At 64.7% G+C, this 137678-nt stretch overlaps 3 protein-coding genes and 1 long non-coding RNA gene across 5 annotated transcripts; all 4 read right to left on the bottom strand.

Annotated features, from left to right (window-relative positions):
- Nucleotides 1-16104: 16104 nt before the first annotated feature.
- Nucleotides 16105-19035, bottom strand: CD1D (CD1d molecule). The gene is made up of 5 exons (XM_041723632.1): nucleotides 18424-19035; nucleotides 18055-18333; nucleotides 17410-17688; nucleotides 16410-16512; nucleotides 16105-16311 (listed from the first exon to the last, which is right to left on the bottom strand). The coding sequence occupies exons 1-5, from the start codon at nucleotides 18437-18439 to the stop codon at nucleotides 16290-16292; spliced, it is 699 nt and encodes a 232-aa protein (XP_041579566.1). The 5' UTR covers nucleotides 18440-19035; the 3' UTR covers nucleotides 16105-16289.
- A 27525-nt stretch (nucleotides 19036-46560) lies between these two features.
- Nucleotides 46561-50283, bottom strand: LOC121471507 (transcription initiation factor TFIID subunit 4-like). Its single transcript, XM_041722322.1, has 2 exons — nucleotides 50157-50283; nucleotides 46561-47765 (listed from the first exon to the last, which is right to left on the bottom strand). The coding sequence occupies exons 1-2, from the start codon at nucleotides 50281-50283 to the stop codon at nucleotides 46561-46563; spliced, it is 1332 nt and encodes a 443-aa protein (XP_041578256.1).
- A 1275-nt stretch (nucleotides 50284-51558) lies between these two features.
- Nucleotides 51559-115440, bottom strand: KIRREL1 (kirre like nephrin family adhesion molecule 1). Of its 2 annotated transcripts, none has more exons than XM_041721703.1 (15): nucleotides 115261-115440; nucleotides 64527-64676; nucleotides 63833-63982; nucleotides 61125-61282; nucleotides 60460-60610; nucleotides 59953-60058; nucleotides 59697-59845; nucleotides 59426-59553; nucleotides 58718-58892; nucleotides 58536-58636; nucleotides 57420-57618; nucleotides 57042-57149; nucleotides 56796-56935; nucleotides 56120-56197; nucleotides 51559-55715 (listed from the first exon to the last, which is right to left on the bottom strand). In XM_041721703.1, the coding sequence occupies exons 1-15, from the start codon at nucleotides 115310-115312 to the stop codon at nucleotides 55242-55244; spliced, it is 2319 nt and encodes a 772-aa protein (XP_041577637.1). In that variant the 5' UTR covers nucleotides 115313-115440; the 3' UTR covers nucleotides 51559-55241. The 2 variants fall into 2 exon arrangements, with proteins under 2 accessions (XP_041577637.1, XP_041577638.1); XM_041721704.1 differs by having other exon boundaries at nucleotides 58718-58844.
- On the bottom strand, nucleotides 104035-106212 carry LOC121471245. The gene is made up of 3 exons (XR_005982640.1): nucleotides 106103-106212; nucleotides 105304-105667; nucleotides 104035-105163 (listed from the first exon to the last, which is right to left on the bottom strand). It is a non-coding gene; the product is annotated as an uncharacterized LOC121471245 (long non-coding RNA).
- Nucleotides 115441-137678: the final 22238 nt, after the last annotated feature.

Below are 137678 nucleotides of genomic sequence, written 5' to 3'. Positions count from 1 at the left end.
CTCATCCCGTCAAGTGCCCCCCCGCAGTGCCCGTCACCCAGTTACCCCATCCCTTCACTTGCATCCCCCTCTGCAACCCTTTGTTTCCCAGAGTTAGGAGTCTCCCATGTTCTGTCTCCCTCTCTAATTGTTCCTCTCATTTTCTCTCCTTTTCCTTTTAATGCCTTTCACTATTTCTTATATTCCCCAAATGAATGAGACCATATAATGTTTGTCCTTCTCCGACTGACTTACTTCACTTAGCATCATACCCTCCAGTTCCATCCACCTTGAAGCAAATGGTGGGTATTTGTCGTTTCTAATGGCTGAGAAATATCCCACTATATCCAGAGACCACATCTTCTCTATTCACCATCTGTCGATGGACACCAAGGCTCCTTCCACAGTTTGGCTATTGTGGACATTGCTGCTGTGAACATCGGGGTGCAGGTGTCCCGGAGTTTCACTGCATCTGTATCTTTGGGGTAAATCCCCAGCAGTGCAATTGCTGGGTCGTAGGACAGATCTATTTTTAACTCTTTGAGGAACCTCCACACAGTTTCCCAGAGTAGCTGTACCAGGTCACATTCCCACCAACAGTGCAAGAGGGTTCCCCTTTCTCCACATCCTCTCCAACATTTGTGGTTTCCTGCCTTGTTAATTTTCCCCATTCTCACTGGGGTGAGGTGGGATCTCATTGTAGTTTTGATTTGTATTTCCCTGATGGCCAGTGATGCAGAGCATTTTCTCATGTGCGTGTTGGCCATGTCTATGTCTTCCTCTGTAAGGTTTCTGTTCATGTCTTTTGCCCATTTCATGATTGAATTGTTTGTTTCTTTGGTGTTGAGTTTAATAAGTTCTTTACAGATCTTGGAAACTAGCCCTTTATCTGATACGTCATTTGCAAATATCTTCTCCCATCTGTAGGCTGTCTTGCAGTTTTGTTGACTGTTTCTTTTGCTGTGCAGAAGCTTTTTATCTTAAGTCCCAATAGTTCATTTTTGCTTTTGTTTCCCTTGCCTTCAGACAGATTTTTTTTAAAGCAAATTAAACTTCTAGGAATAAAAGCTCTAACCACTGTAATTAAAAACTCAGTGGGTGCAGTAGGTAACAAACAGAGATGGACTGATTGCATTTAATATTGATTTTTTTTTTTTTTTTTTGGTCAGGACTCTTGTGATCAGATAGAAAGTACATGAAGATACTCTTTGCTGTATGTTTACTCAAATTTCTACTTAAAAGCATCTTCTACAAAAAGTATCATTTTTTAAAGATTTTATTTGTTTATTCATGAGAGACACACAGAGAGAGGCAGAGACCCAGGCAGAGGGAGAAGCAGGCTCCCTGCGGGGAGCCCGATGTGGGTCTTGACCCCAGGACCCCGAGGTCATGAACTGAGACAAAGGCAGAGGCTCAAACACCAAGTCATCAGTTGCCCCTACAAAAATTATCTTAAGACTTTAATTTTCCATAAAAAGATCTGAAAATGCTACCTAAGGATTTAATATTATCCTTCAAGGACTGCTCTATGTTTGCTTACTTTTCCTCTTGCTTAATGCCTAACTATTTAAAAGAAAACTTTGTGTTAGTCTCTTGGGGCTGGATGACAAAGTACCATAGACTAGGGGGCTCAAACAAGTATTTCTAACATTTCTAGAGACCAGGAGTCCAGGACCAAGGTGTCGGCAGGTTTGGTTCCATCTGAGCCCTCTCTCTTAGGCTTGTAGACAGATGGCTTCCTTATCCCTGTGTCCTCACATCACATTTCCTCGGGGCACCCCTGGAGTCCCTCTATGTCCAAATTTCCTCTTTTAAGGACACCATCCAGGGTCGACCGCCCCCCCCCCGCCCCTATGGCCTCATTTTGATTACTCTTTAAAGACCCTATCTCCAGATACAGTATCATCTGAGACACTAGAGATAGGGCTTCAACATGCAAATACAGGGAGACACAGCACAGCCCATGACCCTGGATATTTCACTTTTCAAAATGTTCTTCACTTTCAAATGTGATTTATTAAATTTTATTTCTTTATTTGAGAGAATGAGAGAGAACAGGGTGGAGAGGGAGAGAGAATCCGAAGCTCAGCAATGAGCCTGATGCAGTGCACAAACCAATGACTGTAAGATCATGACCTGAGCCAAAACCGAGCTCGGTCACTCAACTGACTGAGCCACCCAGGCACCCCAATAATGTGTGTTTTTTTTTTTAAAAAAAACAAGGTTGTCATTGATTTCTAGACTGCAGAGACTATTGTTCTCTTGTGAAAGTGACCTTTAACCTCCCCAAAGCCTGTAACTCTGCATTGTCTTTTTATTAATAAATTGCTGCTCTGGTGTTTAGGATTAAATCAACATCTATGATCTAATCACTAGGGAATGCTCAGCACTGCAAGTGTGGGGAAATTCACGCCCCACAGGGCATCTTGGGCTACTAGGGGGGAGGGCTCTGGCTGTATTCATAATTCCAGTTTTTAATCAAATGCAAAAATAAATATATTTCCTTTTCTACTAGATGCACTTGAGGAAGAGGAAAAAGGAAGAGTTACTCTCATGAATATTAAGATATCTTAAAAATCTAAAATAATTACTTTATTGCATTTCATTGGCAAAAGGATAGGCTTACAGAAGACAGCAACAGAACAATGAGTTGAGAAGCAGATCCATATATACAGCCAAGGTACCTGGTCCTACATATTTGTGGTATTAGTCAAGTGACTGACATCACAAATAACATAGCGTTACCATATTTCACACCAGGCACAAACATCAGTCCAGGTATATTGTGCAACTAAATGTAAAAGGTTAAATAGTTCAGGTTCTCAGAGGTAAAATACTACAGTGGTTTTCAGTGATGACCCCAAACCAACAGAAACAGCATCATCTGAAAATTATAAGAAATGCAAATTTCTGGACCTCTTCCCTGACCTAAAGAATTACAAACCCAACAATTTGTGCTCTAAAATGCCTTCTGGATGATTCCACTTATATTTGAGAACCACAGATTAAGGAGAAAATCTTGTGACCTCAGCATAGGAGTGAATAATTTATGGGATTAGATAATGATGGTCGTAAAGAAAAACATCCACAAACCGTGTGCTGTCAAAAAGAAATCCTCCTCATCCAATATGACTTTATGAGAGTAGAAAGTAAAGCAGAGCCTCCTAGGTAATATTCACAATCACGAATCCAACAAAGCACTTGTGTACAGGAATTATAAAGGAATTCAATTCAATAAGAAAATGACTGACTCCTCCCCTAGACACACACACAAATAGCTAAAACCTAAACTGGCCCTTGACCGAAGACGGAATCCAAATGGCTAACAGGCATATGAAAATAGGTTAAGAACCATTAGTCGACAGGGAAACACGAACTAGACCAACAGTTGGATACACTACATCCCCTCCAGAATGGCTAAAATTAAAAAGGTGAGCACCAAATAGAAGTGAGAATGTGGGGACAATGGAAGGTGGATCACCGCGAAAAGCTGTTAACCAGTATCCATCAAATGCACAAACAGTGTGTGACCTGTGACCCAGCGATTCCATTTCCACATACGGTCCCAAGAGAAATGAGGGTTCAGGTTCACAAAAAGCTTGATAGGTTAAGACATGACGCCAGGCATTAGCAGTGGAACCCCGGGAGTTAGACCAGGAAAGGAAAGGCCAGTACAACGGGTCACAGGAAGCCCCGATCCTCAATGGTTCACCCGAGGGTGCGAGGGGAGCACGTACCAGCCCCTCTCCCCCTACTGGCCCAGGATACCCCGTGGGGCCTGAATTACCCCCATGCTTGCATCCGCTAGTAATAAGCAGCTTCTCACAGGCATCCCAACCACATCCTGAGAAAAGCCTTAGCGCCCAAATGCAGGAGATAAGCAAGGCAGCTGCAGTTGGTTCTCAGGGTGGTGCTGAGAAGCTGTGAGGCAGGACGCAGGAGGCCCCTGAAACTCTCAGGATTTGGGGAGCAAACAAAGAAAAGAGATAATGACACACAAAGTCAACTTCTTTCATGGGGAGCCTTCCAGGTTCCAGTCTGTTCAGTAACTCACACCCAGTGACACCTAATGGTGAACTACACACATCCAGGGGCATCGACTTCCCAGGCTTGGGTGGTGTCTGCGGGGAATCCCACTCCTGACCCCAATCCCCAACCCCCACCCGCACGCACCCCACTCCTCTGCTGCTCAGACGCACTTGATCTGAATTCAAAACCCGGTGCCTGATGTGCACAGTCACCTGCAGTGACATCTGTTTATCGGTTGGGACCTTATCTTAACCCAACACTTCTTAAAAGACCAGACAACTCATCGCAGTACCTTGTAAGTAAACTACATTGATGTGGGGAGCTTTGTAGTCAGACTCTGCTGTAAGTGCGGGGTTTTATCTCACTCTGGGCTATTCTCCCCACCCCCATTTTTTCCCACAGTTGCAGTCAGCCTTAAATGAGATATCTGTGTCACCTTTGCAACCTAAACGTCCTAATTTCTCCAGCTTTGGGGAGGCATTCTACTTCAGGCTGCAAACTTAAGGATTTAGGAGAAAGTATACCAAGTAACTTCCATTAGTCCAACCTAATTCCCTTATTCTAAAGCCGCAATGAAATGATTCCTATTGTTGCCAATTTTATTTATACCTTATTGAAAGTATATTCATTGGATTGACACTTTTTCCTATGAAACAATTATACGTGGTAAAAACTAACTGGCAACTCAAATGTTGAATTTCACTTGTAAAGGATTTATTTTTGTGAGTTTCCTTTCGTAACTGTTGTTTCTTCCAAAATGCAACGTTCCCAGATTAAACTGTACATACCTGAATGTTGCTCTACGCGGTCTTGTTCACTACTTGATTTTCTTTTGTATTGGTTTCACCACCACGTACATTTATTTTAAAATTTAGATAAAGCAGGGGCACCCGGGTCGCGCAGTCCGTTGAGAGTCCCACTCTTGGTTTCGACCCGGGTCACGGTCTCAGGTGGTAGTCGAGGGTCTTGGGTTGAGCCCTGAGGAGGGCTCTGCGCTCGCTCCATGGAGAGTCTGCTTGACTCTAAACCCCTAACTTCCTAAACTCCCTTCTGAATCCTTCATTAACCAATGAATTATTTGAATTGTGCTGCTTAATTTTCAAACATTTGGGTATTTTTTAAAATGTCTTCTTACCATGGATCTCAAATTCAATTCTGTTATGATCAGAGAATACATTCCGAGGAATTCCAATTCTCTGGTATTTGCTGAGACCACTTATGGCCTTGCACAAGGTATACAGTGATACTTGTTTCATGTGCCGGCGAAAAAACATATATCCTGAATGAACAAGGTGTAATGTTCAATAGGTGTTATACTCGAATCTTCTATGTCCTTATTGATTTTTGTTTATTTATTGTATTAATAAATACAATGTGTGTATATAAATAATAAATTAATAAATAATAATATAAATAATATTAATAGTATAATAATATAAATAATAATATAAATAATAAATAAATACAGTGTGTTAAAGTCTCCAATCATGATTATTCTTCTTCTCCCTAAGGATCTACCAATATTTCCATCAGGAATTTGGAAACTCTGTTATCAGGTGCATTGATGACATTTTTACACCTTCTTTATGAATTGATCATAATGTTATTGTTATGAGGTATTTCTGTTATAGACTATTCCCAGATCTCCCTGGTCCTTCTGTATATCCAAGCTTATACCTGGTATCATTTCTCTTCATCCTAAAAGACTCACAGTAGCATTTCTTAATAGGTCCACTGGCAGTAATCCTCTCAGCACTCATTTATCAGAAAATATTTTTACTTAGTCTTTATGTTTGAAGGATAGTTTTGCTGAATGTATCTAGCATTCCATAAAATTTTAAATTGAAGGTTGTGCTTGCAGATACCATTCTTTGCCCTTCAGCTTTTATTTCTACTGGGAAGATGTCGTTCTTACATTTGTCCTTGTACGCACTGTCTTTTTTCACGGGTGCTTTTAGGATTTTCTCGTTCTCTTTGGATTTCGGCGCGTATGAGGACATACGCTGGTGTGGTTCCCTTGGAGTGTATCCTGCTTGGGACTTGCTAGGATCTTTGAATTTTTGAGCTGATGTTCTTTCATCAGTCTTGGGGAAAATTGGGCCATTATTTCTAAAAATAGTTTTCCTGCCTCTATCCAATGATTAAAACTCAAATCAAAGGTGCTGTTCAATTATTTTAGCTTCTCAGCCCTTTCCCCCAATGTTTTATTTCAGATTATTTCTGTGGTCCTTTATTCCACATCACTGACTCCTTCTTCCGTAGTGTTTATTCTGTTGTTAAGATCCCACACCATGCTTTTCTCACAACACGTTCTGTACATTTTTTTTAAAGACTTTATTTATTTATTCATGAGAGACAGACAGAGAGAGAGAGAGAGAGAGAGAGGCAGAGACACAGGCAGAGGGAGAAGCAGGCTCCATGCAGGGAGCCCGACGTGGGACTGGATCCCAGGATTCCAGGATCACGCCCTGGGCCGAAGGCAGGCTCATCCCCTGATGAGCCCCCGGGGATTCCCCGGTTCTGTACATTTTTAAAGTTTTGCTGTAGTCTATGAGATTCTCCATTTTCACACATTCTTTTTATCTTGACGTTTAAATTTCTAAATATATATTATGTGTTTTTCTTTGAAGAGAGAGGTTTATAAAGGACTATGGACGCAGTGTAAGTGAACCTCAAGTAAAGTAACCTGAAGCTAGTGGCCACAGAGCCATCACCAGCTCTAGGCCCTACTAGCCAAGAAGAAGGAGTCATTAGTGGAACCCAGGAGGAGAAAGTGATGCAGACTCAGCCACTCTGAGGGGAGCAGTGATCCCTACCTGAGGGCCAGAGACAGCCCACGGCAGTTCCCTGGGCCAAACTCATTGCTGGTCCTAGTTTCGAGCTCCTTTCCTGTTAGTTTCAACATCTCGGCTATCAGTGGATCCCTTTCTCTTGATATCTTTTTTTAATGTGTCCCATTTTCCTCTAATACCTTCCATTTGTTTTATGATGTTCTACATTGTACATAGATACCACGGGGTCTTGATAATTCAGCTCTTTTACTCCTAACTCTGGGAAATGAACTAGGAGTGGAGGAAGGGGAGGTGGGCGGGGGGTGGGGGTGACTGGGTGACAGACACTGAGGGGGGCACTTGACGGGATGAGCACTGGGTGTTATTCTGTATGTTGGCAAATTGAAGACCAATAAAAATAAGTTTATTAAAAAAATAATAATTCAGCTCTTTTGCTTTGTTTTTATTTCTAAGAACATGCAATCTCTTTCCAGTGCAGGGCTGCTGAAGTGAGGAGGTGACTGCTCAGATTGTCTTAAGTATAACATGAACATTAGCCTAGGCAAGTGTTTAAAATTGGCCTTGCCTTTCAACCGTCCTGTCCTCCCAGAGCTACAGTGGTTCCCGCCAAGTCTGATTTCTTTGGTCTCATCAATATTCAATCCTGGAGCCTGGCGGGAGTTGGACACGTTTCATCTTTTGAGACAAGGATAAAATCACAAGAAGACGTGAGACTAGACTCTTTTCTATTTGACGGTCCCACCCGCACTTCCCCTTTTCTCAGCACAAGGAGACTGGGAAGCTAGGGAGAATTTTTAGGTCAAGTAAATTATTGCTGCATTTGAGAGTCTCGAGACCCCAGCACCCCAGCCCGCCCCCGACATTGCTTCCTCCTCTCTGAACGCTTCCAAGCTTTCTTCTCCAATGTTGCTTCCTTCGTCACGGGTAAGGTGACCTCTCTCTGAAGATCAGTCCGTTGGGCGTTTTCTTGCTTCCACATCTCTTCAATAGCTTCCTAGATAAATACCCCTTTTATAATGTCTAATTCTTACTGTTATGATGGTAACAAGGATCTTCCACCTCCTTTCCGATCCCAGTCAGAAAGCTGCTCGTGTTTGCAGCGTATCCAAATTGCAAAAAAAAAAAAAAAAAAGGATAGTGTCTTCGTTTTCTTTTTTTTTTTTCCTAGGACTGCCCTGGTTCACCTCCGGCTTCTATCTGTTTGATGAAAAGAAAGGAAAGAAAGAACGCAGTCACATATAAAACTCAGCGTGGCGTCGAGGATTCCATTTTTCTGTCATGAACTTAGGAGCTCCCCTCGAGAGGATCGCAGAGCTTCCCAAGGGCTGCGGCTCCGTCGGGGGTGACAGCCAACAGTCAAAATGGTGCAGAGTCTCCAGAGAGTACTGGGTGCTGTCAGGGTCGCAGCCCGCTGTCCCCCTGTTGCTTTGAGCCACCCTGTGTTACCGTAAACCGTCATCCTGTTGCTCCCCACTGGGGTGCCCCCCCCCCGGAGGCACGGTAGTTTAGGTTCCCTTAGGGAATGGAAAGCTGGCCAAGGAGCCACAGCACATCAGCGGTTCGTGGCTTCCCGTTGCGCCCTGGTGTTTGAGTCCCTCTTAGCTTCACACACGTGTGAGTCGTCATCCCCGTGAAGAAAGGAAGGTGAAGTTAAGAGAAAGAAGTTGAATTCTCATGACGCTGCCGGGACCCAGCCAAGTGGACGGCGACAGACTGCGTGGCTTCGTCGGTGGCGGCCACCCAGCCACCCCCGGCCCGCCGAGCCCAGGAGGCCGCGGTCACCAGCACAGTGGCCACCTCCCGCCCGTCGCACTGGCCCTGCTCCCAGGGACACGAGGCCACACGGCTGTGCTGCCCTGTCCTCCTACAGAGAAACCACCGTCCCCTTCCCAGGCCCGGCCCTGCGCTCGGGGTGCCTACACCGGTGGCACTTCACGGGAAGCCCGCGTCCCCACCCTCCTTGTGAGTCCCCCTTGGCACCTACCTGGGGACGTCGATCTTCTGACACAAGTCAACTTCGGTTTTGCTTCGGCCGCCGAACTCTGTGGTCGGGCTGTCCCAGCCCAGGACCCCCCGAGCCCAGACTGGTGCCTGCGTGGTGCTCGCCTCGGGGAGCCCACGGCCTCCTGCACCCTTCTCTGCGGAACCGCATTCGCCTGCAGCCTCCGGGCTGCTTCCTTCACTTTCCCAAAATACAGTCTCAGGGGTGCATCTGTGGGGCGAGACGTCTATGGTTTCTTCCTGTGACGAGACCTTGTCCAAGAGCTTTCCCAAGGGCTCTTCTGAAAAATCACATCTAGTCTCCTCCCGGCTGCCAGTCTGCGGAGAAAGCCAGCTCCTTGTACCCAACCTGCGGTCCCATGACAACTACGACGCTGGTTATTTCTTTTTATGGTTATTACCCAATTCAGATTGGCTCTTTATGAGTTACCCGCGAGTCTTTGCCCCGTTACTCTTGGAGCTCTGAGCTGCTTCTTATAAATGAGTAAGAGACGTTTCCCATTATTAACACTGTGCAAGGCCATCTGTGATTTAATATAGATATTTTCCCCAATCTGTCTCCTGCCATAAAAAATTCTAATTTTTTAAATTTATATTTAAATTTATATTTATAAATATATTTTATTTATATATTTAAAATAAAATGTATATTTTATTTTATAGTTTACTTGTTCCTATTTTGGTAAAAAAAAAAAAAGACTTCAAAACTTCCGTGTTTAATATATCTGGAATTTATTTACGTGGCGAGGGAGATTTCCAATATTACGGTTTTCCTAGACGGAGAGCCAGCGCCCTCATTGATCACACTTCTGCAGTGACAGGAACTCTCTCCTTTCCCTGCCTTCCTCTTTTACTCCTCTATACTCTGGTTTCTCTTCAGATTGCATAAATCTTTTGCCTATTTTACTCCTCTACTCAACTATTGCTCAATTTTATCACCAGAGTCCTTTCTTCTTAGCCTTTCATGATTTGATTAGATTTTCTCCGAAACACGTCTGACACAAAACATAGCATTCATTTAAGGTATGTAACATTTGAATTCGATATGTTTGTATATTGTAATACGATTGCCATTGTACCAATAATTAGCACCTCTTTCATGTCACAAAATTAATAGCTTTTTAGTGGTTGGAATAATTAAAAGCTAGAGTCTTTAGCCAGTTTGATGATTTGTATTCATTCTACTGTAGTTAGAATCTCTGTCCAGGTTCACATTCATCCTGTCCCCCCACACACACCCCCACTGCCCATGACCGTAGTATTTTGATGACACTGCTTCTGAGTTTTAACATTTAGTACTGCAGATCCCATACTCACACCATTTTTTTTTTCACATTTTTGGCTATTTTAATACCAAGAATGTCATTTACCTTACACATCTTGGGGATTGATATTTGATTATTTTAACTCTTCTAAACCAAGAACAGACCGTATGTTTCCATTCATTCAGAACGTGTCTTTTGCCCCTCAGAGGATTCCGTGCCTTTTCTTCATTTGGGGTTTGTACCATTTTTGTGAAAACTATTCTTAAGAATTTTATAATTCTGTCATTTTTTGAATAGACTATTTATTCCCATTTTCACTTCTAGTTGGTTATTGCTAATAGAGAGAATAGCTTTTTTTTAATAAACTTATTTTTTATTGGAGTTCAATTTGCCAACATATAGCACCCAGTGCTCATCCTGTCAAGTGCCCCCCTCAGTGCCCGTCACCCAGTCACCCCCACCCCCCGCCCGCCTCCCCTTCCACCACCCCTTGTTCGTTTCCCAGAGTTAGGAGTCTCTCACGTTCTGTTTCCCTCTCTGATATTTTCACTCATTTTTACTCCTTTCCCCTTTATTCCCTTTCACTATTTTTTATATTCCCCAAATGAATGAGACCATGTAATGTTTGTCCTTCTCCGATTGACTTATTTCACTCAGCATAATTCCCTCCAGTTCCATCCACGTTGAAGCAAATGGTGGGTATTTGTCGTTTCTAATGGCTGAGGAATATTCCATTGTACACATAGACCACAGCTTCTTGATCCATCATCTTTCAATGGACACAGAGGCCCCTTCCACAGTTTGGCTATTGTGGATATTGCTGCCGTGAACATCGGGGTGCAGGTGTCCGGGTGTTTTGCTGCATCTGCATCTTTGGGGTAAATCCCCAACAGTGCAATTGCTGGGTTGTAGGGTGGGTCTATTTTTAACTCTTTGAGGAACCTCCACACAGTTTTCCAGAGTGGCTGCACCAGTTCACATTCCCACCAACAGTGCAGGAGGGTTCCCCGTTCTCCACATTGTTGCTTGGGTTTTCCATGTATGAAAGGTCTTACCACCTGCGGGAAGAGCTAAGCTTAGCTCTTCTCGTCACATCTATAGAGGACACAAGGGTCCCTCTGCCTTGCCAGCTAGGTCTCGGTCTCGAGAAAAGAGGACTTCTGCTTGGTTTTCCAAAGGCCATGAGGCCGGCAAGACATCTCAACTCAGGGCTCCTCACGGCTCACCCGGCCTGGCCCGGGCCTCCCAGCACATTCTCTGTGTCGGGCGCTCTTTGGTTGCGCAGCAAGAAACCGGCCCCACTTCCCGTTTCTCCTTTGCCAGCACCACGACCTTAAACGCCTGAAGTGCAGCGCAGGGCGTGCGACTCTGCACCCTCCAAAATGCGCTCCCTGGGAGTAGGCTCTACATTTCTAAGGTGAAACTGCCCCCAGGCCAGCGCCATCCCGGAGCTGTCAGGCCTTGATGTGGCTGGCGCTGCTGAAATCTGGAATCCGAGATCCAGGCCGCGGATGTGACTTCCCACTTCCCTCCATTTCAAGCTAGAGCTCTGGAATTCACAGAAACTAATCTTCTCAGGAAGCTCTGACCAGGCTGCTTTCCCCCTCGGGTTCCTCTGCCTGCAGCCACTGCGTGTCCACAAGCAAACGAGGCTTCCCTCAGAGGCCTCTTTCACACGGAGCGCATCGTAACCCACGGGGATGTCCGTGTCCATCCCGACATCAGACACACTGTCCAGCACGGGCCCGGCGGGGGGCTCAACATTCTCTGGCTCAGGGCTGGGGGTCATCCCTGACATGGCTGCAGACAATGCTTCGCAACCCGCAGGTGGCAGGTGTACGTGTTCGACTGCAGGTTGAGCGCACAGCACTTTGCTTGGCGTCCATGCTCGACCTCTAACTTCTAGGTCTGAGCCTCACTCCTCTCAGGGGCGGGGGGGTGGGAGGGACACAGAACCTCAGCTTTCCCCGGTCTCTGCCACGGTTCCCGGAGTCCTGACCCAAATCCAACGGCCCCCGGTGCTTGTCCCCTGAGCCACGCAGATAAGCGAGGCTCAAATGTTTGCCTCGCTTCCCGCATCGCCTCTCAGATCCGGTGTCCGTCCTGACCTTTCGGTGCCACAGTCACGAGCATGTGTCACGGCTTCCCCGCTCCACCACCCAGGACTGCCCCCTGGTCACTCTCCCCGGGGCCTGCTGCCACCCTGGCACACGTGTCACGGGCAGCTAGAGCCCTCACACACACCTTGCTCTGGCTTGCGAAGATCTTCCGGTCTAACCTGCCACGTCCTACACCGTCTGCCATCACTGAACCTTCGGCCACGTAACCTGGGGTTCCTGTCTCCCCGTTCTGCGACATTCTTCCCCGGGGCATGCAGGAAAGCGCGGGCACCTCGTGTACACGGGTAAGAATGAAAAATAAAATTTCAAGGAAAGGAATGAAGACATGTGTTCAAACGTGGAATATTATCCAGATACATAACTTCAGAATTTAAAAAAAAAAAGGGAGTTTGGGCCCACAAAGTTTTTGCGCTTGTGGTTATTTATTTATTTATTTATTTATAGGGTTGTTTTGTTTTGTTTTTTTGGTGCTTGTGTTTTAAATGTCCCTGGCCATCTAGGAACAGGGGTGCACTCAAGGTGGGGAGCCCGCAGGGTCGAGACACCAGGCACAAGCCCCAGGGCTGTGCCGCACAAAGGCCAGGTGGAAGGGTCCAGCTTAGCAAAGGTGGACGTGTGTCCGCTGATAGACGTGAGGGGAAAGCCCCTCACCCCGTGAGCCAGAAGGAGGAAGATGTGGGTGGGACTCATTCCTGGATAATCCTGACTTTCCCAGAGAAATAGAAAAGATGGTCAGGTGCAGGGTGAAAAGCCAAGGGACTAAACGTAGAAGACCCCTCTAGGGATGGTGCAGCAGGATCACAGAAGCACAGAAGCCCTGGGGAAAGCCAGCCCGAGTTGGAAACCGCAGCCGGAGGGCCCAGCCTCCCCGCGCAGCGCCCCACGGCAGCGGCCGCACTGAGCCAACGGGGCAGGGGGCGCAGAAGCCGCGGGGAGACCGTCGGAGTGGGGGAGCCTGAGGAGCGGACGGCCGCGCGGGAGGGTCCCTGTGGCCTCTGCCGAACAGAGGCCCATCCCGGGGGGCGGTGCTCAGGAGCCGAGGCTGTGCGCACACAGCAAACGGTACGTCCCCCGAAAGCCTGTGCCCCGTCATGCCTGCCCTGCTTGGTTAGTCACTGGGTCGCCCCCTACCCCAGCATGGCCTGGCAGGGAAGCTCTGGGAGGGAAAGCCACGGCCTCACCGTGAAGCCCATCGACTCTGTGCCACAGACTTAAGAGCAAGGGTCAGGTGAGGGACAGCCTCGGAGAGTGCGCCAAGGCCTCCGTATGGTCACAGACGCACCAGGGGCACCCACCCAAGTCCAGTTAGGAAGCAGAAACCACAGCATGAGCGAAACAGAGGGGGGTTAGTAGAATCGGTAAACATGATAAGACGGTAACTAAGATAAAAAGAAGACCCTATGGAAAACTGCAGGGCTGGGGGAGAATGTGCAAAGAGGCACGGCTGGAAAGGTGACCCTGCCCCTCCAGGGCTGGAGCGCAGGCGTCGTCAGAGCAGGTGGAGGCCGAGAGGGCCACATGCGGCCTGCAGTCGGTGCACACGCTGGAGCAGTTCTGCAGACACAGCAGGGGCGCGAGCATAGGCTGGGCGAGGCCCTGCAGGCGGAGTGGGCTCCCGGACAGACCAACGGATGATGTGCCAGTGATCCTTGGGGGCGCCGGTGTCCATGCAGACAGGGCATGTGAAGGTTATGGCCCCGCTGAGGGCACAGGGCCGTGTCCAAGTGCTCTGGGCAGGCAGTGGGGCTGGCAGGGTGGGCACCTGCGCACCCATTGTGCACTCCGGGCCGGGGGGGCGGGGCGGAGGGGCCTGGTAAGGTGGGCACCCGTACACCCACTGTGCGCTCCAGGTGGGAGGATGGGCCTGGCAGGGCGGGCATCTGTGTACCCACTGTGCGTTCCAGGTGGGAGGGGCCTGTCAGGGTGGGCACCCATGCCCCCTCTGTGCGCTCCACGGGGGCACCGTGGGCACCCACTCTCAGACCCACTGCGCTGGCCGGGACCTGGGGCAGCCCCTCCCTCCCTCGGGCAGGGCCCCCCCACCCCCACCCCCACCCCCACCCCCTGCGACTGCCCTGAGCTTGGCACTGCGCTGAGTCTGAAGGAGTGAATTCCTCCGCTGTCACCAAGCAGGATCCTGGCCAGACAAGGGTTCGGTGGGCAGTGGTAGGGTCGCGGAGAACGTCACCGCCCCTGCCCCCTCTCCAGCCTCTGCAGTGTATTCTCAGGGCTCCCTGAGATACTCCAAGCCGAGGATTTGAAGACAAGGCAGATTTTCCCAGATACGGGACTTTATTTCCAGAAGAAAGTCAAGCTCCTTAAAAAGGAACCAGAGTCTCCCTCAACGCCTGCTGAAGCCTTTCCAAACCGATCTCAGAAGGGACTGGAACGCGTGGCCTGAGTGTGCACCGGCCACCGGGAGGGTCCGCAGCCTCTGCTGCGGGAGGACGAGCCAACCGCGCGCCCGGGTCAGGTGGTACCAGGGATGGTAACAGGGTGTGTGTGTGTGTGGGGGGTCCTTGTTTTTGTTTAAAGATTTTATTTATTCACGAGAGACAGAGGCCGAGACACAGGCAGAGGGAGAAGCAGGCTCCATGCAGGGAGCCCGACGCTGGACTCGATCCCGGGGCCCCGGGGTCACGCCCTGGGCTGAAGGCAGGCGCCCGCCCACGGAGCCTCCGGGCGCCCCCAGGCCCCTGTGGTGAAGGCGTTACACACCACACACTGGTCCGCATTTGCTCCCCACCCCCGGGAGGTCACCTGTCGTCGCCCACTGGGCGCTGTGCCCAGATGCCAGGAAGGGGTGGCTTATACCCCGTTCTGCAGGCTGGGGGCCCAAGGCCGGGTGCCTGAGTCAGGATCCTGTTTCCACTCGACACAGGAGGACCCCGCGGCCGAGGCCCTTGTTGGTTTGCCTCCACCTCCCCTTCCAGGAAGCTCCCCCCCTCCGACTAAGCCCAGGCCCGGGCCCCCACTAGCCGTCGGAGGAATCCATGGCACCACATTCCCCAAAGCCGAGGCGCGCGTCTGAACGTCAGAACCCCCCCCCCCCGAAGGCCTGTTCAGACACACGTTCCGGGGGCCCGGCTCCCGTCCCTCACTTAGTAGGGCCGAGATGGGGTCCCGGTCAGGAGAAGGCAGCTGGGAACCAGGGCCCTGAGAGTGGGGAGGTCCTCGCCCACATCCAAGGCTCCACCTGTGGGCCCAGCGTACAAGAGGCCAAATATCCTAATTCTCTCCAGCAAACACTCTCCAAAGTTTAGCCCCACTTCCCGGAGTCACTCGAGGGTCCCCAACTGGGCGGGACCAGCGCAGCCTCAGCCCAAGCCGACTCCTTCAGGACTCCCTTCCTCCAATCTCAACGAAGTGGCCGTTTGGGAAAAACCGCCCCACTCAGAGTAACTTTTTGTTTTGTTGTGTTTTTTCCTAACCCGCTCCCATTTCCCCTTCGCAAATCAGTTACAGCAAATAAACCCTGAGAAACCCCTGTTTCTCACAGCCTTTCTCTGAAAGAGGAACATGTTCCCCTTGATAAGGTCAGATTCGCAGAAGCAGCTGTGCCCCCGAACTACCAACCTGTCATTCAGGACCAGCTCTTTTCCAAAAGAGACCCGAACTCTGAGCCCGCCCGCGCCATCCGGGAGCCGCTCAGGGGATCGCGGCGCGGGGCACGCGTCTTGGAAGAGCTCGAGTGCGTGTGTTAAGGGGCTCGCGCGAGAAACCAGACATCCGCTCCCCTGGAAAATGTAGGCTCTTCCTCTATTCATGCGCCCCTTCCTCTCCGACTTCCTGGGGCACAAGCGCTTCCCAAATCGCAGCCGAGGGTGCCACCCCAACACCGACAGCCGCACACAGCCTCGCGCAGGGCTCCCTGCTTGCCCCCGGACCTTTGCACGCCCAGGTTTACAGAACCCCTTGAAGCTTATAAACTTGCAGTTTACTGAGAAAGAGCTTTGACCTTAGACTGTTAAAGGGCCATGATGCGAGCTGCCCTGTGAGTGTCCTGTGTCCCCGGGGCAGCCCTTCTTCACCCTCAGCCGCTGTGCCCACGTCCTGGGCCCTTGGGGTCCTGAGTCCCACACGGGCAGGTGCGGCGAGCACAGTCACAAGATGTCTTGATAGGAGCTGGGGATGTAGGGGGGAGAAGGCATTAAGGGGGCCGCGGGGGACGAGGCAACGGGGAGAGGCTGAGGGAAGGGGGGGGTCAGGAAGGGGACACCTACCGGCGCGCCCTGAACCAGGCGGCTGAGCATCCAAGGCACCCGATCACCAGGAGGGACCCCAGCACGGCCACGGCGACCAGCCACGCGGAGGAGTGGCTCCCCCCTGCGTGGGGAATACAGGCTCTCACCCTGGGACCCCTCCCTATGCCCACGGGAGGGTGTTGCAGCGCTTCTCACCGCCTCCCCTCAGGGAGCGCCCACTCTGTTCCTCTGCAATCCAGGGAGCCCGTCTTGTCTCCGGGCCTGAGGGCCAGGACCCCGCGCTGGAGCACAAGGCGGGACCCCGCGCAAAGGAAGGACCCCGCGGCCAGGCCGACCTGGGTCAGCTCTTCCACTCCCCCCACGGGACCAGGGCCAGCGGAACCGACCCAGCTCAGTGCCCGTCCCTTCAGCCCTAAACTCAGAAGAATGGCACCAGTTTCAAAGGAGCTGGGGACAAGGGGCCGCCAGGCGGGGCACAGTCAGGGAGCCCTCAACCCCACCTCTCTGGGGGAGGGACCCCTCCTGGGATTCTTTATTTGACACCTACTTCTGGACCTGCAAATTGTTTGGTCTCTTTTTTCTTAAATATGGGACATTTATCTCAACCCCCGCCCCTTTTTTTAAGATTTTATTTATTTGACAGAGAAAAAGAGAAAGAAAGAGAAAGAGAGCATGCACTAGCACAAGCGGGGGGCGGGGGGGCAGGCAGCAGAGGGAGAGGGAGAAGCAGAATCCCCACCAAGCAGGAGCCCCACGTGGGGCTGGATCCTACGATCCCATGACCTGAGCTGAAGGCGGACGCTCTGCCGACTGAGCCCCCACCCACGGTGGACGGCGCCCCATCCCGACCCTTCTCCCGTGCAGACTTGTTCCTCTATGTGGCTGCCCTCCTGGCGGGGAGCGGGCTCATCTTGGAAACTCCTCTGTCCTGTGTGTCCTAACCCACCTGTGGCCCAGGCCCCCCTGGATGCTCGCAGACCCCCTCCCCATGCCCAGTGGGGCCCCAGCCCCTCCTCACCCCAGTGGAGGACCATGTCATGGCCCCCTAGACTGCTGTGCTTCACCCTGCAGGACAGGCCGGCCGCCTCCTGGGCCGCCACGTCCAGGGTCGCTTGGAGATACCACGTGCCATCAGCATGGGGCAGGACGTCGCCTCGCCGGGTGCCCAGCTGCTCCTGCTCGCCCTGCATCCATGTCACCCGCACAGGCTTGGGGTGGAAGCCGGAGACGTGGCACGCCAGCCGCAGATGGCCAGGCCTGGGAGCGGGGCCCGCGGACAGCCAAGCCTCGGGTCGCACTGTGTCCAGCGAGGAAGGGGGGGATCTCAAGGTGGCGACCCGCTGGGGGTGGAGGCCCTCCTGACTCTCCCTCACAGCGCCCCCATCCCAGGCTCCTGGGGGGGCCCTCCTCCGGGATCCCCTGCAGAACCCTGTAAGGTGTACTGCTCTAACTGTTCCTTGGTCTCTTCAGGCAGAGACCCTGCCTGACCCCCAGTGTTTACCTAATTCAGCTCCTGGGACCCCAGGGGGGCTGGGTGAGTGTCTTTGGGATGAGTAAACACCCTCAGGCCCCCACCCCACTCCCCGGTGACCTCAGAGCTGTGAAGTCTGGCCTCAGCAAGTGTGCACCGGGGTGCAGGCAGGGGTGAGAGGGGCAGGCTCACCTTGCTTCTCCAGTTCCCACCTCCCTGCCTCGAGCAGGCCTCTGACAAACGGGGGGCAGGTGTCCTGGAGGAGCTCCCGCACCGTCCTCCTGGTCCCCTGGTCCTTGTTGAGCTCCTTGGTGGCCCTGTGCACCCAGCGCGGGGCCTGGGGCGCCGGCACCCAGTGAGACCCTTGGAAACTCAGGATCTCTTCCCCCTGGATGGCTGCGTGGAAGAAGTCCTCGGAGGTGTTCCCGGGGCGCACCTCGCAGCCGGCGGACACCTGGATCTCCAAGGGGTCTGCGAGGAGGCGGGGCGGGGACCAGGTCAGGGCGCGGGTGCGGGTCAGGGGCCCGGGGAGGGGGCGGCCGCCGGGGCCCGGGGGCTCACAGCGCAGCTGCAGCATCTTCACGAGCTCCCGCACGTCCCGGGTGAAGCTGCGGCGGTACAGCCCCAGCTGCTCCTGCAGCGCGCGCCACCTCCCCGCGCCCCACACGCCGCGCGCCCAGGGCCGGAGGCAGCGGACGGCGTCCGAGCCGTTGCTCCAGCCGAAGGCCTGCAGCTCCCCGAGCCAAGCCTGCCCGTCCGTGCGCGCCCAGCTGCCGTTGGCGAACACCGACACCTGCAGGCAGCGCAGCCGGGCCGGGGACGGGGACGGGGACGGGGACGGGGACGGGGACGGGGGCGCGGACGGGGACGGGGGCGGGGGCGCGGCGGGCGGCTCGCCGGTACCCAGCGGCAGCCACGCGGCCCACAGCAGCCACCAGCCGCGCGGGATCCGCACCTGCGCCGCGGCCCGTCGGGGGCCCCGGGGCCCTGGGGCTCCGGCACCCCCCGCGCGCGCCGCCCCGCGCGCCCCCAGGGCTCCCCCGACCCGCGGGGCGACCCCCCCACCCAGCAGCGGCCGCGGAGCGCCCAGGGCACGGGCTGGGGAGCCCACCTCGCCGCCCTCCCCGCGGGACGGCCCCTCCGCCCCAGCCCTCCCCCGCACCCCCCGCCTCCTGCCACACTTAAAGCCGCTCCGGGCGCCCCCGCGACGCCCCTCCCCGTCCCCTCCTCCAATCTCCGTCCCGGCCCATCCTCCCCCAGAGCCCCAATCCCCGCCCCATCCGAGCCCACAAACTCCAAGGCCCCGCCCCATCCCCCACCCCAAGCTCCCATCCCCCACCCCATCCTCCCCCCTCAAGCTCCCAGTCTCCACCCCAAGCTTCCATCCTCCCCCCAAGCTCCTGTCCCCCGCCCCCATCCTCCCCCTCCAACATCTGAATCCCCCGCCCCTCCAGTCTCCTTGCCCCCACCTCACACCCTCCAATCTCATCAATATCGCCCTCAGTGTCCCCAGCCCCCCTTTCCCCCCATCCAGGCTCCTGTTTCCCTCCCGCCCCCCCGCCCCTCCCGCTCACCCCCTGCCTCTCCACCTGCCCCCTCTCTGCTACAGCCCCTCCTCCGGTCACCCTCCAGATGTGAGCCTCTGCCCCAAAGGCCGAAAGCCCATTACGACTGCATGGGGACAGCAGCGCCCCCACGGTTCCCAGTGGCCCTGAGCAACCCGCCGGGGCTCCAGAGCGTGAGGACAGGCCCCTTTGGCAGGTCCGAACCTAGACGCCCCGACACCTCCCAGCCCCGCACTCCTCTTACCCAAATCCTGGGCAACTCCTCCAGCCCCATCTTTGGAAGCATCTCAAGTGTGTCCTCCTCTACCTTTCAGCGCCGCCACCACCCTAACCTGTGGCTGCATCTCCGGAAGTAGGTTTCTTAAGATAAAGACCACAGAGGTGGATGGGGCCTGGCCTGACCTCGGTGGCCCTGCTGTGTCCCTCCCAGTGCTCCGTGCCTGGCCCAGCCACCAGGCTTTCAGTTCCTCCAACATGCAAAGCTTCTTCCTGCCCGACCTCTTTGTACAGAGTTCCCTCCGCTTGGAAAGCTCCAGGCCCGCTCCTCCTCTCACCCCCTTCTGATGCGTAGTTTCTCTTACTCAGACCTCAGCTCAAAGGTCACTTTCTCAAGGGGTCTTCCCGGATCTCCCTGAATGAGCAAAGGCAGACAGGAAGGCCCTAAGGGGCCCCTCTCCGCTGCCAGCTGTGTCACTCCCCGCTCCCTGGGCACATCTGCTGGTAATTACAACAACAAGAAGAGAGCCAAGCTCTGTCTCTCTCCCAGCCCTCCCGGCCCCGCAGAGCCTGCGGGGTGCAGGGACAGTCCTCCAGAGACAAGGCTGTGTCTGGGAGGCAGCCCTTACCCAGCCTGCCTCGGGGCGCTCAGTGCAGCCCCAGAACACTTTGAGACCACATGGACAAATTATTTTGAGGGCTTCTGGGAGGCCCAGCTGCTTAGGCACCTCCCTGCGGCTCGGGTCATGGTCTCAGGGTCCTGGGATCGAGTTCCGGCATCGGGCTCCCTCCTCCAAGGGGAACCTGCTTCTCCCTCTCCCTCTACCGCTCCCCCTGCTTGTGCTTTCTCTCTGTCAAATAAATACAATCTTCCAAAAAATTATTTGTTTTGCAAGGGGAGAGTGACTGAATTAAGCTATGAAACTGCCCAAATAGTGGCTGGAAGCCCAGAGAGGAGGTGGCTGAAGTAAAAGGATCGACGCTCTCCCAATCCCAGCGTGGTGCCTCACTTAGCATCCTCCCAGCATCCAGCCTCCTGTCAAACTTGAAGAATCTGTTTATAGTTTATCTGCATCCTTGAATTTTCTAGTGCTAACATCCTTTCTGACTCAAGAACTATTTGGGATTTTTTTTTTTAATCAGAAACAAAAGCCAGGTAGCATGACCATCAGGGTTATAGAGATGCGCCAACGAATTTTCCAAAGGTCACGTGAGGCAGATGCATTTAGCCCTGACAGCTTTAGCTGCTTCCTTCTGGAGGAGACTCATGGAGTCACCGGAGGACCCTGGGGGGCAAGGCCAGGTCCCATCCCACAGGTTGGGGTCACAGAAGCAGGGCACGGGCGTCATCAGGAGAAGGGGCCAGAGTGTTCCCCCAGTGCCGGGAACTGGCTGCCATCCGAGCCCCCAGATCAAGCCCGCCCTCGCTTCTAGAGCATTTTTGGTTCCCTAAGAGCCGTCACATGGGCCACTTTGCGTGCCCCCCATAACAACTGCTGGAGAGAAGGGTCATCACCCCCGAGGGGCCAGGGAGCGGCCTGGCCACAGCGACATGGGCCAGCACTCCGACTGAGGTCTGCTAACCCCTGGCCCAGGACTTCTTTTTCTCAGGGCTGCATTCCGGGAGGGGGGGGGGGCACGTCCTACTAGGAGGTAGGATGATACTAGGTGACAGAATTCCTGTGGTTTCTTTCAGCCTCATGGGTCCGTGACCCCAGGCCACCACGGCCGGGGCAGGGTGGAGGCTGCTCCGAGGATCACAAGGGTCTGACCAACAGTGGCCACAGACAGGACCAGCGCTGGAGGCCCGGCCGGGCGCCTGGGTCTGCGGCTTGACTACCACCCGGCCTCCCGGTGAGGGGGGAGGAGGCCCCGGGACCGCCCGGGACCCACAGGCCTCGGCCTGGGCTTCCTGCGCCCCCCGGGCTCCTTCCCATGCCGGGCCTGCCGCTGACCTGGGCCAACCCCCGCGGGCTCCACCCGACTGTCGTTGGCGCTCCGACCCCCGAGAACTGGCGCCCGCGTGTCACTCTCAGAAATGAAAGGGCTCCTTTCCGTTCTCACCTCCTGCCCTGGTCTGACTCGACACGGTGCCCAGCGGCCACTACACTGCCGGCTGCACCGCAGATGTCGATGCGTGTTTATCGGGCAAGAATGTCGCTAAGCGCATCTAGTCTGCGGCGTTCTGAGCCGTCTGAGCGGTGACTTACCCCGTCCTGCTAAAGGCTCCAAAAGGTGTCTTGCCGGTTATGTCCCCTGTGGTCTTCAGCACCTACAACCGTCCCAGGCAAGCAAATATTTTTTTAAAGAGAACGAAGACGGGTTGTATTAACTCACCTTTCACTGCTGGGCTAAGCGGTGCGAGGACAGATTTCCGCGGGTTTCAGTGGGGACGCTGGGCCCCTAGCTCGGCTGCGTTCTTCCCAAGTATCACGTTCTTCACACCGAACCTCGCACCTTCACCCCTAAGACCCCCCGGCAGGCCCTGACTGTGGTGGCGACAGAGGTCAGGGGAGGGCCAGCGGATTTTCGGGATTTTCCCACCCAGGAGAGGAATGTGAGTAAGGGTGTGAGGGTCCGGGACCCTGGGGCCAAGACGGCGGGGCGGGAGGTGGAAGGGGAGCTGGGCACCGAGGTCCCCGGTCCCACTGCTCAGTCATCAGTACAGGTAGCACCGCCAGCAGCAGCATGGGCGCAGCAGGAACCAGGCCAGTGTGGACGCTGCCTGCGCACGTTTCTCACATGCTCCAGGGGTGAGCCCTTGGTCCCCGCCCGAGGTGGTGGTGAAGCAGGGTCCCCGCATCCACAGCTGGGGTCACAGATCATGGACCGGGTCTGCGCAGCCTTGGCCCACGGCTACCCCACGGGCGCTGTGCACACCTGACGGTACCGCCAGCCCCGGTGCACACCCGTGCACACTAGTGCATGCCCAACGGCACCACCAGTCCCCGTGCACATCCGTGTACACCTGTGCACGCCTGATGGTACCGCCAGCCCTCGTGCACACCCGTGCACACCAGTGCACACCCATCAGCACCACCAGCCCCAGTGCCCAGTGCACACCATGCACACCTGTGTGTGCCCGACGGCACCGCCAGCCCTGGTGCACACCGTGCACACCCCCGTGCACCCGACGGCACCACCAGCTCCCATACACAGCCTTGTGTGCCCGATGGCACCACCAGCCCCAGTGCACACCCGGGCACACCGAGACCCGTGTTCACAGCAGCCATGTGTGCAAGGACCCCGCACTGCAGCCAGCCAGCTTGGGAGCCCTCGCGCTTCCTTAGGTGGAGCTTTCAGGTATTTCTTTCATTTCTGAGGCTCCCAGTTATATTTTCAGGGCTGCTTCTCCAGGGCCCCTGCGAGTCCGCCCTAGACGTCCCAGCACAAACCCGCTGCAGTTTCTCGCTCTCCCCTATGTCTCTTCGGCTCACAGTTATTCTTTCCTCCCTTTTCCCTCCCTTCCTGCACTTTTGGGTACTTTTCTGGGGACCACCTTCTACGTCACCAACTCAACTATCTCAGTTGTGCTACTGACTTATTCACTGACTTGCTAATACTGGAGACTGGTTCCTAAGTCCTTAAATTAGGTCCAACTGATTTTTGAGGAAATCCTACTGTTTTCATCATACTGTTCTTCTTTTTGTGAGGGTTTCTCTTCCTTTTTTTTTTTTTTTTTCCATTTTAGCTGATTTTACATTTTTGGCATACTTGTTTTATTATCTTTTACCTTACTTCGTTACCTGCAGCTCTTGAGACGTGAATTTTCTTACTGTGACTGCTGACTCTTCCACGAACATAATGTGCACTTGTTCTTACGTCCTCCTTTCCGTACACTTCCATTGAGGTTTTATAATTGTTTCCCTGTGAGCGTCCCATCTGACCTAGATTGCAGGGGAAATTCATGGAGAACTGTTTTGCATTTTGCTGCTGGCAAGGTCCTAGGAATGCCAACAGTCCCCATCAGTTCTTATGTAATTCCTCAGTGTGAGGCTCACTGTCCTGGTGGATGATATCAGGCCTCAAATCAGCGCATATCGCAGGCCTGGAGGGTAATTTCTCCAGCATGATATATATATATATATATATATATTAATTTTACCCAAAGCCCTAGTGAGCTTTCTCATCACTTCCTGGGGTCTATAGCAGGGCTTTCTTGGCCCCTTGTCATAGATTTTACACCTATTAGAGGAGCCAGCATCATGAAGGGACCCATCTCACAAATTTCTACCTTCCACGATCCCAAGCCATGTCTCCGGTCCCTGCCTGGGCAGAGCAAAGCCAGCCACCAGCACGTAGGTGTAAGCAGGACCCGCGTGCCCGTGAACTGCCACCGTCCCTCCCTCTTACTATGGTGGGTTCGGGGCTTCTCTTTTGCACAGGCAGGTCTGGGCTTGACTGTGTGTTTATCATCTTCGGGTGAAATGTACAAGTCTCTGAACCCCAAGCTGGAGTGCAGCGGGTGGGGGGGGGGGCCAGCCCCTATTACCTAATTGTGTTTTGTTACCGGAGACTATTCACCACAGTGTTGGATATTATTTGGTTGGTTGGAGAAGAGCATTTACAGTGACATCCTGTCCAAAAGGAGTCATTCAAAACGGGGAAGAGTCTGAGATCCGTCAAAACAAAGAGCAATTTAGGGAGCTCGCCAGACCAGCCCGTGTCTGAAGATCCTTCCTGCGTCCTTCGTTCACTCGGTGGGCTGCTCTGGCAGGTGGTGTTAGGCCCCGGGTGCGAGAGTCACCGAAGGCACAATGTAGCTCGACACAAGAGTGGGATGACCTTAGAGCCGCTACGGGGACTCGGTAAAAGACGGTCTGATTTTGTGTGTGTGTGAGCTGGGCCCGGAGCGGTGCCCGTCCTGCACCTGCATGACCACGTGCCAGACACGCTGGTAAAGAAGTTACTGCACGGAGTGGGGGGGGGGGGTCTTGCAATTCTAAGACTCCTTGGTGCGGTGATAAAGCTCTAATCTCACGGGCTCTTCCCTTCATGGTCTGCGGTTCAAGTGGCCTGGACATCCACGTGTGTTGGCCACCAATGAAACGGAACAAAGGGGGATCCCTGGGCGGCTCGGTGGTTGAGCACCTGCCTTCGGCCCAGGGCGTGACCCTGAGGTCCCGGGATCGAGGTCCGCGTCGGGCTCCCTGCACGGAGCCTGCTTCTCCCTCTGCCTGTGTCTCTGCCTCTCTCTCTCTCTGTGTGTGTCCCTCATGAATAAATAAAATCTTAAAAAAAAAAAAAGAAAGAAAAGGAACAAAGTTCACAGGTTAACCGAAAAGAGGGAGGAAGACATGTCTTGAATGGCTGCTTTCTCACGTCCTACAACTTTCCCTTCAAGGAGAGGACGGGACACCTCGCCCTTTGAACCTGGTCCAGAACTCCAGGACTCACAACCCACAGATGAGGAGCCTCTGAAACATTTTGCAAGAAGCACACAGCTACACTTGCCAGGGGATTTGTCTACACAGATCTCGCGGATCCAGGGAATTTTTCATCCCCCCCCAGGGCCTCTCGGCCCTTCCCTTCCCCTCCTTCCAGCCTGCCCTGAATCCCCTCTCCGGCTCCTGCTCTCCTACATCCGCCCCCTGCTCCAGCCCATGTCCCAGGCGGCATCTCAGGGGCTGCGTCTGCCCCGGGGGCACAGAAATGGACGTTACTTTTTTTTTTTTTAATTTTTATTTATTTATGATAGTCACACACACAGAGAGAGAGAGAGGCAGAGACACAGGCAGAGGGAGAAACAGGCTCCATGCACCGGGAGCCCGATGTGGGATTCGATCCCGGGTCTCCAGGATTGTGCCCTGGGCCAAAGGCAGGCGCTAAACCGCTGCGCCACCCAGGGATCCCGAGAAATGGACGTTACTGACACAAAATGGGGTTCACACTGTGACCGCCGTGGCCCAGCTCGGGCTCCGACTTTTCGACCCTTCGGTGACTTTCTGTTTCACCCACAGCCCACGTGCTCCGTGAGGGACGGCATGTCAACCAAAGTTCACACCAGTGAGGGAAGGAGCTGAGGGAAGTGGGCCCTTCTGGCCGCCCAGGACGCAGGGAAGCTCGGCCACCTGCCCGGGGCCGCACAGTCGCCAGCGTGAAGTACATGCCGGGCTTTTCCACTAGGAAATCACGTAAGACGCCACGTCGTTCCATAATCTGAAAAATAGTGATCGCGTGCTAAAATGTCCATATTTGGGGTGCATTGGGCTGCATGTATTACAGGGAGTCGCACCTGGCTCTTTTTACCTTTTTTAACATGACTACCGAGTGCTTTTCAAGTATGTGTGTGGCTTCTGCTCTACCTTTAAGTAGACGGTGCTGTCCTAGCCTCATCCTAACTCTCATGGACAGCAATCCCGCTGTGCGAGGCCACGCAGGTCCTGCCAGCAGGTGCCCCAGCTCCCCACGGAGGCCAGCGTGGCCCACGCAGCCCGGCAGCCCTGCTCCGGTCTCACTTGCATCTGCCTTTCTCTAAGCATCAGGCGAGGGAGGAAACACAAAAGATGCTACCTGATTGCTATCACAGACCCTTTGTTCCTCTGCCATAGCTTGGATTTTTTCACCTATAATTAAAAATATATTAAAAATAAAAAAAATATTAGGGATCCCTGGGTGGCTCAGCGGTTTAGCGCCTGCCTGCCTTCGGCCCAGGGTGTGATCCTGGAGTCCTGGGATCGAGTCCCGCGTCGGGCTCCCTGCATGGAGCCTGCTTCTCCCTCTGCCTGTCCCTGCCTCTCTCTGTCTCTCATAAATAAATAAATAAAATCTTTAAAAAATGTATATTAAAAACAGTGACATAGGGGCATCTGGGTAACTCATTCCATTAGGCGTCTGGCTTGCCCTCAGGTCATGATCTCGGGGTCCAGGGACGGAGCCCCACGTCGGGCGCCCTGCTCAGCAGCGAGTCTGCTTCCCCCTCTGCCTCTGCCCCTCCCCTGCTCGTGCTCATGCTCCCTCTAATAAATAAATAAAATCTTTCAATAAATAAATAAAAATAGTTGTGATATATTAAGTTTCCATACATGTGTAGATAAGGCTATTGGAAGGGACATCTCTAAGATGTTCACGGCCTTTTTTCCAAATCAAGATTTCAAAAGGCGACCTTTGTTTGGTTCCACAGTGTAAGGGGTTTTCTGAAATGTGTACAAGACACGTAACGAAAGGGAGGGTGGAAAACGTTAATTTATAACCCATCAGCCAGGCCTGATAAGGCACAGGAAGTAAAGTCTGTTTCCTGTGCTTATGAAGGGGAGGGAAAGCGGGTTTTCTGGGAGTTCTGCGAACCCCACCGACACGTCAAACAAGCCGCTGGCCAAGGCGGCAACAGGTAATCAGTACATGAGGAGGATGTGGGGGGGGGGGACAGGGGGGAAGGCTGTCGTCTGTGCAGCAAGGCCCGGATGAGGCCACGGAGCCCAGGACATGGGTCCCTTCGTCTTGAAGCACCAGCCACCCGCCAGCCACACACGTGAGCCAACCAAAGTCATGGGGCGCTTGGGAAACAGCAGCGGGGTCCCCAAAGAACCCGAAGTCGCACACGGTTTTCTGTCCAGCCCCAGATGTGCCTTCCTCTGCCGGGGAGGCGGGATGCGGCAGGACCAGCCCTGCCCTCTGAACAGCCGCCTCCCCCGCGTCCGCGTCCCACCAGCCCTCCCTGCCACCCCACTCCCACCCCCACCTGTCAGCCAAGAGGCTGGATGGGAGAGAGTGAGTGATGGTTCCCTCGTCTGCTCCATCACCTAAGGGACCCGGGACACGCGGCTGGTCAACTGCGCCCCAAGCGGGAGGGCCAAGGCCCCGCTCTGAAGAAGCCACCTTGCAGCAGCCAGGGAGCAGGTGCAGCGGGCTCCTGGGGCCTGCTGACGTCCCCCATCAACAGACTCCCTCCCAACAACCCTTTTGGTCGGGAAAAGGAGGAAGTCACTCTCTTGACCTTCCAGGGCTTTCCACAAACACGCACCCAACCCGTGGTGCCCATCCCTGTCACGCCCCTGCACCTCCCATGGATAAATCAATCCATTTGCAGCGTGACCTCTTTCAAGTGGAGCTCAGGCAGCACCACTTCCCCTTCCAAGCACACTGCTATTCCCTCTTCTGCTTCTCCCTCCTCTGTACACTTTGTTTTCCCAACAGTGTGGTTCTCCAGCCCCCCGGGGGTATGAATCACCCGGGGAGGCACGATGTACAGCCCCAGGAAACTCCCGGCAGGCGGGCAGCAGCAAGGCCTGCCCTCACTCACAGAGACAAGGAGGGTGACCTCAGGGCCCAGCTCATCCGACCCTGTCGTTTTTCCAGGGACAGTGAGGCGCATTGAGGGGAGCTGCTTCGTGGGAGAGAATCGAAGGCCCAGAGCAGTCTTCCAGACACGAGGGTGAGCAGGGAGAAGAAGGGCTGACGACAGACACTGTGCAGGGAACAAGGTTTTGCAAGGGATCGGGTCTCGGGGGCGCCAGCCCCAGGGCCCTGCACCTGTCGGGGGGGATGCAAAAGCAGGTGAAGTGGCTTCCCAGGGCCTCCCGGTCAGGGACCGCGCCCGGCATGCGGATGCGGGAGGCCTTCCGACTCCCCAACGCCAAACACGGTCACGTGAAAACGCCGCTCCCACCTGGAGACGCAGGCCCCGCCTCGGACCTTCCCCCTTTGCAAGGCCACGTGGGACCCGAGCGTTCTCGCCACCTGCTCGCATTTCAGCGGCAGCAACAAGCTGGGAACCATCCCACTACGGAGACCCTAGCCCCGGTCACTTGGACTCCAGGGCTGCAGTCCTAACGTGCACGTTAACAGGACGGACCTAGGGCTGGGGGCAAACAGAACGAGACCCATACGGGCATTTGTCACATGGAAGGATGATGGCGAGAAGGAAGCCAAGGGGCTTAGTGGGACCCAACACAGGTGGGCTTGCTCCTTTGACGCGTATTCACCGATGACGCGCCAAGGGCACCTGGTGCCCAGGACACGGTGCAGGCTGGGGCCTCAAGCCCGGGGACGGGCCCGCAGGATGGAGGGGACCAGCGTCCAGGTGGATGCGGGGCGACCGGGTATGGAAGCAAGTCTCGTTTCCTTCATCTGCTGCAGAGCGGAGCCGGCAGTCAGGACGGGCGAGGCCTCGACGGCCCTGCATGAGCGGAAGGCAGGCCGGAGAACAAGGGGCGCCCGGGTCAGGTCGGGGCGCAGTCGGTTACTACCCAGCTCCGGGCTGCAGCTCACGTTAGCATCCATTGGCGGCCGTGGGACCGGGCCCCGCGTGGGGCTCAAGGGGAGCCTGCTGGAGATCCCCCCCCCACGCCCGTGCCTCTCCCTCCGCCCCTCCCCTGCTCGTGTGCGAGCTCGCTCGCTGCTCGCTGTCTCTAAAATAAGTACGTTAAAAAAAGAAAATACAACCGAGCGTTTTGTGAAAGTGGGGCTGTCATGAGACGAGTGTGAAACACGCTCACCCGGCCCCTGGAGGAGCTCCGAGGGCCGGCAAGCGAGGGAGCCCTCCCGGCCTGCTGGCACCTCCCGCTCTCGCGGCCCAGCTGGAATGCACGGGAGCAGATACTCGCCGGCTGACTCGTCTCCCGCTGCGTCCTCTCGCCCTAACTGCGTCTTCACTCCCGCTGCCACCCCGACCCCCCAGGGACCCTAGCAGACACCCGCCGAGCAGCCGTAGGGGAGTGAGGGAGCCCCTGGCATGCCCCTGCCTTCGCCATCCTCCCTGCGCCCCGTGGCCGCTGCGGTGAGGCCCAGGCCGAGGTCTCGGACCCGGATGCATGGGATGCGGGCAGGGAGGAGGGAACGTGTGCAGGGAGAAGCAGACCGCGGGCCCTGAACACGGTGCCAGGCGCTGAGAATATGACGATGGGACAACCGGGGCCTGTACAGTGAGCAGACACCGACAACCAGTCGGTGGCCCACGGCCACCCCGCAGCAGAGCTGGGCCTCAGCCCTCCACCCACCGGACGCGGGGCCAAGGACCTGCAGCCCCGCAGGTGAGAGAGGCTGGAAAGTACAGTAGCCTGCTGCGTCCTGACGGAAGGGGCGGCCCCGGGAGGAAGCCTTGGAGGACGTGCTCCTCCCCCCAGATCTGCAGGAAGGTGAACACATTAGCACCGCACCCTCCTGATGCTCACTTCGTAGTCTGGAAGACAGGCCTCCAGCAAGTGAACAAGTCCGTTCACGGCGAGATGATGCTAGAGGGAGATTAGGGAAGGCGCCGGGACAGAGCGGCCAGGAAGGGCTCCTGTCCAGGTACGGTTGTTGGAGAAGACCTGAGGACAGTGTCTCAGGAAAGCCCTGAGCAAGGTCACCTGGGGGCAGGGGGGTGGTTAGGGTTAGGGTTAGGGGGGAGGGAGAGTATTCCAGGGAGGGCGTGCTTGGCGTGTTCTCACGACGACGGCAGTGAAGTCCGGGCAGCCAGAGCTGAGAGGCCTCAGGAGGAGCGGAGGAGGTCCCTGGGTGCGCAATCATATGAGGCTTGCAGAGGAATCACCGTGAGCATATTTAAGTAAATCAAAGGCACAGTTTCACTTCTTTCTGGTGGGAGCAAGTATTAGTCAGACACCCCTGAGGGTAAATCCACCGCCCACAGGAATCGCAACGCATTCTCAAGCTAAATAATCACAATCATAAAATTATTTAGTCTTCGGGGATCGACGCTTGCCCCACCCCCGCCGCTGCCTTCTTGCCTCCAGTAAGACAACTTAGGGCAGACCACGGAAAAAAGGTTTCTCAACAGTTCAGGAAAATCTTTTGAGCGGGCAATGCTTCTGTGCCAGGCCAATCAGTGCACTAAGGCATGCTTTAAAAAAGAAAAAAAAAAAAGATTTTATTTATTCATGAAAGACACACACATAGAGAGACAGAGAGAGAAGCAGAGACCCAGGCAGAGGGAGAAGCAGGCTCCACACAGGGAGCCCGATATGGGACTCGATCCCGGGACCCCGGGGTCACGCCCTGGGATGAAGGCAGGTGCTCAACCGCTGAGCCCTGCAGGCGTCCCTAAGGCGTGCTTTAAAAAAAAAATGCTGAGGCCTAATCTCCCCATTTGTGCAGGGTTCAACTCATCACACATCAACGGGCTTCCCCTAAGGCTAACTCCTCAAACCTCAGGTCCCTCCCATCGCCAGCTAAGAGCCGCTGCTGGCTGCGCGGCACCTCACCTGCCCCACCTGCGAGAGACCCAGCTCCGGTGGGCTGCAGGTGGGCGCAGCCCTGGCCGAGGGTTCACGGCCCCGTCTCACCTAGGACGAGGCCAGGCGTGGAGCGCCCTGGGTTACTAACCCCTCTGGGGCCACCGAAGCGACGCAACAGCAAGATACGGAGGACCGCGCAGCAGGGCAAGGCACCGGCGCCCCCCTGCACCCCGTGACCTCGTGCCCCCGCTGGGAGGGCCGCTTCCTCCCCTGCACACACGCGCCCCCGTCCGCCAGGCCTGCTCCAGGGGTCCCCTCTCTCCCCACGCGGTCCTGCCATCGGGCCGTCACGCCACGGCCACGCGGCTCCTGCACGCCGGGCTCTCCGGTGCAAAGCGCACCTCTGCCCGCAGCGGCCGCACGGACTCCAAAGATTCGGCTACGGAACTACAACACCCGTCATGCCCCGCGCGCGGGATGAGCGGCCCAGCCCCTTCCGCCCCCGTTAGCCAATGGGCTTCACCGACTTCCTCTGCCCCGGAAAAACCACCGAAAGAGAGGGCTCATTCTGTGCTGTGACCCGTTCAGATTGACCCTCGGGGATTCCAAAAGTGCGGCACTGCACGCGGAACCAAGGTGCCGGCCCTCGGTCCAAGGACGGGACCTTCGGCGGTGTCCGTGCCGCTAATGAAGCGTGGGCCGCTGCGGCGGACGGCCGGGGCCACGCAACTCCTTGTAGGCTCCCTTCCCACCTCTTCCGGGGCGGGTCCTGGCCTGACGCACATGCGCAGTTCGCCTTCCCCGGCGGGTCCTGGACCTGGGGCACATGCGCAGTTCGCCTTCCCCGGCGGGTCCTGGACCTGAGGCACATGCGCAGTTCGCCTTCCCCGGCGGGGTCCGGGACCTGGAGCACATGCGCACTTCTCCGCCTTTCCCGGCGGGTCCCGGACCTGGGGCGCATGCGCACTGCTCCCCACCTGCCTGCGAGTCGAGAGCCCTGATGCACTGATGGTCTTCAGTGCTCTTCCAAGGACTTAGTATTTTGGATAATGCTTTTTTTTAAAATTATTTTTCTTCGTGTGTAACTTCAGGATGCAACAACGGGATGCTATTTTTAAAAAGCCTAAGGCCGGGTAACAAAGCAGCCCTGGGGTCACCGGGCGCCCGAAGTCAGGTGGAGCCGGGAGGCCCTGGCACAGCCTGCCGTGTGGCGCGGGGCGGCTGGGGACCCAGGCCTGCGGCGCAGAGCCCCGGGCCCCGTGCACCCTGCGGGAGCACTGCAAACACCAGCAGGTGCACCGGGCAGGTGCGGAAGCCAGCAGGTGCACCGCGCAGGTGAGAAGCCAGCAGGTGCACCTGGCAGGTGCTGGAAGCCAGCTGGTGCACCGCGCAGGTGAGAAGCCAGCAGGTGCACTTGGCAGGTGCTGGAAGCTAGCAGGTGCACCGAGCAGGTGGGAAGCCAGCAGGTGCACCGGCAGGTGGGAAGCCAGCAGATGCACCGGGCAGGTGGGGAAGCCAGCAGGTGCACAGGGCAGGTGGCAAGCCAGCAGGTGCACCGGGCAGGTGCGGCGTCGGGTCCGGGAGCAGGTGCGGCAAGCAGGGCAGCGCCTTGGGGCCGCCTGGAGGAGGCAGCCCGGAAACACCGGGGCGGCGTCGCCGGGCCTTTCCTCCGCGGCAGATCCGCGCGGTTCTCCGCCCACGTCCCTTCCGGTGGGACCACCTTCCCATCCGCCCCATTCACAGATGACCATCATGTCTTGCTGGGGTGGTTTCCCCGCGTCTGGTGCCCCCCCCTCGCCCCGCAAGCCCTGTGGAATCCTTCTAAGATGCACGTGTGATCATTACAGCAGGCCGTGGGTTCCCCTGACGCGGCCGCTCCAGTCCCCGCACACCAGGCTCCTCCCTGGGACCCCTCCCTACAGAAGCACCCTAATGAGCATCCTGGCGGGCGGCACCCTGCCACCCGGCGTCCACCAGAGCCTCCGGCCACACTCCGTGCTCCCTGGGGGGCTCCGCCGCACCCTGCAGCTCTCTGCTTCCTCGGCTACCAGCAGTCCAGGCGAGTGAATCTGCTCCATAACTTCAGCCTCACACCAGGGTTGCACTGTCGAGCCCCTCCGCACCTGCCAGGCTTCCGCTGTGGGACTTGGTTGGGGGAACGGGTGCGACGTGTCCTCCGGAGGACTCCCGCTAATGTAAAGTACTCCCTGCGCTGGGAGCTGGAGGGGGCACTGGGGGAGCTGGGGCTGGAGGGCAAGGCGCTCCCTCGCCTGACTGGGCCTGTAACCGCAGTCATCCAGGTTCTCCGCCTCCCGAGGTACGGCTGACTGGCCCCCTGGCCCCCGACACCTTCCATCTGGAAGGCACCCAAACACTAGCTCTAATGGGCACGCGGTTAGTTTCCTGGAAACCCTGGGGTCGCACGATCCCCGATGGGGGACTCTGCTCCAGCTGTGCTGCTTCCCGCAGGCCCCAGGTCCCACCCCTGGTGCTGCAACCGGGCTCCCCTGTTTTCTTGGGAGGAGAACCAGCCACATGGCTCAAGGCCTGCTGACCTCCGCGCTGCTCGCGTGACTCTCAGAAGCCTCAGAGACGCTTGTGCACCGGCAGGACCACCTTCCCGCTAGCAGGCTGCCAGGGAAGGGAGCTCGCAGCTTCTGCTGTCGCTGCACTGCAGCCTCTGGGTGGGACGTTCCTCCCATTGGAGCCACCGTTGGCGGACCCGGAAGGGGTGAGGGAGCTTTCGTGTGTCTGGCTGGGGCCCTCCACGCCAGTGAGGACAGGATGACGGGTGAACAGCCCCGGAGTGTGACGCCTGTGCTCAGACCCCAGGTAGAGTCCTCGGGCGCTGTCCCCTCCCTCCACACCCCCCACGGTGGAGCAGGTGTTCCACAGGCCCACAGAAAACTGCCGCTTGGCCTCCAGGGCCCCAGGATGAGATTGGGTGTGTCACACGACGTGGTTCCCAACACAAGACCCTCCCATATCTCCCGCCCTGAATCATCCGCTCTCCCCTTTAGCACGGGGGCAGCATTTTTGTCTGAAGAGCCAAGTTTCCGGGTGAACTAAAACACGAGCCTACCCAGGACATCACATTCTGCTGTTCATTCCGCAAATACATGGGAACAACATGCATATGGTGATTTTCAGGGAAACGACAGCAAAGACGGTTCCTGCTCTCAAGTCACCATCGGCCCTGGGGTGGGGGTGGGGCACACGTTGAGCCCCAAGGGCCCTGCTGGACTTCCGCATGCATGGCTTGGAGGTGCAGGTCAGGGTCCCAGGCTCAGCCTTAGGACAGGAGCGGAGCACACGGGGAGGCGGGAGTGGGGAGACACGGGGCAGCGGGGGGTCAAGGAGGAGGAACTCCTGGGCTCCTTGCTGCGCAGTGGGGGCGGCGGACAGGCGGACGGCATGGACTGGAGGGTGGGCTGGCGGTGCTGGCGGTGCCTACAAGGGGGGGTGATGTCTGGGTGCAGGCACAGGGCCGCGTGGTGCGGGCAGCCCCCCGAACTAGGGGAGGGGATGAGATGACCAGAGGGGACCCCAGAAGACAAGGGCGGGGGTGGACTGGGAGGGAGCGGCCGGTAAACAGCAGGGCCCTGGGGGAGGGTGGGGGGGACACAGGGGTGGGGGCTGGGGGGGTTGCCTAGGGGGAAGAAGAGGGCAGGAGATGGGGGGACTGGGAGGGATAGGACGGGAGATGTAGGGGGGCTGGGCGTCGTGGGCTCTGCAGGCCGAGGGTGCAGGGCTGCGGAAGCCGACCCGGCTCCAGTCGGTAAGCCCGGCTGTCAGGCCAACAGGAGACAAGGCCGCCTGAGGGTCGTGCGCCCCAAGGACGCAGATCTGTTCTCCCGCAGGCCTGGAGGTCAGAGGCCGCCAGCCGGTCCCCTCGCGGAGGCTCTAGGTAGGAATCTGTCTCGTGGCCCTGAGTGGCCTCCAGAGGCGGCCTGGACTCCTGGGCCCGGCCCCGCCTCGTCTTCAGAGGCAGCCACGTGTCCCTGTCACCACGGAGAGCACGAGGCCACGTGGTGCCTCTTGCGCGGGCCGTTGCTCAGCCTGCGAGGGGGGTCAGCCCGCTGGAGCCTACTGGGTGCCTGGCGGATCATCACTAATAACGTCGATGTTTCTGTGCTGAGGAGACGAGGAGCCTTGGGAGAGACGTTGCAAACCCGAGAGAGACTCGGGAGCAAGGCTGCGGCCGCGGAGCAGCAGGCGGGGCGGTGCCCACAGAACCTCCCGCGGCCCTGCAGTCCGCTGTTTCCGCCCTGCTCCTTCGGGTGCCCACGTGCGGAGGGACCGCGGGCCACTCGACTTCAGCTGGCGGGGCCTGGCTGCCTGTTCCAGAAATCTCTCTGACCTATCATGTGTCCCCATAATTCCCCCCTCCTTGGCTCAGCCTCCTTTGCAGATCCATGTTGGATACAGCTTTGGGATGAAGCAGCAAATGAACTAGTGGAGGAGCAACTCTGGGGGATCCCCGGGTGGCTCAGCGGTTTAGTGTCTGCCTTCGGCCCAGGGCGTGACCCCGGGGTCCCTGGATTGAGTCCCACATCGGGCTCCCTGCATGGAGCCTGCTTCTCCCTCTGCCTGTGTCTCTGCCTCTCTCTCTGTGTCTTTCATGAATAAATAAATAAAATGTTTAAAAAAAAAAAAAGAGCAACTCTGCAGGCAGGGGAGGGGGGCTTGTGGGTTTAGGGGGATGAGGACAGAGCCGCCCCCAGCTGGAGGCTTCTTGCCCAGCAGCCTGTGTCCACAGGGTCAAGGGCACGGACGTTGAGGAACAGAAGCAGGTCCTGCAGGTCAGAGGGGTTCTTGGAGTGGGGGGGCAGGGGCGCCACCAGCCCCGGGGAGGAGCGCGTGCTGACCTGATCCAGGTGGTGCAGGCAGAGAAGAGCAGAACCACGGTGCGAGGAGCCTTGGAATAAGAACAGCCCCACGGTGGATTTTTTTTTTTTTTTTTGTAAAGTCAAATGCCTGGTTGTAAGATTTCTGCACGACTTGGAGCAAAGCAGTGCACCTCTGGAGCGGCACTGCCTGCGGGGGTTAAGCCGGCCGGTCAGCCTTCACCCGCAGCTGCGGTCCTGGGTGGGGGTCACTGGCTCGCAGACCGTCAATTCCTGAGCGGAGGCCCCGCGAGCTTGACCTCCTCTCTGTTCCGCGTCGGAAAGTTCGGGGACTCTACAGAGGCGGGAGGCTGGGGGGGCAGTGGGCGGACGTGCAGATGCCTGTGTGTATGTGTGCGTGTGCGTGTGTGTACACACGGATGGCGGGAACTGGCTTTGCGGTGATGGAGCCCAAGCCTCCTGCTCTGCCACCTGCACCTGTGATTCAGCCAAGGACCCAGGCCCGAGGCCGGCGGTGCTGTCGCCCACGGGCGCGACAGGATGGCCATCGCAGCTCACGGGGGATGCAGAGACGAGAGGTGCTGGCACAGCTCAGCTCTGCAGCGGGGAGACCGTGTGGGAAGACGGGCTTGGGGTGCAGCCACCGCTGGCCTCCCGACGGAACACGGCCTCAGGCTGACCCCAGCGCGTCCTCAGGGGCACGGGAAGCCCAGGCCTCCGACTGCTGGCGGGAGCTTCCGTGGGGTCACGGCCAGGGGCAAGCGCGAGGCTGTTTCTGCTCCGGGCACGGGGAGGGAGGGAAAGCTGAGCACAGGGAGGCCACGAGTGTTGGCTGCAGGGTCGCTGCTCCGAGAGAGAGAGGAGCTCAGGAGTGCGGGACAAGTGTCCCCCGGGTTCTAGGTCCTGCTGCCTCCCTGGGCGTCCAGACACCCCCACCCGGGGTCTGCTCCCTCCCTGGGCATCCAAGCACCCCCGTGTTCCAGGTCCTGCTCCCTCCCTGGGCATCTGGGTACCGCCACCTGGTCCCCCAGAGATGCAAGCCCACTGGTGGTGAAGTCGACGTGTGCTGGGTGCGTCAGTGGTGTTTCCCCAGAGATGCCAGAGGGGCTTCACCATGACCCAGAGGGGAACGAGGAGCCACGCGGTCCTTTCAGGCATCCTGAGTGCTTGGCTGTTTCCCGCAGGTTGGAAACCTGAGCAGGGAGCATGAAGGAGACCAGCAGGCCCGGGAGGCCATCGAAGGCCTTCAGTGCCCCTTGAGACGTGAGTTGGGGCAGCCGGTCAAACCACAGCCCTGGGGAGGCCGCGGACTAGGACCTGAGGGAGGAGCATGACAGGTAAGGGACGGGGAGGCCCAGCCTGCTGCAGAGCCGAGAGGAGCCCCAGGGGTCTGCAGCCGGGAAGCAGAGGACACACGAACGAGGATGCTGACGGGCCTGGGGCTCGGTTTGCGGGGGAGGAAGATCGGACCGCACACTTTACACAGTGACTACATGGTGCGTGACTCCTTCCTCAGTGAAGACGCTAAAAAATAAAAGAGGACAGCGATGACGTGTCCTAGTGGACATGGGGAGGGGGAGCTGGAGCGCCGAGCGTGTGTCCGTGGTCACTTTCTCCGTCAGCTCCTCGGACAGGTGAGGGACGTGGGCAGGTGGTCGGCAAGGTCCCGTGCCCGTTTCCCGGGGTTGGAATCAAGTGCTATGCCCCCTGCAGAGGCTCTGGGGCAGCGTCTCTCTGCCCGTCCAGCATCTCCTCCTCCTCCTCCTCCTCCTTCTCGGCGACGTGTCTGTCTCTCCTGCAACTCGCGTCCTCCTCTGTGTCACGAGGGCACGTGTGACTGTGTTTGGGACCCAGTAGGATAAGCAGGAGGGGCACCTCCCCTCCAGGTCCCTAAGTCTACCCATCTTCTGCGGGACCATAACACCCCCACGTCGTCCAGGGAGGTCGTCCCGGGGTAGGGAAGCCACTCGCAGACCCGGGGGAGAAGCAGCTCGAGGAAAGCTGCCCGGCCCTGTATCCTCCCTCCTCCCCGACTCCGACTCTTATTTAAAATGACCTACATTTGTGTCCCGTTTTATGGTTGAAAGGTCCTTATGCCTTATAAGCTCCTTCCAGTCCCATAAAAACCGGTACGCGTTGCATTATCGCTTTAATTCCGTTCGTGAGGTGTAGGTGGGGGCTCGGGGAGACGACATGACCCGACCGAGGTCACAGGCGCCGCACACACGGAGGGCTGCACTCCGACCGGAGTCCTCCCGCTGGCACCACCTGCCTGCCTCTCGAGGTGGCTTCGGGAGTCCTGAGGCCCGGCTGGGGGAGCTGCACCTGGAGCTCACGAACACCGCGCGTTTCATGTAAAATGAGTGTAAGACGACTCCGAGGTGGGGGGCAGACGGGCTGGGCACCTGGGAGCCAAGGATGCACATGGCAGTGGGTTCCCTGGGCCTTCGTTTTGTCTCCTACATCGTGGGCGGGGTGCTGGAGAAGCACTACGAGGGGCGTAGACCAGAGTCTCAAGAAAAGCCTGCGGGGCTTTCTGTAGCCAAACCCTGGGTAAATGGCAATCCCAGGAGACATCAAGGTCTTAGACCATGGTTGGCCTACTCGAGCCAAACGTGGTTCCACCCCCACCTGTGAGCAAAGACCAACTGGGCATCCCAGGGCCCCACTGTTGCCCAGCTGGAGTGAGGCACCCCTCCCCATGCCCCACCCTGGGTGGGGGTCCCGGGCTTCTGCATTTGCCCAAAGGTAATGGGGTCCCCACTCAGGGGTAGCAAAGTGCCCTTCCCAGTGACCTGGGGGCCCTGAGGTCCCTATCCACCCAGCCGTCAGGCGTCACCTGTCTCCCCGACCCTGGGCTGATGAGGTTAGGCGGAGAACTCGGACCTTCACCCCTGCCTGGCGTTGATGTCACAGGAGCCCCGCCAGAACAGGAGAGCTAAATAGGACCCAGAGTCTCGGGACACCCAGATGTCCAACAAAGAGTTGTACGGCACACCAAGAACCACAGGAAAAAGTCTGATTAAAAAAAAAAAAAAAGGATGCTAACAGCAAGACGGTGCACAGACTGGACGTACCCAACAAGGACTCTAAAGAATCATAAAAATGCTCCAACAAGCAGCTATGAATAGACTTGAAACAAAGAAGTAGAAAATCTCAGAGAAGACGTTGATGACACAGAAGGAGAACCACCTGGAAACTTTGGAACCGCGCAGTAGGATCACCAAAGTCAAAGAGGCCAGGATGGGTGAGGAGGGGCCGGGGAGAGTGTCTGCGGCCGTGAGGACGTCGCGTCCAGCTGAGCCAGGCCAAGGAGCGGTCGCCGGGCGGGCAGCGCAGGCCTCCTCCCGCCCGCACACCCTCTGGGTCGTGCCCAACCCTCCAAGCTGGGCTGGCGCTGCTGGATGCGAATTCCCACCTGTTTAGAGGAAATACTTAACAAGGTCGCCTGGACAATGGAGGCGGAGCGGGGTGCAGCCCGTGGGAGGCGTGTTTTTCGCCCTGTCTCTCACTGGGAGGGTGTGGACACCCTGAGTCTTCACGGCCTGGGGTGATTCTGCGGCGCTTACAGGAACCTCCGCGGGTGACAAGCTGCCGTAGAGGTACACGTTCACACTCGTTCCGACGCCCGCTGGCTGGCTTTGACTTGGTCCTGTGGTTGCACACAGTCGGCCCTTGGGGGGCACGGGGTCTCTGCTATCTCTGCAGCTCCCGGGTGCGCGGGGTCTCTGCTATCTCTGCAGCTCCCGGGTGCGCGGGGTCTCTGCTATCTCTGCAGCTCCCAGATGCACGGGGTCTCTGCTATCTCTGCAGCTCCCGGGTGCGTGGGGTCTCTGCTATCTCTGCAGCTTCTAGATGCGCGGGGTCTCTGCTATCTCCGCAGCTTCCTGCATGTCTACCATTATAGCCAAATGAAAAGAAGAACAATAAAGGGGGTTCAGGGGCGCCCTCATGCACAATTGGGGAGCCCTTCCCGACCTGGAGGCCGGGCGTGAGGGCTTGTGGACTAGAACCTTCGATTCAGACCCTTGCCTCCTGCTCAGGTGACGTCACAGAGCCTCAGGCGCCCCGCCCACCACCTGGGGGTGCATCCATCAAGCCACCCCCTGGGGACTGTGCTTGTTGGGAAGCAGTTGCTCAACCTTGCGGACAAGGCCTCAGCCGCAGTGACATCCATCCCAGGGCGGCGGGCGCACGTGAGCACCAGGGCTGAGGACGCACGGAGGGGCCGCCAGCCGTCTGGGGTGTAGCCGTCGGGGCAGTCTGCGTCCACACCCCTCGGCTCCCCATGTCTTCCTCACAACTCCCAGCCTTCCTGTGGGACAAGGGCACCCTCGCCACCGCCATAGCGGACCCCGCCTACCTGGTGAAGGTCCTCTTCTTCTCTACGCTCTTGATGACACTCATCGCACTCCTCATCCTGGTCTGGAAAGTCACCAAAGACAAAGGCTCCGCGGTCAGAGCGCAGGACCCGCGGAAGGAGGGGACCCCCCTGGCATGAAGACGCAGGGGCTCTGCCGTGGGCGCCCCTGAGGGCCCGCCCAGAGGCTCAGGGGGTGGGGGGGAGCCCGCGCCCCCGAGCCCCCGCCTCCCTCGCCCTCCGCCGCCGCAGCCTCTGGTGAGGCGGCGCGTCCCCTGGTCCCCTGTCCGGGCCGTTCCCGGGTCCTCTCTCTGTGGATCTCCCAGACGGAAGCCGTAAATGGCTCTGGGTTTCTGCGTGAACAGAGGAAAGGGGCGCAGGGAGGACTACACACGGATGGCGAGGCCTGGGTCCCGTGTCAGTGGGGCGGAAGCCCCTGGGGCGCCCACGGCTCACGGCCCGGCTCCAGGAGGTCCTCGGGCTCCAACAGCTCGCCCCCCAAGTCCTGGGGCAAGTGCCCCCCGCGCGTCACCTGGCCTTCCAATAAAAGGGTGCCGCCCCTTGAAGAGTGACTTGAGGCACCTGGTACCCCTCTCTCCTGCTGGCCCCCAGCCGCAGGGTTGGCAGACTCCGGGAACGTCCTGTTCTAACCTAGTGATTCAGTCCTAAGCGGCAGTTCCCGAGCGTCCAGCAAACTGACCCGCTTCGCAAGTGGCATCCGAATTCAAGGGCCTGTGCTCTGGAAATGCAGTCTCCCTCGGGCTTGGGTCGCCCCCAGGGGCATTTGGCCATTTGCCTGGAAGGAATCAGCAGTGTTTTGGGGAAATGCCTCCGTGTCCAACCCTACTGTTAAGGCCGCCGCCCCCCCCCCCAAGAGCCCTTGCCGTCGCTTAGAACCCTGGGGCCATGTCCCGGGTCTCTGACCGTCCTCTTCCCCTGGAATTGGGCTGCGAATCTGCATCTGGACCATGGCTCGGCCACGCGGTCCCACCTTCACCCGTAGACGTTAAGGAGCCTGGTCACCTGGTGCTGAGGACAGGCCCGTCCCAGCACCAGACCCAAGGGGGGCCCACCCGGGCCAGCGGGGCTCCCAGCTGCCCGCTCCGCTGTCTCAGGAGACGTGGCTTTTTCCGTGGTCCGTGAGCTTCAGCAGGGATGGAGCACAGTGGGCCAGCAAGGCGCCCGGAGGCCTCAGGGCAGAGCAGGACGCGCCTGTCTCTCCTCCGCATGTGGGTCCCTTTCTCCGAGGCCACTGGCATCGTCTCCCGCCGCTACCGCACCCTGTCTCCGTCCAGCACGCCAGCTTGGGAGGCAGAGGGTGGGGTGGGGCCTTGCCCTGAGTGCGCTCGGCTTCCACGCGTGGCTCAGGAGGAGGGCTCCGCAGGGGCCCGAGTGCGCCACGGGGTCGGCCGCAAGGTCCTCGGCACCCCGACCTTCGCCGACCCGTCTCCCGCCCTGCAGAGCCTGCGGTCAGCCGTCAGATGCTTGCAGAGCATGTGCCATGGGCCAGGCTGAGTCCCGGGCGGGGGGGCTACAAGGGGAAGGGGCCCCATCTCCCCAGCGCACTGAGACCCAGACGTTGGGGAGGCGCTCACACGCGGGGATACTGGTTACAAACCCAGACGCGCTCCGGCCTTACGGGGGGCCTGCGGGGTGTGAGTGTGGAGCTGGCCACGGGCTGGGCACCAGGTGTGCGCGGGAGGCTGCGCGGAGGCCGACCATCCGGAGCGAGGCCAGCACCGCGGGGCCCATCGGGTGGAGTTGGTTGTGTCCACGGAGGATGGACGGGGCTTCTAGAGCAGAGAAGAACGCAGGAGGACGGAAACCCGAGGGTGGTGGTGGTGGGGGGTGCATCTCGCAAACCCTGGAGGGCAGGTGGCCCCAGCCACTAAGGCCCTGCGGTTAGCAGCCAAGTGCGAGTATGACAGGCTGCTCCCTGGGGCCCTCGGTCACCCCCGCGCCCCTCAAATGTTCACGCGCCGACCGGCCGGGCTGCACTGCAGGCTTAAGGCCACCCGATGGCAGCAAAGGGCCAGCAAACCGGGCCTGGGGGGGCCACAGGAGGCCGGGAGCCTCCCCCCTCGGGCAGGACAGCTGACCCAGCCCCCAGCGGGGACGGCCACCTCTCCCCAGGAATAAGAGCCTCTTGGGATCTCCCAGCCGCGAGTTCATCCTTTTTAAAACACAGACAAGGAGCACGAATCACAGGCCGGCTCCGGGCAGCTGGTCGGTCCTGCCGCGGTTGGGAAGGCCGCTGACTCCACGGCCGGGCAGCTGAGGCCAGAGCTCAGAGGGGCGCACAGCCCCGCGGGACCACCCCCCTCCGCGTCCCCGGCTTCCCTGGCCTCTGCACCTGCCAAGCAGTCCGAGGGCTGCCCGGGCCCCGTGTGCGCAGGGACCGTCCAGCTGTCAGAGGGTGACGGGGACCAGAGGGAGGAGGTGGGGAAGGGGCTCCACGGGTGGCTGACGGCCGGCCTCGGGCCAGCGTGATGTCGGAGACTGGCCAAGGTCGGGTGCTGATGGGGTGCTCCAGGGGTGGATCCATCAAGGAGGCCTTCCTGAAGCAGGGACATGTTGGGGTACCAGGCAGGATGTGGGGTGCAGGGAAGCATGTAACACGTACAACAGGCCAAGGGGCAGGGAGCCAGCCGAACAGCGCAGCCAGGCCAGGAAGAAAGGACCAGCGGTGGCACAGGCCTGGACGGCCGACGAGGATTCCCACATCCAAGCAGGAGGAACAGGGAAGGCTCTCGACGAGGGGGCGGGGGTGACAGCACCATCGAGGCGCAGGCGACAGGCCTGGGAGAGGCTGGCCCACGCGCCCACTTCCAGGTCCTTCCCTGCGTCTGCAACCTCCTAATTCCCGTTCCCTCCGCCTCCAGTGCCCTTTTCTAGACCTGTCCCTGCTCACCACTGGCTGTGAGGACAAAGGGAGGCAGAATTCTGATCTCCGTCTGAAAGCAGGTCACGGGGACCGACCTTGGACCACAGCCTGTCCCCGCACGACCCCCCCATCCTCGTCTCTCCGTTGGAGATGTGGCTGCTGCTGCCCCCAGGGCCGCGTAGACAGCGCGCTCCTCCTGTGGCCCCGCCTGGGACCTGGAGCCGCTGAGCTGGGGCAGGAGTCAGGGCCCAAGGGTGCCCAGAGGGGTCACGTGGGGGCAGGATGGGGGTGGGTGGGTGGGTGGGTGCTAGCTTCACCACGTCACCCGGCTGCGCAGCCACTGGCACAGTGAAGCCGTGACCCTCAGAGCTGGGTCCTGGGGTTCTGGGGGCCCCCACGACCCTTCCCGGGGTGGAAGCTGCTTTGCTACAAACATCTCCGTGTTCTTTGCCTTTTCATTTAAAAAAATTTTTAAAGTCAAGCTCTGCACGCAGTGCAGGGCTGGCACTCAGGCCCCAAGCTGGCGGTACCTCCAGCTGAGCCGGGCCTGGGGCCGGGGCCGGGGTGGGCAGCTGCGGTCGGTGCGCTTAAGTGGCCAGGGGTCAGGAGGCTCAGCCCGGCCGCCGCTCAGCTACTGTGGAGGGCGCCCGGGGTCCCTACTTGCAGGTGAGCGGGTGGGTCCCTAACAGGGTGGATGTGGAGACACCACCCTGCGCACCATGCTCCTCGGGGTCCTCCAGAGCTTCTGAGGGGGAGACACCAAAGCCCCCGAGGCCGACTGAGGCTCCACGTCTGTCTCCTGACCTGCAAGCGCACATTGGCCACCCGGCCCCATGGCAGGTGCAAGCGGGGGGGGGGGGGTGTTTGTGCGTGCCCAGCTCCGCTTCCTGGGCCCCCACCGGCGGCCCCCCATCCCCCGTGCCCTACCCCATCCCCCATCCCCACACCTCCCTCCCCCCCCCCCCCCCCCCCCCGTGGGCTGTCCTGCGAGGGCTGGGTCCGGGTCTGCAGTAGGAGCGCCGCGGGCGGGGAGGCCAAGCTGCTGAGTGAGCGGCTGCACACAGTCCCCATCCCGCCGGTGCGGCCGCCTCCGTGCAGGGGGTGACAGCCCTCCTGGATTGGCCGCGGCGGTGAGGGCCCCACTGCCACCACCCCACGGCAGCATCCCGCCTAGAAGCCTGCGGCCACTCCCAGCACAAAGAGCACTGGGCGTCCCTGGAGCCAGGAGCTCATCGGGCCCCCCGGGCCTGTCCTAGGAGCTGGCGCCGCCAACTGGGCGGCGGGTGGTGACTGAGGGACGCACCTCTGCGGGGCTCCCGGTGACCGCTGTCCTCCAGGTAGGGGGCTCTCCGTGTCACCCCGGTGCCCCAGGACCTTTGCATCACTGCTGCATCCACCCTCGGGGCACCTGTCTTCATTCTAATGGAAGCGGGTCCTAGAAAAAGTCACAACGGGGGCTCCTGGCCCCAGGGGGTCACTCACTTTCTGCACAGATGAGCCTCAGTTTCCCCAGATGGCAAGCCCTTTTCTGTTCAGCCTGAAGGATTGGCCCCCGCTCCTTTGGGCTGGTGCCCCCGACCCTGCCGCTGCCACAGGGCGGCAGGCAGCCTAGCAAGCGGCGCAGGTGCAGAAGCTGGTAGAGCAGTGCAGGGCCTGGGCAACCGCGTGGGGAGCCGCGGGGGGGGCCCACAGGGGGAGCCGCAGGGGGAACTGCTCCGAGAACCGCAGGGGGAACCTCATGGGGACCTCATGGGGAACAACAGGGGAACGGCCTGGGGACAGCCCGGGGACGGCTGGAGCCAGGCCCACATGCCCCGCCGCGGGTGGGGCGAGCTGGACGGCGCCTGCTCCTCTCCAGGGAGGAGGCCAGAGCAAGGGGGCCATGGAGCAGCAGAGCACCTGGACCAGCGCGGGCCTCCCAGGACGGGAGCCCTGTGTCTGTCGCCCCCTCGAGCCCCAGCCTCTTGGCTGCCCCGCCCCTAGAGACCCCGTGTGTCCCTGAAGCCCTCGTGGGTGCGCCCAGCAGGACGAAGGCCTGGGTTCCTTTAAGCCCTGTCTCCCGTCCCCACACCCTCCACCAGGAATTCCTGTCCATACAGACTTAAATGTCATCTCCTGCTGTTGATCTGTCTCCTGTGGGTTGCGGTCTTGGTCCTGCTAGAAGGACCACGACGGGGACGGGGGTTCTTGCTTCCCGACCGTGAGGAGTCCAGGCGCTTCAGCAGCTGCCCAAAGGGTATGGACAGGTCTGGGATCCTGACCCAAATGGTTCCCGGGGTCCTCCGGGGCATCTGCGTCCAGCCAGGCTCCCAGCTCCGAGCCCCCTGTGTGCACAGGGACACAGGGCGATGCTCAAGGGTGAGGGGCTCCTTTCTTCGAGCGCCTACATGTGCCAAGCCTCGCCCTCCGCGCTGCATCCCCCCAGGACTCGGGGAAGAGGAGCCACCGCGCACACGTTGAAAGACGGAGACACAAAGGCTCACAGAAGAAGCGACCGCGCCCTGCTCCTCGGTGGCCTCACGCTCCCCCCAGGAGCCCCGTCCCGACTCGGGCAGAGCTGGCCTCTGGCGGGACGTGACCAGCTGTGTCCTCAGCTCCACGCTGAGCGGGACGCCTGTCCCACAGGGCTCGCTCGGGACCAGGGGAGCACATGTGGGGAGAGCCAACAATGCCCTGAGCCTACTGGCCAGACCCTAAAATGTGGCGGCCCACGCCACGAGGGCCAGGGAGCCAGCGCCTGCATGTGGGGCTGGGGCTGGAGGGACGCGGCCTCTGAAGGCCTCCGTCCCACCCGCAGCTGCGGACGTCAGAGCCCCGCAGGAACACTGTTTGCTTGCTCTCTGGGCATCGCGACCTCTGAGGGCCCGGTGGAGCTCCCGGCCCCGCCCCGGGTGGGCCGGCCAGGATGCAGGCAGGTGGCGGCGGGGCCCTGGGGGGCAGCCCCGGGGGCCCAGGCTCGGAGCGCACACCCGTGTCTGTGGGCGAGTGTGATGCACCTTCCTGCGCGGCCGGGGCAGCTGCGGCTCCGCCAGGACACGGTGGCCGTCTCAGCCTTCTCCCACTGCGTGTGCTGGGCGGGGTGGTGGGATGGGGGGGCCGGAGGGGGGCCCGGCTGGGGGCCCCGACCCACCCACGTGGGGCTCCGGCGGCGGCTCTCCTCCGGGTGGCGGATGGCGACAGCGGCTCCTATGCAGGCCCAGGCCTGGGTGCTCCAGGGGAGGCCGGGAGACAGACCCTGAGCTTGGCACCAGACTCGGGGTCTTTGCAGCACCCCAGGGTCTGGGGGCCCCAAAGGCGCCGAGATTGCAGCCGTCCTGGGCTCCCAGGCTCCTCCCCACGCTCCCTGCTCCCACCTCTTTGCCTCTTCCCTTCTCTCTCCCATTAAAACCTTTCCTAGTGCGTGACAGGATTTTTTTTTTAACGTTCCCAGGAGAGATACGGCAGACAGTATATATAGCCTCCCAACCTCCTCCTGGTTTTTTTTTTTTTAATTAAAATGGTAGTGATTTCCACTGTAATCTTGAATTTATAATTATTTTATGTTGACCGGCACGGAAGCTAATGAAAATAAATCAAACCTATAACATATTAAGCTTGTTTTTTGCTGTTTTTTCTTTTTTTTTTTTAAGAGAAAACCATTCTGTGCTCCAGCCAAGGGAGGCTACGGGTCCGTTTCCAACCCTCTGGGAGCTGAAGGGGAGCCACACCTCCCTCACGGGCACGAGGGGCCAAGGCGGCCTCCCCGCAGCGCCTGGCTGCCGAGGACACGGGCCACCCGGGTGTTTGTCCGCAGAGTGTGGGGGGCCCCGGCCGCGACCTGCTGTGCCCTGGATCCGCGGAGGAGAGCCAGATGTGGGGGTCGGCCGTCCACGCGCCTCCACGGCAGGAGGGATCCCCGGGTTCCCGTGGGGGCCCTGGGACCCCCGGAACGGAAAGCAGCCTCACGGGTGGGCCCCGGGGAGGCATCGAGCTGCCCGGACACTGGAAGGGGCATCAGGCCAGGTGGCCTGCAGGTGCTGACAGGCTGGATTCGGGGCCGCCCTTGACAGGGACCACGGAGTGACCCCAGGATGAGGTACCGCATCAGGTTAGCGTCGCAGCAGGAGGTTGGGGGGCGGCTCTGGGGTGAAGGGTGAGGCCCCATGGAAGCCCGGCCCGTGCCCGGTGTCAGCTCCACAGAGGCTCGGGCCTTGGCCTCCAGGTGCCAGTGTTCTGCGTGTGTCCTGGGTTTGCGGCAGATGAAGGGGGGAAGATGCCGGTCCCCACCGCGCCCCCTGGTGCCCGCACCCGGCGCTGGTCCCTGGCCTTGCGGGACGCTGGCGGACACGGTGCGCGGGCGGCTGAGTCCTCCCGGGGGCGGGGGGGACCACCCGGATGCCCGCCGCCTGACCGTGCACGGGGCCAGGGCCAGAGACACAGGCGTCAAACCAGGGTTAGTAACCGGGAGCCTGTCAACGGCCTTCAGGGTGGCTGGGTGAGCACGGCCCTGGGGGCTCCTGCGCTGACCGGCCCGGCCTGGCACTTGGGCGCGTCCTCTGCACTTCAGGGGGACATCGGGCGGCTGCTGCTCGCCGGGACCAGCAGGGGAACGAGGAGCTTCCTTCTCCGGGGGCGACAGCTCCGCACCCACGCGGCCTGGAGCGCAGGCCCCAGGGCACAGCCAGGGGAGCGGGGATGAGGAATCAGAGACGCAGGAGGTCCCAGTGACCCTTGCCACGCCAGCCGCCCGGTTGAAGAGTTCCGGGCAGGCCCCTGCACAGAACATTCCAGGCCTCGGGGCAGCCGGGGAGTCGAGTGTGTGGGGTGGGCTTGGCTGAGCCTGAGGCACGGGAGCTGGGCCCTCCTGCTGCGGGGACAGGATGGCTTCCGGGCCTTTGGGAGGTGAAGGGCCGCCATCCCCTCCGTCTCCTCCGTCCCCTAAGGGGAGACCTGAAGGCCACGTGCTCACTGAGGGGGACCGGCCAGGGAATGCGGAGAGCCCCAGCGGGGTGAGGTGCAGAGCTGCCCCCCAGTGTTGTGTGGCGGGAAGCACGCCTCCCCCCGCAGCCTGCCCCCCACCGTGTCCTCCCCACCGCCTCCCCCCACAGCCTCCCCGCCATGGCCTCCCAACTCACGGCCTCCTCCCCACTGCCCACCACCGCCCGAGCCAGAGGAGCAGAGCCAGGGAACCGCGAGGCCACAGCAAGGGTTTGCAGGATCCGAGATATTTAACTCGGAAGAGACCCGCCTGGTGCCTCGGAGGAGACATGACATCACGTCACGGCGACAAGTAACGTGGAGGGGGTGGTCCCGCCCAGCAGCGCCCCGGGATTACAGCCACTGGGCGGAAACTGCAACTGCAAGGAGGCAGGTTCATGCTCAGTAGAAGCAAGAAACGTCCTCCCCTCGGTCCTGCCAAAACAATGGGAAAGCCTGGTTTTCGTAAAGTGCTGATAATAAATCAGCAATAGGGCACGTTCACATCTATTAGGTTGAACCACGTAGAATTGCTGATGCTCGACCATCTCTGACCTAGAAAAACAGCACTTGCGTGCGTTTCCTCACCTCAGAGCAACCCCAGCCCTCTGCTGGCCTGCAGGCCCCCAAGCCCCGTCCCCACCTCCCGCACCCCTTCTGTTTTTGGTCTAGAAGATAAATCAGGTAATTTAGTGAGTGATCAAGCAAACGCAAGCCTAAGCATGTCGGAGAACAACAAATGGTGTCACAATAAAAACTGAGTATCTTGAGGTCAGAAATTAAGAAGGGGCCGTGGACCCTCACACCTCCGTTCTGCTGCAGGACCTTTGCCACTGCAGGTGCCTCTGCCTAGAACATTCTCTCCGCAAGCTGACCCGGGCTCTTCTCGTCCTGTACACCCCCTCGTCCCGCCCGCCCTGCCCCCCGCCCGCTCGCCCCGCGGTGTCACCCTCCACCCACTGTCCACCATCGTCCCCGGGAGCGCCACGGGGGCAGGCGCCCTGTCACCCTGCAAACTCCCCGGGTTTGGAACAGTGCCCACCCCCCAGTGAACGTCCAGTACATATATTTGGCGAGAATGAAGGACTGATGAGTGTCAACCAGCGACCCGGGGCCTGGAGGGGTCACATGATGTTCACAGCGGCTCCAAGCACCTGCCTGGAGGGGCCGAGGGAAGCCCCGGGACTCAGATCCCCAAGCACAGACTCTTGAGAAGCCACCCTGCTCTCGGAGACCAAGGGTCTTGATGCACAGACTGTCCCGAGGCCGGATAAATGCTCCTGCTCCGGGTGCGGAGGAGGCGGGGTCCCGCAGGGGCGGCCTCGACTCTCAGGGGTGCAGACCACCTATGCCGGGGAAGGCTCTCTGGGGAGCAGAGTGCTGGTCACCTCCAGAAACTCACGACCAGGTACCAGGCCACGGAGTGGGCACGGCGCCGCCTGAGGGGCACTACCGACCGGGGCCTGTTATACGGGAACGAAAAATATGAAATGATCCCTACTTGGCAAATGCGTGAGGGATGTATTTGCCTGGCGACAAATGAGGGAGCAGTGCCAAGGGGCATGTTCGAGGGGCATGGAGCAGGGTGGCTTCTCGAGAGTCTGCCCCTCGAGGGGCATGGAGAGGGCAGGGAGTGGGACAGGGAGAGGGATGGGAGAGGGACGGGAGAGGGATGGGGAGAGGGATGGGTAGAGAGACAGGACAGGGATGGGGAGAAGGATGGGATACGGATGGGGAGAAGGACACAGAGAAGGATGGGAGAGGGACGGGGATAGGGACGGGAGAGGGACAGGGAGAGGGACAAGAGATCCGCTGGCTCCTGTGTGAGGAGGCACCTGGGGGCAAGTAGTCAGTGCGTAAGGATGGGGGTGAGGAGACGCCCGGCCTCCGCCTCAGGTGCTAGGTGTGCAGACAGCTGGTCTCCCGGGTCAGACGCGGGGGACACAGAGGCCACTGCCCGCCATCGGCTCTCAATGGGGCCGTCAGGACACAGCATGAACGGGGGAGGCGGGGGGGCGGGTGCCACGAGTCGCACCCAAGGACATTGGCGCCCGTGGGCGAGCGCTCGGCAGGTGCTGGGGCTCGGGTGCCTCGCCGCCCTGCGCGCTCACGGCATTTTCCAAGGCTGCGCCCGGGCGCTGACCTGCGAGACCCTGCAGGCCCAAGGCACCTGGGGCGGCTGCCGACTGCCCCTATGTCACCAGGGAAAGGGGCCCCGGGGCACACGCTCAGGAACCCCCTTCCCTGGGCAGGGCCCATCATCATGTGGTGACGGCACCCGCCTGCCGGGCAGAGAGCGCCGGTCGTCAGGGAGCCACGGGTCACCTGTGATCACTGCGCCCTGACCCGCACCACGCAGGGCGGCCTCATCCTCCAGCCTGGGCGCTGAGTCGGTGGGACCCGCAACGTCCTTCCACGGCCAACGCACGTGGGTCAGTGCAGGGCCCTCGGGGGGAGGACCTGGGTGCCCGGCGTCCATGGGGCTGACCCTCCCGTCCCCTCCAGGCTGCCCACCATCCTGTCCCCCCTGCAGCTGCCCACTGTCCTTTCCCCCCCGGGGCTGCCCACTGTCCCCTCCCGTCCATCTGTCCTCCACACATGTGCCGGGGCCGAGGCCACCACACAGGGTCACGGGCCCGAACCTCCGAGGAGGGTCGCAGGTACATCAGGCCCGGGGGAGGGGAGGGCCTCCAGGGGAGTGGCCTTTACAGCTGCGCAGCTTGGTGGTCCCTGCCCGTCCGCAGGCTGGGGGCGGCGGGGCACCGGGCATCCCACCTGGACGGCACCTGCCCAACGGGCCTCCACGATGAGCGCCTGTTTCTCCTCGTCTTTCCTTCCTCAGGCCGTTCCGCTCGCCTCTGGACCCCAAGTGCAGCAGCCTGCTTCCCCCCCGTGGCCCCCGGCCTCTCATTCCCACCCGCCGCCTCTCCCCACGGCTCCCGCGGCGCCAGCCCTGCCTCAGCGGGGCCTCCGCACGTCACCTCCAACCTGCTCGGAAAGGGTTGCCTCACCTGTGCGTGCGGCTCAGCTGCGCCACCTCCGTCTGTGCGTCCGTGTCCCCGGCACGCAGAGTGGCCGCCGCGGGCCAGTGCTACTTTGCTTGGCTGTCCCATGCGTGATGCAGACCACAAGGCCTCGCGTGTCTCTGGAGATTTATGGCTTTCGAAAGCATCATCTGAACACAGCCTTTTCTCCTGGTGCGCCTCAAACACGCTTGTGCAACGGTCAGAGCGAAATCCTTTCGGAGGCCACCGCACCCTGGGATTTCGGATTTGTCGGCGGAATGGCCGTGCCATCCACGACACCCGCTCCGTCCCCCGCTCGGGACATCTGCACCTTAATAACTGGAAACGGTCTGGCTCCCCCGCCTCCTGGCTCCTTTGGGATCCGGACTCCAGGCCCCGTCGCCCCCTTTCCTGCCCCAGGAGTGGAAGAGGCAACGGCTTTTCGGGCGCGGGGTTGTGGCGGCTGGAGCCTCCCACTGTTGGCGCCCCGCACCCCTCCACCCCCCGGCCTCAGGGCCCTGCGGCACCGCACCCCAAGTCAGCGCCTGGAGGGGACGCGAGCAGACCGTCCCTGCAAGCGCAACCCCAAGGACCAAATCCCCCCGAGTGTGACCCCATCACTCCCAGCCTTTAAGTAACCAGAGCTGCCCATGCCTTAAAGGACACAAAACATGGTACTTTTTAAAACATTTATATTTATATATATAAAAAAATTAAATATATATAATATATAGTGTGTTTGAGACTAAAAATATAGTACATAATATTTAAAAAAAAGGAAAATGAAAACAGAGTAGGAAAAGGCGTGAGGGCACACAGACACACGTTGCTAAAAACCTACGATGGTCTGTCCTAACAAAAATAATATTCTTTTCTCTCTTCTCTTAATCATCATCATGGATCCGTTTATTATTGGGGTTCGGGAGAACAAAACGCAGCCAGAGCCAGGAGTGAAGGCCGTGACCCCAGGCTGGTCGGGGCAGAGAGCGCGGCCCCCCTCCTGGCGAACGGGGTGCCCCCACCCCGGGTCTGGCCGCTACCAGGCGGCGCCCAGGGGGACTGCACGGCCGCTCGGCTGCTCCGTCCCCGGTGGGGGTGTTCCCAGGGGCGGGGGCAGCACCTGACCCCCAGACACAGGTAGAAGGCCGCAGGCCCACCGCCCCGACGAAGGCCAGCGGTCGCGGCGGGCGGGAGGCCAGGGGCAGGGGCAGGAGGCTGGCGGGAATGTGACAGTTCTACGCAAACGGAGCTACTAACATTATTATTATTATTACCGTTATTATTTTTCAGGGCAGGCTTGTACCAGAGCCGCCCATATGGCCTGTGACTGCTGCGCAGCAATGGTTTCTCCAGGGACGGGGCCTGGAGCCCCCTCACAGTGATGCTCGGTGGGCCTGACCCCGCCCTGCCCCCACGCGCACCTGGCCGCGCATCTGGCCCCATGCACCTGGCCGGACACCTGGTCCCACGCACCTGGTCCCGCGCACCTGGCCAAGCACCTGGTCCCGCGCACCTGGCTGTGCACCTAGCGGAGGGAGCCCAAGGCGGCACAGGGAAGCCAGGCAAGCAGGTGCCGTGGGGGGAACCAAGGAGGGGGGAGCTAAGTCGAGCTTTGTAGCTTCTTAACAGAAACACGCCTGTCCCAGCACTGTCACCTGGTGCTTGCGGGAGTGTCCCCGGCTCCCCGCCGGCCCCATGCGCCGTGACTTCCTAACGGGAAGGGCCCGCGGAGGAACGCAGCACGGACAGGGCAGCCGTGGGGAGCCAGGGCCGGGCCTGGACATGCAGGGGCAGGGGTCCCCACAGCCCACCTGGCTCCATCCTGAGGAGCACAGGGCCACACAGAGCAGAGGGCACGGGGGCTCTGTCCCGGATGTGCCCCTCAATGTGTGGGGCAAGAGGGGTGCAGGGGGGGGCCCGCAGGCGGGTCAAGCTGACCTTCCCTCCCCAGGCAGGGCGCCCCGGCCCTGCGGGCTCCTGCCTGAGCTCACCACCACCCTGGGGCTGGGCCCCCACCAGGGCAGCCCCCGTGGCTCCCCAAGTCACACCCGCCTCTGGGACATTCGGAGTCTGTGTCACAACGCTCCGCCCTCCTGGGTCTCCCAGCTGCACAGAGGGGACAGCGCGCTCACCTCCCCGTGTGCTGGGGGCACTCTGGCTTCTCCACGCCCAGCGAGGGAGGCTGCGGCCCTTCCCCTCGGTCCAGGCTGCCCGGAGCTGGACACCGGGGGACACAGCCCATGCCCTGGCCTGGCCACACACAGGAGTCAGGCGGGAGCCAGAGGTCGCCCCAGGCCCACCTCACCGAGGCCTGGCTTGCGGCCCCCAGGACATCCTGCAGGCGCGCGTCCCCCACACGTCCAACCAGACGCCCACAGCCAAAGCGCCCTCCCAGAGGAGCCCCTCCTGCGCCCCCGCCCTGCTGGTGTACTGCCCCCCAATCCCCACCCTGGCGCTGGGCCTCCACCTCCCCAAACGAACAGCACGACCAGGATGGCAGCCCTCCATCAGACCAGGGGGCGGGGAGGGACTGGGGCGCTGGGGTCCCCCGAGCCGTGCCCAGAGCGGGGAAGAGGCTCCGCTCACAGGCGTCTGGAAACCCACGGTCCCCAAGCCGTCAGCTGAGGTGGCCAGCGGCTAGCGACCCCGGGCGCCTCCATGTCATTGTTTCGGCCAAGTGGGCCCAGCGCTGACACAGAAAGGGAGGAGTCACAACGTGGCCAAACCCCAAGTCCAAATGAACAGTTTCTGGGACGCTCGTGTTTAAAAAAGCCATCGTGGTGTTCAGAGGTGAGTGGGCCGGGCTGCGCGCAGCTTGTTTCTGCGACGACCGTCAGGCCAGGCAGGAATCCACCCGCACGGGAACCTGCACCCTTCCCAGGCCTATCCCGGGTTCGCCCAGGGGGACGCTGAGGGAGGGCCAGCTCCCGGGGGAGGGGCGGGCACAGCTGGAGCCCCTGTGGCTGCGGGGGGGGGGGGGTGCACAGGGGCAGCCCACAGGCTGGGCATTAGCCGGTCCGTCCCTCCCAGGGCGGGTGAGGAATGTCACCCCGCAGACCCATCTGCAAGGGTGGCGATGGCCCGTGGCTGATGAGCATGTAAGTTATTAAAGCAAACAGGACTAATGAGTGATGACCATGAGAGAGGGCACGCGGGTGCCAGGGAGCCCGGGTGGGGGCACAGTTCTCTTTGGTCAGAGGTGGTGGCTGGGAATGGCCGCGTGGAATGTGCGTGTGGGGACAGCATGGGCGTGACTGCCTGCAGTGCCCTCCCGCGTCACCTGCCCGGGGCGGCCCTCCCCTCCCCTCCAGGCCCCTTTCCCACCGACACCTGACGGCGCGTCTGGGGCTGGCGATACCCGTCCCCTGTGGCCCCCCACACCGGGCCCTCGACCGAAGCTGGACACTCAAGGCACTGGAAGTGAAAGGAGAATCTGATTGGTCCAAGAAACAAAAATTAAAAAAAAAAAAAAGACACTCAACAACAAACCCAAAGCTGTCTCTGGACACTGCGGCCCGTGCCCCCGAGTGGCAGCCTCCCTGCCCAGCGGCAGCGGCGGGACGGCGGGTCTGAGGGCCGGGCCCCTCCCCGAGCCTGTCACAGCCTCCGGACAGGTCTTACCACCTGAATGTTTAAAAATGGATTCAAAGTGCTTGGAAATTCAGAGTAAATGGACGGTGCTGGGAATCTGGCGGAGAACGGGTGCCCCCTTTCCCTCCCATTGGGGCTCTGTGCAGGGGGCAGGGGGGACTCCCTACAGCTTTTATTTTGCCTCCCCTAATGAGGTTTTCATTGTTTTTTTTTTGTTGTTGTTGTCTTTGAAACCTAGCCTGTGGAATCCCACCCCGACGCCACCCGCCGGCACAGGCCCCAGAGTTGAAGCCGGGATGCGGGCGTCGGCGTGGGAAGGGGTTCGGGCAGAGGGGTCCCGGGGGGAGCTGGCTGTCAGCACCCGGTGCCCCCCTCCCGGGCCGCCCCCCATCTAACCGGCTGGTTCTACACGGACGGGAAAAAAGCAGCTACTGGAGAAATCTGGATCCTCTGCAGGCCGAGGCGCAGGTCTCCCCACGGGCGCGCGGGTGGCAGCTGGAGAGGGCTGGAGGCGAGCTGGGGCGCACCCGCTAACCCGCACCCGCTGACCCGAGGTCCCTGCTGCAGCCCGGGAGGGGACTGAGAGGGCCTGGCCGGGCCACCGCCTTTCCACCACCTGTGCGCGCGCCCCCCGCGCACTCGGGGCCCCGCGCGCCCCAGCACCTGGCTCCCCGGGGCCGCGCCGGCGCAGGGCGAGGGCACAGGTCGGAGGAGACACGTCCTCCCGAAGAAGAGGGAAGGGCAGGCCCGGGAGGCCGGGGCTTGCGGAGCACCATCCTCGGGACGGGGTGTTTCCGGGAGACCCGCTCCCCGAAGGCCAGGGCTGCGGCCGGGCGCGCGCCTACACGTGCGTCTGCATGCGCTGCTGGAAGCGCTGCCCGAAGTCCGAGTGCTGCGACGTGTAGGAGAAGCGCGTGGCCGTCGCGTACTTGCCGATGGGGTCGTAGGCCTCGAACGGGGTCCGCTCCAGCCCGGCCGGCGCCTGCGGGTAGCCCAGCCGGTAGCCCGGGAAGCCGGCCGCCGCGGGGAACGGGTGCGGGCCGAACTTGTCGTAGTTCTCGTAGGACAGCGCGCCCGCCCCGTCGGCGCCCGCGGGGTTGGGGGGCCCGGCGGCGGGGGGCTCCGGCCCGAAGTCGGACGCGGGGGCGCGGCTGTAGGAGCTGAGCTGCGCGTAGCCGCTCGAGTGCGACAGGCGGGAGGCGGGGCGCCCGTCGAAGCGCGCGGGCCCCGGGGCGCGGTAGTCGGCGTAGAGCACGGCCCGGGACGCAGGCCGGTCCTCGTGGGCGCGCACGTTGTAGTAGCCGTTGGTGGGGTCCTGCGGGCGAGGCGGGCGCGGTGGAGGCGCGGGAGCCGAGCACCTGCCCCCCCCTCCGGGAGCCCGCGCCCCGCCCCAGGCGCCCCCCACCGTGCACACCTTCACGTCCCCGGAGCCCGCGCCCCCTCCCCAGGCGCCCCCAATGCGCGCACCTTCATCTCCCTGGAGAGCCACGACCCCTCCCCAGACCCCGCCCCCACTGCACGCACCTTCATGTCCCCGGAGCCCGCGCCCCTCCCCAGCACCCACAATGCATGAACCTCACCTCCCCAGGCCCCCCCCAGGCCCTCCCAATGCGCGCACCTCACCTCCGGGGAGCCTGCGCCCCCTCCCCAAATCCCCCCCCACTGTGCGCACCTTCTCCTCCAGGGAGCCCGCGCCCCTCCCCCCCTCCGCCCCCGCACCTTCATCTCATACTCCTCCCGCGTGTCCATGGCGTCGCAGCGCAGGTCCTGCTTCAGGTCCACGTCATCCTTGAAGGACTGCGGAGCCGCAGGGGTGGACGTCAGGACTGGGGACTCGCCCTGTGCCGCCCAGCCCCGCGCCCTGGGGCCCCTGGCTGTGGGGCGGGGGGGTGGGGGGGTGGGGGGGTGACGTGGAGTCTGGGGTCACGGGCAGACCGGGTGCTGGGTGCGAGTGCAGCAGAGGCTCTGGGGCCCGTGGGGGCAGAGACCGGAGCTGGTGCCAGCTTTGTGGCTGACGCACAGTGTGACTCCGGGCGTGTCACTGCCCCTCCCTGGGACAGCCCCTGTCTGAGCTGCCCGGCAGCTGGACCAGAAAACTTCCGGGCGTTTCCAACTCTGACTGCATGGGAAGGGCCAAGTGCAGCCTATGGAGGGTGTGGCCTGCAGGTCCTCTGCTACTGGGAAACCAGCCAGGGGAGGATGTGCGCACATGCATGTGTGCACGAGCGTCTGTGCAGCTGCGTGTACATGTGGAGCACGTGTGAGCACACGTACGTGTGTACATGGGACCAAGGCCGGCCCAGGAAGGGACGTGGGGGAGAAGGTCAGTAGAGCCGGGGGCCGGGGGTCCCAAGAGCGGGAAGAGGGGAGTGGGCCGGGAGGCAGGGGCCCTCACCGAGTAGATGGCCTTCATGACCCGAGTGGCAGTGGACACGCTGGCAGTGTCATCCTCCCGGTCGGAATGCATCGTGAGCGGCTCGCGGTTCACGGTCTCCACCTTGATGTCCAGCTTCCGCAGGGTCACGTCCTTGCGGCCTGGACAGGGAGGGGCAGCCTGGATGCTCCGCCAGCCTCTGCGGCTCACCCCGGGGCGCCTGGGCCTGCCCGTTGTGGGCACGGGGTGGGCGGGGACCGTACTCACTGCCTTTGCGGCGGCGGTAGAGGAAGAACACCAGGGCGATGAAGAAGAAGGTGAGCAGGATGCCTGCGCCGATGGTGGCCCCCGCGATGACGCCCACGGGCAGCACTTCTGCAGAGGAAGGGAGGGCTGGGGTGAGGACAGCGGCTCGCGAGGACCCGCAGGCCGAGCCCCACGCGCTCCATTGGCATCGGGGTCGGGGCCCTGCCCCACGCCTGCCCGTGGGCCTGCCGTCCTTCCCCACCCCGTGGCCCCACCGCTTGGGAGCGGGTTTCCCCAGCTGGGCCCCATGCAGGCCCCAGAGAGCTGCTCCCCACGAGGCCTGCCGGGGGAGAGGCCAGGGAGCAGGACCCCAGCTGCCCACACCCTGGCCACGGTCACCTCGCTCTTCCAGCTGGATGATGGCCGTGCCCGGCCCAAAGCTGTTCCAGGCCGTGCAGTTGTAGTGGGTCTGAAAGTCGGCCTCCATGACGTTGTTGATGGTGAGGGTGGACAGCACCCCGCTGCCTGAGTTGGTCCGTTCCACCGTGTAGCGCTCCAGGGTCCCCACCTCCAGGAAGTTCTCCTTCCATGCCCAGGCCTGGGGGGGGAGGGCAGGGGGTAATAAGGAAGGGCACCCTCAGGGCACCCTCGTCCTGCGTGTCCTGCGTGCCCTACAGGCGTCCAGCCTTGCAGCAAACTCGTCACAGCTGCTGCCTCTAACCACGGCACGGGGTCTCCAGCGTAAGAAAAATTGGCTCCCGGCATGCCGGGGAGTTGGAAGCGCTCAGACACACCTGGGGACACTCCAGCATGCAGATACCCGGGCCCTAATTCTGAAATATGAGCCTCCAGAGGGGTCCGGGAAGCCCCGTGTTCATAGCAATCCCGTGAAGGCAGATACGGCCAGGCCAATGCACCGACGTCTGGCAGCCCCGATGTCCGGCCCCCGTGTGGCCCCCCGTCCTCGCCTACAGCATGACAGGCCCAGGCTCCGGGTCTGTGGTCTGAGAGGCTCACTGACCGTGGAGCAGTCCCAGCCTCCCCCTCGGCCAACCCAGGTGGGAGCCATCCAGGCTCCCCCACCCCACGCAGCAGCGGCCCCTCCCCCAGGGCCCCTCCAGTGCAGCCGAGGGGTGAGGGGCGGTGGCCGAGCGCTGGCTCCCTTCCAGGATCGATCTTCCTAACTCCATGGAGAAGGCCCCGGGGAGCCGTGCGCCGCGCGGCCGTGGTAATGAAGTGTCCCCGGGCAGCCGCGGAGTTAGCCGAACGGCCGTTAACTGTGATGAGGGCCTCGACGGCTAATGGTCACGGGAAGACTTAATGGCGCGTGGTGTGGGGACGAGGGGGCGGGGGGAGGCAGGAGGGGCAGGTGGCCGGTGCCGGCCTCCTGCACCTGTTGCTGCACACGCCCGCACACCCTCCGCCAGGGAGCCTGCCCCGGCTGCTGAGGACCCAAAGGGGCTGGGGAGTGCTCATAGCGGCTCAGGGTCACGACCGGGGTGGGGGGGGACTCACGATGCGGTCGGGGGGCGGAGTGCTCCCGATGAAGCACTCCACCTTGCCGCCGTCGCCCCTGACAGCGTACTGCACCGCCTCGCTGGAGATGATGGGCGGCCCTGCGAACAAGAGAACGCGGTCAGGGCCGGGGCGTGCCGGGGCAGGGGGGCGGGGGACGGGCCGCCCCGCAGGCCGCTCACCGTTCACGTAGAGGGGCACCTCCCTCTCGGCCACGCCGATCCGAGGCACGATGGCGCGGCAGGTGTAGGTGCCGGCATCGGCCTGGGTCACGGACTTCAACAGCAGCTGGTTGCTGTTACTCAGGACCTGGGCAGAGAGAGCAGCCTCGGGTGGGGAGCCAGGAGGCCTGGGCCCCTGGGTGCGAGGGGGGCCCCGCATTGGACGCAGTGGAGAGAAAGCAGGAAGGGCCACAAGTGAATTCCCGGAAGGGCAAAGGGCGCATCCCCCGACCCCAAACGGAGCCGCGCCGACGCCCGCCATCTCAGGGGCCTGGGCTGATGGGGGCACAGCGGCCGGTGGCTCGGTGATTCCCCTGAGGACGCAGCCTCCCTGACACCCCTTCTTAGGGCTTTCCCTGCCAAACATGGTAGGCGGCTTCCCCCCTGAAATCCCTCTCCCCACGGCTCTGGCCCGTGCAGTCCGTGCTTCCCGCCCTCCGGAGTCCGGAGGGCTCCACCCCGTCCGCGGAAGCCCCTCCACCGCCCCCCACCGCCACGGAACCGTCCAGCTGCGCTGCCAGGAGAAGCGGGTCTCGATGGCGAGCACCGGCTTCCACGTCCCGGGGCCCTCGACACGCCTGGCTGTGGCCTGTCCCCACCATACCCCGCCGTCCCATCTGCGACCGACTCCTTGCTCCGGGTGCCCGGGTCGGGCAGCAAGCGTCTTACCATGTTTGAATCCTTTTTGGTCCAGGTGAGGGTGAGGGGGGGATTGCCCACCCAGACGCAAGTGAGCGTCACGTCGGAGCCGATGTCCGTGGTCGTGGGCTTGGGGTCCACGACGATCCGGGGGGCAACTGCACAGAGAGGAGCCCGGGCGAGGATCTCAGCGTCGTCGGGGGCCCGTGGGCGCTGTCCTCTGCCCCTCTGCTGCCCCGGCCCCCGGCCCCACGGCGCCCTTGACCCCCCGGAGCCTGCCGAGGCCCCCGCGGCCACTCACAGTGCACGTTCACCAAGGTGCTGACGTTGGTGCTGCCCACTTTGTTGTGGACCTCACAGGACACCGGCTCCGTGAAGAAGGAATAGTCCACGTTGGTCTCGTAGCGACTCTCGTGGGCGTCCTCGATCACGAATCCGCCCTTGGCCCACCTGGGGGGAGGGCAACACAGCGTGGAGCTCAGGGCTGGGCCCCCCCGGCTCCCCCCAGCCCCAGCCCAGGCCCCAGGAGCTCCCGCCCCCCCCCACCCGCTGTGCACCTGTAGCCCAGGATCTCGGGGTTGGCCGTGGCCTGGCATGTGAAGACGACATGCTCGCCCTCCTGCACTGTCTGTGGCTCAATGGACAGGGTCACCGTGGGAGGGTCTGCAAACGGAACACGGAGGATCTTTCCTTCTCTTCCCAACACATGGCCCGGGCATCCCCACTGGGCGGAGAGCCGGGAACCGGACCCTGTAGCGTTCTAGCTCCGAGGAAGCGCCTTTCCCACGCGACCCCGCAGGGTCCCGGCAAAACCTCGCCCCCGCACGTGGTTAAGGAAACCACCATGATGACGTGCGCTCCCATTTTGCCCCCCAGATTGCTTTTAGTTTGGAGTCTCAGGGAAGACCCTGCAGGCCTGGGTTTTAAGCCTCTTCAGGTTTACAGAATTGGAAACTAAGGCTCAGAGAGACTAGGTCACAGCCTGGGTCACGGGCTGGGCTGCATGTGGTGCGGGCCAGGTCCCGGGGCCCCCTGGGTGCTCCCCGCCCAGGATGCCCGCTCACGGTGCACGTCCAGCTCGATGGAGGTCTCCTTGCCGGTCGGGACGGCCTCGTTCACACTGCGGCAGGTGAACACGCGCCCGATGTCCAGGTCTGTGGGGTTAATGAGCAGCTGGCTGACAGTGGTCTCTCTCTTGCCATCCTTCAGCAGTTCCTGGGGACACGGGGGGGCACAGGGTCAGGCCACAGGCCGCCTAGGCTGCCATCGGGACGGCCGGGCCGTGAGCTTCAACGGGGGTTCAGCCGGCCCGCCCCTGCCCCCCCCCCCCGCCCCCGGGCCCGGCTCTGCTCTGCTCCTTGCTCATCAGCATCCAGAGAAACTGGACAAAAAGCGCAGCGGGTTCCGTGCACCATCCTCCCGGACCCCGCAGAGTCCCAAGTGCGAGGCTGCGAGGTGTCCGCACCGGGCGGCTGACCGTGGCCCCCGTGCCCCGCCACCCCGGGGCCTACGCCGTGTGTCCGGCAGCCCCCGCGGCTCCTCCACGTGCACCTGCCCCCTCTGCAAAGCCTTGGCGGCCACCCCAGCCCTCAGGACCTCCCAGCGCACGCGTCCGTCCATCCTGCCCAGCTCTGGCCCGTGTGTCCCTCCTTGTGTGCGGGAAGGAGCGCCCGCCTCCCGACACCCCTTGGGTGGAGGGGCCGAAGGCCTGGGGGGCAGCAGGCCTCACCGTGCTGGCCACGGCGCCCTCCTGCTGCGTCCCGTCCCGGAACCAGATGATGGTGGCGGCCGGCTTGGCGTTGAAGGCTCGGCAGGTGAGGTTGTGCGGGGTGCCGGCCTGCAGCAGGAGCACGGGGCCGCCGTCGATCCTGGTGTCCTCGGGGGGGACTGCGGGGCGAGCAGAGCCAAGTTGGGGTGTGGCCGACAGAGCCCCTGCCCGGTGCCGTCCCTGCCTCTGCAGCCAGCCCCTGGCGGGGGCTGGCTCCCCCCACTCACAATCACTGTACCGCTCGCTCCCAGGGGCTTCGGGCCAGGCCACCAGCATGGACCCCTTGCGCCCCCCGCCCCTGTCCGTGCACAGCCCGCACGGTGCACAGGGGGCTTGGCCTCAACCCGGGGAAGCGGAGGAGCGTCCTCCTGCGTCCCACCCCGTGGGCCCCGTCCTTGGGCTGGCCCTGAGCCACCTGCAGGCTGGCGCCTGGTGCACTGCCAGCATCCCCCACCCCCCACCCAGCGACACAGCCATCCCCACCAGCGGGTGATTTCCTGCAGCGGAGTGAGAGCGGGCCAGCGCCCTGCCAGACACCTGTGAGGCCACCGAGCATCCCCCTCACGGTCCAGGCTCCCCAGCCTCCCGGCACTGGCTCTACCTGCACCTCTGCTGTCCCCCCTGCCGCCCCGTCCCAGGATCCTCAGCCTCCCTGCACTGGCTCACCTGAACCTCTGTTGTCCCCTGCCGTCCCCCCCACCTGCTGCAGGGGCCATCCCACCACAGCCACCTGTCAGCGGTTCCCAGGCGGGTGCTCTGAGCACCTCACCTACCTTGTGTTGGGGGCACAAGGTGACTGTGCGGCCCCCGCCCCGCCAGGGCTGCTGTCCCCAGGCGCCTACCGACGGTGCACAGTAGGCCCCGGCTGACCGCAGGAGGGACTGGCTGGCTCAGATTTCCGATGCCAAGAAACAGGAGGCCCCCCTGCCCTATCCCCACAGGCCCCTGAAGCCCGGGCGATCGGATTACAGGCTCCTTGGAGGTATGGCCGCTCCTTGCCCTGAAAGCCCGGCTGCCAGGGCGGGCGGCAGCCGGTCCCCGGGGATCCCAGCCCACCCAACCAACGAGCGAGGGGCGGAACACACACAGGCAGGGCTTCGGGGATAATCTCCGGGTGCGCCCAGTGTTGGCCGGGCCTGGAGGGGCTCCGTGCGACGTGCTTCGGGAGCCGGGAGGCCCCTGCAGGCCGGCGGGGGCGGGGCTCCCGGGAAGGAGCCCTGGAAGGGGCCCACCTGCGCCCACCTGCGCCCACCTGGGCCCACCTGCGCCACCCTGCACTCGGGCCCGCAGGAGCGGCTCTCCACGCAGGCTGCCCTGGCCTCAAGCCTGGCCCATCTCCACACCTGTCAGGGGACCTGGGGAGGCCCTGGGGTCCGGGCACAGCCGTGCCCAGCCTGGGGGCTCTGGGGAGGTGGGGATGGTGCTGGCCCGACCGTGTCCCACATGCCCGGGCTGCCTGTACAGCTCACACGAGCCCGACTGTGCGCCGAGGCCCGGGCTCCTCCTCCCGGGAGCACCTGGTCCCAGGCCAGCGGGTGCACGCACGGAGACAGCGTGGGGAGGCCGGAGTGGACACAGACCCCACGCGGGGTCCACCCGGCCCGGTCCTGAGCCATCTGCCTCTCCGAGTCTGCGCAAAGGAAAACGGGGCCGCTAAAGCGCCTGCCCCACCGCCAGCTAGAGGCACGCGTGCACGGGGATGCCGGTTCGCAAAAACATTTTTATGATTTGTGACAAACGTGCGTGTTAACATGGACACGCATCCGCGGCCTCCATTGTCCTGTTTGTAAAATTTTAAAAAGTAACAGGAACCCTCTCCCAGGGGCGGTGCCGTGAGGTCAAATAGGGAGCACGGACGCGACACACAGGGCCGGTGCCCGCGGGGGCTGAGCGAGGTGCCCGAGGGCTGCGCGTGGGCTCCGTCCAGCCTCTGTGGCTACACCACGGGCCTCACGTGGGGTCACCAGGCCACCTGGGGACACCCCAGGGTCGTGACCTCTGCAGGGCCCAGCTCTCCGGACCCCGACACAGGACCACGTCCTGTGGCCCTCTCTCCACCCCTGCCCACCCGTCAGCCTGTCCCCCTCCCACCCTTCCAGGGGCTCATCCCGGGTCACAGATTCCAGGCGACCGGAGGGAAGAGAGGGAGCAGGACAGAAAGGAATGGGGCAGCCGGAGGACAAAGGGGGCGTCGTGGGCAGAAACAAGCCCTGTAGAGGCGGGTGCCAGGGGGCGTGTCGTGGCCACCCCCCACTATGCCACCGGCCGGGATCCCCCCAGGAGAGACATCTGTTCAGGCAGTAGGACCCCAGCTCTCAGCCCCCGGCTCACCCCAGGGGAATCTCAGGGCCGGGGAGGGGGTCAGGGGCCTGGGGACCTGGTGAGGGGGGCAAACAGCCCCGGGTCAGTTACTGGGCTGGACTGGGGGGCCCGGAGCAACCCCGGGGCAGCAAGGCCGGGCCCCAGGGAGCCACGTGTCCCCCGGGTGGAGCCCAGCCCAGCCGGCCAAGGCCACCTCACGCACCCACCCGGGGCCCAGGCGCCCGCCCCGCTCCCTCCTACTGGACGTGGCGCTGGGGGGGTTTAGGGACGGCTGGGGGCTCCGGGGGCAGCGCGAGGCCAGGAGGAGGCCGGGGCGGGGTCAGGGCCGGTGGGGGCCGGGGCCTTACTCAGCACGGTGAGCTTGGCCCGCCGCGAGCGCAGGGCGGCCTCCGTTGCCTGGCACTCGTAGGACGCGTCGTCGGACAGCTCGGCGTCCGTGATCTCCAGGTTGTACTGGCCAGCGTCTGCGGAGCCCACGACCCGGTACCGCGGCCACGCTGCGGGGACACGGTGGGGAGGTGAGCCCCTCACTTCCCGTCCCCACTTCCTGTCCCGGCCCGTGACCCCGCCATCCTGGACGAGGAAGAGGAGGAGGTCCCAGTGGGGCATGGGCTCAACGCTCACAGGGGTTCCTCGGACACCGGGGTGAGTTGAGGCCCGGAGAGGAGAGGCGGCTGTCCCGCACAACCCCCATCCTACGCACCCCTGCCCACAGGATGCAGGGCAAGGACCCTGCCCAGAGGGTGCCCGAGGGCAGCAGGCTCCTCCGGGGGACGGTGGCTGTGCTCCCCGCCCCCGGGACCACAGCCTCCCCTCCGTCTGCCTGGAGCGCCTCCCTGGCGTCCGTCTGCCTGAAGCTCTTCTACCTACAGGTCTCTGGGTTTCCCTCCGGGTCTCAGGCTTCCTGCTGCCCTCTCTGTGCCCGGCGGCAGCCAGGACCAAGGGCAGTGCTTGGGGTGGGGGGCAGGGTGGAGGCTGGGACACACAGCGGGAGCACGGGGAGGGGGCGTGTGGACGCTGGGCCGGCGGGAGCCCACTCACCTTTGAGGCCCTGGCCCATGCCCAGCGCCAGCCCGTCCTTGGTCCATTGCACGATGCCCGAGTAGTTGAGCAGCACGCAGGGGAGCACGGCCCGCTGGCCCGCCACCACCGTCTGGTCGGCCGGCTCCTGGCTGAAGCGGGTCTGGGTCCCTGGCAAGGCCAAACGGGCACCGGGTAAGGACACGTGGGGGGAGGGGGCTGCACCACAGGCCACCCTCCCAGGCCCCCTGCCCGCCCGGCCCCTCCCCTAGGTCCTGCTCACCCCAGAGCCCCCTCCCTGCTTGCCCCTGGGAATGTCCTGGGAGCGGAGGCTCTTGGCCATCGCAGACTGCGGTGCCCTGTTATGTAAAGGGTCGGGCCCAGGCGAGTCCCGCCGTGTGGGGTACAGACAGGACACTGGGGCCGAGGCGAGGGGGACGGGGGGATGCCGGGGCCTGGGCAAGGGGGACGGGTGGGGGGATGCTGCGGCCAGGACGAGGGGGACGGGATGAGGGGGACAGGGGGATGCCGAGGCCAGGGCGGGGGTGGGGCGACACGCTGGGGTCAGGGCAAGGGGGATGGGGGGATGCCGAGGCCAGCACAGGGGGGACAGGGTCAGAGTGGGGACATGAGCCTGAGCCTCGGTCCTCCCATCCGGGCCTGGGTCGTCTCACCGCCCCCCCCCCGCTCCCACCCCCGCCCCCACCCCTTTGCAGGTGCCAGCTGCGTCCTGGTACAGCACCGCTGGCCATCCTGGGGCACAGCTGGGCTCTGTACCCTGCCCCCACCGGGTGTATTGAGTGAGCCGCCACCAGGCACACATGTGAGCGGCTCCATGGGCCAGCAGAGGATGCACCCTGAGGACCCACCCCGAGGACGCACCCCGAGGACCCACCCGACGACGTGCCCCAAGGACGCACCCTGAAGACCCACCTGAGGATGCACCCCTAGGACCCACTTGAGGATGCACCCCAAAGACACCCCGAGGACACACCCCTAGAACACATCCCAAGGACCCCTCTGAGGACGCGCTCCAAGGGCACACCCCAAGGGCCCACCCCAGGATGCATCCCAGGGACCCACCCCAAGAACCACCCCCCCCGAGGGCCCACCTGAGGGTGTCTGCGCAGTGTCCAGGGCGCGGACCCCGAGCCTGCTTCTCTGCGCCTGCCCCGACTCCAGGGTAGGGGGGTGTCCGCGTGCCCCCGCCCCGCCCCACCCCATGGGAGCCCAGCGCGTATGACTGTTCTGCTCCCCTCGGTGGAGCCCCACGGCCGCGGCGGGAGCGGAGCCGAGAGCTGCACAGTAATTGCCTTTAATTGCAGAGCCCGAGTGGAGCGCGGCCTGGGTTGCTGGCGGCTCCCCCAGGCGCCGCAGGAGGGGGGGCCGGGGTCCCCAGCTCGTCCGCCTGTCACTGCCCATCACTGCTGAGAGCTCAGGGGGCTCCTCCCGCCTCTTCCCTGTGCGCTCACGAGTCCCCGCACCCAACCCTCTGGGGGCCTCTCCACGCCGCAGACCTCCCACCAAGCCCCCCACGTGGGCCCCAGGCTGCGTCCCCCTCCCTGCTGCCTCCTCCTCCAGCGCCGTGTCTCCCCTTCTTTCCAAACCGGCCCCACATCCCCTTCTTCCCGGAAGCCCTCCTGGATTGAGGGTCCCAAGGTCCTAGGCCACGCACAGCGGGTGCCCTCGGTCTGCACTTCTGTCCCAAACGGGAACAGACTGCACCCACATCTCTGTCTCGGGGAGACCGCAGCTGCAGGGCGGGGGGGCTCCGCATGCCAGGGTCAGGGCCGGCCGTCTCCGCCCCGAGTCTCCCTGGACATCTGACGTCCAGCTTGCCTGCTGCACCAACGGCCAGGCGGGGCAGCGTCTCCACCGCGGGGGCGGCATCCACGGGCATCTCCGCAGACCCGTGCCCACCGGGTGCCCACGGCTGGGCCTCGGAGGTTGGGCAGGTGCCGAGATGGCGGAGAGCGGCCAGAGCGCAGCCTCGTGATCACTCCCCGCATCGCCCCCCTTGTTACTCGGTTCCCTCACGCCCTGTGCCCCTCTACTGCGCCTGGAGCTGCGCCCCACGCCCGCGGTTCTCCTTCCCCGGCTGAGCCTGCCCAGGGCCAGGGCTGGGCCTCATTCCCGGCTTCCCTGCGGGGCCCGGACCCCCATCTCCAGGGGGAGTCCCCAGAAAGCACCAGGAAGCGGCTCTGTCCGCGGGGAGCACGCAGCAGCCGCCCCTGCGGCGGAAAGGAGGGGAGGCCCTGGCGGGCAGAGGCGGGGGGAGCTCGCAGGGCAGGGCGGGCCGTGTGTGCCCACTCACGCTCACGGCGGCAGTTAGGGTCCTGCGGGTGCGGGGTGGCCTGGGAGCCCCAGCACAGACGCCGGGGCCTGCGCGTAAAACCTGCTCCTGGTTGGGGCCATTGGGTCGGGGGTCTCCCTGGGATTGGGGCAGGGCACATAGTCAGTCCCGAGAGGCTCCCCGGGGGAGGCAGCGCAGGGCCGAGCTGGGATAAGGAGGGGAGCCCATACCCGGGGACCCCACGCCACGATGGGATGGCTGAGGAAGAGCCTAGAAAGTGAGCCGTGAGGGTCACCAGCTGGGGCATCGCCGCGAGGGCAGATGAAGGAGGAGGTCCTGGGGACACCCTCCGGGTCACAGAGGCTTGAGGAGCCGGTCCCAGTGGCCCAGCTGGCCTGGCGAGGACACAGCCATGGCCCCGAGGCCTCGGAGCCCCCAGGGTGCGCGCCTCCCACCCAGGGCCCAGGCATGGCTCCCGCTCCAGGAGGGTCTGGGGGGGTGGCCACCCTGGACCGGCGACACAGGCTGAGCCTGCGCAGAGGCCGGGAGGGCGAGGGACATGAAGGGGACCTGAGGAGAAGCTGGAGGGTGGCAGGGAGCGGTCCGGGGAGAAAGGAGGAGTGCGGGGGCGGGGCACTCTGTGCCTCCCACGGGAGCCGGGCAGGGTCGCTGCGGAAGCCCCATCCCCAGCACCTGCCCCCCAGCTCCCGCCCCACTACTCCCTGCACTGCTTGGCTCGGGTCGCGGCACTTCTCGAGCCCGCCTGGGACTCAGGTCCTCGTGTGCGCCTCTGTGTCCCCCACCTCTGGAGCCCCTGGAGGACAGGGATGCTTTGATTTACCTCTGTCGCCCCTTCACTCCGGGCAGTGGCCCCTAGGGATGGTGACTCCCAATCATAAGGTCCAGCTACGCGCCAGGCATGGGGCGGACGCGTCACACACGTGTCCACCATCACGATAGCTGCGCCGGCGGCTGTTCCGTCCACTTTATACAAACGGGAAACGAGGCTCTGGGGACGTAAGGTATGGACACTACCGAGTGGCAGCGACTAGCACGCACTCGGGGCACTCGGCCCCGTGCCATCCCCGGGGACACCCAGTGTTCGGGGCTGGTCCCCACTTCACGCCTCGGACTCCAGCACGGCTCTGCGGACTTGGGCCTGGGCCAATCTCCCTCCGTCCCCCACCCTGCGTCATCTCCCCTTCCATTGGGCCCAGGGAGCACAGGGGTCGAAGTCCACGTCTGATTCGGAACCAGAAGGGACCTCTCACTCCGTCCTGCAGGCCGCGGAGATGCCTGCAGATGCTGCGACACACGCCACAGGCTCCATGTGGACACGCACGGCTGTAACACAGCAGCCCACGTGTTCCTGGGCACCCCCCGGGGCACACCGCCCCCCGCACGCCCCGGCATCCTGTCCCCAGAGCGCTGCCTGCCAGGCCAGCCGGGAAGCAGGGGGATGGGGCCAGGCACACGAGGCTGCGGGAGGGGGCTGGTGGGGGCTGGGCCCTGTCTCCCGGGATTTATCAGCCGCGTAGTAACCCACGCTCCGTACTCCAGCTTGCTGCTGGCTCAAAGGGAAGCCTGTGATTTGCCCCGACAGCTCTCAGATGGAACTAAATCTCTGCACACTCCACCCCTCCTCCTGCCACGCTGCCCCCCCCCCCGCCCCTCCTGCTCTACGACACAGCAGCCAGGGAAGGCCCCTCTGTCGGCCTCGCTCATCTCCCCGAGCAAAGGACTGCGATCTCCGGCTGGGCCCGGCTGAGGGGACAGCGGAGGACAGAGGAGGATTCGCACTTCGGGCAGAGGAGCAGAGAAGGCGGGGAGGGCGGAGGCAGGGCCGGAGGGGCTGTGGGCAGCGGGCAGGCAGGGCCACGCGGGAGGGGGACACGCCGTGGCTCCGGTTGGACGGAAGCTGCCGCGGGTGAGGGGGGTGCGGGGGGGGCGCGGCTCTGCTGACCTGGCGTGGCCCGAGTCCAGGCCAGAATCAGACAACGTGCTGTGGCCCCCGAGGCTCTGCCAAGCCGAGAGCCGGGGTCAGGAGGCTGGCGCAGGTGCCCTCGGGCGCGACTGAGCAGACGTCAGGTGACGCGAGATCAGATGTGGCCCCAGACAAGCCTCCACGGCTGCCCCAGCCCTGCTGCGTGGGATCCATCTCGTTGCCCGAGGCGAGCAAGTGGCCCTGGGCGCCCAGACTCGGCCCCCCGCCCCCCCCCACCCGAACCGGTCTGCCCTCCCTCCCTCCCTCCCTCCCCCAGAGCGGGCTGGCCAAGCTGCTGAAGCAGATGCAAGCTGGGGAAGGCACAGCCCAGGGAGAGTCTTTCCAGGGACCAGATGGGATTTTACAAGTGGCCACACTCTGGCCTGGTTTCCTGCGTCTGAACAGGCCGCAGGGCTGGCCGCGGGGCCGGCTGGTCCTCCCAGAGACCGCAGAGCAGTTCCCTGGTCTGCGCCATCGGGCCAGCCCCGGAGAAGCAGGGACAGGAACCTGAGAGAGGCTGGGCCTGGCCCCGGACCAGCACCGGGAGGGCACACGGCAGCGGTGGGCAGCCCCGGCCCCTCCAACTCTGGGACTTCGCTTCTCTGGGCCTCAGCCTCCTCAAGCCAGGACGGTGAGCCGCCGGCCCCCAGGGCCCTCTGGCTCTGCTGCTTTCAGATCCTGTGGCAACACCTGCTCCCCCGGGGCCTCCGCCAGACCTTGCTGACCGTCCAAGGACTCGGCCCCGTGCCCGTCCCTCTTGGACCGCGGGGAAGAGCTGGTGCACCTGCGGCCAGCCTGGCGCTTCCTCCCGGCCGGGGGCGGGGGCCCTTGGGTTTGGGACAAGACTCAGATGGTGACCCCACACAGGGAAGGAAGGACGGCCTCGGCTTCCCCTGCAGGGCGTTCCCCGTCCACTCTCCTGACATCCCCTCTGCTGGACTCACAGTGGGCAAGCGGAGGGCAGAGGGCCGGCCACCCCGGTCCTCGGGGGACCTGCCAGCCCAGGCCCCTCGCAAGGATTTTGAGCTCCCGAGCTCTGAGAGACTGGCAGGTGCAGCTGGACGCACACCCCCTCCCCCGTGTGCCTGTGGCCCTGCGGCCCCCTCTGTCCTGCCAGCCCGGCGACACCTGGGCCAGACCCGAGCTGACAGCTCTATGCAAATGTGCCCCTGGCAGGGGACCCAGAGAATGTTTGGTGGGAAGGACAAGGGCATGAGAGCCCAAGTGGGGCTGGCCGCAGCAGGTATGACAGCGGGAGCAGGGAGGGGGCCGCACGAGGTGACGGTTCTGCTGAAAACCTGAATTTCAATCTGGCTTCAGTGGACAAGGGGAGGGCGGTGTGGGAGCAGAGGCAGGTGGCCGGCAAGGACTTCGCTGACGGGAGGGGGCGGGGAGGACAGCAGAGGCCAGGCCGGTCGCACAGCCAGAGGCCGAGGAGACGGACAGAAGGCGGCACAGAACGGCGACCCCTGCCCCCCCACGCCCCCCAGCCCTGCACCTGCTGTCCCCCAGCAGCCCCCAGCTGGCAGAGTGGGCGCAGACACGGGGGCACCAGCAGAGGCTGGGGCGAGAAGAGGGCCACACCCAGCAGAGGGAGTCGGGGCAGGCAGGGGGCGAAGGAGCCCAGGGGCGGCTGCGGCGAGCAACAGGAGAGAACCAGACGAAAAACGGAAAGAAGAAAAGGAAATGAGAAAGGGAGTCCGAAGGTCAGAGGGAACAGGGCCTTGGTCACCATCCAACAGCTTTACTCCAAGAAACTGAGGGTCGGCAGGGGAGGCAGGTATCCGGTGGCCCCCGAGCTGACCTCCCAGCCAGAGGCCCCGTCTGGGGTCCCCCCAGCCCTGCTGGTCCTGCACGGGACCCCCCACCTCTGCCCCCCGCGACGGGAGGGAAAGCGCGGGAGGTGAGGTGTGGACCAGAAGGCCAGGAAGGTGGGTGGAGCGGGGGGGGGGGGGGGGGCAGTGAGGAAGGAGCGGGGCCAGCGACGGGGCATCTGGGAGAGGACAGTGAGCAGCAGGGCCGAGGCCCGGGGCTGGGAGGCTGCCTCGCAAGGCCCTGAGCATCTAGGTCAACGGGAAGGAGTGAAATCCTTGAGAAAGGGAAGGGATTTCTGAGCAGATTAGCCAAGGCCGGGGGGGGGGGGGGGGGTTAGGAGAGGAGACAACGAGGTGACTCCAGGGGCAGCTGGGGGCCAGGCCCGGGCTCCCCCACAGAAAAGTCCCCCGACCCCCCCAACAAGGCTCGAGGCCCAGGGAGCGAGGCAGGCTGCTCCCCAGACCCTCTGCAGCGGGCAGGCGGGCAGAAGGAGGGCTTTCCCCCACCCTGGAGCCGCGAGCCTCTCTCTCGCCAAGCAGGGGCTCTTCGGGACACCTGTCCTGTCCCCTCCCGGATTGAGACCTTCACTGTATCCCTCACACTTCACACCACCTCCTCTCAAAATTAAAAAAAAAAGGAGAAAGCCCAGCAGATCCGGGTACGGGACTTTGTCTCCCTTGGGGCCGGGGCGGCCTCAGCACAGATGACCCCGCAGATCCCCCAACGCCAAGAGCCGGGCTAGGCAGGCCCCAGGGACAGCGCAGGGTGCGGACGGGGTGCCCTGCTCCCCAGCAGCGTCTGCGGGAAGGGCTGGCCAGGAGCCCCCAGGCCGGGCGACAGCAGTGACCGCAGTTCCCCAGGGAGCAGGCTTCCCTGTCGTGCAAGAACGTTCCAACAGCACGCGGCGAGCGCTCCCCACGTCTGCAGGGGCTTGGATGAGGCCGGATGATGATCGCCTGCCAGCCACCTCCTGGGGGCCTGGCGCTTTCCGATTCTCCCCACGTGCCTCCCATGTTCCCCTCATGGATAGACGCAGGCCTATCAGATAATCGATCCGTAACCGTTCGATCAGGGTGGCTGGAAACAGTTTGCGGGACCAAGGCCGAGAGGCAGAAATTCTGCGCAGGGTGCAGGGACAGAGAAAGGATGGGCCACACACAGTGGTCCAGGATGGAAGTCACACACGTCGGAAAACTTCTGTCCCAGCGACCGACGGCGAACCTCTGTGGGTCAGTGACAGGCTGAGCGTCTGATCACATAGACTTAGACCGTGGCTTCGTGTGTCGCTTGTGCTGTGTCTCATGGTGACTCCTCGGCTGCAAGAGGAGGCTGTAGACTGGGACGCCAGGCGGCCTCTTAGGCACCTTCCAAAGTGAGGTGCACGACGTGCTGGGTGCACAGCAGGTGCCCCATAGACGCACAGCGTTTGAGCCTCCAAATGACAGAGTGGACAGTGACTCGGCTGTCACCGCAGGTGGATCCCGATGTCCCCCGTCGCACCATCGGCGACCCGCCACCCTGCACGGCCTGGGCGGCCAGCCAGCACCCGGGCAGCGCCGCCGATGGCCGGCGGGTTGGGGACGTGCCCTCCATCAGTGGAAACACGGCGCTGCCCACACGTCGGGCTGGGCCCGGGGTTGCGCGCTGGCGGCCCTGCGGCGCACGGGACACTCCACGGACACGCACCTGCTGGCTGGTCGTCCACGGAGCCCTGACGACGGAGCAGGGGTGGGGGACACGGCCCCAAAGGAGCGGCGGGAGCCCAGACGCCACCGACACGGGCCGAGACACCTGCGAGCAGCTGCAGGGCCGCGAACCGAGGCGAACTTGGAACTCGGGTCGTGTGTCTTGAAAAATGAAACGCTTTCCCCGTCTGGGCGTTCCTCTACTTTCCAGAAGCTTCTACGCCCTTGAGAGAGGCTGCACGCAGACAGGGCATGTCCTGACTTGGAGGAGACGGAAGTGGAAACCGGGCTGCTCTGAGGTTCGGGGCTGCGGCGTGACGCCCATCTGCTCAGCCGGGGCGGCGGCGGGTGTTTGGTGCGCGCGTGCGTGTGTGCGCGTCCGTGTGCACGCGTCTGTGTGCGGGCGTCCGCATGCATGTGCGCGCGTCCGTGTGTGGGTGTGCGTGTCCATGTGCGCGTGTCCGTGTGGGCGTCTGCATGCATGTGCGCGCGTCCGTGCGTGGACGTGTGCGTGCATGTGTGGGCGTCCGTGCGCGTGCACGTGCGTGTCCGTGTGTGGGTGTGCGCGTCCATGTGCGCGCGTCTGTGTGGGCGTGTGCGTGCATTGTGGGCGTCCGTGCGCGTGCATGTGCGCGCGTCTGTGTGAGGGCGTGTCCGTGCGTGCGCGTGCATGTGTGCACGCATGTCCATGTGCATGAGCCCGTGCACGGATGCGCGCCCGCGTGCGTGTGCGCCCGTGCGCATGTCCGTGTGCGTGCGCGTCCGTGTGTTGGTGCGCGCGGGGGGGGGGGGCACGTGTGTCCCTGTGTGCGCGCCGCGCCTCGGAGCCCGTGTCCCTGCTCCCCTCCGCACGAGGGTTGACGCGGAGGCGCCCCGGCGGCAGGACGGTCCCGGCGTTTCCACTTACCCTCCATGCAAAAGGCTCCCCGCAGCGCCACATGGAGGCCCCGGGGCGCGACGCCGGTCAGTCCTGCGCAACCCGCGGCTCCGCCTAACCCGGAGCGTCCTGCCTGGGCGAGGGGCCCTGACCTGGGGCCGAGGGGCCGGCGGCGCGCAGGCTCCGTCGTGACCGGCGCGGGGGCCTCGGGTGGCCGCGCGGCACCGCAGGGGCTCCCGCGGGTGGGCCTCCTCCGAACCCCCTCCTCCAGGCAGGCCTCCCGCGCCACCACCTGGGCTGCGCCCCGCCCCCCGGCTTCGCACACGTTCTGCCCACTAGTGTCCTGGGGCCACGCGGGTAGGACGCAGGTGCAGGCCGGGGGCCTCTCCCGGCCCCTCCCCCTCGGCCTCCGGGAGCCCGCGTCTGTCTGTCCTTCCTCCCTCCACCCCCGCAGTCTCCGCAGTAACCTCACGAGTCCCCACCCGGCAGCCCCTCCCCACGGGGATCTGGCCGCCCGGGACTCCGCTCACAGCAGATTCAGCCCCGCGATGTCCCTCTGGGTGACCCCCACCACCCCCACCCCGCGACGGGACATCCAGGCCGGCATCCGCCCCGGATATCAGAGCCCTTGAGGCTCGGCCTGCCCCCCGGGGTGGACGGGGCGGGGGGAGGAGGAGCTCAGGGAGCTGGGGCAGGGGGGCTCCAAGCGCCAGGGAGAGGCCCCCACGGGGGTGGGGTGGGGGACGGGCCTCAGCGCGGGTTCTCCGAGATGGCAGGTGGCACTGGGCGCCCTGGCCTTGGCTCAGATCATCCTAGACCTTCCTTCCCGAGCCACCCCGACCTCCACCCCGACCTCCTCAACCTCCTGGGACCTCACTGGGCACCCTGACCTCTCCGCACCTCACCAGGCTCCCCAACCTCCCTGCCTCTTGCTGGGCGCCCCAACCTCCCCGGGCGCACGGAGCTCCCCACGCAGAGCAATGGCAGGAGGGATGACCTGCTGGGGAGCGCTCACTGCTTCGCTCAGGAGCCAAACGACCAAGGGACACACAGGCCACCAGCTGTGCCCCCGCTCACGCAGTCCCAGACACCTCATCCCCCTGGGAATGACTTTCCCTACCAACACCACAGCTCCGGGCTGGGCGGCTGGACGCGGCAGGTGTCCACACTGCAGGGAATGTGCTCCAGTCCAGGCGGGAGGGCGGGACGGGGTGGAAGGTTCCCAGAGGGCAGCCAGCGGGGCAGGAGCAGGGCAGGCCCCATGGAGGGCAGGAGGGCGTGACCCGGGCCTGTCGCTCGCAGCCCTGACGCCTCCAAGGAGGTAGGAGGGTGCCCCACGCAGGAGACAGGACAGAGGTGGGCGGGTGGGCAGGGGTGCAAGGGGGGGTGCGGGGGCTTCGGCTGCCCTGTAGTGGCCCGGTCAGGGGGACACAGGAGGGCAAGGGGGGAGGTTCCAGAACTGGGCTGGGCGGGGCGTGGGGGCTGTGGAGGGCGACACCACGGTCATTACACGGAGTCCAGTAAAGTCCTGGGGGCGCCGGGTGGCAGAGGAGCGTGGGTAAGGCACAGGGGGGTGTGGGGGGTGTGGGGGGTGTGGGGGGGAGCCTCACCCCGCCCCCCCACAGCAGCACTGATTCCAACCACAATCTCGTCCTGGCAGCCAGGCCACCCCGTCTGGCTAGAACCCACCCGAGGCGGCCAGCAGCTCAGGTTCCCTCGTGCCTGCCGCTCAGCAGGCGGGTATGGACATGCGAGCCCGGAAAGCCAACCTGACCCCCGCCCCAGCACCCGCACCGAGCGCCCGTGGCCTCAGGCCCGGCTCTGGCCGCCGCCCGCCTCAATCCTGGGGGCCGCTGTCCCTAGCGCGGCTTCGCTGACCTCACTCTGTCCCCCTGCTGAGTGGTGACCGCGCATCTGGGGACGCGGGGCCCCGGTCCTGGTGGGAACGTCTGCCCCTGAGTTCTCAGGCCAGGTGCGGGTGCTTACGCGCCTCGAGGACGCTGCCCAGAGCTCGCTTGCTTCTTTAATAAAGATTTTATTTATTTATTCATGAGAGACCCAGAGAGAGAGGCAGAAACACAGACAGAGGGAGAAGCAGGCTCCATGCGGGGAGCCCAACCAGGACTCGATTCAGGGACCCCGGGGTCACGCCCTGGGCTGAAGGTGAGCCCCCGGGGCCCCTACCCAGGGCCCCCACCCAGAGCTCTCTGCCCCAGGCAAAGGGCTGAACACGGCTGGACACGGCCGGGGCTCAGGACGAAAGGCCGGACGCTGAGGCCCCAGGACGAGCGAGGCCGACCCAGGAGGCACCTGAGCGGGCGGCGAGCCGGCGACGAGCCGGTGGACGCCAGCGCAGAGCCACACACACATGGGTGCCCGGCCCGACGCGGGAGGGAGGCCTTCGTGCGGCGCCCGCGCAGGCCTTGCGGTGGGGAGGGTGCCCTGGGGTGCTGAGCCGCGGGGACCCTGCGCCTCCCTCCCGCTCCGGGGCGCGGGCCAAGGCGGGCCAGGAGCTGAGCCCTACATAGCGGGTTGGAGCCCCGCCGTTCCTCCTCCTCCAGGCGACGAGCACCGGGTCCCAGAGGGCAGCCCTCCCGGGTCTCCGGGACCAAGACCACGCCCCAGCCGGGCCTGGACACAGACCCCGAGGACCCCCACGCCCACACCAGCACCCCCGTTTGCCCCCGTGGGACCGTGGCCTCGGGACAGCTGTAGCTCCTGTGGGGGGGGGAGGTGGGGGGAAGGAGGGGACACAGGAGAGGCGGGGGAGGGTCTGCCTTGGCCTGGCCAGGCGCCTCGGGCACTTCTTTGTGGCCAAGGGCCTCACAAGCCTGGGGGGGCCGGGGAGGTAGCGACGGAATAATAATGAAGGATTTTTAATAACTCCTCAGCTCCGGTGTCAGCTGAACGGCGCCGCGCAGCCCGTTGGGAAAACTTCGCGAGGAACTGTCTTCCCAGGAAGGGAGACGGAGCGGAGGGCGGGCGGCCGAGAGCTGCGAGCGAGCACCGAGGGAGCACCAAGGGAGCATCGAGCAAGCACCAAGGGAGCACTGAGCGAGCACCGAGGGAGCACCGGGCAGCGCAGGGGCAGGCGGGGCTGGGCCCAGGCCCTCGGGGCGCTTCCCCTCCCACCACGCGGCCACCCAGCACCAGGCGATGACAGCCCGTCGCGGAGCCCGGGCACACCCCCGCCTGAGGGGCGGCACCCACCGGGACGGCAGTCATGCCCTCACCCAGGAACCCACCCGCCACCCTTCCACACCCCGTACTCGGAGGACACTGGGGCCCAGGGGCAGCCGCGGGAAACCAGAAACCCACGTCTCCCCAAAATGAACACAGCTTTACCAAATCTGACTGTCACGCGTACTTTCCTGGGGCGGCGCTGCTCGCACAGGGGCGGTGTGGGGGGGGGGGGTGGAGCGGGTCGGGGGGGGCCGTGGAAAGCGTGGGGTAAACCCGCCTCCACTCGCACGTCTTCTCCCCCATCACTCTCGGCGGGCTTCCTGGAAGCGGTGGCCGTGCCCGTGGGCCGGGAGGTGGAGACCTGCCAAGCCTCCGGAGCAACAAGTGGAAAGGGCTCGGTGACACCGATGGCGGAATGTTCTAGGAGCCTGAGAAGCCCTGGCAGGTACCGAAGAGCAGGGTTCGTCATCGGAGGTGCAGAGGCTGCAGCAGGCGGGCCGACAGGTGCCCGTTCTCTGAGGTCAGGGATGTACAGGCCTGTGGCTCCAGGCACGCCGAGACCTGGCGGGGCGCCCCTCGGGGCAGGACCAGCGCCCCTGTAGGGGCAGCCTGGGGGAGGTCAGGGCACGAGGGGCCACCCAAGCGGCGGGGCTCCAACACCGAGCCTCCCGTCACGGCTTCGGAAAGGGAAACCGAGGCAGCAGAGAGCAGCCAGTGCTCCCCAGGGACGTCCTGCAGTGGAGCCTGCCCCCGCCCCCACCCCGTCCCCCCCTCACCTCCCACCACTCGCGGCAGGATGGAAAGTGTCACCCAACTGTGACGCCTCATTAACACTTGGGAAGTCGTATTTCACAGCTGCCCCCGGCTCCGGGTGGCGGGTTATCGTTAGGGCCGCACATGGCACAGCGACTCGTGACCGGGGTGCCGGGGTGGGGGGGCAGCCCTGACCTCCTGGGCACCCCGGCCCAGCCCTGCACCCCTAGGCCGCTGGTCAGTCCGGGAGCCAGGAGGAAGGACGGGGGGCGGAGAAGGCCAGCCCTCGGGAGGGACCGACGGCAGCAGGCCCAGGAGGGCCCTACGCAGGGGCTCCCGGAGGGCAGTGTCAGAGCAGGCTGGGGAGCCCGTGTCCCGGGGGAACTGGGACAGCGCAGGGGTGGCAGGAGCCCACGGACGCGCTGGGGCCGTGGCCCTCGCACCCACCTCCCCCCGGGCGGAGGCAGCTCCCAGGCCTGGAGCCTCCACCGTGGCCCACCCGAGCGGCCCCGCAGCCCTGCTCGGGCCTCCCTGCCATGGACCCTGCCATACGGGAATCCTGGGGACTTGAAGAGTGGGGAGGACGCGGGGCATTGGAGCCCAGGGCCACATGGGCGCGGCAGACTCGGGGAGGGACGGCGTGGGGACACCTGTGAGGACGCCAGGACGCCAGCCACGCCCTTTCCTCCCGCCCGGCCCTCAGGCCCCCTCATGAGGCGCTGGGGGACGACGCCCGCGGGTGCCCCCTCCTCCCGAGAGGCCCCCAGGGTGGGCAGGTTCTCAGAGCCCTCGGCCTCTGGCGGGGCTTAGCTGGGCCAGGGCACAGCCCTTAGCGCTCAGCACGCCGGGGGTCACCCCAAGTCAGATAATGGTGATGAGGACGCCTCGGCTGATGTCCACGGGCAAGTGGGTGGCCAGAAACCTGGTAACTTGTGCTGAGGCTTCCCCGTGGCACCCGCCCCACCCCCGCCCCCGTGGAATCCTGGAACAAGTCTGAGAGCGCAATATTCAGTTGGAGTCTGTTCCACACTCGCAGCACATCCAGGGGGACCGGCTGTGTGCCAGCGTTTCCACCCAGTTCCAGACACGAGGGGTTCTCAAGGCACAGCCCTGCTCTCGGGGCGCCCGTGATAAACTGCTTTCGGGAGAGATCAGGCTCCCGCCAGCCACCAGCGGCGTGCGTGGGGAGAAATGATTAATTCTGACGCGGGGAAGACCAGGTGGGGACCTAGGCAGAGGCTGGGTGCGGGCAGGACAGCCCCGCGGCAGCACACAGGAGGCAACGCGAGTCTGCGCAAAGCCTGCGGGGAGGGTGGGGTGCGCGGGTAGAGCGAGGCCTGGCTGGAGCTCCGGGTGCTCGTGGGATGACAGGGTTGTCGGGATTCAAGGTGACAATCCCCTTGAACGTGCAAGCCACACGCGCGTGGCAATTATACGGCACTGGGCTGTCTGTGGCTCCTGGGGCGTAAGAGGGGAGTGGGTCGTGGCAGGTGGTGCCTCCATCCCCACCTCTTACCTCAGCAAGCGTCAGCCCGGAGTCCCACCTGCCTCGGGCCCCCCACGGAATCCGCAAAGAGGGGCGGCCCGGCACACGCGAGCACCATGTGGGGTCACCGGCACACTGATCACTGCGCAAGGGATGCAAGGGGCGGCCGACAGGGAGGCCGTCTGGCCTGGGAAGGGGTGGGGGGACTGGCGACCAGGAAGTCCCCAGGGAGGGGTAGAGAGGAGCTCCGCCGAACGCGGGACGGGGGGTCCCCAAGCGGATGCGGGAGCCCGTCACGGGGGTGGAGAAGCTCCTCCAGGAAGCGTGGACATGGGAGCAGGGGCTCGGAGGGACAGGGGCCTCTGCACGTGGTCGTGGTGACACAGAGACCCGTGGGCACAGGCCGCTCTGCATGCTGGGTGCCGGGGAGGCCTGGGGTTCGGGCTCGGGCCCAGAGGAGTGAGGAGGACCGAGGGGGAGCACCCGCCAGCAGCTGCGGCTCGGCTGCGGAGAGGAGCTCCAAGGATGTAGCGCTGCCCCGGCGGGGAACACACGGAGGACGTGGGGTCAGCAGGACCCCGAGCTTGGGAGGAGGCAGAGGCCCAGAGGTGGCCTTGTGCCCAGGTGCGGGGTCCACCCACTCACGGCGGGAGAAGTCAGGAATCCCAGAGGGGCGCGGGGTGGCCTGACCCCAGGTCATTGTGAGGAGTGGGGGTCACGGGGGGGGCACGGGCGAGTGGACCCCAGATACCCTGCTCTCGCGACCACAGCATGGGGGCCGGCGTCAGGGTGCGGCCTCCAGAGCTGAGGTGACCGGATGCCCCGAGCATGACAGGACTCGGGGGCGGCCCTCGCGGCCATGGGCGGCTGTTGGCCGCGTTCAGTGGTGAGCGTGGAACGAGATGCACGCGCAGTCGATGTGAGCCATCGTGTGTGACAACGGCTGCCGGTAGGTCGTGTGTGCTGTGACCCTGCCTATGATGGCCTGTGGCCCTAGACAATGGGTGCTGGACACCCCGCTTCCGGGCACAGGGAGCAGCAGGAACAGGCTCAGTGGCGGGAAGGTCGCAAAGGCACCGGGCGTGAGCGTGAGCCAACCTCACAGCCCTACGGCCGCCCACCCGGCCAGACCCCCACGCGGCCACGGAAGAGCGGGGGGCACTGAAGGCCGAGGAGGGGCCCCACTCGGCAGGGCTGCGGGGCGAGGGCTTCCCGCGCTCCCGGGGTCGGGAACTAGGCGGAGGTGAGACTCCGGAGAAATGAGAAATGAGGCCAGGGCGCAGGGCCGGCCGACAGCCACCCGTGGTGCTACTGCGCTCCCAGGGCCTGCAGCGGGTCGCCTGGAGGACACCCGACATGATGGCCCCTCACAGACGGGGACCGAGGCCCTGCGAGGGGAGGTGAGCCCCCCCCAGCCCCGGAGCCGGTGGCTAGCAGCGCCAGGGGCACAGCTGCGGTCTCCCTGGGGCCATCCCCGCAGAAGCACCCCTGCACACTGAGCACCCCGCCAGCACCCGGGTGCGGCTGTAATCAGGAATGCTGTCTTTCTAGAAGCCCCCAAGCCCTTTCTCCAACACCCCTGCAGGACCCGGGCACTGGTGGAGGGTGCGGGATGCCTCGTCTACTCTGCGGGAGGCCGTGGGTGCGCTGAGCTGAGACCCAGGACCCAGGAGTTCCTGGGTGGACGGTCCACATGTCTCTCCACGCACGTGTCCCCCCTGCACCCCCCCCCACAGTCCTCCACTCCCGACACCGACTCTCAGCTTGAAACCTTGAGAACCCCCACGGGTCCCCCTGCAGGGCCTCCAGGTGCGCTCACCAGCCCGCGCCCACGCAGGGACTCCAGCGCCAGCCCCTACCCAGGCGGGCAGTGGCCGGGGCGCCCCGACTCCTCCGCCCGGTGTCGGGGCCCCACCGCCCCTGCCCCGTGGCTTCGCCCTGCACTCAAGTCGGGCACCCGCACAGCGGCCTCGGTGAACGTCCTGGGGTCACCCCGCGTGACCCCCGACATGGTCCCGGTGAAGCTCAAGCCCTAAGGCCCGGCCGCCCTCACTGCTGCTCCCCCGCGTGCCCCCACTCGCCGCACGGACGCCCGTGGGTGATGCGTGGGACGCCTGACCCAGCCCCCAGAGCCCCACCGGTAACCCCACCAGTAACCCCACCAGTAACCGGTAACCCCACCAGTAACCATGTCTCTCTTGTCCCTCGCCCCCAGAAATGTCTTTCTTGCTCAAGCCAGTCCGCACTTGCTAACGGCAGCTTGGCCTCTCCACCGGAGCGCCCTCTTCCGGGAGGCTTCCGCCATCCAGCCCCGCCCGCCCCCTGGCCCCGTGCCACGCCCACCCGCGGCCTCCCCTGCCGCTTCCCTCCCACCCCCCCCACCCCCCGCAGTGAGTGCTTCACACCCTCCTGGCCCAGTCCTAGGACCCCGCCACCTGCGCGTCCCTGGGCGGCCGCGGGCAGGACCGGCGTCTGTGCCGTGACAGGTGCGCAGCCGCGGGGTGAGCGCCCGTGCGGAGCTGCTGACTCGCGTGTCTCATGCTATTTTTATACACGAGCAAAGCGGCGCGTGCCCCTCCCCCCGAAGGTGTCTGTCGCACCTCTCTGGGGCCCAGTTTGGACCCCGCGCCAGCCAGAGGTCACCAGGGGCAGGAAGCGCAGCTAGGCCTTCCCTCGTGGCTCAGGGCAGGGGCCGCTAGAACAATCTAGTCTTTGTGTCTCGCCCTGTCTCCCCGTAGGGGCGCGGCTGTCCAGGGGCGGCTCCACCACTGAGCCTCTGTGCTCACCTGTGAAAAGGGGTGACACTAGTATCCCCCGCGCACGGTGAGCACGAGGCAAGTGTCAGGCATCGTTCTGATTTATCTTGCCCTGCCCTTCCACCCTTATTTTTGCACATCTCTGGTTTTGGGGACTGGATGGGGGTCATCAGCACCGAGGAGCCCAAGGGCCTGAGGGCTGGCACAGGATGCCCACTGCTCAGCCACCCTCGGCCTGGGATGGCCCGGAAGTAAGAGAAGGGAAGCCCGGGCCAGGGGAAGGGAGGGCAGGGCGGGCAAGTCCTGGGCAGAGGGCAGGCAGCGGCGCTGGGGAGGTGCGTGGTCTGCGGCTCGTCCCATAGGAGACCCAAACCGGCCCAGAGAACGGCTCTGCGCAGCCGCAGCAGGTGGGAGCAGCATGGCTGCGCCCCCGGCAGCCCTGGGGAGGCTTTGCCCATGGGAGCGGGGACCTGGGGACGTGGCTCCATGTCTGCAGTGTCTGCTCGGAGCCTCGGGGGGGTGGGCAACAGGGCGGGCAGGACGGTGCCGTGGGTGGGGGGGCGGGAGGGTGAGACCTGCCCACGAGGGTCGTGAGGGTCGAGGACACAGCACCTCCCAGCTCTCAGCCTGGGTGTCATGACAGCTGCGCCCACCCGGGAGGCGCCCCTGAACGGAGGGAGCTCGGAGGACCTTGGAAGCCTCACTTATTTAAGCCAACTTGGGTCTCCGTGGTGGGAAGGTGGCCCCCGCACGAGCCCTCACAGTGGAATCAGGGCACCCCAGGCCCCGACCCCGCCGCCAGCCAGAGGAGCCGCGGGCCGAGGAGGGCTGTGCCGGGTGCACAGGCACGTCAGCCCCCGGGGCCCCCAGCGAATCAGCAGGCAGGTGCACAGGGCCCTCGCTTCGGGGCACTGGTCCCCTCCTCCCTCTAGCTTCTCGCCATGACCCCGGTTCGCCTTCTGGAGCCACACGAAGTGGACCTGACGCTCCTCCCGGTGACAGGCTCCAGGCGAGGGCGCAGCCAGGACCTGCACCGAGTCCCTCTTCTCCGCTTTCTGGAACTGCCCCCGTGCTGTGGGCCCTGGCCCCCCGCCCGCCCCCCTGCATAGCAAAGCCCCGCAGAGCACTCGGGGCTCTCCCCCCCCCCCCCCCAGGGACTCACACCGCGGCTCCCGGTCACCCAGGGCCCTACGGCTGGCAAAGCTCAATGCGGCTCCTCGCTTTCGCTGCCACCTGGCTCGGTGGGTGAGCAGCGCCGGGCACAGCTGCCCACAGCTCCCCCGCCTCCTCTGCAGGGTCCACAGGCTCGGTGTTCGGGCCCCTGGCCAGCTCGGTCGTCTCCCTCACCCGCCGGCCCCACCCGCACACAGCCTGTTTCGTGGCCGCACTGGGGTATCCAAGGGCCATCCCACCTCGTCTCCGGAACAGACCCCCTGGCCTTCCTCCCCTAAAGCCGGTCCTCCCGGCATGGCCACCTCGACTGGTGACATAGCAGCCAGGCGACCCTGCTGACCCAGGGAGCGGCCACGCCTGTGCCCAGAGCGCACCACGGGCGTCCCCCTCGAGGTTCTGGTCACCGCCGACAGGTCCTGGGGTGGAGGCTGTACACCCTCGGGACCTCCCAGGTGACCAAGGGTCTGTGGGCTCTTGGAGCACAGCTCTGGGTGGATCTGCACGGCGCCGGCGGCTGGGGTCGGGGCCGTGGTAACCAGGCCGACCCGCTGGCCCCGGGGGACGGGACGGCCCGGGGGCTCCACCAGGGGCGGGCGGCTCCATCATGAAAGCCCCCTAGACACTGCGGCTCAGGGGGTCCCAGTTGGTGACCCGCATCCCCTCCCGTGAAGCCGTCAATGAGGCACGTTGCCCAGGTGTGCGAGCTGTTCACAGACCCCGCGGGGCCGTGCTCACAAGAGGGGCTGGCCTGGGGACCCCCGGGCTCCTGGGGGCCGCGCCAAGTTGGGCGGTTGGCATCAGGATTGCAGGGTGGAGGGTGCGGCCCTCATGGTCCGTGGGCGTGAGCACCGTGTACCCCCCCACCCCCTGTTCTCTTGCTCACTTCACCGCGTTCATCCTGCATTTCCCTGGAACACAGCGGGAACCTCCAACCTCAGGACCTTTGCATCTGCTCTTCCCTCTGCCCAGACCTCGCCCCTCGCCACCCCCGTGCATCGGCTCCCCCACCCAGACCTGGCCTCAGGCACCTCCCTCTGGCTGCCCCGTGTCCTGTCCTTGTCGGTGACGCGTGCCAACATCCACCCTACCTGCCGGCTTCCCTCCTAACCTGTTCACCGCCCCCCCCCCACCCCGCACCTCCCCTCCTGGCAGGGGCCCAGCAGGGCTGCAGCCTCCTCCGCGGCCTCTGGACCATCAACACCATGAGGCGCCCACGCTCGGGAAGGCGGCGGCCCGTTGGGGGCCCTGACTGTCCGCGTTCCTAGCCCAGGCCTCTGTCCCCTGAAAGGGAGCAGCCAAGCAGAAAGACAAAGGCCGCGTCTGACCGCGGGGTGGGGGCCGGGCGCAGGGGCAGCGCGGGGGGAGGGAACGGGGCAGCACGGTGGTCGGGGTCGCGCGGTCCACCCCGCGAGTCGCCAGGTGCCAACTGGTGCCCGCGTGAGCCCCGAGGCTGTTTCCACGGTGTCAGGCCCTTATGGGGACGCACCGCGAGGAGCCCGGGCACAGCCCCCCGACCCCAGAGGAGGCGAGGGTGCAATGGACGCTGTGCACAGGGCGCGGCGGAGCAGGGCTGGCACTTGAGGGCCTTGCACACCCCAGAGCCTTCCACCCCAAACCACGGGGTGTGCAAGGAGTGCAGGGAGGCCGGGTCAGAGCGGGGTCGCGGTGCTGCCCATGTGAGGCTGCTGCCATCTTCAAGAACTTTTCTCCCCCCTCCCAGCGCCCCTGACTGTGGCCTGGATGTCACCTCACCCCTCCCCTGCCCCGCCCCCTGGACATGCCCCTCACCTGCACGCTCACCTGGAAACCCTGATAGTGACCATCCCTGACTCCAGCACACACTCGCTGGCTTGTCCTCTGGGAGAGGCCCCGGGCCGGGCTGTCCCGGGCTGTCCTGGGCTGTCCTCCTGGGCTCTCATCCCCGAAGCCACCTCCTCCCGCCCCCGCCCCCTCGTCCCCTGACCCATCCCCCTCCCCCAGCCCCCTCACCCCCTCACCCTCGTCCCCTCCCTCCTCGTTCCCTCCGCCTGGCCCTGGCCACACCGGGCAGTGCAGCAGGTTCCGTGAAGGCCCTGAACCCCCTTCTTCTCACCTCCTTCCCCAGAAAGAAGCTGTGGAGCAATGAGCTGCCCCCCGCAAACCCTTCCCCCGCAGGGCACCCAGGCCAGGCTGCCATCCAGCGTGAGGCCAGTGGCCCCGGCGCCAGCCCACGACGCGCTTGCCCAGGGCCCCGAGAGTCCGTGAGAGAGCCGGGGCGGGTGGGGAAGGGCAGCCCCCTCCTCCAGGCCACCCGGCCCCGCAGTGGGCTCCCCCGCCAGATGTCGGCCTGCTGTCGGCGTGCTGTCACCCTGCTCGGGGCTGGACCACCGTTCCCGGCCCCTCGCACGGCCTGGACCCCCCATCTTTACCTCAAGCTGACGGTCGGTGCCAAACCCAAAGCACCTTCTGCACCTCCTGGGTTGTCCCCCGTGTCCGTCTCCCGGACGATTCCAATAGCTGGTCCACCCGCTGAGCGGCCGCCCCCCTGGACCCCAGCGACTCTCCGGAGCGTTCACCCGCCCACGCCGCCCCCATTTATTCATCTGCCCTCCCCCCCCCCACCCCTGCTTCACTCCTCGGTGCAGGCCCCTGGCACATAACAGCTGCTCAGGAAACGCTTGCTGCAGGACTGACCCCGAGGCTCCGTGCACCCTGCCATCTCCCCCGCCCCACACCCACTTGGTGGCTTCCGCGCCGCCCCCCGAAGCGGTCACCCAACACACGGCAGCCCCTCCATCCTGTCCCGCTTACTGCCCCGCCTCTGGGGGTGCCGGGGTGCCTCCCCCTCCCCCCCGCACCCCTGCACAGGGAGCCCTCCCTTCTCCCCACAGGCCGGGCCCTTTCCTTACTAGGCCTCAGGGAAGGAAACGCCTGCTGGAAACGGCACTTGCGGGGCTGGGCCTTGTGTCCTCTCCCGGTCCCCCTGTGCTAGGAGACCAAACTCCGCCCGCCTCCTCCGTGAAGCCCTCCAGGTGAACAGCCAGTCCCGTCCTGCCCTCAGGCGAGGGGGCGAGGGCCCCACATTTCCAGGGCCCTGACTACGCGTCACCTCACTGCAGCGCTGGAGGGCAGACGCGCCCCTGCCACTGACCACGCTCAAGGGGGTCGCGAAGCTCGACACCGAGTTGGGATTTGAACCCCCGTGTGTCTGACTCCGCAGGTGTGGCCTGTGTCCTGGGGGGGGGCCTCCTCCCTCCATCAGGGGCCCCTGGCTCCGCCCCATGGCATAAGCACGCGTGCGTTTCCCCTGGGCTCCCCGAAGGTCCTGGATCCGTGCAGTTCATCGAGCAAACACAAGAGTGGCTGGGCGGCCGCGCGGGGGTGACCGCACTCCCCAGGCAGGAGCCGCGGCGAGGAAGCATCCGCAGGGGGCACTCTGGGGAGTTGCAGTGCCCTGCTCCGCGCAGGGGAGCCCCCTGTGCACCCCGGCCGCCTCTCTGGAGCCCTGCGGTGCGCGCACATCGGCAGCCCTCCCGGAGGTGGCATGGTTGCCAAAAAACAAAACACCAAACACATCCAAACAAACCAAAAAACATAACGACAACACCCACGGGTGACGGATGCAGCTCTCTGCAAAGAACAGGCAGACACGCCCCTTGCCTTCTGGGACCTCCCTGTGGGACCAACACGCCGCAGGTAGCAACACCAGGCCACCCGGCGACACGGCCGGGAAACCGGAGATGGGTGCTCGGCCGGGCTGTGCTTCCCTCGCAGGCCCAGGACACCCACGGAGGGAGGCGAGGGGCACCTCCACTCCCACCCCCACCCTGTGCTTCAGAGCCATCTGCATGGAGGGAGGAAAACCGGCTCCTTGGGCTGGTGTGGGGCCCGGGGGCAGGTTCTCAGATGTGGCCACGTGAGCGCGTGCCCGTCCTGGTCCTGGTGCCTGTCCTGGTCCTGGTTCCTGTCCTGGTCCCCATCCTGGTCCCAGTCCTGGCCCCAGTCCCCGTCCTGGTCCCCATCCTGGTCCCGGGAAGAGGGAGGGCAGGGGAGAGGGTGGGCAGGGGGGAGGCCAGCATCAGTGTGGGAGGGGACGGTGCAGACCCCGCCCTCGCGCCCCCTCACTCCCACCTGCAGCCCCCAGCCCCACCCACCCAGAGGTGGGGCTCAGGCCTCACCAGCCCCCAGCACCCCCCCCCACCTGCTGACCCCTGGTCCCGGAAGTGCCTCCTGCAGACCCGGAGCCACACGGTGTGCAGAGTCCACCCGGGTCCCTGAGGCTTCCGTGTGGCGCCAGCTGCTCCCTCCGCTGACCTGGGCACCCCCCACCGAACCCAGGTGAGGACCCCAAACCGAGGCACCCAAAGTTTAAGAGGAGATGAACCTCGTGCTCCGTGTCTGCAGTGTTGGCCTCACAGTGCGCGGGGTGCTGGGGAGTTGGCCCTGCCCTCGGGGGCTCCCCCACAGACCCGCCCAGCCTCCACCCTCCTCTGCACACCTCCAGGCGGTGGGAGCGGGCCGCTCAGGTCTCCCCGGCCCCGGGTCCCCCCACCACCTGGTAGCTCACAGCTTCCTGCCGCCCTGCCCTCACCTGCCCGCGTCCCCAGACGTCAGGCCGCGCCAGCCCCTCCGCCCTCAGGCGGGAGCCCTCCAGGGGGACTCTGCCCACAAGGAGCCACGGCCAGGCCCCGGACTGTCCCTAGGGCTAGGCCGGCCACCCGACACACCAGTGGTCGCCGAGCACCTGCTGCAGCCCCGCCCAGGCTGAAGTCTACACGCGCTGCCTACTCAGGGGACCCGCGGCCGCGGGAGGTGGGAGCGCTCACCTCGCAGCCCGGGCCCGGTCCCCGCAGAGAACCAGACAAGGCCATCCTAACGGGACCCCACAAGTGTGTGTGAGTACGTGTGTGCACATCCAGGAGTGTACCTGTGTGCGTCCATGTGTGTACGTGTGTGCTCATGTGGGCATGTTTATGTGCATACATGTGCAGTGTAGATGTGTGCTTGCACATGCCTGTGCTTGTGCATCCGTGCATGTGTGTGCATGCATCTATGTGTGCACATGTGTGTCCATGCATATACATGTGTGCACATGTCTGTCTGTCCATGTGTCCGTGTGTGAGCATGTGGCAGTGTGCACATAGGTGTGTGCGCACGCATGGGCATGTCCGTGCATACACGTGTGCATGTGTGTACATGTGTGCGTCCCCACATGTCCATGCTTGTGCATCCATACGTGTGTGTGCGTGCATGTGCATGTGCATGTGTATGTGTGGCACAGAAAGGAACAGAGAGCAGTGGGCGGCAGAGGTAGCAGCAGGACAAAGCAACCATCCCAGAAGCCGAGCGGACCGAAGGGGACCTTCCTGCTTGTTCCTCCGTGTCAGGTTCACTGTCCCACGACTACACTCACCCTCCCCTGCAGGGACCGAGGCACAGGGCGGCCTTGCTGACTGGCTGGAGTTGAATCTCTCTGCGTAGCATCCCGTCCAGGACGACGTCTAATTAACACTCTTATCGGGGGCACAAACCCCCACAACCGTCGATGGGGGCCTCCCTGCAGGGCCCGAATCCTGCCAGGCGCCTGCCGGCCCCAGCCTGCAGCTGCCTTACGGGACGTGTCCCCACAATGGGACGACCGCTCCCCCAGACCAGGACAAGCAGATGGCGCGGAGGTCTGACCAGTGGGCCAGAGACTCGATTCCGGGAGTAGGGCCCGCGAGGGGCGCCGGCTGGACAGCCCCCACCCCACGGGGCCGGCCCTGTGCCCCCGCGGGACCGCATTCCGAGTACGAACCCACTTTCTGCCTACCTCAGTCTCTGCAGGCCCGGGGAGGAAGAGGCCTTGGGCGTACGATTTCCCCGAGTGCACAACGACATTGGGGACACGGCTCCACGGGACGCGGGACACAAACCCCTCTGCTGGATACGTGTTTGACCGAGTCACATGCCCAGACGCGCCGTGGCCAGGATGAGGGGCACGCAGCTCCCAATTCCGGAGCACGGGGCTTCTCGGGGAGTGACGGCGCCCGGCCCGGCCCCCAGAGCCCAGGCCCTGCTCAGGACCTCGGGAGGGCCCCGGTGTCACCCATGGAGAAGCCACGGGGAATCCCACGCGCAGCTCCGCATGGCTGGGCTCCTCCTGACACCTCAAGAGATTGCGGCCCCCACACCTCAGGGCCTGCAGCGGGGGCCACGCCCCACCGCACCCTGCTTCCATCTGGGTGACCTCAGGGAGCCCCCAAGCTCCAGGGCTTCGGTGTCCCTTCCCGGAAGCCCAGGAGGCGGAGCACGGTGCCGCCTGCCACGCAGCGCTTCTGGGCGACAGCAGCGGGACAGACAGCTCCTGTCACTGCCTGCGGATTTGGAGTTTTGTACCACGTGCATCATGTGCTAAAAATAGAAACTTAAAAATGTCACAGAAACACATGACGTCATCAGGTGACGGCACTGTGCACACAAGGCCGCTGCTTCCCTGCTTCCCTGCCCCCCCCTGCAGCCTCCCGGCCTCGCACGCGGCCCCCGCGACAGCCCGTTGGCGCTGCGCGGCCCACACGCCCACAGCTGGGCCCCGTGGGGCGACCTGACCCTCACGCCGCGCTCACCCCGGGCCACACGCCATTCTGTGCTTCAGCAGATGACCGTGAAGATGCGGGCCTGTCATCCTCCTCAGGGAGGGGACCCTCGGGGGAAGGGGCGTGTCCAGGCAGACCACGTGGGGCGGCGGGGGGACATGCTACCTGGACAGGGTCCCCGGCTCCACCCGGCTCTAGGCGGGAGGACAGCCCCCCCACACGGCCAGTCTGTCCATCGTGCCATGGGGACACCAACACCCACTTCCCTTTGTGGGACTGCGGTGACATCAAGGGAACGCGCAGGTGGCAGGGAACGGAAAGTGCTCCAACCCTGCTGCTCAGGAAACCGGGGGAAGAGCAATAAAACACAACGGAGCCAATTCCTACAAGTCCAAGCATCGGGGGTGCAGGGGGAGGTCACGGGGGCAGGCGGAGGTCACGGGGTTGCAGTGGGAGGTCACAGGGTGCAGCAAGAGATCACGGGAGTGCAGTAAGGAGGTCACAGGTGTGCAGTGGGAGGTCACAGGGTGCAGCAAGAGATCACGGGAGTGCAGTAAGGAGGTCACAGGTGTGCAGTGGGAGGTCATGGGGGTGCAGCGAGAGGTCACGGGGGTGCAACAGGAGGTCACAGGGGTGCAGCGGGAGGTCACGGGTGCAGAGGGAGGTCAGAGGGTGCAGGGGAGGTCACGGGGTGCAGCAGGAGGTCATAGGGTACAGCAGGCCACAGGGTGCACCAGGAGGTCACAGGGTGCAAGGGAGGTCACAGTGCTCATGTGTCTGAAGTCGTCCCTGGCTGATGCTTCCAGGGCTGAGAGGCCCCTGCCCTAGGAGCTCCAGGGGACTCTCCCTGAGGGCCCAGGCCCAGCGCACCCACGGAGGTGATCTGCCCACCCGGTGACAGTGGAGTCTCTCCCACCCCCCAGCCCTGCTGGCCCATCAGCCCCATTTCAGAGAACGGCCTTGGGGCAAGGTCACAGGCAGCACAGCCACCCAGCGCTCGGGCCCAGCGGCCCCGTCAAGGCCTCGCCGGGAGGCGGTGGACAAGCTGCCTCACTTCTCTGCGCCTCAGACTCCGTTGTGTGACGGGGACCCACACCACAGGGCCCCCGCAAAGGCCACTCGCGGCTCACGCGGAAACGCGGGAACGGCCCTGGTGCCTGGCGCACGGCTGCAGCCCGTAGGCTGGGGTTACAACCAGCGGCGGCGGCCTCGGGACACGCTCTGGCCACGTCCCCAGGGCCTCCCTCGCCCGGATGCCCCGTTACACGGTCCCGGGCCGTGACAGGTCCCGCTGGGTGGTGGCGGTGCGCCCGGCCTCCACGGCACCAAGGGGCTGCCCGGGGTGTGTTGCACCAAACCCGCGGGACCGGGGCAGGAGGACGAGGGGCTGCCCCAGATGCACTTCCAGAGCCTGTGACATCAGGAGGCGAAGCGTCATGGCGGCCCAGCCGGTGACACGGGGCAGGGGGAAAGGCCCCCGGAGGTGCTGGGGACCTGGGGACGGGGACCGCGGCTCCAGCTGCTGCCTCCCCCGCCTCTTCCTCGCGTGGCTCTAGGCTCCGCAGCTCCTCTAAGAGGCCAGCAGCGCCCCGCTCCCAGGGGAGCCGCTGTCCCCCACCTCCCAGGTGCCCTGAGGCACAGCGCCCGCCACCTGCGCCAGGGAGGCCGTGTCCGGCAGTCCCCACCTGCCATCCTGCCAGCTCGGCCCTGCGCTGCCCTCCTGCCCCTCCCCTCCGCTCCTGCTGCTCGCTGAGGGCCTTCCTCAGACCTCCTGCCGAGGAGGGAGGCACACGCGGCCCCTAGGGGGGGAGTGGGGCGTCCCCTTCCCTGCTGCCCCTCGGGCCGCAGCTGCCTTCACCATCCACCATCGTCCCCTCCCTGGGCCCCAGGATCGGCTTCCTGAGGTGGCCCCGTGCCCCTGCCATTTCCTGACCTTCTCTGCCCCCCCAGGCCATCCCTGGTCTCATCGCTGAGGCTCCCCTTCTGCCCCTCTACCCTCCAGCTGCCCTCTCCTGCCATCCCCCCTCTGCTGGTTCTCCTCCTCCCTCCTCCCCTCCCCACAGGGGGCTCCACCAGGGAAAGGCGGTGGACCCTTCAGGGTTTGTATTTGGGCAGGAGGCCGGCACCTCGAGGAGCACACTGGCGCACCTCCCCATCCCCTGCCCCAGGAGCCCAGGTCCACGGCGGGTCCCAGAGACCCAGGGGCCCAGGAAACCCAGGTGTGGACGGGCCTGTGGGCCTAGGTCGGGGCCCAGGAGCCAGGAGGCCCTCCCCACACGAGGGGTGGCCATACCGGGGTGGCCTGGTCACCTCGGTGGCCTCCTGCCGGCCACTCCCGGGCCGTCCACAGCAGAGAACCGCGGCTGGAGGTCGGGCTGGGTTCTGAGATCAGGGCGGAGCGGCTGCTGGGGGGACACTCCGATGCCCCCCAGCCGTGTCCAGGCGCCCCCCCCACAGGCCAGGATGCCGTCTTGCACCCTGCACCCGAGGCAGCCCCGTGCTCATCCTCCAGCTGCACAACCTCGGCCACTACGCCTTTCCAATGTGTGCGCAAAACCTCTGCCTCAGTTTACCCCCTCCTGCCACTCATTCCTGCCCCCCTTTCTCCCAGATGATGCCGCACACGGCCTGGGTGCCTCCCCTAGCACAATAACTCAGGTTTCCTCCCCATTTTTTCAAACAGTGACATTGCACTTCCTCCAGGAAGCCTTCCTGGACTGATCCTGTCTTTCAGAAGGAGAGAAATTACGGAAGTGTAGCTTATGGAAGTGTAGCATGAGTGCACCCAGTGCCAGGGCGCTTCAGCGTGTTGCAGAGCAGAGGGAGTATGACCTGACCTCCTCCTGGTGCTGCCCCACCGCAGGGGGAGGGGATTTCCAGAACCACCGCTCAGACTCCACCCCCCAAGCAGCCTTCCCTGCAGTCGCAGTCTCCCCTACATCATCAGTGTCCGCAGTGGGGCTCCTAGGCTGCACCCACGCCTGGGAGGGGCGGCCCGACTGTGCTCCTGACTCGTCAGCGCCCGGGGCCTGGCACCAGGAAAAGCCGGCAGGAACCTCGGAGCCTCGGGGCACAGGGAAACGTGGGCGCTCACCCCCGGCTAAACCCACAGGGCCCTAGGCCTCCCCTCGCAGGCCCCGCCCCCGGGGGCTCCACTGGAACTTCTAGCCCTTCCTCCCCCGCCCCCTCCACCAAGGCCTACCATCCTCAGCCCTCTTCACGGCTCTGGGACAAGCCCGTGGACAGAAGACACGAGGAGCCCCGTGGGCCCCACGCAGAAGTGCGGAAGGCCCCCCTGGACCCGATGTCACCTGGAGAGGTCGCCCCTGGGTCCTCCTGGCCCCCCCACCAAGTCCTAGGTCTCTTCATGCTCGCATAGCAGCGCCGGGTCCACGCGGGTGGGAGTCCACGGAGTGCGGGGCAAGGTGGACTGGGCCGCGCACTCCAGCAGGTGCACAGCCCTGTTCGCACACAGGAATCCAGATGTGGGGGCCCCTGGGGGGCTCAGTGGGTGAGAGTCTGCTTTCAGCCCAGGGCGTGACCCCGGGGTCCTGGGATGGAGTTCCACATCAGGCTCCCTGCATGGAGCCTGCTCCTTCCTCTGCCTGGGTCTCTCTCTCTCTCTCTCTTTCTGTCTCTCATGAATAAATAAATAAAATCTTTAAAACAAAAGAAGAAAGAACCCAGCTGCTGCGGCAGGAGCGGACCCAGGGGAGCAGCGCTCGCCTCAGCCCTTGGACCTTCCCCTTCTCTCTGAAGCGGCTGCTGTGAAATCTGTGCCCGCGTGGGGTTCACCCCTTGGCCGCGGGCCGGGTGGCGGGGGGCAGAGGCTGGGGGGCAAGTCCGACTTCCGAGCGTGGCATGGCGGGGAGCCCGGGGGCATGTGCGGTCCCGCGACCCCGGGGCAGCCCCCAGGCTCTGGGTGCGCGCGGACCGGGGAAGCGAGCCCCAGGAGTACAGGTGCCCCATCCTGGGCTGAAGCAGCAGCAGTGCCAGGCCCCACCCAAGCGGCCCCCCGAAAGCCCTGCCTGAGGACGCCTCAGGGCGCTGAGAACGAGTCGGGGGCCGCGGAGGGGTGACTGCAGGTCCCCGGGCGGCACCTTCTCTGTCCCCGCACAGCACGCCCCCAGCCCTGCTCCAGACCCGCACCTGGAAGGACGTCTGTCTGGCCAAGCAGCCTGGGGCTCTCCGCACCCCGATGGCTTCCTCCCCTTGCGCTCCAGCCCCAGCGCCCGAGCCCCACCACAGCCGCTCACGCAGGCCCGAGGGAGCACACGCACGGCGTGCCCCCAGGCCCTGCGAGGGACCCCCCTTCCTGCAGCCCACACAGCCCCAGGGCCTCCCAGGCCCCAGGGAAGGAGGAAGGCGAGAAACGCCACAATTTCACCCCGAAACACAGAAGGCCACAGCTGACACGGTCTTGACCCGCGCTGACCTCCTTGAGTTACGGGCCAGAGGGGAGGCCCGGGGAGGTGGAGCGAAGGGCTCCGAGCCACACAGCTGGCACAGGAAGGACCCCGAGGTGAGGGCGATGCCTGATGCACCCCAGCCCCCCCAAACTCAGGAGTCACCCCCACCCGCGGGGCAGGTGAGTTCTGTTAGGGGCAGGATCTGCTTCAGGTTCAGGAGGGACAGGCCCTGGGCCCTCAGGAGAGGGGCCTGGTTACCAACCGGCCACCCGGGTCTCAGGAGGAAGTGAAGACCTTTCATGATCTGACCCCAGGAAAGTCCACCAAGTCCTGGAATGAAGTCCAGATACAGCGCTTCCGACGGAGAGCTTTTGGGGTTTTGGCGGGGGTGCTTCCTGGAGGAAGCGCTGCGTCCATCCGGGGGCTCGGGCTCTGAGCAGAAGCCATGCCACGGCCCCCTCGAGCGCCGGAGCCCAGTGCCCTCCGGGGCAGCGCCACCTCAACCACGGTGAAGGCAGTCCCGTCGCCCCCCCTACCCCAGGAAGAGCAGCGGCGTAGACAGTGCAGAAGTCATTGGCTTCGGAAAGCAGAAAAATGAGTTTTCAGCAGCACCCGACGGTGTCCCGGCCGCTGAGGCTGCGGCCGGGAGGCAGGCCTGGAGCCCTCCCTTCCCGGGACCTGCCCGAAGCTCAGTGGGGCGGTGGCTCTGCAAGCTCCGTGCGTGTGTGTGCATGTGGCGTGTGCACGTGAGTGCATGTGTATGGAGTGTGTGTGCACGCACGCCCGCGTCGCCCCCCTGTGTGGCAGGCCCCAGAGGGAAGGGAGAGCGCGTCCCCAACACCCCGGGCGCCCAGTCCGTGGGGGAGGCGGTGGGCATGACCCACTGTGACCAAGACTGACGCAGGGGCCACGTTGAGGCTGAGGCCTCCACTTGGAGAGCAAAGGGTGTTTTGCTGGGAGGACATGGAGGACAGGCCTGAGAGGACTCCTTGCGCCCTCGGGGCAGACACAGGTCCAGGAGGAAGGATGGGAAGAGGGCTCCCTGGGGACCCTGCACGTGGGCAAGGGAGAGCTGGGAGGTGAGGAAAGGCAGGGGCTGTTCAGGGGATGGAGAGGGGACACACGGCCTGGGCTGGCTTTCAGTCCCCTCCCAGTGGGGGAGGTCTGGGCCCTGGGGCCCTGTCCCCCTTAGAGCAGAGGAAACAGCAAACCCCAGATCCCCAGACCCCCAGGCCCCAGGCCCCCGGGGCCCTGACACCCCATGATGGGCCTTGGTGGGGCTCTGGCTCAGGTCCTGCCCCCAGGCTCATTCCCAGGCGATCCCTGCCCCAGCCGGCCGCCTGTCCCCGACCCCACAGAGGGGCCGCCTGTCTGTCGCCCGGACCCCCGCCTGGGCCTTCCTCTCCAGGCTCTGAGGCCTGGGGCCTCCCTTTCAGCTCCCCTCCCGGCGCTGCTTTAAAACTGCAGGGGAGGAGGATGGAGGGGAGCAGCCCTCTGCCCTTCCCTGCTCTGCCTCTGCGGTTGCGCTCAGCAATGATCCTACAGGCCTGGAATCCCAGGAATTTCCTGCCCCGCGCTCCCTGCGAGAGCTGAGACCCAGCAATTAGGCCCAGAGTTTCCACTCCTGCTGCCCCCGCCCCAGCCAGGCGCCGGGGCACAGCCCGCTCCCAGGGCCCCCCCACACCGGCCGCGCCAAGGCCGCCCCTGGGCCACCCTGCCCTCACCCCGCGGTCAGCCGCCCCAGCCTGGGCCAGAACGGGCCACACCCTTTCCTCCACCCCCTGGGATCCCGGAACCCTGCTAGGCACACGGGGCTCCCACCTCGGGATCACTCAGTCCTTTCTCTCTCTCTCTCTCTCTCTCTCTCTCTCTCTTTTTTTTTTTACTTTCTTTTCCTTTCCTCCAACCCGGCCCGGCCTCCGCTCTAACCCTAACCCTTCCTCCTCCACCCGGCCTGTTTCTGTGCGCCCGCCTGCCCCAGCCCTGCCCAGTCTCCCTCCTCCCGCCCTCCCCCCTTCGGCTCCTGGGCTCCCAGGGTCTCATTAGGTACTGACTCCTCCATCCACACATGTCCCGGCTCACCCTCCGCAGGCTGACAGTCAGACCTGCTCCCCGGCAGCATGTCCATGGCCAGGACCTTCCAGAAGCCAGGGTGGAAGGTCTGGGCTCCCACTTCTGGGGTTCAGGCAGAGACCCGGGGACCAGAACGGGGGAGGATGCTCCGAGTCACCCAAAGGAGCCCTTACATAACTCCCTTCTGCAGCAGCCAGAACAGCAGAAGCGAGTTTCTCTCCCTAATCACATTTTGTTGAGGCTCCTGGGAAGATCCGCCCTCGTCCCCCATCACACAGCAGCCCATGCTGGGTGCTGGGTCCCGGGTGCTGGCTCGGGCCGCCTGGGAGTCAAGCACTTGCCACAGATAGTCCTCCTGCCAGGCCCGCTGCCCGGCCGCCCGGTGAGTGGGGGCTCCGTCCTGCTCCGTCCAGGGCCTCTTCCCGCCCTGCTAGACCCCCTTCCTAATGCCCGTGCAACCCCCTTCTCATTCTCCCTCACTGGCGGCGGATGTTTCTGAATCCTCTCTGCCCCACGACCCGGGAGGTTGGACCAGCTGCTTCCACGTGCCCCTTCGTCCACACCGCACACTCCCTCCCTCCCCAGGCAGGCACCCTGCCCTCCGCCAGCCAGGCTACATCAGCCAGGCTACATCGCTGCCGCCCTCACCCGGGCCTCCTCTCCTCCCAGGCCCTGAGTCCTGGTAATCGTGGGCCGGGCTGAAATGCAAACCCGGGCTTGGCGGCTTCCAGAAGCCTCGGGAGGAGGATACTCGGTGAAAATGTGGATGGGAACGCGCACTACCCCGCTACCCGGCTCCCTTCAGCCGAGAGTCTCCAGTCCCCCCTTCCCTCCCAACAAAGCTTTTCTGTCAGGTTTCTGACTCTGATGAAGACTTTTAGCCGCAGCCCTTCTCCCCGCCCCCCCCCCCAATTCTGAAGGATCTTTTGTCTTCTGAGCGAAAGAACTGAGGGATTCCAAAGGCGGCCTTCTTTCTTTTCCCCCTTGTAAGTAATTGGGGAAGAATTTTAAAAAGAAAAAATCTGAAGGATAAAAGACAGGAAAAAACAATATGCAGCTATTTTCTTTCTCAAAAATTTATTTTAATGGAAAACAAGAGAAAGACCTTGAGGAAAAGACAGAAGAAGGCTGGGAGAAATACAGAAGCAGGAGGGGGGCCGGAGGCATGTGACCCAGCACTTAGGAGGACCATCACCAGGAGCACTCGGGGGCTCATCACAGGGAGTACATGGGGGCCTGTCACTGGGAGCACTCGGGAGCCCATCACTGGGAGGACTCGGGAGCCCATCACTGGGAGCACTCGGGAGCCCATCACTGGGAGCACTCAGAAGCCCATCACTGGGAGGACTCAGGAACCCATAACCGGGAGCACTCAGGGGAGCCCATCACTGGGAACACATGGGATCCTGTCACTGGGAGCACATTGGAGGCCATAATAGGGAGCACTTGGGGGCTCATCACTGGGAGCACTCGGGGACCCATCACTGGAAGGACTTGGGTGCCCATCACTGGGAGCACCCAGGACACCCATCACTGGGAGGACTTGGGTGCCCATCAACAGGGCTGCATGTCTACTGAACAGTTTCTCCCAATTAGAAAAGAAGGAACTGGAAGCCCCCGCTGAGGCCGTAGGAAGAGCGCTCCCCTCCGTGCAGCACCTGGCAGTGCCTGGCATTCAGTAAATGCTCAATAAGGGCAGGAATGAGCAAAACAGGCTGTCACGGGCTAAAGGTGCTGTTTTTCGTTTCCCCCGGGACCAGATGAAAGGCTGGCTGGGGACAGAGCGACAAGAGGCACAGGGCTCAGGCCCGTCTCCCGGGGTGCAGGTGTGCGAGGCCCCCAGAGGTCACACGGTGCCGACCTCTTCTCGTCCTACCCGTGGCCTTCCCTGGGCCAATGAGAAGGCGGGTGTGATCATCAAGACCTCAGCCCGGCGCCCGCGTCCCAGCGTTCAAGGGAATTACTTGGAGGCAGTAGCGGGTGTTGCCCGCGGGGAGCCCCCCCTCCCGCGCCCCCGGGGGTGGACTGCACCTGCACACCTCACCCGGGGCTCCCGCGGCTCTCCACAGTCCGCTCCACCGACGATACCAGGTGGCCTACGACCGCGGCTCGCATCTTAGGAGCTGCTCACTGCCTGGCTGCCCGCCCGGGTGCAGGTTCTGCCCCATCTCAACTGACTGGATTTACCCCATGAAAGATTCGGGGCCATATACACAGCCGTTTAGTCCAGGATGCGCACGGTACGTTTCTAGGAGAAAGTCGGCAGTGGGCAGTGGGCGAGGCGGGGCTGGAGCGTCGAGCCAGAAAGAGAAGCAAGACGGGAGCAACGACTCGAGCTTGGGCCCAGTTAGTCTGCTCGGTGCTCACCAGGAGCTTCCGAGCAGCAAGTGCAACGAGGGCGAAGCCAAAAATCAGTGACGCAACGTCCCATTGCCTCAAAATAAAAACCAGCTGGCGGCTTGGGAAGAGCACGGCCACAGCACGTTCTCGGCGGATGCTCAGCAAGGACGCGTGGTGCGCTAAGCCACGTCTGGCAACATCCCCCCCACCCAGTAAATACCGAGTTTCAAGGCTCAGGGGAAGCAATTCCTGGGGGCCCGTCAGCCCCTGCCGGCCGCTCTCTGAGGCTCTGGCTCAGTCTGGGGATAAACCCAGAGTATCTGCAGGCGAGGACAGCAGGGAGGCGTCACGGCTGAGGGAGAGCACCCCACGGGAGGCCAGACTCTTGCCCCAGCACAGCCACTGCTCCCACGGCCACTGGTTCCCGGGAGGCACCTGCAGGGAAGGAGCCAGAAGCCAAGACTGTGGGCTGCCAGCTACGCCGACGTCCGCGGCAGGGGGGGCTGCTTGAGTGGAACCCCCAAAATACAAAAGTACTTGGGCATTTAAAATAAATCTCTACGGCATACACGGGAGCCCCAAATATTGTTTAGCTCCTGGCCATCCTGAGGCTGGGGAGAGGGGGTCCTGCTGGAGGCACCCCCCCCCACCTGGAGCATCCAGGTGAGTGGCTCCAGCAAAGCTCGTGGCCACTGCTGGACCCTCACCCCCTCTGGACAGAGAGCCCGGGGACCCCATCTCACCCCCCGAGGCAGCACAGAGGTCAGCCAGCCGGTGACCCTGCGTCCTGTACCCTGGAGATCACCTGGCGGGAGGCCGTCCACACCTGAGGTCCCCCCCTTCCCAGCGTGCGGGGTCCAGAAGCTCTTCCGCGGAGGGATCCTGATCTGACCAGAGCCCTGCCCGCTGACCCCGGCCTTCTCCTCGGGGCTGGGGCGGCCCCAGGCGCAGGGGAGGAGGTGGAGGCAGCGCTGGAGCTCAGGTGCCGCTGAGCCCCTGGGTGAACGAGGACCCGGCGTCCCCAGCGTCCACCCCCGACACAATGGCCAGGAGTCTGGAACCTGCAGCCTGTTACTTAATTATCTCTGAATGGTTTTTGTTCCTGGCTTTAAACATTTACCCCTGTTGGGTTTTCACGCCTTCACCAGGGCCTCTGTCTCCTTTTCTTTGCGGTTGCCATGGCAACGACTCCAGGCGTACAACTGCTCTCTGATTTTAAATAAAAAGTTGAGGTTTCTCTCTCTCTTCCCTCCCCCCTCCCCCCTCGTTCTCTCTGGGATGGATGAGGTTTCGCTCTCATCCCGGCCCTCCCCTTCACCTTCCTCCCTGCCCTGCGCCCTCCATCCAGCTGCTTCCTTATCATCACCTCTTCTCTCATTTCCTCCTTCCACCTGCCTCCCCCCCACCCCCCCTCCCCAGACCTTCAGGCTCCAGGCTGGCCCTAATCCCCAGGCTGCGGGGGTGGGGCGGGGGTGGGGGACAGGGCACATCCGGGAGCCCCACAGGCTCCTGATCTCACCACCGGACCTCCAGGTCTGTGCCACGGAAGTGGGGCGGGAGGGGTGTTGGGGGGAGGCGGCGGGAACGGGGTGCAGGCTCCGCTCAGGGCCATGGGTCACGGACCCTCTCGAGTCCCGTGCTCACTGCTGTCGGGGTGGGAGGCAATCAGCAGCTTTCAAACCTGAGAAGCCTCGGCAGGTGCGAGGCGAGGGGCAGTGGGGTACGGGGGCGCCTGAGACGCTGCCGTCCTGCCGCCTGGCACCGCCTGCACCGCCAAGGCCGAGGGGTGGCAGGGCAGTCCCAGGCGGGCAGGCCGTGGCATCGGGGACACCCGTCACCGGAGGCATCGCTCCGACACCCAGGGGTCCTGGGCCCCGAGGCCTTTGCGTGAACGCACCCTCACAACCCCCGGCGGGAGCGCAGGTGGGCTTGCTGGGACGCGGCGCCATGTGAGGTCACCATCACCCCGACAGTCAGGGCGGGCGCTGCAGCCTATGCAGGGACTCCCGACGACAAACCCAGAGCGTCAGGACTCGATCCGACCGCGCGCTTCCAGCGGCCCAGGTCCCTGCCCGGTGGCCACGCAGGTGCCGGGACCCAGGTGTCCGCCCCACGGGGCATGCACGCGCCCCTGCGCAGAGGGAGCGCCCCAGGCAGGCCCGGCCAGGGAGCCTGCGGGTCCTGGGTACCCTCCAGCTGCAAGGAGCCCGCGGGGCCCGGGCGCCAGGCTGTCCGGCCGGAGAAACCCCAAACGGGCACAGTAGGCGCCCACGGAGTGAAGTGGGCCTGTGATACTCCGTCCCCAGCATCCTGAGTTCAAGTCCTGGCTGCGCGCGGAGCTCACTTCACAAGACACTAGAAAAGTCAGAATCAGGGGCCTGGACTGGGGGTGCTCAGAAAGCAGAGGCCGAGCACAGGGTGGGGGGACCCGGACCAGGGGGAAAAGGCTCAGGCAAGGCTCCCGGCGGCGACCTCCCAGGCACCCCGGCCCTCCAGAGCCCAGCGCCCCAGGGACCCCGCCTGAGCAGCGGCCCCAGCATGCAGGGGGCAGGGCCCTGACCTCAGGCCTCTCCCAGAGCAGATGCTGACCCTGCCGGCCCTGAGCTCCCCACCGGCCCGGCGCCCGGACCCCTCGGCCTCCGGGGCCTCTGGGGCCCCTCCCAGGCTCAGCCCCTCTCTTCAAACTCGCTCCCAGAGGAGGAAAACAGGCCCCGAAGCTCCCCTGGGGGCCCTGACCCTCGGCTGCCAAGGAGGCCCAGGCATGACTTATGAAAGAGGTTGGGGTTTGTTGTTTGTTATTTTTGTTTTGTTTTTCACAAAACACAACCCAGGGCCTCGGGGAACTTGCAATCTGGTGGAAAACCGAAAGGTCAGTGCTTTAAGCGGAGTCTGTGAAATGAGATAAAGGGGAGGTAAGTCAGGAGGGGCCCCCGGAGGCGTCGTCAGGCATGGGGGGGCGCCCGCACACGGCTCCTGTCTGCGCCCTGGTTTTCATTCCTCCCTCCCCCCAGCCCAGCTCCAGTAGGGCTCGGAGATGATTAAAACCAAAAGAATTTTAAATGTCTGGAATTCACTTTTCACCGCTGATGCCATTTGCTTATTTTCCCTCCCTCTCCTCCCTGCTCGTAATTCCTCCTCCTGGGAGGGCTGTTTGCTTCCCTGCTCCGCTCGCCCAAACGGGGCAGGGGGTCCCAGCGCCCCAGGGTCCACCAGGCCAGGGTGCCTGCCCTGCGGGGAGCGGGAGGGAGGGCGGGGAGGGCGCGCGGCCTGGATCTGCCTGCCCCACGTTCCCAGAGCAAGAGAAGAAATAGCTTTCGGGGAAAGAAAGCTGCCAAATGTTTATGTTCCCACAAGACTCGGCAAAGTCTTTTCATAGACCCGAGCTGACGGTCAGGGCGACGCCAGAGCACGTCTCCCCAGGGAGAGATCTTACGTGGGCCCGAGTGCGCCCACAGCCCCCCTCAGGCCCCCACCCCGAGCGCAGGGTCCCCCCCGGGACCGTGGACATCATGTGCGCCCCAAGCATATGGTCTACCCGGGACCGTGGACGCAGACTGCACCCTGAGCACAGGGTCCCCCCGGGATTGTGGACGCCGTGCACCCCGAGCACCTGGTCCACCCGGACCATGGACGCTGTGCGTGCCCCGAGCACAGGGTCCCCCCCAGGACCATGAACATCATGCACCCCGAGCACCTGGTACCCCCGGGACCGTGGACGTCACGTGCGCCCCGAGGGCCTGGTCCGCCTAGGACCATGGACCCGCGTACCCTAAGCACCTGGTCCACCCGGGACCGTGGACACTGCGCACCCCGAGCGCCTGGTCCATCCAGGACTATGGACACCCAGTGTGCCCCAAGTGCATGGTCCGCCCAGGACCATGGATGCCGTGCACCCCGAACACCTGGTCCACCCGGGACCGTGGACACTGAGTGCACCCCGAGCGCAGGGTCCCCCCAGGACCATGGATGCTGCGCGCACCCCGAACGTCTGATCCATCCGGGACCGTGGACGCGACGCGCATGGCCCTGGGGGGGATCCACTCCTGATTTCCTGCGCCAAGTCCAGAGCACGCTCGACAGCATGGAAACGTGCCCCCCCCAGGCCACCCCACCCACGCCCCTTGCCATCCTGGGTGACCCTGCTCCGGGCCTCTGGAGTCCGAACCTCCCCAACCCGAATTGGACACCCAGGGCCGGCCTCCTCCGGCAAGAGCAGTTCTCCTCGTGAACTCCCACAGGACGGTGGCCAGGAGCCGGGAGCCGGCTGCCAGAGCCGCCAGAGTCTTGGAGACTTAACCTCCTCATTTTACGGTGAAATAAAACACAGGCCAGGTCACTGGGTCACAACCGGGGCTAAGCTGCACAGCCAGACTCCCGAGCCAGTGCTCTCTCGCATCGGCTCCTGGATACAGCTGTTCCTGTTGCGGTGCCTCCGCCCCCGAGGCCGGCTCAGAGGGGGGACAGGAGGGCTCGCGGGGGGCACAGTGGCCTCCTCAGGGGGCCTCACCCTGCAGAGGGAACTCAGGGGCTCAGGGGCTCGCGTGACAACCCCAAGGCCTCACAACTCTGGGGGAAGCGCGAGGAAAGCCTGAGGCCTGCGGCGAGGCCGGGGCGGGAGCCTCGTGGACGCGGAGCCTCGGGTCCCTGGCGCCCGGTGATGGTGGCCCGCGTCCCACGGGGTGGGGCCCCGCGCTGCCTGCCGGTCCCCGTGGGGTTAGGTGAAGCCCCAGGGGACACCGCCGTCCCTTCCCCTCCAGCACAGACTTCTTGGGCCACGACCCGGGGTCCCGCCTGGATGGAGGCCCCCACCCGCAGGCCGCTCACCCGGCACACACTGGAGGGACTTCACCTGCGACCACGTCGTGCTCCTCACCAGGCCCCTGTGTGGCCACAGGGGGGCAGGAGGCCGGGGGCACACAGCTGGGGGGTGGGGGCCTCGGGGTGCAGGTGCAGCGGGCGGGTTCAGGGGCGCAGGTGGGCCTCCCCAGGCAGCACCTCCCTCGGCCCCCTCGGCTCCCATGGCTGCAGGGGGCGCCCAGGCCGCCTGGGGCCCCTTCTCTCCTCCCTGCGCCCCCTCCCACCCACGCCCCCCCCTCAGCGTCCCTCCCTTCCCCCCACCCCCGTGCTGCCGGCTTGGAGCAGGAGGTTATGAAAATGAGCTGCGTGCCCAGGAGACTGTAATTATCTGCTAAGTGTGAAAGCCAGAGTGATTAATTAAGAGATAATAAAAAGGAAAGGAGGGCGAGAGGGGGCCTTGCGGCTTTGCTTTGATGATAGAACCTGAGGTGAGCCCGGCAATTAGGGGAATCTTTATCGAGAGTTAGCCATAATCCACAAATTATCAGGCACCGAATGCTGCGGGAGCGGGCCCGGCTCAGGCCTGCCGAGGGACAGGCCTGCAGACGCCGAAGGGCCGCGGGGGACGCGGGAGACCGGGCCGAGGGGAGCACGGGCACCGGGCGACCGCAGGGAGTGGGTGCGAGCACTGCGGGGTCACACGTGACGGGGCAATGCCACAGCTCCCGCGGCCCCCTCGCCTCACGTGGGCAGGCTCCTCCCTCAGGGTCCCTGCCTGGGACCGGCGTCGCCCCCGTCCCCCCCAGGGCCCCTGCCCCCGACCAGGGCCCCATCCCCCCTACCAGAGCCCCATCTCCCCCTCCAGGGTCCCCATTCCCCCACCCAAGGCCCTCGTTCCCCCAACCAGGGCCCCATTTCCCCCCCCAGAGCTCCCATTCCCCCAACCAGGGCCCACATCTCCCCCTCCAGGACCCCTGTTCCCCCCCCAGGACCCTGATCAGGGCCTCTGCCCCCCAGGGTCCCCGACCCCACCCAGGGCCCCATCCCCCCCATCCCCCTGTCCCCCACCCCCTGCCCGTCCAGGGCACCTTCCTAATGGACCCTGCAGACCCGAATCTCTGTCTCCTTCCGAGCAGATGTACAAGGGGTTCGAACCCACCGTCTAGACAACCCTCGCGTGTGGGGGAGGATCTAGGCCCCGCTGACCCCCAGGGAAACCACGTCTGCTCCCTCAGGTCAGGTCCAGAGCCACGGTCTGCACCATCTCACGGGGCCCAGGCTCCCAGGGGACCCCAAAGGCAGACCCCCACCCTCCTCTGCCCACATGGAGGCCCCCGGGTCAACACGCCCCCCCACCCCCCCCCACCCCCCCCACCCCCCCCCCCCCCCCCCCCCCCACCCCCCCCCCGGCATGGCTGGGCCGAGGACACCCCCCGTGACGCCTGCTGTGACACTGGAACGGGGCCTGCCGGGGGTCTGCCTCCTCCGTGCCCCCAGCCCGCAGCCCCAGCCGTCGGGGCCCCCTCCCCCGGCCCTGAGCAGCGGGAATGGGGGGCCCTGGGCTGTCGGCCGGTGGGAAGGACACCAGGGCCCCCCAGCGCCCATGGCCCTCGGACGGGACCCTGGACGAGTCAGGGCCTGAGTGGGGACACCCGGAGAGCAGCCTCGGTGCTTCGCCGGAACCACCTGCCCCCGAGAGGACCCCCTGCGCTGGCTCGTGTGGGGCCTACGGGCTTGCTCCGCCGCCGGGACCCCTGCCTCCAAGGAGAAGAGGAACATGCCGGGGCGGGGGGAGTTGTGAGTCGTCCACACGGAGGCCCCAGGACGTTTGTGCAGCTGGAGCCCCAATGAGACAGCTCCCGCAGGGCCAGGAGGGGTTAGAGTGGGAAGCAGAGGGGAGCCTCCCACTCGGGGCTCACGGGGCCTGAAGCAGGGCGGGTAAGGCACATCCTTTCTCCTCCACAAAGGACACAGGCCGAGGTCCGCGTGGACTCGGTTGGGGCCCCAAGAGTCGTCCTGAGAGTCCGGGGACGTGCAGGTCCCTAAAGGGTCGTTTCCCCGCTCGCATCCCTGACACAGCCCTCGGTTCCAGGCGCAGAGATCCACGGCCACCCTGGAGCCCCGCCGGTCTGTGGGCAGGTATCCCCATGTGCGCATGCGCCTCGTCCTCTGGGGGCTCCTGCTTCCCCCGGTGGGTCTCCCAGGGCGTCCCTCTGCAGCCTGAGGACCTCTTCCGAGGCCGGGCTCTGCAGCTCTGGAGCTGGCAGCTGCTGTCCTGGCGAGGCCTGGGGCAGACGGGGTGGTGGGGACCAGGCTCAGGGAGGCTCTGCTGTCCGGCTAGGGAGGCCCATGGGGGGACCGGATACGAGGACTCCGTTCTCGGGCGCCCCTAGGCAGGGTGTGCCAGGCCCACGTCCCGTGGTGCCCGCCTCCGAGCCTCCCATGTGGTCCGGGACCCGGGGCTGCAGCGGCGCCTCCACCTGCGGGAGACCGTCCAAATCAGAGGCGCCCTTTGTCGAGACCCCGCGGTGTCCCCTGAGACGCCGGGGTTCGGGACCCGTGGCCGTGACACACCGAGTGGGGACTTCCTACAGAGGCTGGGTGCCGGGGTCACGCCTACCGGGGACGGTGCGGTGAGCGCTGCAGGTGCCGAAGCCGGGGCCCAGGGCTCCCAACCAGGGCGCCGCCCGGGGCGCTCACCGGCCGCCTGGGCCTTCGCGGTCCCCGCCGGATGCCGCGGCACCCCGACGCCCGCCGTACTTGGACGATGACCTGCCGTGGGCCCCTCGCAGGGCGGTAGCAGCGAGGCGCCAGGGGCCGCTGTGCCGCGCACTGTTCCCGTGTCCGGAGCCAGGGAATTGAAGCTCCTGCCCAGCGGCTTGGTGGCAACCTCGCAGGTGGCCGTCCCCCAGACCGCCCGGCAAGGAGGCCCCGGGGCGCTCCAGGGCTCACCGGACGCCAGGCGCCGTCTCCGTGACCCGACCCTGGATGGAGACCAAAGGCAAGAGCACAAGCTAAATCCCCTTGGTGCAGGCCCCGCGGGCCCCGCTCTCAATTTTCTGCATAAATGGAGAGCGGCCGCTGCGCAGATAATCCAGAAGTCATTTCAACTTGGCTTTGCAATGCATTAGATTTTTTTTTTTTTTTGCAAAGTCAGATTTTCCCTTCTAATTATATTTGGCTCAAACTGACATTAAAATGAGTTTGCATTCCCACTTCACCCACCGCCTGCTGAGGGGCGACTTCCCAGATGGGAGCGGGGTGATAGGCGCAGTGGTGGGGGATCCGCGTGCCCAGGGCGGCTGCCGTGGGCGCGGGGAGAGGATGGCACCCGCTCGGGGCCCGGGACCGGAACCCAGGAGCCCTGCTGTCCTGACCGAAGGGCTTCTGGAGACCAAGGGCACCCCGGGGGCGCAAACCTCAACTTCTCTCGGGGGCATTGCCTGCCGGCCCGGGGTTCCTGCTCCTTAGACGATGCCTCCTCCCCCGCAGGTCCCTCTCGCCCCGTCTACCCATCTCAGCTCCTCTCCTCCTAATAACCTCCCAGTTAAGCGAATCGAATGGGAAGAAGCAGTTAAAAGCACCTCCTGGCTCGATGCTGCTGGGTAATGGGGCGAGCAGGGCCCCAGGCTGCTCCTGGGAGGATGCAGAGGAGGGGGAGAGCCTGGCTAAGCTGATTACAAGGACAAAGTTAATTTAGAGATGAGCTCCGGTGGGTGCGGCGGGGGCGGGAGGAGGAGGACGCGGGGCTGAGATTTGGGCAAAGCGGGCTTTACGGAGCCCCAGCCTTTGTTCCTGGAAATCATAATCCTGGGGAGGGACCTCGGCCTGCTCCCTCGGATTCCGCGGCTCCTTCCATCCGGAGCAGGGGGCACAATCGGGGATTGTCCAGAGCGGGACACGGACGGGGATGGGGACGGCGGCATTCCAGCCCTCCAGCGCAGCCAGCCTCCATCTGCGGTCCCCTCCCCCGGCCGGGCTGTGGCCTCCCCGCCTCCCCTGGCTGCCGCCCGGTCAGACCTCAGCATTTTTCACATTCCTCCCTCAGCTCCATCCCACAGCGTGTCACCCTGCTTGCCTGCAGCGGGGCAGGGTCCACCCTGCGCGGGCCCTCCCACCCGCCCAGGTGCCTAGGACAGGGCCCGGCCCAGCCGTTCAGCAGCACCTGCTTCGCGGGACCCAGGCTCGCAGCCGAGGCCGGAACCTTCCTCAGAGCTTTCCATCTGAAGGGGAGCTCGGGGCTCCGGAGGTGCACACAGTCTGGGCTCCCAGCCCCCAGGTGCACGTGTCTGTGGCCACCAGCTCTGGGTCATCTGCACTGGCCCTCAGACCCAACCAGATGGCTCCCCTAGACTCTGGGCAGCCCCCAGGACCCCCAGGCCCCCCCAGGTCCCCCAGACCCTCAGGCTCCCCAGGACCTCCAGACCCTCCAGGCCCCCCCAGATCTCCCCAGGTCCCCCCCAGGCCCCACGCTCCCCAGGCCCTCCAGGACCCAGACCCCTCAGGCCCCCTAGGCCTCCCAGACCCCCCAGGTCCCCCAGCTCCCCCAGGCCCTCCAGGACCCAGACCCCTCAGGTCCCCTAGGCCCCCCAAACCTCCACGCCCCCCAGATCCCCCAGGCCCTCCAGGCCCACCCAGGCCCACCCAGGCCCCCCAGACCCTCCAGGCCCCCCCAGGGACCCCCAAGTACCCCCTGCCCCCCCAGCTTCCCCAGGCCCTCCAGGACCCCCAGACCCTTCAGGCCCCTCAGGACCTCCAGGGCCCCCTAAGCACCCCCAGGTCCTCTCAGGCTCCCCCCAGCTCCCCCAGACCCCCCAGGCTCCCTCCAGGCCCCCCAGCTACCCCAGCCCCCAGACCTTCCAGGCCCTCCAGGCCCTCCAGGCCTCCCCAGCTCCCCCAGGTCCTCCCCCAGCTCCCCCAGGTCCTCCCAGGCTTCCCCCAGGCCGCCCAGACCCTTCAGGCCCCCCCAAGCTTCCCCAGGCTCCCTCCAGGCCCCCCAGGTCCCCCAGCTCCTCCCCGGCCCCCAGCTCCCCCAGGCCCCCCCAGGACCCTCCAGGTCCCCCCAGGACCCTCCCAGCTTCCCCAGGCTCTGGGCTCTGGGCCCTGACCTGCCCTGGGCTCCCCCACGTATCTTTATCTTAAACCTGAGGGCTCCACTCAGGCTCGTCCCCGGCCAGAGGACGGGCATGACCGGTACCCCTCCCCGCAGGCGGCTGCCCGCTCCTGCATGGTGGGGCCCTGGTCCTCGGTCTCCTTCGCCGTCTAAGGGAAGGGCTACAAATCTCACCTGGAGGGCAGCCCGGTGGGCGAGGCGCCTGGAGAAGGGGCATCAGGGAGGAGCGAGGGGGGCTCACCCTGGACAACGGAAGCGGGCCCCACACGCCCCGCAGCGCCCAGTCCGGCCTGGCTTTCCCCGACCTCCCGGGATCTGTCCCGGTCTGTCCCACATCACCTCGCCCCGGGCCCCAGCAGACCCCCCAGCAAGTGACCTCCAGGGCCCCCCCGCCCCCCGCACTTTGCAGCCACACCTTGGCTCCAGAAGTTGGGCAATTCGGGGGCGCTGGCCCTCCTGTCTGTCTTCCCGCCGTTCGCACATCCTGTCCATCCCTGGCCCCGGGCCTGCACGGTGCCCTCCCTGGCCCCTGTGGCCCCCGGGGCGTGGGGTCACCCTGCGCAGCAATGCCAGGACCCAGGGCACGCACACCTGGGCTTCTGGGACGGACTCCGATATCGTGTCATTTTTAAAAATTCCTGCATAACGCCCATAAGGCTGTGTCGGACACAGTGACATACATTGGCTGGCTTGAAAAAATAAAATGACTTCTCCCCATTTTACGGAAGAGGAAAGGGGTCTCCTGAAGCCAGCGAATCAGGACAGGAGGCCCTGCGGGGCAGGGACGGGGCCTTAGGTCTGCGTCTGTCCACGGAGGCGTTTCTCCCGGTGAAGGGCCTGGTGCCCCCTCCTCCCACACGTCTTCCCTGAGGCTGTGCTCCCCAAGGTGCCGCCAGAGGCCAGAAGGGGCGGAGAGATAAGCAGCCCCCCAAAGTCCAGAAGGATCCGCATTCCCCTCCTGGCCTGGACAGCCCGAGCACAGAGCCCCTGAACCCCCAGGACCCCCAGGGCCCCAGGACCCCTCAGGCTCGTCTCCGCTGTCCCTTCTCCGTGGAGGGACGCACCCCAGGAACGAGGGAAGCTGCCAGGGAGAGCTAGAGATTCCCAGGCCTGCATTCAAGACCCTTCATCCGGAGGAGGGCAGTTGGCTGCAAAGCCCATTTATTTCAATCCAACCCCAATTTTGTTAAATGGGCTCAAGGAGGGCAGGGAGGGAGGCGGCATCACCCCCGGGGACAGCAGAGGCTCCTAAGCATTGCTGGAGAAGCCCAGTGTGGAGGGAGGGGGAGACCGGGAGCTCCGGGAGCCGAGGGGGCAGAGAGCAGGAGGGGAGACGACACGGAAGGCCGCGTCCACGCCGCCCCGGAGCTCGAGCTGCCCTCGCCCCGGGTGCTCAGAGGACCTCGGCGGGGCCGGGCGCTGCGACCAGGACAGGCGGGTGCGAGGGCTGGGGGCTGCAGCTGGGGGTCCCAGCCTGGGAACGGAGCCGCCGGGTCCTGCCGAGCTCTGGCCTCAACACGCACCCCCAGGACAGGCGCAGGCCTTCAGGGGCCCAGGACGGCGCCCAAGCCAGGAGCGGCGTGGGGGGGCGGGCTGGGGCAGACCGGGGACCGCGTGTCCAGGCGCATGTGGGCTGAGAGGTGGGTGGCTGACGGGGGCACGGGCGGTGGGGTGAGCACATGGACACATGCCCGGGGACACACGCTGCACGGAGGGCCTGTGCACGACGTCCTAAGGACACGCACTGGTCCACGACCCCCTCCCTCCCCAACGTCGCGGCTCGGGCTGCTGCCCTGGCTCCTCCGTGGCTTCCTGGCCTCGTCCCCGACCATCGGCCTCTCTCCTCTGGCTCTTCCTCGTGCGGGGACAGAGTGAGGACAGACCTCCTGCCCCAGCACGTTGCCGTGGGTCTGATGTCGGGCACTACGACTCACAAACACAAAGTGGGTCCTTCCCAAGAGCCAAGGACCTCCTCCCTCACTTGAAGTGCGCCCACGGTCGCTCCTGGCTGCGGGGTCGGCCTTCCCAGGCCTCCCATCTCAGGTCTGTCCCCTCTGCTGCCGCCCTTCCCTGGCCTGGGCCCCGCTGCCCTGGAAGACGGCCTAGAGGCCCCGGGGAAGAGGCCAGGCTGGAGCTGGGGGTCAGGAAGGCTCTCAGCCCTGTATGCAGGGCAACGATGTCCCTGCCGGCACAAGCAGTCCCTGGGTACCAGGGAGACAAAGGTGTTGGCCCCCGGCCCCTCCCTGCACGGACCGCTGGCGGGGTCCGTGATCTCATCTCCCAGGCGGAGAAGCAGCACCGTCCTGCCCGCGTGGTAGGTGCTCGTGTCCCTCCCAGAGGAGGTGGCACAGGTGGCGGCGCGGAACCTGTGGGGTACTCTGCAACTAGAGAGAACTGAGCGGAGGAAGAAGGGGGGCCGCAGGGGTCGGGGCAGGACGCACGGTTCCCATCCCACTAACGAGGCCACAGAGCGCCCACACGGGGCGGGGAGACAGCACGGCTGGGCGCCGGGGGTGCCGGGGAGGATGCGGCTTCTACCCTCCGGGCTGCCCCAGCTCCGGGGGATGCTCGGCACTCGGAGGCACATCCACCCGTCGCGGGGCCCCGGACACACGCATGCGCATCATGGAGGCACCTGGATGCACACACGCCCATCGCGGGGGCCCCGGGATGCACCTCCGCCTGTCATGGAGGCACCTGGATGCAGGCACACCCATCGTGGGGGCCCCGGGACACACGTACACCCGTCATGGGGGCCCCCGGACGCATACATGCCTGTCATGGAGGCACCTGGACGCACACACACCCATCACGGGGGCCCTGGGACGCACATACGCTCATCGCGGGGGCGCCTGGACACACCTCCGTCTGTCATGGGGGCACCTGGATGCATCTGCGCCCATCATGGAGGCACCTGGACGCACGTACACCCATCACGGGGGCACCTGGACGCATGTATGCCTGTCATGGGGGCTCCTGGGTGCACCTGCGCCCATCATGGAGGCACCCAGACGCATGCACGCCCATCGCGGGGGTGCCCAGACACACAGGCCCGTCGGGGGGGTATCTGGACGCACCTGCGCCCGTCATGGGGGCCCCCAGATGCACGCATGCCTGTCATGAAGGCACCTAGATGCACGTGCGCCCGTCGTGGGGGTGCCTGGCTGAGTGAGGGCTTTGTAGCCATGCAAAGGAGAATCTTAACATGGGACCCAGCACCCCAGGTACGGCCTTGAACAAGTTCATTGAACTCAGCTTTGGTTTCCTCATCTACAAACTGGGGAGGGAAGGACCCACTTCACGGGGTCGTTAACAGGACTAAGGGACACGGTGAGAAGCACACGGTGGGAGTTCAGCATGCACTGATTCGGGTGCTGTGCTGTGTACCCGCCCCCCAAGCTCTCGTCACCCACACTTGGCCGCGGAGCACCTCAAAGCCCCCCGCGCACAGGCTGCCGCAGACCCCGCCTCGGTCCCGCCAGGAAGGCCTGCTCCGAGGTGACCGCCGGGTGCCTCCGGCTCCGCTCCCTGCTCCCGGCTCCCGGCTCTGGACGTCCCAGGAGGCGACCCCGCGCAGAGCTCCCACAGGTGCGGCTCGCCCACCGGACGGCTGTGTTCGGCACTGGACGCAGAGGCGGCTGCAGCCAGGGAACCTCCTTTCCAAAAAGCCACGCAAGAGCCCGGTCGCACCGCCTGAGAAAGCCCAGACCGTACTTAGACGTGTGAAGACGGAATTTCGGAATAAAGGATTGCTTTTAAAACGTGAATGAGTTCCCCTTTACCGGACGCTCCCTCCCTCCCTTCCCCAGCTGCCATTCCACAGGGCCCCGGATAGATCCATCCCTGGGGGCACATGGGGTCCCCAGGGTGGGGGACATGGTGCAGGCTTTGAGGCCAGTGGGTTCCCACAACTACCAGCAAGACGTGGACCCCGTCTGCACCTCAGTTCCCCATCCAGGAAAGGGGACCAGCACGGAGCCGACCTCGGGGCTTGTTGCGCAGATTAGACTAGAGGACGCAGGGGGAGTAGCTGGTGCGAGGGCCTCGCAAGTGAGCCGCACTAGTTCCAGCTCAGGAACGAGGCCACCTCCAGCTCCTGTCCCTCCTTGCTGCCCGCTGGGGCCCTGGAGCCTTCCCCCTGGAGGGCCAGCCTCTTCCACTCTGCTCTCCTGCCCGCCCCAGAGCTCCCGACACCTCCAGCCAGCCGAGGCTGCTCAGTTTCCCCTCCTGCCGCCCCCACCCCCACCGAGGGGGCCCTGAGGTCGAGGACAAGAATGGAGAAGGCAGAGGAGCACGAGGAGGACCTGCGAGAAGGCAGCGGCCACCCGCCTGCTGCCCTGAAGGCCCAGCCGCAAACTCCGACAGTGACGCACCTCGGTGGCAGGCGCTCGGCAGCACGTTCATGGCCGCCTTGACCCCGTGGGGTGCGCCTTCCGTCCTCGGTGTCCAGGTGAGCAGAGGGAGGCCCCGAGAAGGCGCCAGCCACGCTCAAGCTGACCCAACACGTGCACAGAGGGGCTGAGGGGCCATAACCACAGAGCGAGCAGCCCGGAGCCTGCCATGTGGTCATGCGTGGCCTTCCCACGCACCTGCGGCGCTTGCATCCCGCCAACCAACCCATCAGGGAGTCAAGGGCACTTCATTCGAGTGCCCGGCTCTGGTGTCAGAGACCGGGGCGCGGAGGACAACTCAAGACCAGAGGACAACTCAAGACCGGTCCCCAGGGCAGGAAGGCCAGGGGAGCCTCCATCAGGACATGGGCTCTCCAGGTGACAGCTGAGCCGGGCCTGGTGACCGCGTGTGGTGGAGACCAAGGCCCGGTGCCTCCCCGCCGTTCCCTCATGCGTGTCCGCTTTAACCCCGAGGGGAAGGCAGCGTCCCCCCAAGGTCAGAGGGGGACCCGCGGCTCCCCGGCCTCCAGGAGGCCCAGGGGGCGTCTGCAGCCTGTGCGCAGGGGGAGGGCAGGGCGGACTCCCGTGGAACCGGGGGTGCAGGAGGCTCTTGAGGCCTCCCCTCGCGCGCGGCGGGGGCCCTGGGGACCTCTGGGGGCTGGAGGGACCGATTCCTCTCCTCCCCCCGCTCCATCCCCCGAGGCAGCTCCCGCCCCAGCCAGCCTGTCATCCCACATTGCTCTGATTAGCTATAATCTTTCTTTTTCAATTTCTCCTCCCAGAGACTGGGGAGCGAGAAAATCTCCCAGAAAATGAATAAATATTTCAATTTTCGGCGCAATCAGTCTGAGGAGCCGGCGCATGATGGAAACGGGGGGAAGGATAATGGGTTTCATTTAGATAAGATACAGAAAATTATTTAGTGAAAAATGAAGATTGATGAAGCCCATTGAAATTCTTTAAAACGCGAGTTTTATTTCTCTGCCTGGGCTGAATCTGTCCTCCCCCCTCCTTGCTGCTCCCCCCCCCAATTTCACTGCTGCCACCTTCTCCCCTCCCCAGCCTCCCCCGGCCCCTCCCCCTCGTTCCTCTCCCACTACCCCAGTCCCTGACCTGGAGATCTTTCTCTCCAAGGATGGAGGCCAAGGAGCATCCCACACCCCGTGGGGGTCCCAGTGCCCCCAGGTCCCTGCCACGGCCCTCCCTGGGCTCCCCAGGCCCTCCCAGGAACCTCAGCCCGGACTTCCTCTTCCCTCCCGGCCTCTTCCCCCCTTCCTTTCCTTGGGCCCCCTCCCCCACCCAAACACTGCACACCCTGACATCACATCAGTCTCGCTGTCTGCCCCGTGGGGACCAGGGGGGCACCCGGCCACCCCGACCCTCCCCAGTCCCGGAGGGCGGGAGGCACCAGCGCGCTCCCCTCCTTCACCGCCTCCTGCCCAATCCAATCCACATGGCTCCCCTGCTTGCTAGCTGCAGCTTTTGTCGCTTGGAGCTTACTCTGCTCCAGACTGCTGACAGGCTGGGGCTGCGGGAAGGGAGCGGACACGGCCTGCCCCCGCCACACGCTGCGTGACCCCGCCGGGCTGCCCCCCACCCCTCACCCCTCGCAGCCGCCCAGCGAAGTCAGAACTTAGGTCCTCTTCCCAACTTTCTGCCAAGTGGCTGCTTGGCCTGCCAACCCCGGGGCCAGGCCGCCCTCCGGGCGCCGCCTCCCACCCGGCTCCCACAGGGGATGAGCGCCTTCCTGTGTCTTAGCTCGTGCTGAGGGACCCCGGGGGGCCCCGATGGGAAAGAAGGGTGCAGGCCAGCCCCCCACTGAGACAGCCGGCGAGCCCTGGGGGCTGCAGAGGGCCTGGCGACGAGAGGAGGGGTCCCGCAGCACCCCCACCCCTACACACATGGGCAGCCTGGCACAGCCAGCACCCCAGGGTGTTGCTCCCCAGCCCGGCCTCCACCCGCGGGGGGACCCCCGCCTCCACGATGCAGGCTGCACACCTCCCTAGGTGTCTGCTGTGTGGACGTCCCTTCAAGTTTCTTTGTTTGCTGGAGGGTTGGTGTCTGTGGAAGGGCTTCAGTGTGTGCACGTCCTTGTGGACGCCCGCCCGCACACACGCCCCTGTCTGGGTGAGTTGGGGTGTGTTTGGGTGCGCGAGCGTGGAAGCCGCCGCGGGGGAGGAATCTGTGCGCCCGGTGCCGGTGTCTTTGTGTGGATGTGCCGGCTCGCTAGGGGGATGCCTGTGGGGAGGTCCGTCTCCCTAGGTGAGTGGCTGTCTCTGCCGGCCGGGGCTGCTCCTCCCTGTTGGTGTGTCAGCTCCATTTTTGGAAGGGGGGCGGCCAGCTCGGCGGGGTTCACTCTTCCGGGAGTGAGACCCAGGGGAAGGGAACGTGCACCCCGAGCCTGGGCCCTCGGCTTCCCCAGCTCCCCCACGCCCAGCTCGGGGTCGCTCGGGCCTCATCCCTCTCCACGGCTCCCTCACCTCCCGGTCGGGGGCCTCCCCCGTGCCGGCTCCTAGTAAGCTCCACGAGCAGGCTCTCCCCCCAGGAGGGGCCCGCGCCCCCTCCAAGCGCCCCCCCAGGTCCAACCGCCCAGCTGCCTGGAAGTCGCTCCCAGCCCGCGCCTCCGCGGGCAGGGGTCCCACCGGGCCCGGGCAGCCCTCCCGTGCTGCAGGGGGGCGGCCCAGGCAGGCCGGAGCCCCCCTCCCCGCGCCCCTCCCCCGGGCTGGCCTGGGGTCGGGATTCCCTCGGCATCTTCCCGAGCAGGGTCCCCGCTCCCGGCGGCCCGACCCCAGATCCGAGCCCCCAGCGCCCTGGCCGCCCCGTCGCCGCCCCGTCGCCGCCCCATCGCCGCCCCATCGCCGCCCCATCACCCCCCCATCACCCCCGCAGGACCGGCAGGGGCGGGGAGGCCGCGGGGGGCTCGGGGGCGCTGCGCGCGGGTCCCGCCGAGGCCCGACCCCAGCGCGCGCCCGGGGACAAGTTGGGCGCATCCGCGGGAAAGTCGGGCCCGCGCCGGGGGGGTGGGGGGGGAGGGTGCGAGCCCCGCGGGCGCCGGGAGCCGGGGCGGCCTTACCTTGCGAGAAAGTGTCGGAGAGAGTGAGGATCCAGACGAGGAGGCTCAGCATGCTGCCCGCCGCCCGCGCGCCGGGGCCCGACTCGGCGGCCAGGCGCGGGGCGCGGGCGGGAGGAGGGCGCGGGCCGGAGCCCGCCCCCGGCCCTGCACACGCGCGTGCACACGCGCACACACGCTCGCACGCGCGCACCCGGCGCGCACAACTCACTTCCCGGCCGCCGCCCCCCGGCCCCGCGCCCCCGCCCGGCCCGCCCGCGCCCCGCCGCCGCCTCCCGGCTCGCGCTCTCCGGGGCTCTTCCGCCCTCGGCGCCTCGGCCCTCCCCTCCCCTCCCCGCCCCTCCTGACGTCTCCCGCCCGGCCCGCCCCCGGCCCGCCGGCCCCCGGCGCGCACGCAAACCCCTCGCCGGGACGAGATGCGGCGGGCGCGGGACCCGGGCGCGGGGGCCGGGGGGCGCGGGGGGCGCAGGGGACGGGGGGCGCAGGGCACGGGGGACGCGGAGACCCGGGGGGCGCGGGGGGCGCAGGGGACGGGGGCGCGGAGACCCGGGGGGCGCGGGGGGCGCACGGGACGGGGGGGACGCGGAGAATGGGGGCGCGGAGGACGGGAAGCGCGGGGGACCTGGGGGCCGCGGGGGACGGGGGGCGCGGGGGACCTGGGGGGCGCGGGGGACACTGGGGGGCGCGGAGGACCCGGGGGGACGCGGGGCGCGCTGCCGAGGGGGCGGCGGGCTGCGCGGGCGGCGGGGCGGGGACCTGCGGGCGGGGATGGCGGGGATGGGGAGGCCGGCGGGGGGGGGGGGCGGGCAGGTGGCGGATCTTGGAGTCAAAAACCACAAAATGCCTGCTTTTTCCTGGTGAATCCCACACCCAGACTCTAACCCCGAGATCCCCGAAATCGGGAATTCTCGGTGGCCTCCCGGGGGTGGGGAGGGGGCGGTGCGCGCCTGTCCCCGCCTACGAAGCCCGGAGCTGGGTCGGCGAGCGGCGCCCCGGGGCCGCGGCCCCCCGCCCCCCTTCCCCGCCCCCCTTCCCCCGCCCCCTTCCCCGCACCCGGTGGGGCCAGGCCAGCTGTCGCAGCCCCCGCCGCGGGAAGGGCGCAGAGGCCTCCCGCCTTTGTTCATCCCGGGTGGTTCCGTCCAGGAGGAGAAAGTAGGGAACTCCGGGCTGGGGGGCTTGGGGGGGGCAGGATCTCGAAGCCGGAGGAGCTTGCGATCCTCTGGGGTTGGGAGACCTGGGAACGGGGACGGGAGGGAGGCCCTTGGGGCGCCGCGGCCTTCCCTGGGGGTCCCTTTCCTAGGGGCCCAGCTGGGCGACCCGCCCCCTCCCAACCCCAACCAGATGCCTCTGCGCCCAGGGCTTGAGGGGGGGTTCCTAGGGGAGAAAGGGGGCGGAAATCAGACTCTGCGCAGCAACCGCACAACTTCGGGGGACTCTGGGTCTAGAGAGGGCTGCGCTCCCTGCTTTCCACCACTCCTGGTCTCCTGGGTCCCTAACGCTACCCGCCAAGAATTCTGGATTTCGCCCCAAAGAGCAGGCGCACAGCTCTCCAGTGCCCTCTGCTGGCGCAGGTTGGCTCCTTTGGGGACCCTGAGGCCGAGTGACGGGTCCACGTGCACCTGGGGGGCCGATGCTGGGGGGACACCAGCTCCCCCGAGGCCCCACGCACTGACCCGGGGAGCCCGTCCCAGGTTCAGAGACACACGCCCCCCGCGCAGGACACCTGGAAAGTCAGAGCGGGAGCCGCTGGGGCTCAAGGAGGAGAACCAGCCACCCAGGCACCACCGAGCACTGATGTTTCTCCCATGCCTGCTTGGGCTGCACGATTCTAGGCCTTGGAGATACAACAATGGGGGGGGGGGGGATTAAAAAAAAAAAGGAAAAGTTCCTCTTCCGTAGTGTTCCATCCCGGAGGGGAAGAAGAGGCAGGTGTCACGCACAGTCACTGCCGCTTTCCCCACGAATACCTACGAAATGTAAAGTATACCGGGTGGCAGTGAGCGCGGCGAGGGACGCGCAGGGGCAGGGAGACCGCCCTGCTAGAGGGGACCACGGGCGGTGACTCAGGTGAGGCTGAGGAGAGCAGGCCAGGCCATGAGGGGTGAGAGCACGCTCCGCTGAGAGCTACTCAGCCACCGCCCTCCTGCTTCTGCTCAGGTGTGACCGAGATTCTCCGTGCGGGATGGACGGCGTTGTCCTGACTGATGTCCCTGCCACCTGGAAGCCCTAGCAGCAGGACAGCCAGCTGCCCAGCCGCCGGAGCAGTAGCCCCCCCGCCCCCGGCTCCCGGAGCCTCCTTGCGCCTCTGTAACCACACATCCTGGCCCCCTCCATCCTGGCCTGCTCTGTCCTGGCCCTCTCTGTCCCGGCCCCCTCCGACCCGGCCCGGCTCTGGTCTGGCCTGCCCTGGCCCAGCCCCCTCCATCCTGGCCTGCCCCATCCTGGCCTGCCCCGTCCCAGCCCCCTCCATCCCGGCCCCCTCTGTCCCAGCCCCCTCTGTCCCGGCCCCCTCCGTCCTGGCTCCCTCCGTCTGTCCTAGGACACCCTTCCACAGAATCCCCTCCCGTAAGCCACTGGGCGCCCAGATCAGGAGCCGAAGACCCGCCCTAGCCCGGGGCCCTCAACGCCAGCCGGGAAGCAAACCCCCTGAGAAGCTTTTTAAAAGCTCCAGGGCCTTGGCCTCACTCCAGAGGCTGATCGTCCAGGGTGTGTGGGGGAAGCCCCGAGGTGCTTGCCCTGCCACGCGGCAGCACTGCTGTTGGCCAGGCCTGCGCACCTCGGGCTGCACTCTGCTCTCTCTGCTCCGGGCTCCTCTCTGTGGCACAAACGTTGCCAGACACTCCTGGATTCGCTGAGCCTGCTGGAGCCTTCGCACCGGCTCTCGTCCCAGGGTGCAGCATGGGGCTGACCCCCAGGGTCAGGTGGGGGCCCCAGAGGCCGAGTCTGGGTCCTCTCCGCCGGACTAGACACCGTGGCCCAGGACACGGCATCTGCCTCCTACCCCGTCCAACTTGGCGCCCCTCAGGGCAAGGGCTGCGTGCGTCCCTGCGGCGTCCCGAGGGCAAATGGGAGGAACGGGAGCTGCTCTCGCCACCAGAGGGGCAGCAGGACGTGGAGGACAAAGCACGTGGGTTGGGACACCTGCAGGGGGATCATCACGCAGGCGTTGTCCCTCACGTTCCGTGTGACCCGGTGGTGTCTCCCGGACCTGGTTCCTCCCCGACCCAGGTTTCTTCACCTGCAAATGGGGACGAGAGCCCTGTGGGGGGGCGTGAGGGCAACGGGGTTCAGCAGCCATGCAGCTCTCAGCTCCCCGAGCCGGGCCTTGGAAGCTGCCTCCCGCACACGGGTGGGCACTGGGCCGGGCGGCCCAGACAGGGCTGCACCTGCAGACGGAGGGAGGGGTCCCTGGGGACATGCCGCCACCGAGGGAGAGAAGCTGCGGAAGGTTATATATGGAGTCACAGAAATATTAATAACTTTTTGAGCACAAAAGCAAAAAGATCAAGAGGTCGGCGAGTGAGCAGAAGGCGATTTATGGCCCTAGGCGGGTGAAGCCACACGGAGACACAAGTGGGTTCTCGGTCTGGAGGAGGGCGAACAACGGCAGAAGCCTTCTATAGATTGTCCCGTTTCCCCCAAGGGGGCGGGGGATGTGCCCCGCTGCCCGCGGGAGACAGACACGGAGACGCATAGCAAGGCCCAGTCCCGGCCTGCGGCCTGGAAAGTCCTCCCAACGGCGCGGCGCCCCGAGCCCATCCTGCCTGCCCCCGGTCCGTGCCCTCCTTGGCCTCCTCCCGAGCTCCTCGGGCGCCGGGGCTCCTCCCGGGTCCCCCTCGCCCCCAGCGGCTGCGTGGACCTGTCCAGATGGCAGCCTGGGGCTCGCCTGCAACGACACCGCCAACCCAGACCCTGCGAGGGAGCGGCATGGCCGCTGGGGTCCGTGGTGTGCGGGGCAGGTGCCCCCCAAATCTTTCCACTCCTGCCTCAGATCCCAACCCCGACGTGGGGACAGGTCCCTGTAGTAGAGGCAATGTGGGGTCGTGGCCTGAGCCCGCGGGTGGGGGGGTCCTGCTGAGCTCGCCCCTGCACCCAGAGCCGCCCAGAGCCCCTGACTCCACAGGGTGCTCACCTCCCGCCTCTGAAGGTGGGAACGGAGGTGGAGCGGGCAGGGGGTCCCGCGGAGAGGGCCGAGTCCCTCATGTTCCCTTTCCCCTGGTTGGGCTTCCTTGGTCTTCCTCCCAGGCCTCCACACCCCGCGCCATCCAAGGGCTCCTGCCTCGGCCCCAACCCCGTCCCCAGACCTGCCTCCACCGTGGGGCCGCAGCGTGTGCTCCTGTTGGCTCGGCTCCGGCGGGGCCGGTGGGGCCCCAGGGCAGCCACTGTCACTGCGTCACCACCTGGGGTGCCCTGGCCTCTGGACGGGGGACAGGGTTTCAGGGTAGAGGAGAGTCAGGTCCATGCCGGGGGAGCCTGGTCAGGCTGGCTGAGAGCAGGACCCTGGCTGGGGGGAGATGAGCCCACTCACCTGCGTGTCCATCCTGTGCACATGTACGAAGGCAGCATCCGGGATGAGAAACTGAGGCAGGCTCAACCCTCTGCAGCCCGGAGCTGATCACGCAGGGTGGGGAGGCGCAGACGGAGGGAGATGCCCGCAGAGCCCGAGAACGTACGTGCGTGGAGATGCCCGGGTGCCCAGGAGCGGGGGACGGAGAGCCGGCACCCGCAGTCACGTCACCGTGTGGCCCACGCCCCTTTCCTCACCGGGCCTCGGTTTCCTGCCAGGGCTGAGGCCCCAGACCCATGGCCCCTCAGCTTCTGTGGGGCGTCAGGGGCTGTTCCCTGGAGAGGCCGCGGAGGGGTTCCCGGGGCACAGGTGCGCTGGGCAAATGCCTGGTCAGAGGCTGCTCCTACCGCGTCCCAGCTCCCTCCCGCCGGGAATGGGCCCAGCGGGGCCTGCCAGACAGTCTGGCTGCAGCTCTGGTGGCATTTCCTAAAGGGACAGATGGAGGATGTTGGTCTCATGTCCCCCCACTGCCTGCGTTCCAGCCTCCGAGGCACAGCCAGCAGCGAGGCCCTGGCACCCCGTCGGTCCCCTGGCCGGCGCCCCTCCTCCATAAGCCCACCTGCCCCGGCTCGGCCCCAAGTCCTCCCCGAGAGCCCGACCCTGGGCCGTGGAGAGACACCCTAAGGGAACACAGGCCAGAGGGAAAAGAGCCCCCCATCCCCCCTGAAAAAGACCCCACAACAGGAACCGGCTGCTCCCAAGGACGGCCCTTCCTGGGGGGCCCAGGGAGGGGGAGGCAGCCGCCAGGGTGCAGGGGGGGCAGGGGGTGAAGGAGCAGCCCCGAGGCCCACAGCGGCAGCTACACGGGAGCCGTGGGCCCTGGGGACGTGGGGCGCACTCCTGGCGCAGACATGGCTGTGGTTTCGTGGGTGCTCACCGGGTGAAGACGTCGTCGGCCGACAGCTTCTCGCAGGTCCATGTCGTGAGGAAGGCACCAGCCTCCATCCTGTTCAAACCCGGGACCGCTGGCCGGCACCTCCGGGTGGGGGACTGTCCAGCGCCTGGGGGGGTCACCCCACGGAGGCCCCAGGGGCCTGCCCCTGCCCTTCGCGGCCCCCAGCTCTTGCCGGCGCTCCAGCCTCCCTGGTGGCTCTGGGGCCTTTGGGGTGCACTGAGCCTTGCCCTGCTGACTCCGAAGCTGCACACGGGACCGTCCACTGTGGCGATCGTGGTGCCTCCCCTGGAGTCGGCTCCCGGGGCGGAGACACGCAGACCAACGTCCCTTTTCTGGATTGTGCAAAGGTGACAGGGAGCCGCACGGCTGGCGGTTGGGCCGCGGGAGGGAGGCGATGGGCTGTAGGAAACCAGCCCTCCAAGGTGCTGCAGGGAGAACAGAGACGGCCCGGAAGTTCACCTCCCCTCCTCAGCGTGGGTGGTGGGGACACATGCGTTACCCGGAATGTGCAAAAAAAGAAAAAGAAAAAAAGATCCCAGGGAACAGTGAACAAAGCTATAAATACCGCCCAGCGTCGGGCAACATCACCTGAGCACAGTGCGGCGATTTATGGCCAAGTCACAGGGCCCTACAGTGTATTTATAACGGAGAAACTCGGCAGCGCGGCTCATCATCCGCGGGAGGCCACAGGCCAGTTCTTCTGGTGAAACAGCTTGGCTGGGGGGCCCCGGGGGGGCTCAGCGGTGGGGCGTCGGCCTGTGGCCCAGGGCATGACCCCGGGGTCCCGAGATCGAGTCCCGCGTAGGGCTCCCTGCAGGGACCTGCTTCTCCCTCTGCCCGGGTCTCTGCCTCTGTCTCTCTGTGTCTCTCATGAATAAATAAATAAAATATTAAAAAAAAAAAAGAAAAAAATCGAGTTTTGTGGGCCAGGCTCCTGCCCGGAGGAACAGGAGAGCCCTGAAGATCGGCGCGGCCGCCCCGAAGGCCCCAGCGGCTCCAGGTTTCCTGGTGGATGGTGAGCCCTTGAGCCGCGTGTGGGACACATGCCCGGCGAGCCCTCTGTGGCCTCGACGGCCCTCTGGACTCTACGCCCAGCAGCCTCCGGTCTCCAGGTCTTCAGGGTTTCCCCAAACAGGACGGGGTGTCACCGCTGTGCCCTGGCCCTTGCTGCCCCTCACGGGCGGGCGGGCTGAGACCGAGTCACCGTGTCCCGCCACCGGGAGCAGCTGCGGGGCACGCGTGGGCCAGGTCGCGGGGGGGTGGGGGTGAGCCCGAGAGCAAAGCCCACCTGTGGCGGGATCCCCGGCGCGGCCCCAGAGGGTGTCCCAACGCTCCAGCCGGCAGGGCCACGTGCTCAGGGGCTGCTACGGAGAAGCTGGACAGTTGTCGTCTCTTCTAGGGTGGCTCAGGATTGACTAAGAAGGACGCTGAGGTGCTGTGGCCATTCCCTGGCTGTCCCTTGGCCCTGGGGCCACCGGCGGCTGCAGCCCAAGATGCACCACGGGCCCCAGCGGGCCTCCCCCTGCACGGTGGGGGTAGAGGAAGCCGCCTTTGCGCTGCAGCCTCCCCCTTGGACCTTCATACCTCGATCCCGCCACCCCAAGAGCTCCCCTCCTGCCTAAGCCTCGGCCCCACCCTGCCCCAGGTGTACCTTCAAGGAGAGTTAGCACCGGGCAGGGCTTTAACCAAAGGAACACATCCCTTTTTTTTTTTTTTTAATTTGTCTTTGTTCTTTATTTTTTTTTAAAGATTTTATTTATTTATCATGAGAGACACAGAGAGGGAGGCAGGGACACAGGCAGGGGAGAAGCAGGCTCCACACAGGGAGCCCTACGTGGGACTCCATCCCAGGACCCCGGGGTCACGCCCTGGGCCAAAAGCAGATGCTCCACCGCTGACTCCCCCCCAGGTGCCCCCCAAGGAGCACATTTCCGACGGGGTGATTATGGACACTGTACTTGACCTGGAGCCACGCGGGTACGAGATGGGCCTTCCAGGACGAGCCCGTAGACTACCACCTGCCAAGGGGCCACAGCCGGAGGTGGGCTGACCGCCCGCTGACAGGGTCCACCCGCTCACGGCGCTGCACGGCTCTGGGCGGCACCTGCTGGCCTGGCTCCGCATACGAGTCGCGAGGGTGCCACGTTAGGACACACAGCGACGACGTCTGCTGTTCCTTCTCATCATGACTTTTGCGTAAGGCGACGAGCGGCGGGTGTGGCCCTCCCCGATGCTTTGTCGAGGGGGACGTCCTCCCGCCGTAGGGGCGCCCCATCTAGTCCTAGGTGGATCCTTGGGCGCTGTTCGGGGTTAAGAAGTGAATGGCCCCGCAAAGCCCGGATGATCCTGGGCCAGCTGCTGCGTTAAGGGGGCGGCAGATGACCCAACTACCCGGGAGGAGCACATCACGTGGCCACAGCGGGGCAAGCTCCACATGCCTCGGTGGCTCGAATGGGACAGCCGCGGCCACTGCGAGCGCTCGCACCCTGAACCCGGGCCTCGATGGCCCCAGGACGTGCGCGGCCCTGAAACCACTAGGCTATGAAGAAGGGCCCAGCTCTCCTGTCTCCACGTTTGACGAGCATCCTACGATCGGACGCAGGATGACCTCCGCAGCGACTTTAAAGCTCAAAGGCATCCTTAAACACTCTCAACGCCAAAAATGTGCATTTTGACCAACCACAGCAGGGGAAATCTGAACGATCCTCCTCTTTCGATAAAAAAAACTCCTAAACTATTATGAAGAGTCAAAGGGTGTGCAGCCAAAAAAAAGGAGAAAAAATATGACGTAGCGTCTCAGACAGTTACTAAAAGTGACTATGTTATTTTTCTGGGTTTTTAATGAGCTTTTCATTTCCCAGCTTCTAGAAATGCATAATCGATTATGATTCCTTTTCTCATTTTTAAAATGGAATTTCACTTCTGTACCTATTTGTGAGCTTATAGTTTTGTGTGTTCCTTCTCTTTCAGGGGGCCTCTTCCCCACCCCACCAAACAACGCAGGCTTCGTGTCCCACAAAATTGGATCCACTCGGGCCACAGAATTGGTATTTGATTAAGATGATGATGAATAATGATGGTAGTGGTGATGCTGGGGACCACATAGTAGTGGTGGTGCTGGTGGTGGTGCTGGTGGTGGTGATGGCGATGGTGGAGGTGATGCTGCTGCTGGTGGCAGCCCTTGTCCTGGCCCCTGCCCTGAGCCCGCACCGTTCCACGGCTTTGCTGTGATTCGTCTCATCCGCCTCCAGGAACCTCATTTCCTCCGTCTTACGGGGGCGCAGGGAGCGCCCTGGGCCTTGAGGGAGCCTGCCCGGGGCTGCCCAGTGGCGCTGCCAGGCCAGACGCGAGGCAGCGGCCTACTTCCCCTCTCGGTCCTCATCCAAGTCCTGTTGCCCTCACATGCCGGGAAGGGCAGGGTCCCCAGACCCCGAGCAACTTTGATACTCAGGGTCAACGACCCGCTGGGGACCCCTGGCAAAAAGCAGAGGCAGCGCGAGTTCACCACCCCCCCATCCCCAGCACCAGCCACCTGGCCCTTCGCCTGCATGGCAGGGGGTGCCAGGGTTGGCCGCTGTGACGTGGGGGCCCTGGGGCACCAGCCACCCTCTGGACAGGAGCCTTTAGCAGCTCGGCGCCTCCAGGAACAGCTGAGGTGGCGCCGGCCGCCGGTTCATTCCCTGGAAAATAAACTGGAGCCACCAGGGGCTGGGGCCGCGGGGCAGGGCAGGGGGGCACGAGACGGCCCCTGGGGCCTCGAAGAATTTCCAGCCACCCCCCCCCCGGCCCCCTGGGTCCCTGCCCAGGCTCCACCTCCTCCTGGCCTGCACCCCTCAGGTCTGCACCCTCCTGACCTGCATCCCGTCCTGGCCTGCACCCCCCCGACCTGCACCCTTCCCAGCCTGTACCCTTCCTGACCTGTACCCCCTCCAGGCCTGCACCCTTCCTGGCCTGCACCCCCTCTTGGCATTCACCCTCTTCAGGTCTGTGCCCCCACCAGATTTGCACCCCTCCTAACCTGCACCCCTCCTGACCTGTATCCCCTCCAAGCCTGCATCCCTCCTGGCCTGCACCCCCTCTAAGCTTGCACCTTCTCCAGGTCTGTGCCCCTCCTGGCCTGTACCACCTCCAAGCCTGCACCCCTCCTGACCTGTACCCCCTCCAGGCCTGCACCCCTTGCAGGTCTGCACCCCCTCCTGGCCTGCGCCCACTCCTGGGCTCACCCCTTCTCGGCACAGCTAACCTCGCCTCCGGACACAGCTCCGCGGGCTCTGTGGCCACAGCATTTCTCAGACCCCAGAGGCCACAAGTCTGGGAACCGAGGGTCCTGCGGTCACACAGCCTGGCCTCTCTCGTGGCTTCGCGGGGACTTGCTCTGTGCCCCGTGTCCCAAACTCGTCCTGTAAACTCGCTGGTCCCACTGGGTCAGGGGCCCCCAGATGGTGTCGTTTTATCTCAATTCCCCCTGTGAAGGCCCTATTTCCGTGCACAGTCATGTTCCGCGGTCCCAGGGCTGGGACCTCAACATGTGACCCTGGGGGACGTGGTCCAGCCCGTAGCACTTGCCACGTGGGAGCGGTCTGTCCCCGCATCCTGCCCCGAACAGGGCTACCCTAGGCCGGGCACCGAACCTCCCCAAGCGGCTGCACAGACGCATCCTAACTCCTCCCTCGTGAGGTGTCCCCCTCCACCCCCGGACTCGGCGCCTTGTCCCCCTGCCCCCTGCCGCCCCCCGGCCCTGGGGGATGAGGCTGGCTTTGCTACATCTTCCGGCGTCAGCAAGGCCACAGGCAGGCAAGGTTGGCCTTCCTCCTCCCTCCCTGGGTTTTAGCCCTGTGGTCCCCTCTGCCGGGTCCTGGGGGGCAGCCAGCGCAGCTCTCAGGCGGCTCCTCCTTCACTCTCCCCGTGGCCGTGGCGCGGGCCCCATGACCCTGTCCCCAAGAGGGGCCCTTGGCTGCTTCCTCACCCCGGGCAGGGGCGGCAGGAGGGCAGGCAGGGCACCCGCGGCTGGCAGGGGCGGCCGACTCCGCCGGGAGGGGTGTACCTGCGGGGACTGGGAGGGCCCTGTGGCCTAGAAGCTTCGCCCCGAGGCCCCCGCTGCCCCCCCCACTCCCCCCCACCCCCCCACCCCTCCCCACCCCCACCCCCCCCACCCCACCCCCGCCACCGTGAGCCCCTTGGCCAGCGACACCTGCCCCTGGAGCAAGTCCCAGGGAAGGGCTGAGACCAGGGGTCATTTAGGAGCCGCTCCTCCCTGTACGCGTCGCTGACGGCTGCACCGGCTGGGCCGCTCATGGTTTGTAGGCCCAAAGCCAGCACGGGAAGCCGGGCCTGAGGCAGGGGGGCGGTCGGGGGTCAGGCGGCGGTTGGGGGGCAGGCAGCCTGGGAGCCCCGGCCAGGGGTCTGTGCGGACGCGGCGACTGGCTGGGGCCTCCGGGCTCCATTGCTGTGCTGTGGACCGACGGCCTGGGCCCTGGAAGCCAGCGCTGCCCCCACCTCCAGCCCCAGGGTTGGCTTGGGGCTGCAGCTTGCCTGCCCTGGCGCAGCCTCCCTCCCTGCTCCTCCTCCCTCCTCTTCCTCCCTCCTCCCTCCCCTCATGCTCCCTCTGTCCTCCCTCCTCCTCCGCCTGTGCCTCCCCCCAGGACGCTCCCTTCTGGTGAACTCAAACCACTTGCCTCAGGACCTGAATTAGACAGGGAAAACCCTGGGCTCACGGCCTCAAGGGTCAGACTGTAGACAAGAAGTCAGGAGAGGCTCTGCACATTTCAGGCTCCAGGGACGTCCGCCTCCTCCAAGAAGCCCTCGGGAGGGCTCGCTCCGGCCTCTCCCTTCTCGGAACGAGGAACACGCCCACGAGAGGCAGTCCAGTCGTACCCGAGGTCCCGGACACTCAAAGGCTGCCCCATGCGTCCTCGGCAGCAGCGGCCGGACAGCGGCCGCGGGAGGCCCTCATCCATGTCCCACAGACGAGGCCGCGGACACTCACCCGCAGCCCGGACAGGCAGCCTGGCCCTGACCCGCGCCAGCGCCTCTGGCTCCCGCACCCACCGCCTCTCACGGTCCAAGCCGCTGAGCACACGTGTGCACGCACATGTGTGCCGACGGCCGCTTTCCGGCACCTCAGGGGACCCGGGGCTGGGGGGGGGGTGTCCTGCAATGTGCCACCTCCGAGATCCCTGGTTCTGACCTCAAACCCTCCCCTGCGTGAGGCAAGGTGAGCACCTGCTCTCAGCGCCCTCTGTGTAACGTGCCGGCTCTCGAGGAGTGAGGAAGCCAGGGAGGGGATCTGGGGGGCCAGCTGGGGGGCCTGTGGGGCCGGCTGGGGGACCTGGGGGGCCGGCTGGGGGGACCTGGGGGGGGCCAGCTAGGGGACCTGTGGGGCTGGCTGCGGGGACCCATAGGGCCGGCTGGGGGACATGTGGCCGGCTGGGGGGCCTGTGGGGCCGGCTGGGGGACCTGGGGGCCGGCTGGGGGGCCTATGGGGCTGGCTGGGGGGCTTGTGGGGCCGGCTTGGGGGACCTGGGGGGGCCAGCTGCGGGATGTGTGGGACCGACTGGGGGGACCTGTAGGGCAGGCTGTGGGGACCTGGGGGGCCAGCTGGGGGGCCCGTGGGGCCGGCTGGGGGATATGTGGGGCCTGCTGGGGGGCCTGTAGGGCTGGGCAGGGGCAAAGACCCGCCGTTCAGCAGCCCCGGCCAGCGGATTTGGCAGCCAAGTGACGTCCAAGCAGCACTTTCTGCAAAGTGCCCTGCAGGGAAGTGTAATGCGTCTCTAAAATTAATTTTTCAGGATCGGAAGCCCGGGTCTGAAAGGCAGCGCTCCCCTGGTGGCCTCGGGCAGGCCCGGAAAGCCGTAACTCTGGAGAGAGATGCAATAAGCCAGAAACCTCCTCCCAGGTGAGCAAGGAGCTGTGTGTCTCCCGAAGAGAGCGTCCTTGCCGACGTTGGCGTGCAGCCCCCACCCCCCCCCCCCCGCCGTGTAGGTGAGCTGCCCTCCAGGCAAGGGCTGCCCGGGCTGGCAGAGGGGCCGAGGCCCTGCGACCCACATGCACGAGGACTTCTCTTCCCCTCTGCTCAGGCTGCGTCTCTGCTCACACGTGAACGGGGCAGCGGACGGTGGCAACTTGCAGGCTCGCTGCCAACGGGGAACACCAGGGCACGGGGCTCCGGGAACCCCCGTTTCCACCAACGCTGAGAGCACCCAGGGGTGGGGGCACGGGATTCCTTCCTCCATCCCTCCAAGCCTTACTCGGGGGTCCACGGAAAGGGGGGGCGCTGCCCCAGGCATCGGCCAGAGACCCGGGCAGGCTCAACCTCCCTCTACGCAGCGGGCTGGGCCACGTGACCACTCGGTAAGGCCTGTCATGCCGCCGGTGATGGCAAGTCCTAAAGCCGAAGGCGAGCAGGAGGTGCTGGGGGACGGGCTGGCCGTAGAAAGCTCCTCGGGGGAGGGGACAGGAGAGCCCTGAGGGGGTCAGAGGCACAGGGACAGGGGGAGCTTCCTAACCAGGTCCAGCAGGTGCGGAGGCTGGAGGGCGGGAGGGCGTCCGGTGTTTGAGGAGCCGCGAGGACAGTGGAGGAGGCCGAGCTCGGCCCTGGGGATTTTACCTCTGACATGACACGCTGCCAGGGGAGCGTCGGGCCCGGGTGAGAGCGGCACGGCCGGGGTTTGAACAGGAACTGTGGCTGCCGAAGGCAACACGGAGGCCAGAGGGGAGCCGCTCAGCAGTCGGGCCAAGGCTCAGGGGAACCAGAGCGGGAGACCTGCGGGACGGAGGGATCCTGGCCTGGCTTGAGGGTGGGACACCGGGTGACCTGCGGGGTAGGGGTGAGGGGTGGCAGCGGCAGCAGGTGCCCTGAGGGTCACATCCAGCCGGAGCTCGGGCACTGTCGTGGACCGAGACGGGAAGGGGGGTGGACGGAGCGGGCCCGGGAGACAGGGGGGCGGCCAGGGCAGGAGGGGAGCTTGGCTCGGGCCTGACGCTGAACCTGACACCGAGGGCCGAGCCCGCAGGGAGTCGGGTGATGGACTCGGGGATCAAGAGAGTTCCGAGCGGGAGATGTGACTTTGGGGGTCACCATAGAGGTGGCATTCAGGGCCTGGCTGAGGTCACCATGCCGTATGAGGTCGCCCACAAGAGGCCGCACATCCAGGAGGGAGACCAGCCCAAGCAGGAGGGGGAACACAGGGCACCCTCCGGAGTGCGGGACCCGAAGCAGCGTCTGGGGTGTGGGCTCCCCAGGAGCTCGGCGCGTCTGCCCCAGAGCTGCGCTGCGCCGTGCGGCCTGGGGACCTGCAGGACGTGGCTGTGGGCAGGTGGCTGCCGCGCAGGGTTGGCGTCCCGGGCCTAATGGCGGGGCTGCCCTGACTCACCAGTCGGGGTGAGGGCGACACGCAGGTGCCCGCAGCTGTAGCCACGGAGGGGATGCTCAGTGTGCAGATGGGGCTCACTGACCAGGGTCGGCAGCCCGACGAGACCTCGTTCCGGGCACCGAGCCGTCTGAGGGGCGGCACCATCTGACCGCCTCCCTGGGGCCTGGCCACAGCTGCCATGGGGTGCTGGCTCAACGGGCGCCACGCAGCCCCTTCCTTGAGCCTCCATTCGCGGCACACGTGGGGGGACACTGAGGATTAGAGCCCGAGATGCACGGGGGGCGCACCGCAAACACCGCTTTTGATGTGAATGGAGGCTTTGCTCCTCAGAAGAGGACACCCCCCCGCACCCCGATCTCCCTGGCATCTGGACCCGTGAGGGCGGTGCATCTCCCCGCACCTGCCCTGCTCTCCAGGCCTCCCCCGTGCGGTAGTGACCCCGGTCACCCATCAAGTGTCCATCGTCCCCCAGGCTGAAACCATGTCCCGCAGGGCAGGACCCTGACCCCCAGGGCAGGACCACAACCCCCATGGCAACAGCATGAACCCCAGGGCAGGACCACGTCTCCCAGGGCAGGACTGTGACCCCCAGGGCAGGACTGTGACCCCCAAGACAAGACCGTGACCCCCAGGGCAGAACCATGACCCCTAGGGCAGGACCATGACCCCCATAACAGGACCCTGACCCCCCAGGGCAGGACCAGGACCCCCAGGCTGGACAGGGGGTGAAGAGAGCCTTCCTTCACCCGCGCTCGTTGCCGGACGGCACCTGTCCTTCCCCGCCTCTCCCTGTGAAGCTCAGGGCTCTCGCCTCGCAGCTTCCGTGCTGGAGCCCGCAGTCTGCTCCCCCCCCAGGCCCTGGAGCGCGGGCAGGAGCCGCGGGAGATGCCGTGCACCTGCCCAGCACCTGCCCAGCACCTGCCCAGCACTTGCGGGCTGCGGGAGGCCCGCGTCATCGGCTCTAGAAGATGGAAGTCGTGTCTCCTCCAAAGCCAACAGAAAGCGTCGGGCGGGAGCCGGGGGCCTCGGTGGCGCGCAGCTCGGGGCCTCCCCAGAGACGAGCCCGTGCCGCAGGCTCACCGCACCCGATCCCTGGGCTCCATCCTCCGGCTGGTCCAGGCCTGAGCTTCACGGGTCGGGGGACAGCCCAGGCTGCTCGGGGCCGGGGTGATGGCAGTTAGAGCGGACCGCGGAGGCCTGGGCCTCAGGGGACGTCGGGCGCTCCGGGCCGGGCTCTGTGTCCAGGGGCCACGGTGGCTCTGGTTGCGGTGAGGCAGCACCTGAGGCCGGGAGTGGGTGAGCGAGCACCCAGGACACCCGGGGGTGTGCCGAGGACGAGGGAGCTGGCCTGCGTCCCCGCACCCCTGGCTGACGGTGGTGGTGACGCGGGGGGTCAGGGGATGCTGGGGAGGCTGTCACTGGGTGGGGCTGTGGGCATGTGTGTGTGTGTGTGTGTGTGCGCGTGCGCGCGCGCGCGCGAGGGTGTCACCCGGCCCCCAGAGTCCCCTCCTACTATGGCCTACGGTGCTGGAAACTAGTGTCGGCAGCTCGCCGCCCCCTCCCCCCACCGTGAGCCGCGGAGCTGAGAGCCGCCTGTGGACGGTCCAGGTCATCCTCCAAAATGTGCTCTGGCCCGAGGAACCGAGGATGCAGAAGCTCGGGAGCCTGCTCGTGGCTGCTTGGCCGGCGTGCCGGGGCCTGGTTGGGGTCAGCAGCAGGCCTGTCCATGGACCGGGAGCGTGGGTGCCACCCTCCCCTGCCAGCAGCCCTAGGAGCCACGGTGCGCTCGGCACCTGCAGCGTCTCGGCTTCGCCTGCACCCGGGGAAGGACCGTCCCTCCACCAACCTGCAGGCGGCCTCCGTGGGGCTCTTATCCCAGCCGTCCAGCTCACTGGGGACCCGGAAACCCCCAGCTTGGTCACGGGCTCCGTGACCCGCGGGACTCCGAGACACCGGTCACACCGAGCGCCGTGCTTTCCCACACATCACATGGAGCCCCCGGGGCGCGCGGCTGGTCGTTGGCTTCCCAGCATCCAGCGCGCAGCCTGGGGCCCCCGAGGCACCATGTGTGTTCCCCCAGCGAATGCCGCTGGGAAGGAGCCCTGGGCCCTGCAGTCACCTCAAGGACCCACCTCCGGAGGCCCAGGGGGCCAATCCACCCCTGACCTCACATCCTGGGGCAGTGGCCCAGGAAGCTGGCACCCGGGGAGGCCACCGGACGGCTCGCGCGTCCCACGCCCTCCGGACCTCAGCTGTGAATCAGCAGGTGCGGGGATGTCGCTCGGAATCACTCATTTACAGGGACCTCATTGTTTATCCCTCTGATGGTGGAGCCAGGGTCACACTGATAAATAACCCACGTACTGTGCAGGGCGGAGGGGCTCCCAGCAGGTGACTTATGATCTCATACGCCGGGCCGGGAAGTGGGGAGGCCGGCCGGCAGGTGCTCAGGGCGACGCTGGCTGACCCAGGGGGCTGCACCCAGGCCTCATCCTTGGGGTCGGTGAAGAGGGCAGGCACACATGCACATGGAGACGGGCTCGGCTCCGAGCCCTGTATGTGCCTCAGCTGACCCTGGGACCCCTAGGATGTCCCCGTTCTCGCCTGGCTCATGACGCCCTCTGCCCCCCGGGTCAGCGTAGCTGCCAGGTCCAGGACGCGTCTTCACCCCCTTGTGCGTTTGCTCGCGCCCATGGGTGCCTGATGGCCCGCTCTGCCTTCTGACCACTTTGGCTTCAGCTTCCAGGGTGGAGCCTGCGCCCCCAGCAGCCACAGCCACCGCACCCGGCCGTGGGGTGTGGGTCCCTGTTCCTGCTCGGGGGCCTCAGGCCTGCTTCCTGAGGCTCAGGCCCTGGGAAGGGGCCGTCCTCCCCTGGCGGCCACGAGGCCTACCCACAGCGGGCTCCCCGTGCAGCTCCCCGGGCAGACGAGGAGGAGACCCGTCCTCTTCCCCTCTCTGTCCTCGGCCCAGCTGAGCTTCCTGGAGCTGGAACCTCCGCTCAGGCCGATACAGCTCAGACTGATGAAGCTTGGCCCGGGTGGGGCGCGGGGGGGCTCCGCCGCAGGGAGAGGGCACCTGGGGGGAGCGGGAGGCGCAGGGTCACCCCAGCCCCAGGGCTCCAGCCCGGAACACCCTCAGGGCCCCAGGGAGCTCGCAGCGCCCTTGGTTCCCTGGTCCCACAGTCCGTGTCCCGAGGCGCCCTGCTTAGCTGCTGCTACGGACCGAGCCCGGTGCCCCAACCCGCCCAGGGGCCCTGACCCCATGCACCGCCTTCGGAGACGCAGCCTTTGGGAGAGAATCGTGGTTCAATGGGCTCGTGGGGGTAGGTAGGGTCCCGGCCCCACAGGAGGAAGAGGCCGCGGAGCTGCACCCCCAAAACCCCCGCCCCGCGCACGGAGGGCCCGGAGCAGGGGCCTCGCCAGCACCAGGACGCACCCAGGCCCCAGGCTTCCGGCCTCGGGGACCCGGAGCAGCTCCGAGCTGCAGCTGCGGCCGCCCGCATGGATGCTTCCCGCGTGGCCCCGACCGACCCGCAGGGCTCGCCCCGCCCCCAACGGGATGATGGACAGCGCGAGGCCCCGCCCCCACATGGGGAACCACAGAGCGAGGCCCCGCCCCCAACCGGATGATGGACAGTGCGAGGCCCCGCCCTCCACTCGGACACGACTGTCCCCCGCCGCGCGGGATCCGCAGACCCCAGACCTGTCCTGCACCGGGCCCTGTGCCTGGCACCCCCAGGTCCCAGCCTGTGCCCCGCAGCCCCCCCACCAGGTCCCAGCCTGTGCCCCGCAGCCCCCCCAGGTCCCAGCCTGTGCCCCGCAGCCCCCGCCCCCAGGTCCCAGCCTGTGCCCCGCAGCCCCCCCAGATCCCAGCCTGTGCCCGCAGCCCCCCCACCAGGTCCCAGCCTGTGCCCCGCAGCACCCCCACCAGGTCCCAGCCTGTGCCCCGCAGCCCCCCCAGGTCCCAGCCTGTGCCCCGCAGCCCCCGCCCCCAGGTCCCAGCCTGTGCCCCGCAGCCCCCCCACCAGGTCCCAGCCTGTGCCCCGCAGCCCCCCCAGGTCCCAGCCTGTGCCCCGCAGCCCCCGCCCCCAGGTCCCAGCCTGTGCCCCGCAGCCCCCCCAGATCCCAGCCTGTGCCCCGCAGCCCCCCCACCAGGTCCCAGCCTGTGCCCCGCAGCACCCCCAGGTCCCAGCCTGTGCCCTGCAGCCCCCGCCCCCAGGTCCCAGCCTGTGCCCCGCAGCCCCCCCACCAGGTCCCAGCCTGTGCCCCGCAGCCCCCCCAGATCCCAGCCTGTGCCCCGCAGGCCCCGCGGCGCCCTCTGCGGTGCAGCGGTGCCACCTGCCGGCCACAGCCGCCGCCTGCCCGAGCTGGGGCGGTGCCTCCCTGCTGCCGGGTGGGTCCTAACCGTGGGGACGCAGCCTCACCCCGCCCGGGGATCCCGGTTCCCTCCGGGGATCCGCGGCAGGCGGGGTCTGCGTGGGCCCAGCCTCGGGTAGCCGGGCGGCCTTGGGCAAGAGGCTGACCCCAGGGCCCGCTCCCTCTCCTGCTACTGGGGATAATCCGCGTCCTTCGCTCTTGCCGCCCTGAGCACGGTGCTCTGCGCACAGCACCCAGGGGCCATGCACCCGATGGCGGCTGTGGTGGCCGGACCTGGGGCTGGGGATGCTTCACACAGTGACATCCAGCATGTCCCCTCCCCCTCGGCTGGCGGGTGGCGGAGCAGGGTCGAGTGGCCGGGGAAAGACCCGGCCAGGGCCTCCCGCGCCGTGCTCCTCTGCTGCAGGGAAGCCGCACTCAGGCACCTGCTGACCAGCGGTTCCTTCATACACGTGCTGGTGTAGATGCGGGCTGAATTTGCAGCCCGGGCCACCTCGTGTCCCTCCCGCCCATGCAGCTGACACCTGGCCCATGATACGGGCTCCCTGACCTGCCCCGAGGACCACCCTGGGCAGACGCAATGGCTTCTCAGTCACTTCCTGGCTTTGAAAGAATGTCCTTGTCCCGTTGGCCTCAAACTTAAATGTCACAGCAGGTTCCAAGCTCCTCGTGTCCTTGTCCTCGGCAGCACCCTGGCTGCAGCTCAGAAGCGGTGGTGGGGGTCCTTGTCCCTCTGCACCCTCCTCCCGGGGCGGCGCCAGGCCAAGGTTCCCACCTTGCTGTGGTGTCTGGCTCGGGTGGCCCCCACGTCCTCCGCTGAGGCAGCTCGTTCCGGCGCTCGTCACGGCGGGGCCCTCACGTCCAGCCTCCAGCCTGCTGATTCCCGGGGCCCCTGCCGCAGCGGCAGCCTTTTCGGGCGGGACCCCATCACCGGCTCCAGGGGGGGACCTGCCCTCGCAGGGCCTGGGCTCCTAGGAAAGCAGAGAGAAGGTGGTCGCCCCGGGAATGGCAGAGACGCGGCCTGCACACGGCTGCCTCCCCCCGGCCTCCCCACCGCCCCCAGCGCGGCAGCGGGCACCCCTCCCAGGGCGGCGAGGTCAGGCCGTGCACGCAGGCAAGCCTGGGCTCAGCAAGGGGATAAGTGGCCTGTCCTGAAGGGACCCCAAATCTTGTGGGTCACCCCCTTGGGCCCTTCATTTGTCGGCTTGTTTCAGGGGAAAGAAAAGTCTCATGAGAACCTACTCATGTGGGAACCCGAACCTCCTGCTCAGGTGCTGATCTTGGGCTGGGGCAGGGGTGACCGTGGGGCAGGAGTGACCGTGGGGCAGGGGGGCCACGGGGCAAGTTTGCCATCTTCTCCCCGGTTCAACTTACCAAGTCAGGATGTCCCCTTACACCGCTGGGTCTTAACCACCCAGGGTTTTCGGCTCTGGGCTCACGCTCAAGTGTAGACTGTCTACGTCTATGATTTAATTCAGCAAGTGGATTATTCCAAAGTGTTGTTGTACCACTTGCCTTCCTTACGAGGCCAAACACTGCGTCTCGGGCGTGTGTCTTTGTCATCACACACAGACCTACTGTTTTTTAAAAAGCCGCATGTTGTTTCTCCCACACGTTTTCTGCCTCTTGTCTTGTGCGTGACGCGCTTTCAGGAACCCGTCCTCAGAGCTGCCGGGGCGGCAGGTGCGCTGCTGCTGCTGCTGCTGCTGCTGCTTCTGTTTTCGGATTCCTTCCTGGCGCTGGAGTCCCTGAATGGCTGGGGAGCGAGTGTGCCCGTGTCGTCGTCCCCTAGTGGGGCGGACCCCTACCTGGTCCTTCACCCTGGTTCTTCCCTGCAGCCGGCAGTGTCACGTGGACACCCCGTGCGACCTCGGTACCGCCTCGGGGGTCTTACGGGCAGGACGTCGGAGCATCAGGCCCGTCCTCAGAAGCAGACGGGAGGCTGCACGCAAGGGTCTTGGGAAGGACCCTCGAACCCTCTGGACTCGGGTCATTTCCCCTCGGCAGGCAGCCCACTCGGGAGTCCAGGCCCAGGCCGAGGCCTGAGGAATGTGGGCCGAGCACGCGGGTCCGGTGCGGCAGGTGCTCTGCGCTGCGCTTACCCACGTGTGAACCTCGGACGTGCGACGGCAGGCAGCCCCCACCCCGGCCCCACGGTGCTGCGAGACACGGGCTCTGCGTCAACGTCCGGCTGAGCGGGGGCCACACAGCTCCGTGCACCTGCTGCGGGTGGGAGCCCGTGCACAGGCCCCAGGCCCGGGGAGCGGGGAGCATGCGGCCGGGTGCTGCTGCCGGGCCAGGCTCCCAGGCAGCTCCCAAGGAGCAGCAGCTGCTAGAGCCAGGCGGCTGAGGCAACCTCACTGCTGCCTGGGGGAGGAGGGGGGGGCTGACCCCTCTGCGGGGAGGAGGAGGGGGAGCAGCAGGAGGCCCACCGCTGGCGCTGGCTCCGAGCTGGAGGACCTGCTGGGTAAAGATGCTCGGGGCTTGGCCAGCCCTCCCCCCTCCCCCCCTCCGCCTGACACGTGATCCACATTGCACCTGGGGCCCGCAGGAATGTCCAGAGCAGGTGCCACCGAGCCCTTCTCGCGCCCTCCCTGCCAACCCAGGGGCCCGCCCAGCCAGAGCCCATCCTCGCCGGCAGGGGGCACTGGCTCCCCACAGACCGCGCTCTCCCCGGGCTCCCCCTGCAGACCCAGGCTGGACGACTAAGAGCCCACCTGGCCTCGCTCGCAGCTGAGGGGCTGGGTACTGGGGATGAGGGGGGCCGAGGGGCGGGTAATGGGGGTTGGGGGGCTGAGGGGCGGGTACGGGGGATGAGGGAGTCCGAGGGGCGGGTACAGGGGGTAAGGGGCCAAGGGGCGGTAACGGGGGTGGGGTGCGCCCCATGCCAGCACTGAGGGGGACCCCGAGGAAAGGTGAAGACGCGGCCGGCATAGGGAGGGGAGGCCGGAGCGGGTCTGAAGTGCCCTCCCTGCGCGGAGGCCAGCGGGCCGCGTCCTTCTGTCCCGCCTGTGTTGTGTTCCCCGAGCAGGTGAGGACATAGGAGGAGCGACCCGGGGTTCTGAGTCCTACACGACGCTCACGGGCATGTGTGTAGAGCGTGCCTCGCACCCCTCAGCAATTTTCTTTTAAGGATTTTATTTATTTAATCATGAGAGACACAGAGACCCAGCCGGACAGAGCAGCAGGCTCCCTGCAGGGACCCAACGCGGGACTCGATCCCGGGACCCTGGGGCCACGCCCTGGGCCGAGGGCAGCCACACACCCGCTGAGCCCCCAGGGCCCCCATCAGTCCCATTGTCACGGAGCTCACACCCTAGTGAGTGCAGCGTCAGTGCGGGTGGTGGGTCCTGCGATGCTCCCGGGGCTCAGGGGGTCTTGGGGGGGCTGTGAGGAGTGGGCGAGCGCCTGCGTGCAGCTGGCAGCCCGGGCGGGGAGGACACACGTCATTCAACAGTCGGACGTATTCAGACTAGAAAGAAGCAAGATGTCGCAGAGCTGACGCCGCTTCTGCCCCACGCACAGGTGAGCTTGGCCAGGTGAGTCCCCCCGGGCCCCCGGGTCCTCAGTTCTCTTCATCTGGATGAGGAAGGGATCAGAGCTGACCGGCGGCCTTGTCACAGCCATGGCGGGGCGCCCTCGGATGCACCTGCTGATTCAGGGGGCCCATCACGCAGAGGCTTGTGGCCCCGAAGCCCCTGCACATCTCCCTGTCCCGTCCGTGCACAGATGGGCACATGGTGCCTCGTCACGCGGCAGGGTGAACACTGCACACCTGGCGCCTCCCCCCACCGTGTACTTGGGGAGCCCTTGGTTACTCTGCCTGAGGAGCTTCCCACAGGAGAGCACACGGGCACGAGGACTCTGCCGCGAGGCTCCTAGGGGCGAGACGCTGCAGGTAATCTAGGTGCCACCCGTGCCAGGAATGTGCAGACCCGACGGACACGCAGGCTTGAGTCGGGCCGCGTGTCCGCAGTCCGCGGAGAGGGCAACCCGGAGACGTCGCGCAGCACGGGCCCGGCCTCGCAGGCCTGCCCACGAGGCGGCCGGGGCACCCGGCCTGGTAGCCCCAGGAGCGTCAGGAAGGAGAACGTGCTCCCGAGAGCAGAGGTGGGAAGCGACCCGAACGTCCACGCGCACGCGGACAGAACCCCACGCTGTGTCAGCAAAGCCCGGAACGCGGTTCAGCCCAGGGCCCAGGTCTGGCCCT

The sequence above is a fragment of the Vulpes lagopus genome, chromosome 11 (assembly GCF_018345385.1).
Source record: "Vulpes lagopus strain Blue_001 chromosome 11, ASM1834538v1, whole genome shotgun sequence".
Classification (NCBI taxonomy): domain Eukaryota; kingdom Metazoa; phylum Chordata; class Mammalia; order Carnivora; family Canidae; genus Vulpes; species Vulpes lagopus.
The sequence above is the reverse complement of the archived record's forward strand: the minus strand, read 5'-3'. Positions and strand labels throughout refer to the sequence as shown.

Excerpts from the sequence above, each read along its gene's own strand:
- KIRREL1 (XM_041721703.1), bottom strand. The coding sequence starts at position 115,312 with ATGCTGAGCCTCCTCGTCTGGATCCTCACTCTCTCCGACACTTTCTCG. Across the intron at positions 60,611-61,124 it reads AGGGCGCCGTGGCCAGCACG|GAACTGCTGAAGGATGGCAA; the intron begins GTGAGGCCTGCT and ends CCGTGTCCCCAG. Across the intron at positions 59,554-59,696 it reads CACCTTGGTGAACGTGCACT|TTGCCCCCCGGATCGTCGTG; the intron begins GTGAGTGGCCGC and ends CTCTCTGTGCAG.
- CD1D (XM_041723632.1), bottom strand. Across the intron at positions 16,513-17,409 it reads TGACATGGTCCTCCACTGGG|GGGGGAGCCACTCCTCCGCG; the intron begins GTGAGGAGGGGC and ends TTCCCCACGCAG. Across the intron at positions 16,312-16,409 it reads GCCTGGTTCAGGGCGCGCCG|CTCCTATCAAGACATCTTGT; the intron begins GTAGGTGTCCCC and ends CTACATCCCCAG.
- LOC121471507 (XM_041722322.1), bottom strand. The coding sequence starts at position 50,283 with ATGGACGCCGGGCACCCAGGTCCTCCCCCCGAGGGCCCTGCACTGACC. Across the intron at positions 47,766-50,156 it reads GGATGAGGCCGCCCTGCGTG|GGGACGGAGGAGACGGAGGG; the intron begins GTGCGGGTCAGG and ends GTCTCCCCTTAG.